The sequence below is a fragment of the Phascolarctos cinereus genome, unplaced genomic scaffold, assembly GCF_003287225.1.
Source record: "Phascolarctos cinereus isolate Bilbo 61053 unplaced genomic scaffold, phaCin_HiC Scaffold_1;HRSCAF=81, whole genome shotgun sequence".
Lineage (NCBI taxonomy): Eukaryota > Metazoa > Chordata > Mammalia > Diprotodontia > Phascolarctidae > Phascolarctos > Phascolarctos cinereus.
This window is the reverse complement of record NW_027555514.1, coordinates 149,577,524-149,721,702: the sequence shown is the minus strand read 5'-3', so window position 1 is coordinate 149,721,702 and position 144,179 is coordinate 149,577,524. Positions and strand designations below refer to the sequence as shown.

The following is a 144,179-nucleotide window of genomic DNA, read 5'->3' as shown; positions in this document are numbered from 1 at the left end:
GCTGAGAGGTAAAATAGACAATGAATTAATTTCAATACTTATATATATACTGCCATAGGTTCTAAATAATTAAAGGAAAAAAAACTAAATTAATTACAAGGAGAAACAGAAGATAAACTACAACAGTAGGTCATCTCAATTTATCCTATCAGCCCTAAATAAATCTAACCCAAAAATAAACAAGAAATAAATTGAGGATATTAATAGAATTATGGAAAAATTAAATGTGATAGACCTCTGGTAATTACTGAGTAGAAACAGAAAGGCAAACATATTTCTAAGCCATGCATGCAACTTCATATTGATCATGCCTTAGAACATAAAAACTTCATAAATATAGAAAAGCAGAAATACCATGTGTTTTTTAGTAATCATATAAAATTGATTAAAAATAAAGTTATATCATAGAGTTGCTAAAAATAAAAATCAACTGGAGACTAAATAATTTAATTTTAAATAATTGGTGGGTCAAAGAAGAAATCATAGAAATGATAGATAATTTAATTAAAGATACTTGCAATAATCAGAGAACAATGAAGACAATACAGGTAAAGCAGTCCTTGAGGGAAATTTATGTCTCTAACTATGTTTGTTAACCATACAACAAAAAGAAATAACAAATCAATTAATTGAGAATGTAACTAAAATACTAGAAAACCAACAAATTTTTAAGATCTCACATATCAATATAGAAATCATGAAAATCAAAGCAGATTAACAAAATTGAAAATTAAAAAAAAACTTTGGATTGATAAAGAAGACTAGGAGCTCGTGTAAAAAAAATAAAATAGATAAATCATTAGCTAATTTGATTAAAAAGAAGAGAAAGCAAAATTATGAGTTCCAAAAATTAAAACAGGTTAATAACAAAAAAAAATAACGAATATGATTAGTAATTATTTCCCCCAACTATATGCAAATAAAGCCAACAATTTCAATGAAACAACTGAATAGCAGCAAAACATAAAAATATCCAAATTATAAAAGAAGGGAAAAAAAGACCGTAAACAACTTTACATCAGAAGCAGAAATTGAATGTGTACTTTAAATTACTTGCCACAAATACACAGCCAGTGACTGAAAGTGTATTTGAATTCAGGTCTTCCTGACTCTAACTCCAACACTTCATCTTTTCTGCTACCTAATAAGCATATCATGAAAAGCAATTCATACTATAATTTTAGTGTTATAAAAATGAACAATATTAAAGGACTTATTAATTGATGAAAAAGTGAATATGTAGAACCAGGAGATCAATTTATTCAATAACAAGAACTCTGTGAGGACAAACAACATTGAAAGCTGTAAGAACTGTGATAAATACAATTGTCATCCGTAATCCCAGAAGACTGATGATGAAAAAATATTCTTCACCTCCTGAGAGAAGGGTTATAAATTTAGGGTCCAAAATGATATATATAGTTATGTAACCAATGAGGAAATTTGTTTTGAGTATGCTTATTTGTTAGAAAGAATTTGGTTTTGCCCTCTCTCTTTTTTCCCCAGTGGAGTAAAGGGGTGGAAGACAGTAAAATAAATTTCTATTCTTTTTTTTTAAATAATGAAAAATAGAGAAGGGTGGGATATAGAATTTACATACACCTTCAGATAAGATCCCTGTGTTATTACTTTTACTTAATTGTTTTTCTTTGTTATAAGAGACCCCTCATGGAGGGGGAAATACTAGTTATGTAAAGTTAATGTTAATAATATAAAAACAAAACACAAAAACACATCAATATAACTTTGAAAAAATCCTAGCAATGAAAATGTTAATTCCAACAGTTTTCAAGGGCCAGAAACAAGTCTGACCTTCAATTATCTCTAAACATTAATTCCTCATAATAGGTAATGAGTCAATAACAAGGAAAGGGCAAAGACATCCATAATGGTCATGGTCCAACAAAGCCAAGCCATTGGCCTTCAGGGCCCAGTACAAGGTCCATCTGTTTAGACAGACTTTTTCCTTATTAAGAAAAGAATCAGCTGTTTTTATAATTTCAAGATGACTGTAACAAAAGAGTCATTGAATAATTTTCTTCATTTTGCTTATGCTAAAGAAGAAGCTGGTAGCATGGAATTTTTTAGTATGAATAAAAATACTAATTAATTGGAAGATGTGTAGTTGGTCATAAATTATTCAGTATGAAAATTATTTTTCAGCCTTACTTCCACCACTGATGGGGGGATGGGTGGGTGGAAGAGAAGCAATAGCACATTGGTAATGTACCAAGCTGGAAAGCAATTTAAAATAAATCTTTTGAGATTACAGGCTCCTGCTTTTCATTTTCTAAAGAATGAAAATAGCTATGTCAAAAACTAGCTCATTTTAAGACTATTATCCTTAAAATCTGTAAATTGCTTTAGGCTTTTATTAAATGAAGCAAAAAAAATATATGTTCAAGAATCTTGATAAGTGTGAGTATACTGCATTTCTAACTATGCTATATAATAAAAAAAAACACTAACTTTTTTCTTGATAATTTCTAGATTAAAGAACAAGAAAGCAAAAATTGCCAAGGTGTCTAAATAAATTAAGAACTGTATATTGTGCATAAAGTGAGTTTAATGTAGGATGATTCTGGAAAAATACAACCACTCCTGAGTTCAAATTGTAGGTGTCACAGTGAAGGAAACTTGAGCTGTCAGTACTAAATATTATTTCATTTTACTAGAATTTTATAATATTTAGGAGAATTACTTGATGATAGGACAGATGTATCTCTGGTTAATATTGGTGAGAAAAGTTTTTTCCCCTAGGTCATAAACAATACTGACCAGACGCATCATTTATCTTCTCATAATTTGATATACATGATTTTGGTAAAATGGAACATTTTTTCATTCCTATAGTTAAGCTGAATAAACTCAACTCCCTGACCAAAAGATCTATTCCAATTTTTCATTGTGAAAGCGTAAACAACCTTGGGTTCTCAAAGCTATGTCACTGACATATAAACTCTAGCAGTCTTCCATGCTAGACAATCTTCCAGTGTAGTCCCAGCAAGAGAACACATCTACTTTCTCAAGATCAGCCTAATTATTCGGAGAGTCTCAAAAGGAGCGAATGGGTACCAATGAAAAAGATAAATTCTTTGACCATGGCAAACCACAAGAAAAGGAATAAACAAAATGGCCCCATTCCCATGCAGTCCCTTTTTGCTCCTGCAATTAAGTATAATGGAATTGAATGTAAGTAAAATGGTACTAAAATCACAGTATTGAGACCGTCTATATAAACCTTACCTAATTATTGGTACTCCAAAAAGGAGATTCTCATCTATTATCCAGTAAATTGATGTGTTAATGGAAGAAGTCTAAAGGAAACCAGAAGACATAAGAAAGTTGCAACTAAAAGAGCTGGAGGAGCCTGTTATTATCATATATCCAAAAACAACAACAAAAACAACAAATCATTGCATTGCAAACCTCCGACTTCTTGCTTTACAATGCTCATGATTAACATGAGCAAAATGACACAATGAAAATAATTTCAACTAATACACCAGCATTTATTGCAAAGAATGAAGAAGCATGAAAATGCTACCAAGAATTTGATCCAGGAGTGTGCTGGAGCCAGTTCATACCAGTTCAAGAGAGCCAATTAAATTGACAGAGTGAGTATTTATGTCTCAGGTGATAGCAAAAACTACAAGTCACGGCTTTTATCAGGTTATCATCATCACCATCACCATCATTATCATCTAATCATAAGAATTTATGGAGAAAATTTTAATAATACAAATTAAATGTAAATGCATCTTGTGAGTTTTCACAGAGCTGGTTGTTAAATTTTTAATAGCACACGATAGGATAAGAACTTCTAAATTAAATCAACATATATACTTGCTGATTTTAATGCAAAAGTGGATAAAAAGAAGAATGGTGAAAAATGGACTAGAAAATATAGCTCAGGAAGTTTTTTAATTCAAGGACTGTAATATACATAGAAACTCCATGTCTATATGTCATGAATGTTGTCTTCAAGAAAAGGACCAAACAGTGTTATACATTGGAAGTACCAAATGGTATTTTAAAAAAAGACACTGGTCACATTTTATCATGCAGAAAATCCTTGATTATATTCAAGAATTGATTTTGAATCAGATGCATATGAACAGTCAGGACATGAACTTCTTGAAACCAAGATAAAAGTTATCACTAAAATTAGAAGAAAAAGTGAGAAGTGAAAAATAATGGTGCATTGTTAAAACAACTCTAATTAGTTTCAATCTGACATATTTAAACAACATATAGGAGGGGGAAATGAAAAATAAATAAAGGAATAGGTATTGATATCACTTATCATTTTCTAAAGAGGTTTAAGTGATATAAAAACAAATGCTAGATTAAGAAGGCCAAAAGAGCCTAGAAATTCCTTCACTTAGCAAGCATTCCTTGTCCATCAGAGAAAAATGTCAGACAAAAGCAACACTGGTTTATAATATAAACTTATTGACAAAATCATCTGAAGGAGCATGATGTGAGATCAGTATTACCTAATAAAAAAACAGAGGAAAAAAGTTACCAGAAGCTTGGTTTGAAACCCAATTAAGCCAGATCATTTAAAGGTGAAGCCCAAAGAAGTAGAGTAATCAAACTGAGTCACTTGTAGGCATTCCATGTTGTTTGAGGAGTTTTAAATGAGGAGATAATCAATTTTTCCCACCCATGTCAGTTCCTACACGTGGTGGCAAAATTCTCTCCAACTGAGTAATTACACAGTGAGTTGGTGTGCTAAAATTGTATCTTGTCCTGGTCCCCCTGAACCTCCCTCTTTCTAGTCTGGATAGGAAGGAAGATTGTAAAGGAGAACCTAGAAGTAATGTACAAACCTTCCCAAAATAATTTACAAATTGTATAATATATTAACCAAAAATCCCGTCTTGATAATATGTATTGAATCAGAGGAAGCTACCCAGGCTGCGCTATCAGGGATTTTTGGTCCCACGATATGTAAATCTCAGACAAGTTCCAGGTATCCACAGTAAGACAAGCAGAATACCAAATGGTAGTGGTAATGCTAAGTTGATGTGGATATGTTATCATAAAGTTTTACAGTCAACATTGAGATGATTATGAAATGGTAATGAATAAAGATGAGAATTAGTCTATCTGCCCCACAAACTCTATAAAAATGAGACCTCAAACTCCTGCCTCCTGAGCACTCCTCCATCTCCATGTAGGCTGATGCTACTGAGTGCTCCCAATTTTAATCCATGGTGCCATGAATGAGTCTCTGTATATCTCTTCCTCTTCATCTGCTTCCCTACACTGCTTGTCTTCCTTCATGACCCTATCCTCTGTCCCCACATCATCTGGCTTTGTATCACTTCTCATTGCTTGGCTCTGTACTTTGTGTGCTGTTTGCTCCAGTACCCTCTGTGCCTTATTGAAGTGTGATTGCAACCTCACTCTCTGCTGCCATCATAATCTTTCCCAGAAAGTACCCAATGAACCAGGTGTGTCTGCCTCATTTCCTAATTGTATAAATTAATTATTAATTTACTCAGCTTCCAAACTAAAAGGGAGAAAAGGGGGGGAAGTTGTGGGTGAGACATATATCCAAAAGAGATTTATAAGAAGGCATTCTGAACAGACATCTGGAGCTAGAAATGCATTGCTGTAGTGCTCAATATCTATATCTATATCTATATTGCAATAGTAGTATAATAGCTCTCTTAAAATGTCTTCCCAGATTTTCCTTTTCATAGATATAAAATCCCATCTCTAGCATGTGTTAGGGTCACTCTCTCCTTTTTGTGGATCCCAGGATAGTGATTGGTGAGGAATAAAGTTTTCCCTGTTATCTTCTATTGGGATATGTGTTTTGGAATCTTTGAACACAGTTTTGGAATCTTTGAACACGGTAATTGAATGAAGGTGATGAGAATATAAGACCGACATTCCTCCATCCACAAAAAGTTAGCTAGCAGAGGAATATAGAGGTCTTCTCTTTGATCCTAGATACTACAAAGCTATTTGGACCCAGATAGACACATCTATTAAATAATAATTGAGGAAAATGGGAGAAGACTTGCTCAGCTAGTTTCAGTGTTGAAAACAAAAGGAAGCAAGAAGCAACTAAAAACCATAGGTATACAAGTTAGAAACCAATTGATAAATCCATGATACTCAGGAATAAGGGATAGGAATGGATATTGTCAAAACAATGTATAAAGTAGATTAATTTAGTACTGATATGCATAATAGAATAAAAGAAAGACGAGTTAGGGAGGCCAGATACAAGTATGTTGCAGTAATCTAAGTGTCAGGTGATTAATATCCAGAATACAGTGGTTATGACAGACATTTCAAAGGAAATAGCAACAGGATTTGTAGACTAACTGAATGTTGCCTTATGGCTTTATAAAAATATACCTTTGGAAAATCAATTTCACTCAACACATGCATAAGGACAGGTCGATTCTAAAATAGCCTACTGACAAATGACTAAAATTAGAATTCCTTCTTCCTATACTCTCCACCATGAAAACTGACTCAGGCTTTCTGCATCTCAGGAAAGTTCTAAATATATAGGTCATTTTTGTCCTTTACTGAACCAACTGAGAATTCCAGAGTCAAATATTTTCCCCTCACTTAGATTATGACTTTTACTAAAAATAAAATAAAATAACCATAGAAGACCTGAAACCTGAAGATTTTATGTTGTTTTATCCGTTCATCCCACCCTTCCACTAAAATCAGAGGATTTCAGCAATATTACTGGATACTTTACATGTTTCAAAAATCATTAATTTTCTTGGTTTACACACTCCCCTCCCTCACTATAGGTTGTGATCTCTCCCTACCCTAATAGGTAGTCTTAGTTAGCTGCTGTAGGTGAAAACATTAATCACCAGTTTTCCAACCATCTAAGGATGACTCTCTTTGAACTTGGCTGGTGCTAGGTCAATACAAGTACACTCCATTATCCGGTCCATGCCCAAAGTGATTGGTGCAATAGAAATAGTGTTGGTTTTGGAGTTAAGAGTACCTACCTTTAAATATCAGCAATATGACTTTGTATAAATCAATAAACTCCTCAAACTCTAAGTTTTCTCAATTGCAAAATGAAGGGGTTGATCTCCAAGGCCCCTTCTATGTCTAAATCTGTGAGAATAAGATGGTAGGGACTACTAGAGTCTGTACTCCTTTGAGAGTCATCAAAGACCTAGGGAAACATGTGCAAAATGAAAATAAGTCTTCATGGGGTAGAAGTAAAAGAAAGAGAATGCTAATTTAGATTCTTATACTAATCAGCAGCATGTCATCAAATAAGTTAATTATTCTCCCTGGACTTCAGATTCTTGGTCTAAGAAGAGAAGGGTAGATTAAATTATCATTAACCTCATCTACCTCTTAAAATTCTATTGTTCTATGAGGCCATTTGACTGTCCCCCCTTCCCATTCTTATTAATATTTCCATTGTAATGTGTTGTTCACAGCCCATTTGCATAAGACTCTCCTCATTAGTTTAGATTGGTTACTCAATGGTCCACTCCTGAGTGAGCAGTGGAGTTGGCAAGAGCTTGAAAGCAAGGAGAGATCATGGTCTTTTGGCTTCTAACTTTGAGAAAGAAGTCTTGTAGTTCCAGATTCTCATCAGGTAACAAGTGGTTTCTTGTCTTTGCAAATACCAAACCTTCTGTTGTGATGAAGTCTATTATAGCCCAGATCTCTACAAATCAGGGAGAAATCATTTGTAACAATAAGGGTCATAGTTTAACACAGTTCAAGAAATACCAAAGTTCGGAGCAAGCAAAGAGGAAATAAAAAGCATAACCACAGGCAAAGAGGAAACAAAACTATCCCTGTATGGTGATGACATGATGATTGAATTAGACAGTCCTACTAAATCAACAAAGACACTAATTGAGACAACAGTTTTAGTAAAGTAGTAAGATACAAATTGAAACCACAGAAACCAATAGCATTTCTACACAGCAATAATAAAATACAAGTGGAAATAACAGAAAGGATAACAACAAGAGCCAAGCACAGAAAGTCCTTCCCTTCTTTGCAAGTTCATTGTCTTCATTATAATAACTAATGTTTATGTTGAGGGCAGACAATGGCACTATACCAATGAGGGACAGATATCCCCTACTTCTCAAAAAAAGTACAAATTACTCCAGAACTTTTATGGTATTTATTCCTTCTGTGCTATCAGCCTTATATTTCTATCACTCCTTTTCCTTCTTCTCCTACTTATTCTGCTTCTACACCAGCGTCCTAAATCTCAAAGGAAGGTGATTTGGGGGAAGGAAATTGAGAGAGATAGAGGGATCATTCCAATTCACTCTCTTCATCACTGCCATTGACTAAAATAAATTCCCATCAAACTCTCCTAATCTCCACATTCAGTTGTATGATTAGAATGAATTCTCTGTAATAAATAATCCAATACACCAAATGCATTCTCAGACCATGCCTTGCCCTTCTAACTTTATATAATGAACTGTACTGCAGAGTTTGCTGTTTCTTCTGCATTCATCAGATATATGTAAAGCACACTGATTAATTTTAAGAGGATTACCTTTAACTTACAACAAACTAAAACTTAGCAAAGGCAGTTAATAATTTCAGAATATGTGTCTGTGTGTGTGTGTGTGTGTGTGTGTGTGTTAGAAAAACATATTGAAAAATGATCAGGTAGCATAATACACTGGAAAAGCATGTAGCCAAGAACTGGAGAGGTTAGAGGTATTCTCCCATCACTGTTACCAACTAGCTGTGTTACATTAAGCAATAATAATAACTTACATTTAAAGTTGGCAAAGCATTTTCCAAATTTCATCTCATTATGTCCTCATAACATCCCTATTGTTATTATCCTCATTTTGAGAATAAGAAAACTGAGGCAAACAAAGGTTAATGGCTTGCCCAGGTTGGTTCACCTAGTCAGTGATTATCTGGGGGAGAATTTGAACACAGGTCTTTGTGACTCCAAGTCTAGCTATCTACTACGCCACATAAATACCTCTAAGTCACTTCCCTATTCTTGAAGTCATTTTCATCATAAAAATTGGGAGGTTAGATTAGATGACCTCTAAGGTATCTTCCACATTTAACATTCTATATTTCAGTGCTCAAAAGAATAAATTTCATTTATTTGGATAATGTTCATGTCTAACTTTTATTTTCCAAATGTGCTGGATAACTGAGGCATTGCTATACATAAGATAATTCATTGTTTTTTATAATTAGGCCATTCTTTATTAGTCTTTTATTTATATAAAATTATATGAGCAGAATTTATTTAAATCTGAATCTCGAGATAATTTTCAGTGAGTTTCAAATATATTAGGTGCATCTATTTTTCTCTATTTCTATCTGTCGTGAATAATCACTCAAATCTTAAATTTAATTGTAACTATGACAAAGGCTAGAGAATCATAGAATACCTCCATGAAGTTCTGTGCATAGTGATTGCTTTGTAGTTATATTTTCATGCTAGGCCACAGGAAATAACTTGGTATATCATTTAGCTGGAATAATTATTAAAATTTGATGTGAAACAGTAAAATATTTATCATTGCAAACTGCTGAAATTGCTTTGGCTTTGGGTTTTATAATATGATCATGGCACTTCCCCTCAACTCCTTTTCATCTCCTACACAGCTATCTAGAATGTTATTTTACTCATTGCCAGTTCTGCTGGAATTTATAACATCACAGATATCTTTCTTGCCTCTAAGCAATAGTTACAAAAGACATTTCAAGTATGTAAAAATGTCTAATGAAATAATCATTATTTTCAATCTAAAAAATTACTATAAAATTTATCTGGAAGGAAGATTTCACATTATGGTTTTCATAATGCTTAGATTAACTCAATTTCAAAAAATAAACTTGCCCTTGGAATTACATGGTCATCTAGTCCAGACAAATAACCTATTTTCAGATCTCCTAAGAGGAAGTACTTCTCAAATAATTTTTTAAAAGTATTTAGCTTTACATTAAGCTGGTACAACTTTTCTTAGGATTTACAATACTAGCCACTAAAACAACTGTATGCATTTGGAATTTTAAAATACAATACTGCTGTATTTTCTTCCTTACTCTTCTCTAGTCAAACAGATCCAGGAAATGTCTTAGGACTATATTGACATCATGTCTTTCTGGAGGTATCACAATATGTAGGAAGGCTTGAGCCTTCCAGATCTCCATTTCCAACTTGCTGTTCCTTCATACTAGTGTGTATATGTCTTCCCAGGGAATTTTAGCTTATTTTTGGAACGTCGATTTTACCCACAGAAGAGGCATTGATGCTTATAGCTATAGACCTTTACTATCACTGTGACCTTGAACAAATCACTTAAATTCTTTCCATCTCAGCATTCATTTCAGCAAAATGAGGATGATAAGATACCACTATTCAATCCCATATATTTGTAAAGTTCTTAGCATAGCATCTAGAGCATAATCGATTTTCAATAAATGTTTATTTTCTTCCTTTCTCCTTCCCATAGGGCCACTATAAGGAAAATATCTTTGTAAATTATGAAGAAATACATAAGTGGATATACATTATATACCTATATTTGGAATTATTCTTATACAAAATGAAATACATATTCAATTGGATTTCAAATAATGGAATGTATATTCATATATATTATATATAATGGGATGTATATTTATATGTTATATATGATGGAATATATAAACAGAATTATGTAAATGGAAATAGAAAGAGGAAGCATGATGTAGTGACTAGAGAGTTGTTCTCAGACTCCAGAAGACTTGAAGTCGAATCTAATTTCTGGCTCATACTTACCGTTTGACTATGGGCAAGTCACTTAAACTATCTATGTGGGAGAGGAATTGCTAATAAAATGTAACTTCCTTGAGGTTATAGACTATTTTAATTTTGTGCACAATGCTTGGCATATAAGTGTTTAATAATTGTTTATTGACTGGTTGAAATGTATTAGAAGAGTTTCCTCACTGAGAGTTCCTCATATTAAAGAAATCACAGATCTCATACAGAAAAAAAAACACCCCAAATGTCACTATTTACATATTCTGTCCAAATATCTGAAGGTAAGTTCCAGAAAAATGAACTCCATTGCAAATGTCATTGTTGCAAAACCTAAATCAAAGTTGGAAATGATTTGGGGAAATAGTGGTTACTGGCATTTTAATGTGGCTTCCTGATTAGAAACCTGACCACAGTATCCATAATGAGGAGGCAATTCTGTCCTTGACAAGACACAAAGGACTGAGTTGATCTGACAAAGTGTTTAACATGGAACCATTTAGACATAATTCAATAATTCCATTAGAAAATTTAGAGCATTCATGGATTCTTTAATCAATTCTTTTTCCAAGACAGTAATTAGACATGTTGAAAATACATTGAGCTACAACAACTGGGGTTGCCAGATATCCCTGACTTACTGAAGTGGTTACACATTAGTGAAAACCCAAAAACTTCCTACTATAAATGAAAGCCATAGGCCTAAAACAGGGGTTTTTAGACTGGAGTCTATGAACTTTTAAAATACATTTTCTACTAACCATATTTCAATATAATGAATATATTTAATTTTCTGCATTTTAAAACCTTAACATGGAAAGGTATACACAGATCTCACCAAACTGCTAGAGGGGTCCATGACACCAAAAAAGTGAAGAAGCCTGGGCCTAAAAAAAATCCCAATGATTCTACAAGAAATTAGGCAATAGGAATATATTCCTTATTTCAGTTTCTTTTATCATGGGAATCTAATTCCAGGGAGATTATGCATGTATTAGAGTAGTATCTCCTCAGGGACCACATGCCCAAGAGGAACTTGACCCCAAAATATGAGGTCCCAGAGGACAGCTATTCGGAGTTCTCACATAAGTTTAGTTAGGTGTGACATGTAAATTTATTGGGCAGGTAGGGTTGGAGTCAGGGTTTCCATATATAATTAATGTATTTTAACAGAGCTGCCCCTTAACTGAAGTCACAGAAGCTGAGACAGGTAAAAATTACTACACGTCAAGGTAACTCACTCTACTCTCAATAAGAACTGTTTAAGACTGGTTGAAATATCTCTGGTAATAACTATATGGGTGGTGCAGTGGATAGAGTGCAAGGCTTGGAGTCAAGAAAACTCTTCTTGAGTTCAAATCTGATCTCAGACACTTACTAGCTGTGTGAACTTGGGCAAGTCACTTAACCCTGTTTGCTTCAATTTCCTCATCTGTTATCCCCAATCTAGTATCTTTGTCAAGAAAACTCCAAATGGGGTCACAAAGAGTCAGACACAACTGAAATGAAAAGACAGCAGTAGCAAACATTGGCAAAGAATCTGGTTAACTTGCACATGGGGCTCTGGAAAGTTTGTTGTTGTTGTTGTTGTTGTTGTTGTTGTTTTGTCTTGTTTTTATCCTTTCCTAGAGTCTTCATGAAGATCTGCTTTGGTGTAGCTGTCTACTGGTCAGGCTTCTTGCAGAGCAAGGCATCTCTCTACAAAAGTTCATGTACTTGGGCTGGGCTTGCTAGGTCAAGCTACTTAGCTTCTGCCCTGTAATCTTCTACACTTTTCAGGGTTCACAATATGGTAGTCCAGCCATCTTAAAGTTGCTTTTTTGGTTACTTCTTGACTTGTGTGGTTATACCTACCAGCTCTGACCAACTCCACTACTGACTCTTTAGATCTGTTCATAGATGGTGCCTGTGATATGGTCTCAGCATCTTCCCAATTCACATGGTTGCCTGGCAGTAACAAGGGGAGGAGAAAAAAAGAAACTCCCCCAAAAAACTCAAACTGGAATCCTGATCTACTGAACTCACTCCTCTGGACTTGGAAACTGCTGAAATGCTTCAGTTATTTAAAGCTCCCAGAGTCATAGTTTGCCTGTTTTGGTCAGTCAATAAAACTCTGTTTGCCTTCTTGACCCAAGGGGCTTTACACAATTTTTTGTCCGCTTTAGCAATTTTCAGGGAACAAAGTGAAAGCTCAGAGTTGTTTTAATTTTCATTTCTCTTATGATTGGTTATTTATAGGATGTTTTCTAATGGTAATTAATAGCTTGCAATTCTTTTTAAAAACTGTCTGCTGATACTCTTCTACCACTTATGTATTGGAGATTGGCCCTTGTTCCTATGTATTTGTGTCAGTGAGTGGCCTTTATTGGGAATGTGAGCCAAGAGGTAGCCTGGAAACATCTAGGCAGTCCAAAAACATGATTACACTTATTGCTTGGGCATTTGAGAGATAAGAAACTTCCTGGCTGCTTCTTGCCAAGTAGTGGACCAGTCCAGAGAGGACTAAGCATTTTAGTTATGATGTGGAAGATGCTATTTGTTCCAGTGATAAAGATGTGGGCATCTGTTAAAACAAGTGACAGCTTCTTGACAGTCCTGTCGGTTGCAACTCTCACTTGAGGAAAATAGTGAGACATTTGATTAGTTGTCAGTGCAAGAATAAGATCAGTACTCTTTCCTTCAACCCCAAGTTATAGAGCATGGACTCAGTTAGGCAAACATGTGACTGAGTCTTTGGTTCCCCATCCCATTTTATTTTATTTTTTTGAGTGGTGAAGGATCACCATTCTCAGTGTCCATAACAGAAGATGATCTTGTAAATCTGAGAGATCCAGCTGCCTGTAGCAGTGTGAGGAATAGCTGGTTGCAGCAGATTCAAGAGTAGTTGATTTTTCAAGTGACTGAGTAAAAAGTTCAGAGGAGGTTCAGGGATATAATGAAGTTTTAGGAAAAACTAGAGTCAAAATATAGAATGCCTATTCAAATATCCTACACAATGCTTTAAGTTGTAATGAAGTTTGAGTACCATTCTTCTAGCAGATTGCAACAGTAGTTATATTACATCACTGAACCCTGATTTAAGTTTAAGTTTGTACAAATACACACTTTTTGAGTGTCCTATGTTTAACATTCCTTTTGTGTGTAAGAATAGTTACCTGCTCCAGGACTGATTCATATAGGATATTGAGAACCTTTTTACTATCACCATTTTGGGGAGACTCTATACATTAGTCATAAGTAATGTTACCCCTGTGACTCAACAAGGGGGGAGGGATTTAATCATTCATTGAGTATAATAACAAGAAGCCTAAAGTCTCTTAATAGAGATAAGCTTTCCTTTACTTAACTCAATGCTAACACATGCCTGGGCACAAGAAAAAAAAAAAAGATTTAGGCACAGTGTGCCCAGCCACTGTGGTGGTGACCCAGCAGTAGGTCCTCAAAGGTAGAAATATATGTCTTGTTTATCAAATGTTTTTGGTGATATTTGATGCAAATAATTTTCCTACTTGACAGTTTTCTTTCTTATTCTATCTTCATTGATTTTATTCAAGTATAACCTTGGGAATTTTATGAATATCTCATTGCCCATTGGTCTTTTATGATCTTCTGGATACTGTTTAGTTAAGAATTTGGCTCCCAGCCAGGGGAAAGAAAAGTGCCTTTTTTTGCTCTTTTTTTTTTAAATGAAAGGACCCTTTATTTTTAGGTCAAGTATTCATTCAGAGCTCATTTTGGTACACAGTATTAGATGCTAGTCTAAATTCAATTTCTACCAAACTGCTTTCTAATTTCCTCAGCAGTTATTATACAGTCTTTCCCCTTTAATTAATATTTTTGGGTTTATCAAACACGGAGCTACTCTTTTGAATAGTACCTGTTTCTTATCTAATATCATCTATTTTTAACCAATCTTTTTGGTGATTACTTCTTTATAATACAGTTAATGCTATGTCCTCTTCATTTCTATTTATCTTCTTCTTTATTTCCCTTGAGATTTTAGACTGTCTTTCAAAAATTATTTCAGAATTTTATTTTATTTAAATCTATACATTGAACCCTTGGCAATTTGATTAGTATTTTGCTAAATCTATAAATTAATTTATATAGTATGGTCAATTTTATTATATTGGTGTGTCCAAGCCATTAGCTCCAATGACTCTCCAAGTATTCAAATCTTCATTTCTGAAAAAGATAAGTTGTTCTGTTGTTCTTGTATGGTTTTTATGTAAATCTTGCACATGTCTAGGGAAAATAACTATTAGGCATTTTCAAAGAAATATATCTTCCTGTTCTGTCCTAGACTACACCTGAAAGGTTCATTGGAAAATTGAGCCTAGAAAAAAAACCTTTAATGCTTGCATTTATTATATAACCATCCTTCTTTGTATCATGTCTGTTAAATATATAATATATATTGAAATGTTAAGTGGTAGGAGGAAAGTTTAATTAATTGAACTTTATTGAAGTATTTTTGTTTTGTTTTGTTTTTGGCTAGGCAATGGAGTTAAGTGACTTGCCCAGGTTCACACAGCTAGTAAGTATTATGTGTCTGAGGCTGGATTTGAACTCAGGTCCTCCTGAATCCAGTGCTCTATCCACTCTGCCACCCAGCTGCCCCTAATGAATTGAAAATTATTAATGAACAAATTATGATTTTTTAAACACCCTTAATCACATCTGTTAAACAATCATTGCAGCATATTATTCATTTGTCCATCAAAACAATCTAAAATCTTGAGCTATCTGGTATCCACTACCATTTATGTCCCACAGAAAACAAAATTCCTGTCCTCCTCCACAGTTTCAGAGAGCTGTTCTAAGTTTGGAACTTTTCTTAATACATCACTGTGCTCAGTATAGTCCTGTGGGAGGTATGGAGGAAGACAGGAATTTGGCCAGGGAAATTGAAGTACATAAAAACAAGTCTTGTGATATGGCTGAAGAACACTGGGGAAAAAAATAGGTTTGTAAACCAGGGCTTAGAAATGTTCCAGTAATGTCCTGATGAGTTCACACCTACTGTCTGCACTCAATTTAAAGATACAGACCTTTTTCACTTCAAAATTGAATTGAGGAATTAGAATTTGGAAATGCATGCTATTCTTTTCACTTGATATGCCAGAACTGAAAATGAACATCTATGGTTTGTTTTTGTTTTATTTCTTTTTGCTCCAGTAGTAGCCTTGTAATGAATATCATTAATAATACAGTAGAGTGCTGGTTTTGGAGTGTATAATTTATACTTCATAAACGGTCTTAAAGATAGCATGCCTTTTCTGCACATAGTTGCAATGTTTCAGGTAACATGGTTTGTATCAAAGTGCATCTGGATTCATCTAAGAGTGAGCTGTATTGCAACAGAATTCAACTGTACTAGCAAAAATAACTTTTAAGAAGAAAAAATTATTAAAGGTAGAGTGTTCTTGTGAATATTGGACTATCTTTGGATTCAGGAAGACCTAAGCTCCAGTCCTATCTCTGACATGTGTCATATTTAATATTCATGAAAATCCACTTAACCTTTCAGTGTTCTAGGCAACTATTTAAAACTATAAGGTACAGATGAGTTGCAATCTTCCTCATTAGAACTAATTTACATGACAGGAATCCCTACTCTGATGAAATCAAATATCCAGATTTACTCTCCCTTTCCACCCTCACCTATTACCCCAAATGGACAAATATTCTCTCCAGGTTAGAAGAAAATTTCTCATTTATTTGAGGTGAATAGCCTCTTCTGAAAAATAGACTTTCAGGGAAATTTGTCATTAGATTGGAAGAGGAAATTAATTTCCAATAGGTAAAAATTAAGTGGAAATCACCTCCATATATTTCTGCACTGGTGTCAAAGATTTCAAAATAAATAGATAACAAAATGTAATATTCCAGGTAATTCAAAATAGATTGGATCAAATCCTCAGCAAGTTGCTCAACCATCTAATTTACATAGAGGAGAGAGAGAGAGAGAGAGAGAGAGAGAGAGAGAGAGAGAGAGAGAGAGAGAGAGAGAGAGAGAGAGAGATTAACAAATTGAAGTGAAGGAGGAATGACAAGAAAGTAAGAAGTTTAAAGATTCAATAAAACCAATTCTATTTTAAAATTTTGTGAGTGTGAACAATGTTTTCAAACTAAAAAATGGTTTCTAAAGTTTTCAGGAAAAGTTGACAATAGTTTAGAGGAAAAAAAATAAAGGCCTAATTGAATGATTTTGTTGAGGAACCAATGTACCAAAGGCATTCACAGAAGGTTACTTGGAGAGTTGGACTGGGTATTCATGAATTGTCAAGTCAGTCTGTAATCTGTAAAGGGAGACATTTCCTTCCTAGGAAGCAAAGATTTATAATAAAGAGGATCTGACTTTGGAAATATAATCTTGTTAATACAGACAATGAATCGCATTTGGCTGGTCTTTAATGGTAATTAACATGTATTTTGAGATAATAACCTCCTAATTTTTGTTGAAGGCACCACAATTCTTGGAGTCACAAAGATTTACGATCTAGAATCCAAACTCTACTCACCATTCGAAGGTCCTTTCCAGCTTTCTCTCTTGATTCCACCTCCTCAACATCTATAGCTTTGTACTCACATCCCAAGCACCCTTGTTCAGGCTCTCATTACCTCTCACCTAGACTACCAGAGCAGCCTCTTAATTTATCTCCCTGGATCCAGTCTCTTTGTTTCTCCAATCCAGCCTCTATATAGCTATCATACCTATGTTGCTAAATTCAGTCTGACCATGAGTAGAACTTGAATCTGATCACTGGATCTGTATCCACACTATGATGAGGCACTGAAGAAAGACTACATTTGAAGACTGCTTTTTTAAGCTTAAGGAATAGCAGTTTACTATAATAATATATAGTACAAAATTGTTTATTAATACAACAAGCAGAAAGAAATTATTAAGAAGTTGAAAGAGATAAAACACTTGACTCCATACATTAAAATAAAAGGAAAACTTCTTGGTGTTATAATTCTTGGGATAACAGGATTAGAGATAGAAGGGATCTATGAGGTTAACAAAACAGAATGTAAGAAAACTATTGAATTAATAAATAAAATTAGAAGTTGGTTTTATGAAAAAACAATAAAATAAACTATTGGTTAATATGATCAAAAAGAAAAGAGAAGAAAACCAAATTACTAGTATCAAAAATGAGATGAAACCAAAGCAATTATTAGGAGTTACTTTGCCCTATTATATACCAATAAATCTGTAATTTAAGTGAAATGGAAGACTATTTACAAAAAATAAAAACTATCTAAATTAACAAAAGAAGAAATATAATATCTAAATAAATCTATTTTAGAAAAAGAAATTTAATAGGCCATAAGTGAACTTCCAAAAAAGGGGGAGGGGGAATCAGGTGATCAGATGGATTTTCAACTGAATTCTACTAAACATTTAAAGATCAATTAATTCTAATGTATTATTTGGAATAATAGGCAAAGAAGGAATTCTATCAAAATGCTTTTATGGAATAAATATGTTGATGATACCTACACTAGGAAGAGAAAAAAAGAAAAAGAAATCCATAGACCAATGCAATTAATGAATATGAATGCAAAAAAAATCTAAATAAAAAACAAGCCAGGAGACTACAATATATCACAAAGATTATACATGGTGATCAAGTGGGATTTATACCAGGAATTCAAGAAAGGTTTAACAAAAGGTAAACTATTAACATAATTGATTATATCAATAACAAAATTAACAAAAATTATATGATCATATCAATAGATGCAGAAAAAAAAGCTCTTGACAAAATACAACACTCATTCCTATTAAAAACATTCAAAAGCATAGGTATAAATGGATTTTTCCTTAAAATGGTAAGAAGCATCTACCTAAAACCATCAGTAAGCATTATTTACGAAGGGGACAAGCTAAATGCCTTTCAAATAAGATCAGGAGTGAAACAAGGATTCCCATTATCTTCAATATTATCAATATTGTATTAGAATTGTTAGAAATAGTAATAAGAGAAGAAAAAGAAATTGAAGGAATCAGAATGGGCAATGAGGTATTAAAACTATCATATTTTGCAGAAAGTATGATATACCCAGAAAATCCTAGAGATTCAACTAAAAACTTAGCTAGAATAATTAATAAGCTTGGCAAAGTAGCTGGATATAAAATAAACCCACATAAATCATTTGCATTTCTATCACCAACAAATCCCTGAAAGAAGAGGTAGCAAGACATACACCATTTAAAATAACTGTAGACTGTATAAAATACCTGGCAGTATACCTGCCAAGACAAACCCAAGAACTATACGAACATAATTATAAAACATTTTTTATACAAATAAAGTCAGATTTAAATAATTGGAGAAATATCAGTTGCTCACAGTTGGATGAAGCCAATGTAATAAAAATGACAATCCTACCTAAATTAATCTACTTATTCAATACCATCCTAATTAAATTTCCATATATATATATGTAATTGAGATAGAAAAAAATAATGCTTGGAAGAACAAAAGGTCAAGAATATCAAAGGAATTAATGAAAAAAAATGTAAAAGATGAAGGTTTAGCAGCACCAAATTTTAAACTATATTTATTATAAGGCAGTGATTATCAAAACTATCTGCTACTGGTTAAGAAGTGGAAAAGTAGATCAGTGGAACAGATTAGACATACAGTACACAGTAGCAAATGATTATAGTAAACTTGTATTTGACAAATGTCAAGATTTAAGCTTTTGGGATGAGTACACTATTTGGTAAAAATTATTGGGAAAACTAGAAAGCAGTCTGGCAGAAATTTGGTGTAGACCAATATCTTACTAAATTCACCAAAATATGGTCAAAATGGATACATGACCTACATATAAAAGGAGATATCATAAAAAAAAACTAGAAAAATACGGAACATATTACCTATCAGACTTATGGATAAGAGAAGAATTTATGAATAAACAAGAGATAGAGAGCATCATGAGATACAAAATAGATAATCTGATTACATTAAAATCAAAGATTTTGTACAAATAAAACCAACGTGGCCAAGATTAGAAGGAAAGCAGGAAATTGGCAGAGGATGGGAGTTATAGACAGTTTCTTGGATAAAGGCCCCATGTCTCAAATATATAGAGAACTTTTTCAAATTTATATGAATAGGAGTCATTCTCCAATCGATAAATGGTCAAAGGATATGAAAGATGGTTTTTTGATGAAGAAAGCAAAACTATATATAGTCATATGAAAAATGATCTAAATCATTATTGTTTAGATGAATGCAATTTAAAATAGTTTGAGGTATCATCACACGCCTATCAGATTGGCTAAAATGATAGAAGGGGAAAATGACAAATGTTGGAGGGGATGTGGAAAAATTGGGACATTAATACACCATTGGTAAAACTGTGAACTGATCCAACCATTTTGGAGAGCAATCTGGAATTATGTCCAAAGAGTTATACAACTGTGTATGCCCTTGTCCCAGCAATAAGGTATGTTTCCCAAGGTGATGAGGGAAAAAGGAGAACTTACATGTTTTAAAATATTTATAGCAACTCTTTTTGTGGTGTCAAAAAACTAGAAATTGAAGCAACACCCATCAATTGGGGAATAGCTAAACATGTTGTGCTATTGATTGTGATGGAAGACAACTGTGCTGTAAGAAATGATGAGCTCAGATTTCAGAAAACAAAAAAACACATCAAAAGACTTGCATGAAATAATGAAAAATTGGGGGCAGCTAGGTGGCACAGTGAATAGAGCACTGGCCCTGAAGTCAAGGTGATATGAGTTCAAATCCGACCTCAGACCAACCACATGACACTTACTAGCTGTGTGACCCTGGGCAAGTCACTTAACCCCAAATGCCTTAAAAAAAATGAAAAATTAAGTGAGCAGAACCAAGAGATCATTGTATATGGTAACACCAATGTTGTTCACAGAATAACTGTGAACAACCAGGTTATTTTAAGTACTATAAATACTCAAATCAACTATAAAGAATCTATGAAGGAAGATGCTATCCATCTCCAGAAAAAGAACTGATAAATAGAAGTATGCCTATTTTAGTTTTACATATATTTATAAATGTTGGTCAAATGGTAGCCTTCTCTAGTGTGGGGTGGGGAGAAAGGGAGGGAAGCAGTTCAGAACTTAAAGTGTAACCCAAAAAATTTTAATTAAAAAAAAGAGATAGAAAGGATCTTTACAGCCTTCTAGTCTGATGTCCTAATTTTATTTAATTACATTTTATTTTATAATTAACAATCACTTATTAACCTCCCCCCCCAAAAAAACAACTCTGCATTATATATGCACAGTCAAGTAAAACAAACTCCCACAATGGCCAAGTTTAAAAATGTGTGTCTCATTCTGCATCTTTAGTCCTTCACTTCTCTGTCAAGTGGCCAGTAGCATTGCTTATCTTTAGTCATCTGGAATCATAGTAGATCAGAGTTTCCAATCCTTTCAAAATTGTTCACTTTTACAGGGTTGTTATTATATAAATTCTCCTTTTTCTTCTCACTTCACTTTCTATTCGTTCATATAAATAGCCACAGATTTCTCTGAAACTATGCAGTAGTATTTCATTATACTCATTATTTGTTTAGTTAGTCTTCACTTGACGGGATCCTCCCAAATTTTGTTTTTTGCCACAACAAAAATCACTGCTATAAATATTTGTGTACATATGATACATTTTCCTCTTTCCTTGATCTCTTTGGGGTATAGGCCCTAAATGGAATTATTGGGTTAAAATACACAGTTTCATAGCTTATTGGAAATAATTCCAAATTGCTTTCCAGAATGACTGCAACTCTGTTATTTTACAGATGAGAGACATGGCCTAACAAGGTCAAGTGACTTACAGAGAGTAAACAGCAGACTCCATGTTTGATTCTTAAATGCAGGACCCTTTCCACCATACCATTCCATCTAGTGGTACAAGATACAAGTTACTAGATGGTGAGTTATAATAAAAATACCTCATATATGTAGAGGACTTATAATTTATAAAGTACTTTCTTATTTAATATCTTATTTCATCTTATAAGACCCATTGGGTAGGTAACACACGTAATATTACCCCAAGTTTGCAGATGAGAAAACTGAGGCTCAGAAAATTCGAATGACTTGGCCCAAGTTATATACTTCACAGCAAGGTAGAATTGGAGCTGTGTTGCTGTAGTAAAATCAACCTAAATGACTGTATATATTTTATATATGAAATACCAAGTTAATCTGTACAATTCTAGAATTCAATTCATTTGTCCAAATTTTAAAACCAAACTCCAGTATTACCTTCTCTAGGAATTATAAACAACAAGACAAATAGTTACCTTTCAAGGGACAAATATCTATATAGGGTGTGTTCAGGAAGGACTAGTATCTCTGGTGTGAAGGCTGCCCAGCCCTTTTCAGGGCTGCTTTTCACCTTTGGTGTCTACCTGCTCCACCTGCTACAGCATGTATAGCGGCCACACCCAAGAAAAGCTTTTAGCAGGTAGGCTAAACCAGGTTGTGGTTAACTGAGGGGTCTCAAACCCATAAGTGAGTTAGGGTGCTGTCTACTTCAAGTATGTGATGACTTCCTCTGGTGGAATGGGTGCATGAGAACAATCTGTTCCAATGGCTATGAAGGCAGCTGAAGTAGGTGCTGTGGAGTGCTTAGAGACTGGTTAGATATCAAAGACACTGCATCTCGAACCATCACCAGCTGTCTTGATTCTGTCCTGCCACTGGACTGTGATGACTCTGGAGAAGAGAGTGAGGCTGACCACTTTGTACAACTCTACCTCACTTAAATCCAATTTACTCATAAATCAAAAGACATCAACCAATCAATGTATGAATCTGGCTAAGCACTTTTATCCTGTAACATATTCACCTACAATTAATTAAGTATTGTTTTATTATCAGTCAACCAGTCAAATGAAACTTGGATTTGGAAAATGTTTGCTAATTTAAATAATAAAATACTAAAGTTTTTAACTATGAAACACTCAGTATAAATGCTTTAAAAATAAAAACAGTAAGGTAAAATAGTTAAAACAAGTTATTTTTTCCCCAGGACTATGAATATAAGATTTTAGAAAGTAAACTTTAGTGAAATGGGTTAAGTAGAATATAAGTATTTAAACAGAATGAAAACTCTTTGAGGGCAGGGATTTTTTTTTTTATCTTTGTATCTCTCAGTGCTCAGCACAGTTCCCAATATATAGTAGGTGCTCAGTAAATGATTGTTGATTGACTGGAAGGTGTCCTGACATTTACGAAGAAAATGTGACAGTGAATGTGTTGCATATAGCGTAATTGGCTCAAATGTCACTGTTGGTTTGAAAATCATGAAATATATGGAAGCATTAGTCATTAAAGGTTCATTTGTTAACATTTATTAAATCATGTAGAGTACAAAGCACAATTGGGGGCAGAAAGATGAACAAGACACAGGCCTTTTCCTCAAGGTGTTTTCTACAAAAGATGCACAAATAATCACAATGTTGGATTTGATGGTCTCTGGGCTCAGGGCCTTCCTTCCAGTTCTAAATATCTGATCCTACCATATCTAACATTTATATTACACTTTAAGGTTTACAAAGCATTTTACATATCACTTTTGATAGTCACAGCAACCCTGTGAGGATGTGCTACCATGCCCATTTTACAACTGAGAAAACGAAGGCAGGGAAAGGTTGTGACTTGCCCAGGGTCACATAGCTAGTCAGTGTCTGAGGCAGTTAGAATTTAAGTCTTGTGCTCTATCTATATAAAATTTTATAAGGGAAAGTTTAAGAAAGAAGAAAACCCATTCAGCTGGAGAAACCATAGAATGTTCCAAAGAAGAGTTGGTACCTTATCTGAAGGAAGGGAGGGAGTTTTCCAGGTGGAGATTCCAGAGAGTACATTCTGATTTGTGAATATCCTGAATTAATGTATAGAGGTAGAAACAAGAAAGACAAATAATAATAACAGTGAACTTTTACTTTGAAGTTTGCAAAGCACTTTACAGATATTATATTAATTATATTATATTAATTATATTATATTAATTATATTATATTAATTATATATTATATTATATTATATTATATTATATTATATTATATTATATTATATTATATTATATTATATTATATTATATTGTATTGTATTGTATTGTATTGTATTATATTGTATTATATTGTATTATATTGTATTATATTGTATTATATTATATTATATTATATTATATTATATTATATTATATTATATTATATTATATTATATTTTATTATATTATATTATATTATATTATATTATATTATATTATATTATATTATATTATATTATATTATATTATATTATATTATATTATATTATATTATATTTATTATATTATATTATATTATATTACTTTTTTCTTCTTTCTTCTTATTTCAGTATTATGGCAATGGGACCAAAGAGAATAGGACCAACAAGAGAGATGGATCACTACCTTCCATGTTTGTTATTCTTTTTACGCTCTAATTTATAATTTACTCTTCGAAGCTGAAGTTCATTTTACTTGTGACTCTTCTTTTCCTGACTCTACCCTCCATCTCTTCTCCCCTGTCCCCATTGAAATTAATATATTTTTGTAACAAACTGTGTATATGCTCCTTTGTTTGATTAAGATAGAATGAGGCATATGTGATGCTTCTTCCCCCCTTCCCCATATCTTCCTACACACTTGTAAACTCTCCTCTTGTACAGCAAATATGAGTAGCACATTCCTCCCTTTTCTTCCTTCTTCCTTTTCTGGTGTATTCTTTTTCTCCATCTAGTCTGTAGTCAGGAAGACCTGAGTTCAAATGCAGTCTTAGAGGCTTACTAGCTGCATAAATCTGGGCAAATCACTTAACCTCTCTGTCTCTGTTTCAGTAACTATAAAATGGGGATAATAATAATACCTGTCTTATAAGGTTATTGTGAGGAACAAGTAAAACATTTGTGAAGCATATACCACAATGCCTGGCACATAGTTGGCTGCATATAAATGCTCATTTCCTTCCCTCTTCCAAGGCCATCAAAACAGAACATAATCACCCTCAGGCTCTTTTATTTAACTCCCTCTGTGGCTCTTAAAATCAGTAGGATTCTGAAAGGACCACTTGTCTGCTCTCCTCCTTAGGCTCTATCACTTAGTCCTTCCAATTTCTCAACTCTATTTACCTTTCTAGGTTTTTCTTGACTTCTGCATTTGAATTTTCACTCAGCTCAAATTTTTTCATCAGGAATAATTAAAAGTCTTCTATTTCATGAAATGTTCCCTTTCTATAAGATTATACTTAGTCTTGAATAGTAATTTTTAATTATAAGTCTTTATATTTTGTTTTGGGGAATATTGCATTCAAAGATTTTTCTGTTCTCTATATTAGTTTCTGCAAAGTCTTATGCAATGATGGCCATGGTTCTTTGGTACTTGAACTCATTTTTTAAAAAAATCAAATTAACTAATTATCTATTATATTGTTTTTTTTTTATAAAACCAACTCCTACTTTTATTTATTAGTTCAATAGTTTTTATACTTTCAATGTTATTTATCTTTCCATTGATTTTCAGGATTTCCAATGTGGTGTTTAATTAAGGATTTATAATTCATTCTTTTCCTAGTTTTTGTTGTTGTTGTTGTTGTTGCATGCCCAATTCATTGATCTGTTCTTTCTCTGTTTTAATGATGTATGCATTTACAGATATAAATCTTCCCCTAAGTACAGTATTGGCTGCATCCCACAAATTTTAGAACTTTGTCTCAGTTTTGTCATTCTCTTTAATGAAATTGTTGATTGTTTCTATGATTTGTTCTTTGACCCACTCATTCTTTAGGATTAGACTATTTAGTTTCTAATGAATTTTTATCTGTGCTTCCATGGTCCTTTATTAAATTTAATTTTTGTTGCATTATTGTCTGAAAACAGTATGTTTAATATTTCCGCTATTCTGCGTTTGGTTGTAAGGTTTTTATGCCTGAAACACCTGTTTGATTTTTATGAAGGTGTCATGTACATCTGACAAAAAAGTAAACTCCTTTCTAGTCTCATTCAGTTTTCTCCAGAGGTCTTCATCAAGAATGCTTGAAAGTTATCTATTTTATTAAATATTCATTTTTTCCCTTGAAGGATTATACTCAGTTTTACTGGGTAGTTTAATCTTGATTGTAATCCCAGACCTTTTGCCTTCTGGAATATCATATTCCAACTCCTTTAATGTGGTAACAACTAAATCTTGTGTGACCTGGTCTGGCTCCATGTTATTTGAATGATTTCTTTCTTGCTACTTGAAGTATTTTCTTTGACCTAGAAGATCTAGAATTTGGCTATAATATTCCTGAGAGCTTTCATTTTGGGATTTCTTTTAGATACTGATTGGTGGATTGTTTCAATTTCTATTTTACCCTCTGCATCCAGTATATCAGGGCAGTTTTCCTTGATAATTTCTTGAAATATTATGTTTAGGCTCTTTCTTTGAATTATTCTCTTCTTACTAGCTGTGTGACCCTGGGAGAGTCACTCAATCCCAATAAATTGCCAGAGAGAGAGAGAGGAGAAAGAGAGAGAGAGAGAGAGAGAGAGAGAGAGAGAGAGAGAGAGAGAGAGAGAGAGAGAGAGAGAGAGAGACAGAGAGACAGAGAGAGACAGAGACAGAGAGACAGAGAGAGAGAGAGAGAGAGAGAGACAGAGAGAGAGAGAGAGAGAGATAATAACTTCTCATCAACTGCAAGCAAAGTCTCAGAAAAAAGGAAAAATTTTAGCCTGGCCAAAAAGAATACATGAATACTTAGATGAAATGAAGAAAAATATAAAATAAAAGCTCTGAAGGGGAAAAAATTGAAGTAAGATCAATAGCTTAAAGTACTAGGTGGAAAACTTTACCCAAGTAGTGGACTCCCTGAAAATTATAATGAAAAGAAATTTTTAAAAAGTGAAATATCTTATTTGAAAAAAAGAAAAACTGACCTGGAAAATGCTAGAGAGATTATTTAAGAATTATTGGATTAACTGAAAGTTATGATCTTAAACTTTGCCTATCTTACTATCTTTTTCTTTTTTCCCATATTTGTACAATGTTTTATAGTTTCCAAACCATTTTCACCTACTTTTTGAAGTTTGACAAGAATGATAATAGCCCATATTTATATAATACTTTACAGTTACAAAACACCTGGCATGTTTTCATCCAATCATTACAACAATCCTATCCTGATAAAGGAATGGAATTCACACAGATAATTAGTGGCAGAATCAGGACTCAAATCAGAAGCAGGTAGGTGATACAGTGGATAGAATGATGTCTCTGGAGTCTGGAAGACCTGAGTTCAAATCCAGCCTCAGACACTTACTGACTGAATGACGTTGGGCAGTTACTATCTTTGTCAATGGTCATAAAACTATTTTCTCGGTGACAAAATGGTTGTCTATATAATATATTAAATATATTCATAATCAGAGACAGCATTTTCCAACTGCATCAGTAGGAACAAAATATTTTTTCAGCACTCAGTCTAGTTTTTAATGTTAGTGTGAGATAAACATCAGAACTTAGAAGTTGTTTTTTTTTTTTTGCTGGATCTTTTCCTATGTTTTTATAGATGAAAAAATAAAAAAAGATTCACAGTTCTTTCTCTCCTAACAAGATATTTGGTTTTCATTTTGTAATAAAAAGGTAATTTTGAACTAAAATCAAGGAAAATAAGCTTCAAAGATAGAGGTTAGTAATTAAACTTTTTATTAACTATACTAACCTTTTGTCAATAGGCCATCCAACAAAATTGGGAAATCAAAATTCATGTTGGAAGTGCTGCTCTTATTGGTATTTGTGTAGAAAGAGGCAGCAATGGGTTGCATTGCTACATTTTTTTCCTTCATAGTAAATGCAAATGAACTGCTAAGGAAATGTATTCACATGTGTGTGTGTGTGTGTGTGTGTGTGTGTGTGTGTGTGTTGTGTGTGTGTGTTGTACTGATTCTCACTGAATATCAGAGAATAGCCTATTTTTTGGTAACAGAATGAAAAAATTGCATGCAATTTACTTGTTATGAGTGTCCTTCAGATGGTACCTTGACGATAAACTTCTTTCATGTCACAAGATATTTTTTATAAGACACTTCACAAATTAAATTAGAAATATAGGACAATGATTGCCACTAATTAGAGTGAGGATAGAAAAGGGGCCTGTTTTCCTGGTGGCCATCATATGCTCATACTTACACTTGATGAGGATCAGAGTCTAACTTCTATTCAAACTCTTAAATCGCTTTTCAAGTACGCATCCCTAAACTATATAGAAAAAAGGTTTCTGCTTTAATACTCTAATTAAACACCTGATATCTGATTCATGATCCAAATAAGATGATTGGCATCAAGAAAAGGCTATTTAAAGTCAAGTCACTTAAAATGGGGGATTGATAATTCAAACTATAAAATGGGAAAAATAAAATGTTTAATGGGGCTTTATCTCAAAAGGTGAAATTAAAAATCTTGAAGTTATCATATAACCTAAATTTATTAAACATAGTTGCAACTATGAAGTAATATTTGGAATGAACAAAGAATAAAACACTCATACTTCAATAATTAACAAGCTGTCTCTCTCTTTCTCTCTCTCTCTCTCTCTCTCTCTCTCTCTCTCTCTCTCTCTCTCTCTCTCTCCTGGTCACACCCATCCCCATCCTAGTGATTCTGAAACCTTGGCTGTCATCAATCAAATGACATTCTCAACTACTGCCCAATTCCTTATTCCTATTACCCTCTACTAATTCACCCCCTCCTCCCTCCATTGTCTCACTCTAAGGCTACCGCACCACTGCCACTGTGTTTTCTAGAATCCCTGACACATAGGCAACAAATTTGATTTTATCTTAAATCTTTTTCTATTCCATTACTTCCATCTTCTGTTTTACCAACACCTGGCTCCCTCCTGATGACACAGACTCCCTGCAACCTCTTTCTAGTAGTGGTTGCCCTCTCCTCCAATCCCCTTATTAACTGGTCAAGGTACAGTTGGAATACTCCTTGTTCCCTATTACCATTTCCAGTTGTTGGAAACTTTGATATCTTCTTGACTCTTCATTTTCTCTGACCCTTCATATGCAATCTGTTTCCAAGGTCTGTTTATTTTACATTCATTAGTATCATTCCCATATTACTCCTTCTCTTCTGTGACACTGCCACCACAATGGTACAGCCTCTCATTACTTCTTGCCTGGACTACTGCAGTATCTTTACTGTTGGTCTGACACCTCTCTTCCCAAGCCAGTCCATCCAACATTCAGCTGTCAAAGTGATCTTCCTAAAGGTTTGACCACGTCATACTCTTACTCAAAAAAGAAAAAAAATTCTAGTGGATCCCTGTCACTTTTAGAATTAGAGCCCTAAATAACCTGTGCCCACACCCACTGACCTTTTCACATCACCACTATTTTAAGAGACAATGGTACAGGCTTCCTTGCTATTATTTAAATAATACTCCATCTCCCTACTATGCGTTTTCACTAACTGCCCTCCCCCAAATGCCTGAAATACTTTCCCTTTTCATTTTTGCCTCCTAGCTTCAAATTCCAGTTAAAATCCCTCTTAATAGAGCAAGCCTTTCCCAATTCTCCTTAATTCTAGTGCTTCCTCTCTGTTGATTACTTACAATTTAACCTGTATATGACTTATACATATGTAGTCATTTGCATATTGTTCCCTCCATTAGACTGAGAGCTCCTTGAGAGCAGAGACTGTCTTTTGCCTTTGTATATCCAGCACTTAGCACAGTGCCTGGCAAACAGTAGATTTTTAACAAGCATTTAACGACTTTGATGGCTTCTGAGGTCCCTGCCACTTCTAGGTCTATGTTTTAGGTACCTAGAAGAAGTGTTAATTATTTTTAGTGTAATTTTCTGAAAAAAAAAATGATGGTATAACTTTCATTTCATGGTCAATTTTCAAAGCACAAGGATCATTTTTACAAAAATACTTTTTAGCTTTATCAAATAGAAAAAAGGCCTCAATCTACAGTTACAGTCTTCCAAAACAAATGCCCACATTAGCCATGTCCAGAAATGGATGTTTCTTCTTTTAAAAGTTCATCACATCTCTGTCAAGTGAGTGGTATATATTATCTCCATTCTTTTCAACTCTTAAATTATCATAGTACTGATCAGTTAAAGTCTTTCAGAGTTGTATAACATCACTGGATAAATTGATCTAGGTGTCTCTTTGCTCTCCATCAATTCATAAAAATCCTTCTAGTTTCTTCTGATATTGTCTAGTTCATCATTTCTTATGAAGCAGTAATATTTTATCACGTTCATATACCATATTTTCTTTAACCATTCCCAGTTGGCTTCCAATTTTCGGTTACCTCAAAAAATACTCTTTTATTTTTGTACATATAGATCCTTTTCTTTGTTTTGGGTGTAGAGGCCTAATAGTACAACAAGTAGATCAGCACAATATAATAATTTTCTGGTCATAGCTCCAGATTGTATTTCAGAATTGCTTTACCAATTCAAAGCTCCACCAATATTGTATTAATGTACCAGTATTTTCAGTCCCTTCAGCATTTGTCATATTTTGTTTTTGTCTTCTTTTCCAATCTGGTATGCATGAAATAGAACTTTAAAATAGTTTTAATTTGCACTTATGTAATTATTAGTGACATAGAGGGGGCCATCTCCAGTCATCCTGATCTATATATTGCCACTGGACCCAGCTGGCTCCTAAGGAGAAAGTGAGGCTGGTGACTTTGCACAACCCTCCCTCACTTAAATCCAATTTGCTTGCAAGTCATGACATCACTTTCCTGATGACATAGTCCTCTTTGAGAATGAAGGACAAACAACAAAACAACAATAGTGACATAGAGCATTTTTTCATGTGAGTGTTTGTTACTTGGATTTCTTCCTTTGAAAATGTTTTGACCATTTATCTATTGGAGAATGGCTGTCTTATAAATTTGAGTCCACCTGCCATTTCTCCTTCTTTTGTTGTTTCATTGGCAATTAATTTACTCAGTTTGCTTTTGTTCATATTGCATTTTAAGCATTTAAAAAAGACATAATTGATGTAGGCTATCTCCCACAAGAATAAATTTATCAATGGCAGGGACAGTTCTTAAGTCTAAACCAAGCCTGGATTCTTAACAATAATAACATTGGCTAGCATGTATATGATGCCTATTATGTGCCAGGCACTGTGATAAGCACTTCCGAAATATCACCTCATCTGATCCTCACACCAACCCTGAAAGGTAGGTGTCATTATTATCCCCATTTTACAGTTTAGGAAATTGAGGCAGAGGCAAAATGACTTGCCCAGGGTAACATAGCTAGTTAGTGTCTGAGGACATATTTGAATTCAGATCTTCTTGACTCCTAGACCGGTATTTAATCCACTACGCCCCCTAATTGTCTTTACATCTTCTAGATCACTCTTCAGTATTTCCTGAGCTGAGGCATTGTAAGACTTTTAATGCACTCTGAATCATCAGAAATGTTCAAGTTATTCAGAGTACATAGTTTATTTTCACTGGATTGTGATTACTCCACTTCATAACTATTTACTGTGTGCCTTCTTCTTCCATATTAATCTTAGATATTCAAAAGGTAAATAGTACTCACATGATACAGAGTGCCAGTCTTAAACAAAGAAAAACCTGAGTTTAATTCCTATCTGTGATACATGCTAGCTTTGCTACTAGCAAGTCACCAAACCTCTAGCTAGCAACACTCTAGACTCCAAATTGCAGATGGTTTGCTGATTTGAGTGGGCAGTTTTTGCATTGACTAAATCACAGTTCTGGAATTACTCAACATCCCCCCCCCAAAAAAAAAAGAAAAACAAAGTTAACAATTTTAAAAATTGCTTGAATTGCTAATTTAGAATATTTGGATTATGCAACCAGAATTCCTCCTACCTGAATATTTTGCTTTCTAGAATTTTTCTTCTCCCCTTGTGCATGCAGTTGAAATCTAATCTTATTCATTATTCATATACTTGAGTCATCTGCATACACATATCAAAAAATCAGCACAGTCGATGTCTGAATGATCAATAATTTAGACTATGTGCCTTTTGACACTTGGTTTATTTAACAATATTTGGAGAAATAGAGATGGTTGGGGGGAAAAAAAGCAGGTGGTGGGTAAGACCATTTACTGGCTTAAACTATTACATTACAGATTTAGAGCTGGAAGGGATTTTAGAGGATGACTCCAATTACCTCATTTGAGAGATGAGGAAACTCAACGTCAGAGGGGACCACACAAGTAGTGTCACAGGCAGAATTTGAACCTGTATGTTTGACGTCATAAAAAGAACCCTGTCCACTGTACCACACTGCCTCTCTAAAGAAAAACTTTCAAAAGAAAGAGGAAAAAAATTGTACAGTGTCCATTTCAAAAGTGATTTAAAAGATATGAATGTGCAAAATTTGCCTATGCCCACAACAGTCATCAATGATGAATACATGAAGATAAAACAAGTAGGCTTTCATCAGTTTCACAGCAGATAATATCTTTAGTTACAAAGAGGTATAAAGAGAATAAGATAATGTTTGTTGGTTTTTAAATGATAAATATTTGGCTCATAAGATAATACAACTTTAATGGCTCTCTAAGAACAAGTTATTTTCCCTGTATTAGTTAAAATGATACAATATTCTGTGATAGATGCAAGCAGGCTGATAATTTTGTGCAATGATCCAAGTATCAAAATCAATCAAGGCATAAAAGGAAAGACATGCTCACCTTCCCTAGTATCATGAAGGATATCCTGGAAAAGAATTCAGATAGGAAGATCTGTGAGTCTCCAAATATCAGTTTTGTGGTGAAAATGTACTAACTTTATAGAGTCCCAGAACACTAGAAAGCATCACACTGGAAACAAAAAGTGAATGAAAAACTTTTGGACTGGATCTTGACATGCAGTGGACAGAAAGTCCATTGAGTTAGCTTATCAATACATAACAATGAAGACTCACATCTATACAGTGCTTTAGAATTTATCAAATACTTTTGTAACAATAAGCCTATGGTAAGTAGTTCAAGTATTAATATTTCTATTTTATAGATGTGGAAACGAAAACTAACAAATTAGGTGACTTGCCCACATAGCTTGTTCTCAACCAACCAACAAGCCATCATTAAATACTTCCTGTGTGCCCAGCATTGGGGAAGTGACAAAAACTAGTCTCTTTTCTCCAGTAACTTACTTTCAGAAGGAGGAAAAATCAAACATAAAAATAGATACAAAACATATACTAAATAAATTCCAGGATATTTATAGAGGTGCAGCAGGGGAGGGGGAGAGAAGACCACTAGCAAACTGGGGAGATCATAAGGTCATAGATTTCAGAGCTGGAAATCAAGTTCAACTCTCTCATTTTGTGGATCAGGTGTCCCATAGAGATAAAATGACCTGCCCAGGGTAGGACAGCTAATAAATGTCTGAGACATGATTTAAATCCAGTTTTTGATTCCAGGGCTAGGGCTCTGACACCACATTTCCTTTTCAGGAAGGCCTTATGGAGACTGTACTTCAATTGAACTTTGAGGGAAACAATTGATTTTGAAAAAAAATTGTTTTTTACTATTATGAATTTAACAATAAACATAAATTTCTCTTTATAAAAAGAACAGAAAGAGGATTGTGTATCCACTGTGAATCTCTCATATGTAGCTTTTGCACATATATGTTAAAGATAATGAGGTAATCCCAATACTGCCATTTCTGAACTTCCTTGTACTCTTCCGAGCCTTAAAGGTAACAAAGGCATGAGCTAGGATTGTAGCTGTTGAGAGAGGGTGATATAGACGTATATTGACATCTATATAGCTCCACTGGATTTTATTATTATCTCTCAGCTGCTTATTATCTGATACACACATAAACTAATATTGTAGCTGTTGAGAAGATACATATACATGCATACACACAGACATACATACACATATACATACATACATACATGCACCTACATATCACCAGGAGCATGAAAAGAGAAAATAGAGGGTCTGGGGGAGAGGAAGGGAGAGTACAACTAGTTAGGGACACCATCTTGATAACATACTAGCAAAGCAGCCTGAAGAGTTACATAGGTAGGAAAAACAAACCAGAATAATGTCATAAAGGCTCAAAGAGAAAAGGGTATCTAGGAAAAGAGTTTGGTCAATAGCATCGAATGCAATAGATACTTCAAGAAACATGAGAAGTGTGGGGGGGGGAAAGCATCAGATCTAGCAAGTAAAGGATTATTGGTCACTTTGAAGAGAGGAGTTTCAATTAAGTGTTGAGGTTGAAACTTGTAAATGTTCATCCATCTTAGAATGATAGGATTCAAATCAAATGCTTTTATAGAGAAGTTGAGGTATGCATCTCAAAAAAAAGTGATTTATTATGCCTGATAATACTACTAGGAGGTGGAAAACAACATTGCAGATGAAAGCTTGTGTATTTAGTTTAGCCTGATTTATAAGTTCCATTAAAAAGAGGCTAATGATTAAAAGGGGAAAAATGCTAATGTGATGATGTGTGTCTTCTTTATTCTTGCTGGAAAAGAACCAACTTCTCAATTTAACAAGTTTGTCTGCTTCCTAAAGTTCTCACTCACCAATGCAAATGCCAGCTAATTTTCACAGCAGGGAACAGCACTGGGGAAATTCAAAAGTTATTCTTTTGCAATGACACTGACATGGAAGTTTAATAGGAAAGGTGTAGAAGTCATGCTTTATTCCTTAACGAGAGGTTATTCCACATGAAAGTGCTGGTTGAGCTCAATTCATTTCACTTCGGGAAACTAAGACTTGTAAAAGACATAAATTTCTGATGCTCTGTACAAGGAAAACAAGAAATAAAATTTAAAAAAATCAAGGAGCAAACTGCAGGTCTAAATAATGAATGAATTCTCAGAGGGTTGGACATGTTTTATAGTAGATTAAAAAAAGATTCATAAAAATAGTGTTTGAAACACCTAGTGCACTGCAATATATTCAGAATTAAAACTAATACATGGAATCAACAAACTGGATTGTAAAATTTTAAAAATCTTAAATTTATTAGGCTTTATTAGTAACACAGAATTACACAGAATAAAGTTCAGGTTCTCATCAGTGATGGCTCACCAATGTATCTTGTTTTATTTTTTTTCTTTCAACCATAATTCTTATGATGAAAATTTCTTCATAGTATAATTTCACTTTCTTCTCACCTTCATGCTGTGAACATATGTAGCAGTTCTTCCATCAATAAATTCAATGAAAAACATTTTTCAGAAAAGGCACATAAAGAATTTAGACCAACAAAGTTAGAAAATTTTGATAACTTCCAATTATTTTTTTTTTAAAAAAGCTCTTATAATTGAGACTGACATAAATGCAAAGTCACATGTAAGTACTTTTAAGAACACAGACACACAAACTGATGGATGCCAACTGACAGAGTAAAATCAAACATGAGCTAAACACCATGTAACTTGCTTACGAGCAAACAACTAAAATAGCAATATTTCTGGGATAAGCAGAAGCCCCTTTGTATTTTTTTGCTGGAAATGGTTTAAACAGCTACATAGGGAGACACGCCCAAGCAATGGGAAAGTAATGATTTTTATCAAAGTGCAACATCTTAGTGACATGTAACACTAATGAGTACAGACTATTATTTACTTCTAATAAGCATCAGTCCTTATACTTTGAAAACATAATTGTTCATGTTTAAAAGAAGTGAAAAATTTTTTTAAAATGAGATAAAACAGACCTTAGACACTTGAAAGCAATATGAATACTCTAAAAGAAAAAAGGGGCAATTTCAGCATAGCAGGATAATAAAATCTGAATCTAGTTATATAGCTAAACTTAAAGCTTGTGCTGAATCAGTAGTAGACTATTCAAACTATCATGTATGCTAGGTACAAGGAGTTTCCCAAAGGAAATACACAAATGAATGTCTCTAAATTTATTACACTCACATTTTAGCCCACAAAAATGCTCTCAACATCCACCTCAACTTACTTATAAATAAAAGCTTATTCATTTAAAATGTATAAAAATTAATCTTGGCACCACCATTAAGGCAATGCATATATATCAATCACATAGTAAATTTAAGAGTGAAAACTTAAGTTAAACGAATAAAAATTAGGTATAACAATAAATGTGAGGCTGTCTACAACATATCAAAAAATTGGAAATGCATCTTAGTTTTGCAACTGAAACTTAAAAGAGAATAAGGCAGCATGCACCTTTATAAAGAAAAGAAATCAAAACATACAAGATTTTTTTAAATAATCAATCCAAAGGCAAGTATATTCATCCTCTTTTAAGAGCATTTCAATAAAACAACAAATTTAGAGGACAAACCAAGTTATTAAAATATTTTGTTCAATATTTGTACAAATAACATTCCTACAATTACAAGTATACGTATAATCAAGGTAGTTTTTTCAATGTTTCTTAATATTACTGTACTTAAAAATTTACAAGACATGAACATAAATAAAGCTGTTTGAAACTGGCAAATACAGTACTGGTCTATCATTCAGCACAAGTCATTCTGTATCTGTCACCTTGAAAACCATCAGGTTAGAATTTTATGAAGCCATTCTTCAAACCTAAAGATCAATAATTAAACTTATAAATATAGGTATGCACAGAATAATTTCCATATTTGCAAATATGCAAACATCATACACTGGAGCCTCGCTATAACTTTGTCCTAGGTTCCATGCTTGAGGACTCTGTTATAGGTTTAACAGTGTTACAACAAGGTCCTTCTGATATTTCCAGTGGGGGATGGGGAGAGACAATCTTCAAATGAAGTCCCTGATGGACCTGCCTTGTGAATTTCATGCTACAGCTGGTCATACTATAGTGAGGCTCCTGTGTATACAGCTCCAAATTTAATTACATTTGGCTTAAGAAACTTGATTTACCATTAAACTTAAAAATCTTAGAAGAGGCCACAATCCTTTAGATTATTTTTTATGATGACATCTGTTACGGCATCAAACACAAACTGAACATTCTTAGTATCTGTGGCACACGTGAAGTGGGTGTATATCTCCTTTGTGTCCTTTCTTTTGTTGAGGTCTTCAAATTGACACTGAATATATGCTGCTGCTTCTTCATATGTGTTTGAACCTTAAAAAAGAAACAGGGCAAAACAAAAAAAAATAAATTTAAAGTTGTAAAAAAAGTGTACTGTTCAGTAAAGCAAATCCATGGCAAAAATTTTCAAGCTGGAAAATGGGGCATAAAATCAAATTTCATCTGTATGAGGAATGCCTTTCTGTAAATTCCTTCTCATGACGCCAACTGGCAACGCATCTGCTACTTTTGTTCTTTGAGATTTGCTTGAGACATGTGGAGGCTACGTGACTTACCCACAGTCACATAACCAGTGTATGCGTCTAAGACAGAAGTTGAAATTACTTAGGTCATCCACACCAAAGGGTAGGCACTATTATTCACTACAACTTACCACGTAAACGTGATTTTTTCTTTTCTGTTTTTTTTAATGTTCATTAAAAAAATAAATTCCAAGTTTACTCCCTCTTAGCCCCTCCCTTACCCATTGAGAAGACAAGTAATATGATATCAATTATACATATGAAGTCATGCAAACCGTATTTCATATTTGCCATATTGAAAAAAAAAGCAAGAAGAAAAAATAAAGTGAATACTTCAATCTGCACTCATAGTTCATTAGTTCTCTCTCTGGAAGTGGATAGCATTTTTTATCATGAGACTCCTGGAATGAATCATCTTGGATCACTGGAATGATTAGAGTAGCTATTCTTACATAGTTGATAATCATTACAATATTACTGTTACTAGAGACAATATGTTCTACTGGCTCTGATCACTTCACTTTGCATCCATTCATATAAATCTTCCCAGGTTTTTCTGAAATCATCCTCCTCCTCATTTTTTATAACACCATAATATTCCATTACTACAACTAACCTGATTTAAAAAAAAATTATTGAAATACATTTTTCCCACAAACCAACATTTACTCCTCCTTATCATTATTATTAACTAAATCTCATAAAGCATTTCTTACATATATTCTCTCATTTGGTTCTAAATTGCCCTATGAGATCAGTAAGGCAATTAACATCCTATCCTGTAGTGCAGGAAACTGAAACAAGGTTATTGAGTATGTTCGTGTATGTGTTGGACACAGTAAAATTTGAAATGATCAGACCTTTTTTTTTTTTGCAATTGCAAGGAAGATAGGTTGCAGTGGTGAATACTGAGTCAGGGAGACTAATTAGAAGACTAGCATAATAGTCCAGGTGAGAGGTGATAAGAGACTCAGTTAAGGGGGTAGCTGTGAGTAGAGAGAAGTGACATATTCTAGATGTATTCTGAAGGTAGAAATGACAAGGGCTGGCAATGGACTGCATATATGGAGTATGTGAGTAGTTAAGGCTGACACTATGACTATAAGCCTAAATAATTGGGAAGACAGTAGTAACTCTCAAAAGTAATAGGGAAACTGGGAAGAGAAAAGCATATGAGGGGAAATTATGAGTTCTATTTTGAACGTGTTAAGTTTGAGATGCCTACAAACATCAAAACTGAGATGTCTAAAAGGTAGCTGGTGATATAGGACTGTGGATCAGGCAAGAGACTAGACCTGGATACAGAGAGATGGTAGTCATCTGTATGGAGTTTATCATCGAATTCATGAGAATTAATGAGGTCACTAAGTAAGCTGGTATTGAGGAAAAATAGAAGAGGAGCCCAAGACAAAAATTATACTAACAGGAAGAACTGAAGACCTTTCTGAAAAAGGACAATCCCATTGCTATCTATGATAATAATGAGTGATATTTAATACACCTTATTTTATGACTTAAAAACATAAAACAGGGGCAGCTAGGTGGTGCAGTGGATAGAGCACTGGCCTTGAAGTCAGGAGAACATGAGTTCAAATGTGACCTCAGATTAAATACTTGACACTTACTAGCTGTGTGACCCTGGTCAAGTCACTTAACCCCAACTGCCTAAAAAAATAAATAAATAAATAAATAAAAACAGAAAACAGAAAATTCTTCTAGCAATTTAATTTGCCTGCCATTTTAGACCTTTCTTTTACTATGCCCAAACACATGTTCTGTTTCAACTACTCACTATGGACTGTATACCTCCAGTACTTTCTCTGTACCATTGCTTAAAGCATATTCAAATTTTATCCACCTTTTCAAGATCATTTTAAAAATAGCATCTTGTCAATTAAGCCTTCCTAGATTCCCAGGGGAATTTCTATTTCAAAATGGCTTTTTGTTCTTGTGATTTTGCCACTGCATTCTAAAAACTCACTTTGCATCAGAAGGAACAAGGAAGACCTGAATTAAAGGACATACTCTTATAGATTCTATTTGTGTAGCCCCTAGCTAGACTCTTAACTTCTCAATCAGTGCCCTGGGGTAACAGTGTAGGGCTATAAGTGGTTCCTTGGCTAGACTAATCTACAGTAGGGGTGCAATCATAGCTCTAGTCCAAAAATAAAAAAAAAACAAACCATAAAAACTAATGGTTTAAATCATGAGGATGGACAGCTCCCTCCAATGCAGATCTGCAAGTATTATGCACTAAGCAACATGGACTTTCTTCCATTACTTAGTAATGTTGGTCTTCTCTAAATGTATTAAAAGTAAGAGTTCTGCAACAACAATATCATAAAAGTATGAATTTCCATTGAGAAAGTTTTCAGCTATACATAAAGAATAAGTGACGTGTTAAGTTTCCCAAAGAAAGTGAAATACCTGCATATTCAGGATAGCAGATAGTGAGAGGACTCCTTTTAATTTTTTCTTCAAAGAGATCCTTCTTGTTTAGAAAAAGAATAATAGATGTGTCTGTAAACCACTTGTTGTTGCAGATGCTGTCGAACAATTTCATACTTTCATGCATTCGATTCTATTGTAAAAATAGTATAAATGCCATTATATCAAGAGTAACAATATTTTTTATAAATGAAATAGTTTGTAATGAAGTAGAGCTAATTACTACCAACTTGAAACTACCTCTTCTCATTATTAATTTGACATGAAAGTAATGAAAATTCTTATGTTAAAACTGAAAATGCTCAAGTTATAGTTTTACTTGTACCATAGCATATTTTATAAAATTACAGTCGGGTAGGTTAAATATGATAATAAAACAAACCTTCCTGAGCTCTATAATTTGCACAAGGTAGCTCTATAATGTCCCATGTAGCACTGAAAAAATTTACTGCCCTTCTATTCTTTACCTCTTTCCTAAATTTCTCCTTCTTCCTCCCAAAAAAGCCTCTGTGTTGGCTTTAGGGGAAATGTGCATCTTCCCCATATTTTAATATGATCAAAGAAAATTTTTATATATAACAACATATTGCTAAAATGTACTGACTGCGGTACTACTGTAAGTAAAAGATTGGGAAATGCAATTTTTGGTCTAAGAAGAGTCACATCTTAATTCACTGACATCTTTTGTACCACAGGTCTGATGTGCTTATAGATATGAATGCAGAACTTTTTGTCTTCTTAGGTTCCTCTCTAGTTAGGGAGTGGGAGAAGGGAGGGAAGGAACTAGAGGTTTTTCCGCCTGTGGGAGTTGTGGGTCTGTCTGGCATGCAGGAACTCATCATGTTGGATCACTAGAGATATTTAACTTGTTTAAACTATGCCACTTAACGAATCTACTAAACTAAACTAAAGAATCTACTAAAGATCTTCTAGCAAGATCTCTTAATGCCGATGTTTCAGTCATTGATCAAAACAAAACTTTATTTTTTAAACCATATTGGTAAAACCACAATACTATTTACTTTGATATTCAGTTCTGAAAAAGTGATTATACTTGCCATTTCTTCATCTTCAGCCAAAACCAGGTCATAGTCACTAAGTGCTACACAAAATATGATAGCAGTTACTCCTTCAAAGCAATGGATCCACTTCTTCCTTTCAGATCTTTGTCCTCCCACATCGAACATCCTATAACAGGAAAAGCAGTTTGTTGACATGGTTTCAAAACATTCAGCAGTCTTGGGAATGCTGAACAAAATAGCTACGAGGCATCTTAATAAGGATGTAAAAGTAAAAAAATTGTGCAACATTTTAATGTTTTAAAAGGCTGAAATTATATCATGGTGGGGTAGGAGAAATGAGGAAGGCAAAAAAAACTTCAAAAAAATGCTTAAAAATTAAGTGCACTCATTTAAGAATTAGTGAACTCCTATTAATGGCACAGTACTATCATAAAATAACACAGACAATCCACGTTCAAGAAGACCTTATAAACTAATTGAGTAGACAATGCATATCTCAAAAAAATTAGAAAGAAACACACAAAATTGTACAGATGGATACAACACAAACTACCCATAGTTCAAAAAGCCTTGGATGGTATGAAACACTTATATAACAGAAAGATAAACACCTGACCAAGTTCACACCATCAATTAGCAGACCTGTCTACAACCAGAAAGAGGCCAGGCCTCTTTCCTTGCTATGTCAGAGTATAGAGGATACACTCTTTTCATGAAGTAGGTGATTTTAGGTTAGGGCTCTGAAGAAAGGAGGTTTATGATAAAGAGACAGGAGAAATGACATTAAGTTTAAGAACAGTAAAGTTAAATTAAGTTGTCAGGACAGTTCAATAGGCAGGCAGAGATAAAGAATGAATAGCATATTATAGGAAGACATGGTGGATCGTAGTGGCTCAGGATGCACACAGGAAGACCCTATTATACTATTGACTTTATAGAATTAGGAAGAGAGAATTAATGAAGTATTTATATAGGCTAATGTGGGTTTCTCAACAAGGCAACGACATGAATATTATATTAGAAAAATACTTATTTTCCTTTTTTTTCCCCCCTTATGTACTTAGGTACTTTTAATGATAAGCACTAAACTGAAATGAGTATAGGAAATACTGCATAACAACTGTTTATGTAATAACATTACATAAACTGGTATAGTTTAAAAAATTAATTCATATAGATGCTGCTCTAATTAAAGTAGGCATTATTTAATTGTCATATATAAGAATTTTCCCTGTGGAGCAGTATTAGATAACAGTCTGAAACTCCAGCCATAGAGCACTGGTGTCCCAATTTTTCCAAATCTCTTCCAGCATTTGTCATTTTCCTTTTCTGTCAGGTTAGCCAATCTGATAAGGTATGAGGTGGTATCTCAGAGTTGTTTTAATTTTCATTTCTCTAATCAGTAGTGGTTTAGACCAGTTTTACATGACTATTGATAGCTCTGATTTCTTTTTCTGAAAAATTCCTGTTCATATCTTTTAATCATTAATTAATTGAGGAATGGCTTGTATTCCCATTCACTTTTACAGATGATAAAAATGAAACTTAAAGATATCAAATAACTACCAACGAATAATAAATCAGTATGCCACATAAAAAAGTGATGAAATTTATTACTCCATTTTAATTTAACAAAACAAAAAAAAAATTAAGAGTAAGCAAGAAGCAGGTGGTGATAACAATAACAATAGATAGCATTCATATAGTACTTTAAGGTTTGCAAAATGCTTTACAAATATTATATCATTTTATCTTCACAACAACCCTGGGAGATAGGTGCTATTTTTACACCCATTTTACAGATGAGGAAACTGAAGCAGAGGTTAAGTGACTTGCTCATGATCACATAGTTTTAAGTGTCTATAGATGAATATGAAATTGGGTCTTCCTGACTCCAGGTCCAATGCTCTATACATTTCTCTACCTAGCTACCTCTATTTAGATCAGACAGGCAAAAACCCAAATGTGTAAATATACATTCATATTTATATATACATGCATAAATATCCATTTGCTCAATTTCCTAAGAAAAAAAATAGCAACAAAAACTTTTACAAAAAATTTACTGAAATCCAAATAATTGCAAATAAGATTTACTTTAGCAATTGAATACAGGTAGTTCTGCAAAGACTGCCAACAAACACTCTTAAAACATCTAGCAATAAAAGACCTACATTGTTGCTATGTTTAAATTTGAACTACCAATTAGCATATTGTATAGTATTTTAAATGTACAATGTAAAATAATTCCATGCTTCATTAGAGCCTCAACTTGGTAATTAGAGGTAATGAGATTTTATCATGGAAGTATCTTATGTTTTTCACTAGAGATACAGGAAAAAAAAAATCTAGGACACAAATGACGTAAGTGATGTTCCTTTAGTCCATAGGTCAAGGAACACAATGATTGAGAATAGTATATTAACCTTGGCCAGAAGGTGGTAAACAATTCCATTAGTGAGAACAGTTCTAGTGAATTGCATAGGGTAAAAGCCAGCTGGCTGAGGAACAAAGGAAAACTCAAGGAAGAAAGCCTGGTTTCTTATTTCTGGATTGGCTCAGTGTGACTGCATAATAGTTTTAAGATACATCAAAGAAATCTAAAATTATATGATATAGTATGTTTTATATGACATACTATGTTTAAACATCGAAATACTTCATTTGAAAAAGACTGGCTCTTAGAGATGTACTTTCTCTAGGTCATTCATTTTCAGATTTTTTTTCCAATAGTGGTGATGAGCTGTGCTGAATCGTACCTATTTTCTCATACTCTTTATGACCAAAAGAATAAATCTGTTATATTTTGGAAAACCTTAACAAGATTTCTTGAATGGGAATAAAAAAGGCAGGTGGTTGGAGTAATCCAGAGCTGGGACTTGGCAAAGAATGATTGGGGAAAAGGCCAAGGAAGCAAAAAATTCAAATGTAGAAAATGGTTTAGAGTTGAAATGATTCACTAAGAGATTGAGTCAGGGAAGGAAGGATAATGTAGCCACCACAGAAGTACTGGCCTGAAAAAGAACAAAGGGGTAGAGAAAGTAGAAGTCAAAGCAACAATGAAGAACAGAATTAGAAGTAATGCAAAGAGAAAGGTGACCTAGATGTTCTCTTGCTATCTCCTTACTACTCCTCAGTATCAACTTCCCATTAATCATTTTTACTCTGTCATTTACATTGTAAAGGTCATTCTCCTTGACAAAATAAAATAGAAATGAAATAGCAATTGTGCTGCTCTGCTTTCTCTTTATTATCAGTTATCATTCTGCCTACTGCAAGGAGAGATCTCTTCTTTTGATTCTCTTTTTTCCTCCAATAAAATTCCTCTGTTGCTGTTGTTAGCCTCTCTCAGTTCCAGTCTTAATTCTTTCTGAGCTTTAGTATTCTTAACACTACTTTTGGGGGGATGAAACCATGCTTGGAATTTCTCCCTGTTTCTGGGTTTTGTACATTTCTTTTAAAAATCTAAGTTGCTTATTAAGTTACCTCTGCATCCACGTCAAACTCTTAAAATAAATCTCATTTTTCTTTTTCATTGGAAAAATTATTCCCTTTATAGCTTCAGAATTTCATTCTTTGACATCTCCCATCACTCTTAGCCTGACTGATGCTGAAGGACATTAGTCCATTAGGATGTGTGCAATGAAATATCCTTCCCCAAATCTAGGATGCATGTTAACCTATGCTCAATTTTCTTCTCCCTGGATGGTGCCAGGACTTCCAGCCAAGGTTTCTATTTTTTTCCCATCCCAGAAATTACTACCTCATTCACTGCATTCATAAACTTTCTTTCCAGTATGAATTCTCTGATGCAGTGTAAGTTGTATCTTAACCCTGAAGGCCTTCCTATATCTGCTACATTCATAAACATTATCTCCAGCATGAATTCTCTGACACACAGCAAGATGCTTCTTCCTCCTTGGGCCTTCCCATATCCATTACATTAGAGTGGCTTGTCTCCAGTAAATTCTCTGCTCTCTGGACAGCTGCTTCTTGGAATATCTGCCTCTGGTATCCAAGATGCTTTCATTCTTTCCAACTGGTAGATCACATCTGGTTTGGAAACTGCAAATACCAAAGAGACCAATTCTATAGTTCTCCAGCATTACATCCTGGTACAACTTTTTCTGAGATGGGCTCAATTGTGCCTACTTCTCCTGTGTGAATTCCACAGCCACATCCTTGAATGTCACTGATTCCTTTTGGAGCCCAGATGTCAATACAGGAGCCATTCCCTCTTCCTCGGTGTTCCCACCTACCGGGGCGGAGCAGGGGCTACAGAAGATAGAGCCAGGAGGAGGAGATAGGACCACAGGAAGTCTGGACCAAGGACCAGACAGACACAACAGGAGCACATTCCCTCAGACTCTTCTAAGTTCTCCTTCCTAAGAGAAAAAAATAAATCCTACACTACTTCAATCAATGAATATCATGTCTTTGCCATGAGTTTGTCTTTGATAAAGTTTAGAACACTACAGCAAAGATAATTTTACAAACAGAGAATGAAAGAATTAGCTGACTCCAGGGAATGAAGATAGACGTAACAAAAGCGTCAAATTACTTGCTATACACTCTAAGGGAAATTAAGGAGATGTTTTTATCTGGTATGTGTAATGAGAGCTCTGCCATCATTAAAAAAAAAACAGAATAAGATATGCATAGCAAAGGTCAAAATCAGGGAAAAAGTGTTGGAAAATTTGAAGAAAAATACTTAATGAGAAATAAAATTTCTGAACTCAAAGGCAAACCAGCAGAAATGGAAGATGCTGCAAAATATTGTCAAAGGACAACAACTTGATAAAAATGACTGAAAACATTACAAAGAGTACAACAGAGCCTGTTGAGATGATCTAAGAATTATAGTATTAACCTTTTTTTAAAAAATAAGAAAAGAGCTTGACCACTATTTTCCACGTTATTGTTCAAGACAATCTGTTGGCCTAGAAAATACAGATAAACTACACATCTATAGAATTCAGTCAACTTTCAAGAGAGACATTAGATACAGCTCAAACAGTTATATGCTTATAGATCAAGAGCTGGAAATGCTTCAGAAAACATCTCATTCAATTTCATCATTTAACAGATAAGGAAACTGAGGTTTAGAGAGGTTAAATAATTTTCACATGGTCTCACACATATTAAGTATCACAGTCAGGACTGGAAACTGCATCTTTCAACTTTAGAGTCTTCTTTAACACTGTCATGAAATTCCAGCACTTAATCAACAAAGAAAGGCTGTTAAAAGTATTTAAGAAAAATACCACCTATCAAAGTACATCTGTTTGAATCATACAGAACACAGAACAAATTTTTAACATGATTTAGATGAATAGAAATCAAACTTTATTCCAGAATCTTCAACCATGCTATTCAGGAATAACAAATGAGCATAATAAATTATTGTTGTTATTATTGTTTAATTATGCTCCACAAATTTTATAAGCATTTTTTTTACACGAAAATGAAAACCCAGCTAAAGTCTATTATATGCAAAGCAACCCAGGAAACCAAACTAGAAATTTGACAAGTAAATCAAGGGTGAATATAGGGTAAAACTCTGAATCACTTAACTACCAGATCAGTAACTTAAGAAATACCTTTAATATAAATGTAATTTATTTTAAAAGGGTAGGAATATCAAGAATTGTAATGATGAACATAAAGGAAGGTGGTGAGGGGTGAGGGTGTAGTTCGGTAGAGTGGGAAATTTTTATTACCTACCTAGGAAAAAGAAAAAGGTACTGATGAACTATATTAAAAAAATAAAAGGTTAATTGAAAACCTAAGAACTTAGTACTGTTCTGATGCCTCTGCATGTAAAGTTAAAGGAAGGAGGGGAAGCTCTAAACACATAAGGAAAATATGTGTTTTGATTAACTATTTTTTTAGAGGCACATATGGTGAGGTTTGTATGTTGGCAAAGATTGGGTATAGGGTTGTGGGTGAAAGTATAAGCAAGCTTCTGTGTATGTATATATGACCAAGATTGATATTTCCTTGGTCTTAGCCAAAATGCTGACTTAAACAGAAATAAGATAGATTTCATTTTTGCCAAATCAACAAATATTTATTCACTGTCTATCATGTGCACTAGGTATGGTGACTACAAAGATACAAATGAATAAGGCCCCGCTTTAAAGTCCTCTACTAAGAGGAGGATGGGGGTGGGTGGGATAATACAACACATGCACAAATGAGCAAATGTAAAGTAGCAAAAAGTAATCTGTAGGAGAGATGGCCAACAACTAGAGGAATCAAGAAAAATATAGTTAAGAATTGCAGAGGAAAAAAAATAACAAAAGTCAATAATTTGACTAGTCAAAGAAATGAAGTTAGTACTCTAAGCATCTTTCTGACAGACATTTATAAACTCAAACTGAGAGGCCTGCAGTTCTTAGAGTCAAGGACCTTAGGTGAAGACCTACTACCACATAGTGGCTTAATGATCCTGGTTATATCACAAACTCTCAATGTCTTTAGACATCAGCTTACAAGAAATTGGTAGAGCTCACACTTCTCCTAGAATGGACTATCAAAGAGTATTAACTCTTTGTCAGCCAAATTGTAGGGTTAAAAAAAAAATCAATCTACCCAAATATTACAAGAAGTTGGTAAAAAACAATCTCACAATTAAAGATGATTTGAAATATGGATTTAAATCCATTTCTAATTTTTTTTTTATATCCAACAAAAGTTTTGTACCTCAAAATAGTAATGATAGTACAAGGCCATAGTAAGACATTTAAAAACTAAGCCAAAAAAGAAATGTCACTTTTAAAAACACTAACATTTTGAAATCAATAATTTAATGGTTTTTGATGTCATATTAAAGATAGAAAAATGAAACATTTTTTAATTACTTCGTAAGGATCAACACATCAGGGATGGTAAAATACCTGGGTTAAAAAAAAAGGCACACCCTTAACAAAATTGGTGAATGGGATTGAAAAATAAATATCATTATTTAGAAAATTTGTTTGATGATGTACTTCTTTCATTTTGACATATTTGTCACTGTGAGGTATCTTTTTCATCATCATTAAAACTAAATATCAAAACAGACTAAACAAACAGACTTCCTAACTGCTATATCACAAAGTAAAAAAAAAAATACTACTGATATTCAATCACATTAACAACAGTTTAGTGACAGCAAAAAGTTTTTTTCCTGTAAAAATAAAGAAATTAAGTATTATTTATTTAATAGTTATGTTTTTAAACATTTCCATTTTTGAATATTTTTATAACATACATAATTAGAACATTTACATAATACAGAAATAATCTTACATACAGATATATTTATATATGCATTATAGTGTATGTTCGTATGTATATATGTACACACATATATAAAATAGGGTCACAGAAGTAAAAACAGTACTTATTACATACACATAACAATCCCTTCTACCTCCCCCTCCACACATAGGCGATCCTGTTTGCACTGTGTGACCCTGGGAAAAGTCACTTAACACTGTTTGCCTCAATTTTCTTATTCATAAAATAAGCTGGAGAAGGAAATGGCAAACCACTCCAGTATCTTTGCCAAGAAAACCCCAAATGGGGTCATGAAGAGTTGGGCATGACTGAAATGACCGAACAACAAAATGAAAAAGAGAACTGTCATCAAAATCAATTAACAGTAGACACTAATAAGTATTTTGTTCAACTTAAATATACTCAGGCTTTCCAATAAGGACATCCAAAATATACTTTCATTTTTATTCTTCTGTGATCCACATAATATTTATGGACAACTGACATCAATACTTTTGCAAGAATAGTAATCTAATATTACCGGTTCAAAAATAGGACTGAAAATAATTTAAAAATTCCTAAATAACCTAAGATTGTCCTTAAGCCATTAAATTACTCTAAATATATGTTATAAAATTCTATCTCATCTGTAATATATATTTTGGGTACAAATCATCATGAGAAACGGCTTTATATAGCAGGTTAGTACTTGCCTGGTAAAGACATGACACAACTTTGGGAACCCTGCCTAGGAATAAAAATGATGACTCAAACATGAATTTCCAAGACTCAGGCAAGTCAAAATTTAAAGCAAATGTTACCTAGCAGATCTGCTTTATGTTCTAATAGCTGAACTACTAGTTATTAATTTCTTAAAATTTAATGAGCAACTAATATTTCAATACAGGTAGTCAATATCTTGCACTATCCTTATCACTGTGAGATTGTAGCTGTGAGTATTTGTTCTTGTTTGGTTTTAAGGAAGCAAACATAAAAGATCACAAAGGCACTTAGTGGCACACAGTGAATAAAGATCCTAGGTCTCCTGACCACAAACGATAAATTGACAGTATTAAGTGAAAGTGGTATTCTACATGATTTGCATAAATGATCTTTTCCTTGCTTTAAAGGAGTTGTGATTACACAGATATTGTTATTCTCTCTATCTGCAAAGAACACAATCTACCCATGACTTCACATTCAGTGCCATTCGTATCTATTTTCTCATTCCCAACATTTTTATGTACTATCAAAGTTAGGGAATAATGAATTTTAGGAGGCTAGGAAATATTCTGGATTTTCATAACAAATTTAACACTTTTAGGTCTCTGCCATGGGACTCCATAATGGAAATTACTTTGTAGTGATTACTGGGAAAAAAAAAATCTAGTAATAGCCTATTATCTATCTGGAGGCCAGACATCTGCAACCCCAACCATCCAGAATAAGCCCTTGAGCAGCAAATAAGTGAAAAAGGCCTCTGAACCTTCAACCAATTCATTATTTTGTTCAAGTGTACACTCCTCCAATGGTGTTGATTTCAACCCATCCATGCATTTCCAATCTGTTTAAGACTTGTCTCTTGTTGTAAATCCTCCTGAGGGTGTGTGCCCAAAGTGCTAGGTACTTTCTTCCTCTAGAGCTCTACCCCTAAAACTCATGGCAATGCATAAAACTCAAACCTAGCAGTCACAAACCCCTAACTATAAAACACAGGCCTGAGGCTCCTGCTGGAAAGCTTACTAATGCTTTACAATTCATAACAAGCTTTATTAGCAAAGTGGAAAGCTGGAAGTGGGTGGGTCTAGCTGCTAATAAAATCAGACACAATAAGAAATGACATTAGACAGACTGACAGGAAGGAAGATAAGAGCAAAACAAAACAAAACAGCATAGGAACAACTGTAATGCAAAATATAAAGAACACATGATCTTAATGATAACTGAGTCATCCAGAAAAGGTTAAATTAAACTTAGTATAAAAAGTCAATTTCAGAAAGGTGATATAAAATGTGCTTGAAAAAAGATGCAAAAAATGATTGAAGACATAGAAAAAATTGATGCTTGTTGGAGAAAACTTTAAGTTATTATTAGAAAGCTTAGTTATGTACAACATCTCATTCTCCAAAGATGTTGGGAAAAAATGAACAGTGAATGAATACACATTATCTATTTTTGATACTCAAGTAAACCAAACTATTGGGAAAGGTTCCCAGGTGGATGTGCCTGTCACCTGGATTATTCTGAATTAATATTAGAGCACTTGGTTTTTCTAAAATCATTTGGTGTCTGTTAGGTTGTCCCCGGGCTGACACCACAAGTAAAATTCTATGTTATTATTAACCGAACTCTAGTACTGGATTTTCTAGAACAGAGTTCCAAAATCTCTAGATGCATATATTAGTCTCCTCTAGAGGGATGTCTTCATATCATAAAACTCTCAATCAAGCTAAAAGAAGGTGGGGAAAAGTGAAGAAAAGGTGTTCTAAAAACTATACATGAAGTACAAATGCTGATAGATAATTTTCATGTAACCTCAGAATTGTTTAGATTTTTTTTTGTTGTAAACTGGGCTAAACTTCTGCAAGATACGATAAAAACTATTTAATAATATGGAAAGCTTAACTGGACATTTCTTATAGTAAACAATAAAGTATCGAGATAATATTTTCCATTGCCCCAATAGTTGAAAAGCCTGAAGACTTTCAACTGCACTTTAAGCCTGGAGCTCTACTTCTGTTTTATGAGTACGTGTATATGTATGGATACATACATACATACACGCATACATATATATATGTATGTGTGTGCATGTGTGTGTGTATATATATATATATATATATTATATATATATAAATATATATTATATATACATTTTATATATATGAAATCTTTGACATATTCTCACTTTCTCTCTCCCCTCCCCAATATCTTTTGCATATGTCTTCTTTTCTCTATTCACAAAGCTACCACCCTATTCCCCTGTCTCCATTACATTACCTCTTGTGGACTATTCCAATAACCCTTCTAATTAAGACTTCTTGTCTCACGTTTTTACCAACTCCAACTAGCTGCCAAAGAGACTTTCCTAAAATGTAGGTCTGGCTATCTCATCCATTCTCCAACTCAATATATTAACTATCCTATTACCTCTAGCATCAAACGCTTCCCTTTTACCTCTAGGATCAAAATATAAACTCCTTCATTTGGTATTTAAATATCTTGCGAACATAGCCCCTTCTTAACATTCCTGGCCTTAAACACACTATGTTGTGCATCTACACTAACTTTCCTTCTGTTCTTCCTACATAACAAGTCATTTCCTATCTCCATGCTCCATGCAATATTGGCTGCCCTCGTATTTGGAGTGTGCTTTCTCACATCATTCGATTTTTAGAATTCCTTCCTTCTGTCAAGAGTAAGCAAAAGCACCAACTCCTCCAATAGGCTCTTCCTGGTTCCCACAGCTTCTAGTGCCTTTCTCTCTAAGGCTATTATCATTGTATTCTGCATTTGTCTCATATACACCTATCTATCCATATGGTACCTTTCTTACTAGAATGTAAGCTTCTTGATTGTAGGAGCTGTTTTTGCTTTTTCATCATAACTCTAGAATGTAGCAAAGCATCTGATATAGAATAAGCCAGTTTATTAGCTGACATTCCAGTAATGTTCTTGGGTCCATGCCATGAGACTGCTTTATAATGGTATCTACTTCATGATGAAAAGAATATAATAATATCCCACTCAATGAATGGGAGGCTTCTGGAAACTTCCTTAGTGCTAGACCTACTATAGATATTTAAGACATGATATTTATTAAATATATTCTGGAAAAGAGGACGCAAAACATAATGTACATCATTTGTTTTCTGTGATCTGAAATCGGTCTTTTTAGAAAACAAAACTAACTCTAACAAAATTTTGACAAATATGAAAGAACTAATAAGAACGGTCTATAACTGATTTGGGAACAAAATAAAATAGAGCAGTCCTGCTACCATAGACCTCCCCTCCAACTTTAAGATAATGTGAATATAATTTCCTATTTCATTTGAAATATACACCTTGATTTTCCATGAACTCAGACTTTTCAAATGATAAAAGAAACTGAATACTGTGAATAGAAGTAATGCAGAAGAGAATCAAACATAACATAAAGATTTAAATTGAAAAAAATGAGGAAGTCAAAAGAAGAAAATTAAAGCATGAAGGTTTTAGCACAGGAGAACCAGGGAGCAGTCATAAACAAAAAGATGAGAAAAATATACCATAAGTTTTACAAATAAAGCAGGGCCCTTGTATATAAAACATGGTATTTCAGAATTTCGCAAATCCAGTAGCTTTTTTTAAATTTTCTGTAAAGATCTATTTCTACTGCTAAAAATTAAAAATACAGTAAACTTTAATGTGGCACTTCATTTAACCTCTGGGACTCAATCCCCTCATCCATAAAAAAGAACATTTCACATCAAAGAACAATGTAAAAGTGTAATCCTGTGCAATATTGAGACATCACAAGGATAGAGGTAATTGACAGTTATATGGACACAAAGAAAGGAGAAATACTCCACGGTAATTTTCGTATTTTCAATTATTTCAAATTATTTGATAATCTGAAATTCAATTATTTCAAATAATTTTATAATCTGTATATTTTTTGAATATATGAATTCTCATTAAAAATTTAAATTTTCAGTACATAACTATTATTAGATTGGTTTTCCAATTAAAAAGGCCCAGTTGTGGTCCCTGACCTTTATAGAAAAAAAACTAATTATATTTAAATCTCTCTAAAAATATTTAATGTTGGTAGGCAGAAATTGCATACAATTTTTTTTCTGGCTAAAATTTAAGTATCACTTCCAGAATGTTTACTATTTTATTTTTTATTTCATTGAAAACTCACCTTTTCCATTTCTGAGTAAACAATTTATCATTTCTCAGCTTTGGCTCTTCAAATATTTGTACTTTTAAGCCTTGTGTTGCTTAAGTAATGGATTTTAGATTTAAAACTTATACATTATGCATATGTTAGGCACTCACTTAAAATGAAGATCCTTGAAAGTAAAATGTGTTTCAACTATTCCTGTCGTTTTCACTCTAGTTCTGAGAACGTCCTGCTGTGTTGGGATATAATTCGGATGTGCTATTCTGTCCAAGTCATTCAGGTAGCTGGGGAAAAAATACAGTAGGTTAATCATACCGATAAAGATGGGCAAGAAAAAAAAAGAGTAAAACATTTTCTAAGTACATATTCTGAGGTGTTAGACGTTGAGAGATCAAATGTGGGCCTAAATATTTATGAAAACTTTTACTGAAATTAAATGGAATTCAAACTTTTTTTTAAGATAAAGTAAAAAAAAATACTTTATAAGTTGGAAGGAAAAGCAAAATCCAGAATAACATGTAAGTCAAATAAAAGCAACCTAAGTTTAATTTTCTCTCTAGATTTTTTTAATGTGTTCATTGGTAGAGCATCTAATAAATGCAGTATCCCCTTACCAGGATAGAAAAGCTTAGACTATGGATAGACTGGGCAATGGACTATACGTCTGCAGCCCAAAGACCAGTCCAAGTGTAGAGTGGCTTACCACAATATGTTTCATTTAATTCACTCATGAATCATTTCCTGATATAACAACTCTCAAAAAGGTTCAAAGGGACTGTATTCTGTAATAGGGGAGTATGTGCCTACACAGATGAAATGGCGAATCCTTGAATTTCTGTGCAACAAACCTAACTTTACTGGCTTTTTTTTTTTTTTGCTGTTGCTGTTGTTAAATGAATCTGCCCAAGTTTTTGTAGCTATGTATCTATACAATCTATATCACAGCCTTATGGTGCAAGCTGAGTTGGGGGAACTTTTGGCCAGAGGTTGTAGCCATTTTTCCATGAAACTTCTCCCAGACTTTGACCACCACAGCCAGGTCCTGTTTTTTTTCCTATTTTATATCTTTCCAGTCAATCAACTTTCTACCACTTATAACAAAATGGTTCACTCAAGCCAACCAGCTCTTGCTCTATCTGCCTTGGGATTCATCTGACCAGCAATGTGGTTTCCAGGGCCATGTTGTAACATGAAAGAAGCAAAGTGTTTGTTGCGTGTATTAGGATATAGGCTAGGATAACATAATACTTCTTTGAGAAATGTGACAGTTAGCTAGGAAATACCTAGCAGAAACTAGAAGATACCTAGGAAAGTAGCTGTCTTATCATTTTAACATCACTTTTGCTCACGCCATTTCACCCACAAAATGATATTCTTCCTCTTCTATTCTTTAAAACCTGCTTGAATCCCACATCTTCATAACTTTTTTTCAATCAACCCAATTTAAAGTGATCTCCCGTCCATTCTCAAGTCATCTAGCAATTGTTTTTTCTTTCCTTAGTATAGTGGAAGGAACAGTGGATATGGAGTCAGAGTTACATGACTTCCAGCAAGTCACCACCTCTCTATGGTCTGTTTCCTCATTCATTTACAAAAAGAGGGGACTGAATCATATGATCTTTACAATCCCTTCTATTTCTAGATCACTATGACTGCTAAATATGGTCACACATCTCAATGTTGACAATGAACATGTTACGTTATCATATCCCTATATTCAACAGTAAAGCCTTTTAAATCTTTTGTTTTAACTTTGTACATATTTATATAATCTTGCCATAAGGTCTTTAAAAAGAACATCTTACAATCTGTTTTCACCACAGCATCTAGCACAGTGCCTTATGCATAGCACACAGTAGGCATTTAATATATGTGATTGAACTGAATTATACTAGATGAGAGTAATTTTCAGAATATTCTCTGAATTTTATATTTTAATTCTACAAATATTTATTAAATGCCCATTATGTGCAAGGCACCATACCAGGTAAATGATAGGGACAAAAACAAACAAAAAAGCGATACAGTACACTCTACTGAGAGGATGTCACAGGTAAATGGATAAGCAAAAACATGACTTTATGGAGGGAAAGAACACTAACAAAAAAATACTTTAAATGACAAGCAAAAGAGCTTATATTTGATCCTACAGGTAGTAAGAGAACCACTAGAATTTAGTGGTAAATAGAAGTGACAAGGTCAGATCTCTGCTAAAGGAACAAATCATTTTGATGGATATGTGGAAGATGGAATGGATTGGAAAGAGACTTGAGGACACTGAAATAGACCAGGGAAGAGGTGCTGAGGGGTCTGAACTAGGGTAGCCAACAAGTGAGTGGAAAGGGGATAGATAAAAGAGATGTGATCGTAGAATCAACAAGACTAAGCAACTAACTTACAGAGAGAAAAGAGTTTAGGATAACTCAGAGAGTACAAACCTTAGTGACAAGGATGATACTGAATTGTGGAAGTAAGGAAGTGGGTTGGGGTGAGGAGGAAATAATAAGTTCTGTTTGGGACATGCAGAATTTGTTAAGATTATAGAACATCCTAGGGAGAGACTCCAAAGCTAGGCTCAGGAGACTAGGACTAGACATACAGTTCTGAGAGTCATATGCTTAAAGATCAATGAAATGATGGACTTGCTGAGCATGGAGAGATGGCTCAGAAAAATGCTTTGGGGAGGGGGAAAAAACCTACTTAGGAGACAAGACATGTAGTGATGAAGTAACAAAGGAAATGAACAAGAGGCTGACAGGTAGGAAGCAAATGAGGAAAGAAAGGGAACAAAGGACAGACTATGCAGGAGAGCGGTATAGTCAACAGCATCAAATGCTACAGGGAGTTCATGTAAGATGACTGAGAAAAAACTAATGTAACTGGTATTAACTATGAGGAAACAGCTAGGTGGCACAGTGGATAGAGTCAGGATAACCTGAGTTCAAATGTGACCTCAGAGACTTACTAGTTGTTTGACCCTGGCCGTGTCACATAACCCCATTTACCTCAGTTTCCTCATCTGTAAAATGAGCTGGAAAAGGAAATGTTAAACCATTCTAGTATCTTTCCAAAAAAAAAAATCAATGGACAGTATGCTTTGTGGGGTGACGAAGAGTCAGGCATGACTGAATAACTGAACAGTAATAACTAGGAATCTAACAAAGCAGAAGCAGTTGAGTAATGGAGTCAGAAAACAAACTATAAGAGGCTAAGAGGGGAAGGGAAATGTGGAAAAAATTGAGGCAATGAATGCAGACCGCATTTTTCAAGAGTCTGTCTATAAAAGACAGAAAAGAGATATAAAGCAATAACTTTAGGAAAGTCCCTCCCTCTCAAAAAGAAAAAAAAAAGAAAGAAAACCATAGTGAGAGTGGCCTTACCCCACAGAATAACATTGATTAGGATTGATGGTATTGGGTATCAGTAAGGATTTGTTCCAAGGTAGCTGTTAATGAGAATGCTAAAGTGAAGCTATAAAGAAACTTTCAGACAAGGCGTAAGAAAAAATGATGGTGGGCACTGGGAATAGTTTATCTTGTTACTTAATATTTGCATGGTAAAATCAGCATAGATTTATTCTACTGTGTCTGATGGTTAGATCCTTCCATATTCCTAATTTGATCTCAAGTTTCATTTCTACTTCCTTGTATATAGCACACTATATACTGAGTCAAATGTGGAGTCAAATTGTTGGCAATGAGAAGAGACTGCTACAGAAATACTGGTGAATTTGTTACTGGTCACATTATTTTATTTACTTCAAGTTTTATCTACAAATGCTCTCAGATTGTCTGACATAGTTGGGTCTCACACTGAACATCTGCAGACTTATTTTTGTTCCACTTTTCACTGTTTTATAAAGTAAAGCTACTCATAATTTTACTCTGTCCTCCTCAAAGCTGTGCAAGTGGCCTATACCTGAAAAGTGGTGCTGACCTTGTCTGCCTTGATCGCCTTTATCTAACAGATAAGTGCTTGCTGGCTGAAGGGTTACATAGTTTCTTCTGAACTTCTCCATGTGGTGATCTTTACTAAACTTTTGGGACCATGACAATCAGAATCAATATTTTAGTTTCATCAATTTCACATTTTTCAAAGTCAAGCACTTGTTTAATTAGGTCAAAGCCACAGTACTTTTTTTTTATTTCATGAAGTCTTATTTCTTGTCTTTATGCTTTTTTCCTTAATTTTTAGCAAGGAATAAAAAATAGACAACTTAAATATTGTATCAATATCCATTAAAAAAAGAAACAAACAAACAAATAAAACATACAAAGATCCTTACTGTGTTGTGCCAATCCTCTGATACGTGTGAGGATGTGGATAAGAACTGAATGAGATATTAAGGTATACCTGATAAAGTATACCTGTACCACAACTAATCTATACAAGTAGAGGAAAGGTTAACATGGAGAATCAACAGCAATGGAATATATGTGTGTGTATATATATACGTATATATGAGAATATATATGTGTATATATGTAAATTATTTCTAGCAGTTTGGGAATAGTCTTATATTCTCTGTTCTTATTTTTCTTGAATTCTTTAGTTACTAAGGATGAAGTACGCTTGAAAGCCTCCTTATTGAAATGGGAACTCCACTCAAATATTGGTTAGTTACCTATATGTAGACCTCAACTGATTTATTTCAGCTATAGTCCAGTAGAATTCAATAAAAATTCCCTCCTTTTAGCTTGAAATCTAATGATATGACATTATAAACAAGAGAGTTTTAATTTATAAAATAAAATTATTTCTATTTTATTAAAAAAAACCTAAGAATTTGAGATTATTCCTGACCAGCTAACTGAAATTAACAGATCACAGCATAGTATTAATAAAGTAAACAATGCAGTTAGGTTCTAGTTCCGTATTTAAAGGAAAGTGATATTAACAATTATATACTGAATTATAATCATCATCTTTAAAACATTAAAGAGAAGTAGCCTGTTATTTATTCTGACTCCAGGAATTTCAAAGTGAGACTCACTTGTCCAAGAAATTACCAAGGTATCTTTATCCTACGATGGTTCTCCACAAATAGGAAATTTTCTTTCCTTGGGTCTAAAGTCCTGTGTCAGTTCTGGGGACTCAATATTATATACTTTGACCTGAAATTTGCCAGGTGTCTGGCTGACTAGTCAGTGTCACCAGTGGGTATACTGGTATACACTCTTAATGATAGAGTGATAACCCTTTGGCAACATGCCCAGGCATCTGTCTCTTCCCTCTCAGTTAGCATCAGCCCCACCCCACCCTCCTGTTGGAAAAGCATTTTAAATGCTAAATAATGACTTTTTGTCAGGTCAAAATGATCTTAAATTGCTAGTTACTTCCAACATTTAAGGTTACTGCACAGTTAATGACCTGTAAATACTACAGCTCACTATTCTAGCATAGCTGGAGCTACAATATCTTCTTGATTTCATCTATTTCCAATGTTTGGAGGCTTGCCTAAAACTTATTTTAAAAGTTCAGAACCCACATTGCTTTTGGATTAAATAAAAAAGAATTCTATAAAACCAACTGGCCTTAGTTAATTTTTCAATTTCCTTCTCTTAGCTCCCTAATTACAAGTGCTAATACACTGTTGGAAAACAGAAACTGATTTAATCCTTACAACTGTCATATCCCCAAATTTTATAATTCAGTTTCAAATTAGGTCAATGGAATTTATATGCTTATATATACTTTAATGGATATATGAAAAATGATTCATAAAACTTCAACATATCTACATTAAATGTCTAACAAAAATAAAATGGTCTTTGACTGCTCATCCTTTAGAAGTCAACTTACATGGACCAACTTAATTTAATTCATATCAATTAGGGTACTATTATGTGCCTTGACTGTGCCAAATGTTGTTTGGGGATACAAAATGGTTGATCTCTAAGAGCTCAGAAAATAGAGGGAGAAACCCCCCCCCCAGTAAAAGTGAATATATGATGCTAGCAAAATATACGCTCACACAATAAGTGCTAAAGAAAGCCCAAATACAACATGGGAATATGAGACTGATTAGTCAAGAAAGGATAGCTAGAGGAAGTGAGAATAGAACTGATCCTTGATACATAGATAAGTATAATTAGATATACAAAAATGATGGGGACAGCATTCTAGACCAAGGGAATTGTACTCTGTTTTAAGAGGAGTGTTAGCAGCCCTTGTAAGCCCAGATATAAAGGCACAGAACCAATAAGTTAGCTGATGGCTAACTTACTGAATTCTGTCCTTCTAAGCTGAATGATGTGTTGACTACCACACAATGAAATATATGAATAATAAAAGAAGTGCTTTTGGAAGATTAATCTGGTAATACAAGCAAAGACAGAGAGAGATAATCAAGATATCGTAGAAATTGTCAGCTTTATAAATCAGAGTTGTCCCAGATACTTCTTACCTAATTAATACTGATGCATAGCACAATGTCTTCTATACAGCAGGTTCTCAATAAATCTTTAACTCAATGGGGGCACGAATAGTGGAGAACCCTTCAAATATTTTTTGGCAAGAATAAGTAAATAATAATTAATTCCTTTTTTTTCCTTTTATTTTAGACAAATGCTAAGACTTAAATACATAATAAGAAAAGAAACATTGTAAACTTAAATATAAAATAAGAAAAAAACAAAAAAGTCACATGCACAGCAGAACATAGGAGAAGATTCAAATTATATAGCGATAACTTTCCATTTCAAGTAGGGCTATATATTAAATATAGTGCATTATGTTGAAAGCTGTCCATGTTTTCTTTACTTCTTTATAGGTTTTCTTTTGTTCTCTGCTGCACACTTTTTACTTTGTTATTTTTCCCCCTCCTTCCCCACCACCCCAAGGCTACAGTTGAGCATTGAATATATTTGTATATAGGTATTGATATATGCATACACTTACACATACATACACATACATACATACATACATATATATATATATATATATATATATATATATATATATATATATATATATATATATATATATATATATATATATACACACACATATACCTTCCCTAAGAGATTCTACTCTTAATATTTGTTTTTATGTTTGTGCATATCTCTTTATTTTTCCTATCTCTTCTAACTTCTCTACTTTACTTCTAGCTGCTACCTTACTTTATTTAACCTACCCCGACTCCTGCAACCCCTCCCTTATCCTCCCATTCCCCTAAATCTAAAACCCCTTCTATATTCCCCTTTTAATCTATTCCCACAGCTTCCCCTCTAAAGATCCCTCTTTTATCTTACCCCCCTGCCTATCCTCTTAGAGTTTTATTTCCTTCTAAATTTACAAATTTTTATACTCTTCTAAATGTACATGTATTTTCCCCTCAAACCCATTTCCGATGAGAGCAGGTTTCCAGAACTAACAGCCTCCCTTCCCCCATCTAACTCCTCTGTATTGGTTCTTCCTCTTGCACCTCATTTGTAAAAGACAATTACTCTTTTAACTGTACTTGAATGGTTTTACTTTTTGAGGTCATATCATACTCATGTCTACCCCAATCTTCCTTATAAGTTACCTAATTATTAGTAACAATCTTAGACATAGGTTTTACATTGTTCATACATAAAAGGTAAACATTCTACCCTCATTTAGTCCCTTGTAATTGGTCATTGGTATACACCTTATATTTGTCTTAGTTCTTGTATGTTAAATTTTCTATTTAGTGTCAGCGATTTTTTAAAATTTGTTTGTTTTTTAAACAAAGACCTGAAAGTCTGACAATTGATCAAATGTCCATTTTTAAAAATTCTATTTAGAATAGAATTATGCTTAGCTTTGCTGGGTATGACAGTTTTGGTCAGAAGCCCAGTTCTTTTGCTCTTTGATACACAGTGTTCCACGGCCTGTGATCTTTTAGTTTCACACGGCCAGATCTTGTGTGATTCTAATTGTAGTACCACCATATGTAAATTGTTTTTTTTTCTTGTTGCTTAAAATATTTTGTCCTTGATCTGAGGGTTTCAAAATTTGACTATAATATTCCTGTGAATTTTCTCTTGGGATCTCTTTCAGTTGGTGATTGGTAGATTTTTTTCTATTTCTACTTTCCCCTCTTGTTCTAATGCTTCAGGACAATTTTCTTCAAATAGTTTTTGTATTATTGTATCAAAATTCTTTTTTTTTTATCAGAACTTTCAGGTAGTCCAATTATTATGTTTTTTCTTTTTGATCTGTTCTCTAGATCCGTTGTTTTTCTAATGAGATGTTTCATATTCTCTTATACTTTTTCATTCTTTACATATATTTTTTTTTATTTCTTCATCTCTTATAACTTCTCTGGCTTCACCTTGCCCAATTCTGATTTTCAAGGAGTCATTTTTTTCCTTAAGATTCTGGATCTCCTTTTCTAATCGGCTGACTTTGTTTTCATAATCTTCTTGTTTTTCTTGTATTATTCTTATTTTTCTTTTAGTTTTTCCTCAGTTCTTCTCATTTGATTTTTAAAGTTTTTTTTAAGGTTTTCAATTTTTTTTGTCAGGTGACCATTTGACACTACTCTTTGGGATAGAGGAGGGTTTCTTTGCTTCAGTATCCTCCTCTGAAGATGAAACTTGGTTGTCTCTAATCCCATAATAGCTCTCTATGGTTAGATTCTTTCTCTTTTGCTTATGCATTTTTTTTTACAATAATTTAGTTTTTATAATCACCTCTAGTCCTGCAGGACAATACTTCTAATCCTCTTCAGTTCACCCTTCTGACCTTGAACTCAAACCAAGACCTCTAGCCTCCTGCAATGCCCATAGCAGAGAGGTCCCCACCCTGCTTCTGTACTCACTAGTTGTGTGCTGCTTCCTTCCCGCCCCCACTGCCTCTCAGCAGCACAGCTGGGTCTGGGGTTCCTAGTCAGAAGAGGTTCCCTTGATCTTCCCCAGGTCAGATGCCCAACTCCCCTCACTGTCCTCAGGTAAAAAGTTCTGGTGGCTGGGGCAGAGGCAGTGTCCCAAATCAGCTAACCCCCGGGCTTGCCACTTGTTTAAGCAGCCTGCCACTTATTGTTGAAGTAGACCCTTACTCTTCACAGGGAGGAAATCTTGTCCTAGATTTTTCTTTAGATCTCCAATTGTCCCAGGTGGACCTCTCTTTTGCCCCTCCTCTTATTTGTTTTCACTGCTCTATGTTTGTCCAGCGGTGTTATTTTATATCTTTTGTGCAGGAATATCTTGAGAGCTTGAAATTTTCTGATCTACTCTGCCATCTTCCCAGAATCCTCTCCTAAATAATTCTTTACAGTTACTGGGTCATGTGGCATAACGGATAAAGGGCTGTCCTTGGAGATGGGAGACCTAGGTTCAAGTCTGGCTTTTGATATGTTGACTATTTGACCCTGAGTAAATTATTTAAACTTTTCAGTGGCACAAAATATCCAAGACTGTAAGTTGGAGAGTTAGTTGTCCATCTGCATTGATAGGGGAAAATTTCTTCACTAGGAGCTCCTCACACCAATGAAATCACAGGAAAGGACAAAAAAAATCTCTTAATAATAAGTAGGAACACAAGTGCATACATGCCTATATAAACATATAGATACACACATACATAGTATGTAAGTCTATTTGCATATAAATTAGAGAAAGGGATGCAATGTTACATCCTTTAAAATATATTAGTGTTAAAATATCTAAAGGAACCCTGTTGTAAATTACAAATGACAAATCTCTAATTTTTTTGTTTTGTATATTTTTGTATTTTGCTATAAGAAAACAGAGTTCACCCAGCAGCAAGAGATAGGAGAAATTCCATTTAAAATTACTATAGACATGATAAAATATTTGGGAATGTACCTGCCAAAACAAAACCAGGAACTATAAAAACACAAATACAAAGCACTTTTCACACCAATAAAATTAGATCTAAATAATTGGGAAAATATCAGTTGCTCATGGGTAGGCTGAGCTAATATAGTAAAAAATGACAATTCCACCTAAATTAATTTACTTTATTCAGCACCATACTAATTCAACTACCAAAAATTATTTTATAGAGCTAGGAAAAAAAGGCAAAAACAAAACACAAAATTCATCTGGAAGAACAAAAAGTTCAGAATATCAAAGAAACTAATAAAAAGAAATTCAAGAGAAGATGGCCTAGCTGCACCAGATCTTAAATTGTATTATAAAGCAGCAATTGTCAAAACTACTTGGTAATGACTAAGAAATAGAGTAGTGGATCAGCAGAATAGGTTAGGTATGTAAAACACAACAGTCAATGACTATACTAATCTACTATCTGATAAATCCAAGACTCCAGCTTCTGGGATAAGAAATCACTATTTAACAACAACTGCTAGGAAAACTAGAAAAAACATATGGCAGAAACTGAGCATAGACCAACATCTTACTCCCTATACCAACATAGAGTCAAAATGGGTACAGGATTTAGATGTAAAGACTGATATTATAAGCAAACTAGAAGAGCAAGAAATAGTTTGCCTTTCAGATCTATGGAGAAGGGAAGAATTTATGACCAAACAAGAGATAGAGAACATTAAGAAATGGAAAAAGGATAATTTTGATTATATTAAATTGAAAAGCTTTTGAACCAAGTCAAGATTAGGAGGGAAGCAGAAAACTGGGAAAGAATATTTATAGCCAGTGTCTCCAATCAAGGCCTCATGGAGTTGAATCTATAAGAATATAAGTCATTCCCCAGTTGATAAGTGGTCAAAGGATATGAACAGGCAGTTTTCAGAGGAAGAAAACTAAAGCTCTCTATAGTCATATGAAAAAATGACTAAGTCACTATTGATTAGAGAAATGCAAATCAAAACAACTCTGAGGTACCACATCACACCTATCTGTTATTTGGCTAACATGACAAAACAGGACAATGATAAATGTTGGAGAAGATGTGGGAAAATTGGAACACTAATGCATTGTTGGTGGAGTTGTGAACTGATCCAACCATTCTGGAGAGCAATTTGGAACTATGCCCAAAGGGCTATAAAATTTTTCATACCTTTTAACCCAGCAATACCACTTCTAGGTGTGTATCCAAAAGAGATCATAAAAACAGGAAAAGGACCCACATTTGCTAAAATATTTATAGCAGCTCTTTTTGTAGTAGCAAAGAATTGGAAATTGAGAGGATGCCCATCAATTGAGGAATGGCTGAACAAGCTGAGGTATATGAATGTAATGGAATACTACTGTGCTATAAGAAATAATGAGCACGCAGACTTAAAACCAAAAAACCCTGGACTTACATGAACTGATGCAGAGTGAAATGAGCAGAACCAGGAGAACATTATACACAGTAACAGCCACGTTGTGTGATGACCAACTTTGACAGACTTGGCTCTTCACAGCAATGCAAGAATCTATGACAACTCCAAAAGATTCATGATGGAAATTGCTATCCACACACAGAGAAAGAACTTTGGAGTCTGAATGCAGACAGAAGCACACTATTTGCTCTCCTTTTCCTTTGTTGTTTTGCTTTATTGCTTCATTGTTGTGGTTCCTCCCATTAGTTCTAATTGTTCATTAGATCATGACTAATGGGAAAATATCCTTAATATGAATGTATAAGGAGAGCCTATATTAGATTGCACACCATCTTAGGGGACGAGGGGAGAGTAAAGGGAGGGGAAGAAAATTTAAAACTCAAAATCTTATGGAAGTGAATGTTGAAAACTAAAAATAAATAGATTTTCAAGGAAAAAAACAGTTCAAAAACAGTGAGTTTATAAAGTATAAAAAGGACTCCCTACAAACTTAATCAACTAGTGAGCTCCTCTAATACTTTTGTACTTATAAAAGTTTGATTTATGCATCAACTTTTCATTAACAATTCTACTATAACAAAGAAGTATGCTTGCGATTCATGATATTAAAAGGGGACAAAGCAGTTAACCTGAAGATTTTCACCAAAAATTGTTCAAAAGCCATGGAAAGGATCCAAAAGGGGATGTGAAAGTGACTATTACATAGTTACTGAAGTCATTTATCTAGTTAAATTCAAGTACCACTGAAGATTAATGGTTATACAATGGATCTTTCCAGATTTCGACTGTCCTAATAAATAAATAAAAAAATAAAATTCAAGGTGTACGGAGCATTTCATTTAAAATCTTTTTCTCTGAAATATACTGTAAATATTTCTGTTGAAAGCCAGTGGGGGAAAATGAAGATTATTGTCAGAGATTTAGTGAATCACTGGCTACTCACCATTAATAATGCAATAATGACAGGAAGAAAAGCATGAAAAAAGAACAACCATCAGGATTAACATCTACAAAGCATTCATTATAAGAGTTACTATAGGGTATGCATATACAAAGCTGCATAAGAAAAAATTCCTGCCTATAAGAATGCTGATAATGAAGATCAATGGGACATAAACATTAAAAAAGTAATACTAATGAATATATGATAAATATTCAAAGAATATGATAGACAATAATTACTAAAGATGTTCAGAAAAGATATCCTTTGGAATGGGGCAGTCAAGGAAGGGTGCATCATTCACATAACCCAAGATTCATATAATCTATTATGGGCTATTTCTTATTTAGTTGTGTGTTCGTATGTGTGTTTTTACTTAAGCCCTTTCATACCATTCACTAATTTCTCCATTATTTTACATTCAACATTCTATGTTACATTTGACTATTCTGTTATTTTACAATTTACCTAATGGTCATTTGAACTCTGAAAAGCCAACAAAAAAAAAATGAAACCATCTTGGAAAGTTCAGCAAGCATAGTGTATGTGTGTGTATTTTCTTTCTTTTTTTCATTCATGCCTTCATTTGGTGAGGCAATTGGGGTTAAGTGACTTGCCCTCAGTCACACAGCTAGTAAGTTTTTTATGTGTCTGAGGCCAGATCTGAACTCAGCTCCTCTTAACTCTAGAGTTGGTGGCTCTATCCACTGTGCCACCTAACTGCCCTGATATTTTCTTTAGAATATATATTTTTTGCGGCGATCTACAACCTCTGAGATAAAATCTACAAGGCAGGCAGGCTTTCATACCTGCTTACATTAGTAGGAGTAAATTAGAGAGGTTATTCATTGAAAGAGCATCTTAAGACCTTTCTTCTATTGTCTCTCACATGATCTTATGCAATATATGATATAGTCATGACCATTTTAAAGTAAACTGTTATTTACTGTCAGGTCTTGGCACTATCCAAAGGCATCCCTCTTTCAGATCCACATTGTTAGACCATGGCTTCTCAAGATTAGGCTAGAAAGGGTTTCTTAATTTGTTTTGTATAATGGACCCCTTTGCCTGTTTGGTCCAATCTACATCCCCTTTTCAGAATGATGTTTATTTGCTTTTAAATTCATGAATAAAGGAAATGTCAAATTTCAGTTACGGGTTACTTAAAGATATATTTTTCCCCCATCCAAATTGCAGGAACCTCTGAAATCTACTCCCAGACTCCTTGGTTAAGAACCTTTTAACTAGAAGTGCAGTTGTAATCAAATTATATCCTAATTTCTCTGGTCTCAGCCGGATTCTTATAGACTCTCACACATACAAGTGAATATTGATATTGGAGAACATATTTCCCCCCTCCCGGGAAATGTATTTTAAAAATGTTCCTGTTTTTTTATATATGTGTATGTATATGTGTGTAGACACACACACACACACACACACACACACACACACACACACACACACTTTTTTTTTTAGGCAATTGGGGTTAAGTGACTTGCCCAGGGTCACACAGCTACTAAGTGTCAAGTGTTTGTTCCGAGGCAAGATTTGAACTCAGGTCCTCCTGACTTCAGGGCTAGTGATCTGTCCAGTGTGTCACCTAACTGCTCCCTGTAAAATATTTTCATTAAAAAACACATGGATTCATTTCTTCAGGCACTTCTGAACACAAAAGAAATAACTAGCAAAGGCACACCAAAACATAAAAAACAAAACATCAAAGACACTGAAATATTTTGAGTTGTGTAACAATGCATCTGATAATTTAGCAATAAAAATCCGAATTACAAGGAAAGCTGCTTATAACTAATTAATGACATCTAAGTTCTGAAGTTAAAATTACTTACTATGCTGCAGAATCATTAAGCTGGTACTCCCGGGACCTGTTGAAACAGGCTTGTACACCACTATCTTTCCACAATCTTTTGATAACCCCCGCAAGTTCTGCAGTCATAAAACCTTCTTCGGCAGCTCCAGCAAGCACAAAAAGTTGCCGGGCATCATCCTGAAAAATGACAAAATGTTAGAAAGGGGGAAGAAGAGAGAGAACTATTACAAAACAAAAATAAACATTTCATTCTGTTCTAAAAACAAACAAAAAACCCAAAATAAAACAAAGTGGCAAACATGCCCCTTCCCCAAATCACTATGTATTTATATTAAGAAAACTGTTAGAAATAAAGATTTATAGAATCAGAGAATATAATTGCTGAAAGAGGACACACCTGAAAAGTAGATTATAAATGATTTGTTTCAATGCACTCATTTTACAGATAGAGCAAGTGAGGTCCACAGAAAATGATTTGTCTAAGAGGTCTCCCAGGTGGTAACACAGGCAGAACTAGAACTCTAGTCTAGAGCTCTTTCTACAACATCTTGCTACTTTTCCTACAGAACACAGAGGTAGCAAGATATGCTCCCTGTATTTATAGGGCTATGGTTAAAGACAGTATACAGGGCAGCAAATGAGCCAATATACTTATAATTTCCAAACTCCAGGTTACAAAGAGCTTTCTCCCCATAAAACTGTGAGGTTGGGAATGTATTATAATCCTCACTAAAATAGATGAGTAGACTAGAGCACAGAGAAGTCTGAGACTGGTCCATACTAACACAGCTAACCCATGTATTCTGACTTCAAATATAGCACTCTTGCACCTTCATATTCAGTCTCAAATTGTTTGTGTTATGTGGGATGCATTGTAATGATGTAATGATAGATACCTTGGGGACCTAGTCCTTAACAAACTGCCAACATTTTGGGGAAAGACTAATGAAGATTTAAGCTGGAACTTGAAGGACTGCTAGCACTGAGATACTTTATGACCTATGTAATGAGGAGATAAGTATTCCGAGCAGAGAAAAGAGCATGCAAAACATGGAATGAACATTGTATATGTTTGAAGGGCAGTGCAGATATCAAAATGACCAGAGTGAGAGAAGTTGATTCTTTCATTTCAACTAGTTCATTGAACTAAATGAAGCAGAAGGTTCATTTTGAGGATTAGTGGGATATAATATTGAACAAGTAGGTGGGGCTGGATTACTGAACATCCTGAAAGATAAACAGATTTACATTTGGAGATTAATTTATTTACACTATTTAGAATTTAAAAAATAAATCCCCAGATACTTTGCACTATGAACTTATGAATACAAAATAAAGGGTAAAGTAAAAATAAGAATATAGTTATTTTAAAATATTAAGTAAAAAATCCATTTTTACCGAAGTATCTGGATATTTTCATTAACTTACACATGTATGGAATTTATCACAATTTTTTTGTTCAAACTTTTAAACTAATTTTTTTTTCAAATTTCCTTTTTCACTTCACTATACACAAAGGGGGTGTGTATGGTGTGTATGTGCAGAGGAGAGAAAATGTCTATCTTTATTCTAATTAGACTTCATTATTAAATATTTATGGGATTAATTTCCTTTTGGTCTTTAACATAAAGAATAATTTATTAAAATGTTACAATCTTGATCAAAATCATAGTGTCTGATTAAATATATCAAAAGCCCAGAGGAAGGTAACTAGGAAAGGTTAAAAACTTTGAGATCATGTCATGTGAGTATTGGATGCCTGGAGAAGACAAAACTTTAGGTGGATGAGATGACTGTCTTCAAGTATCTGAATAGTTATCACGTGAAAGTAGAATTAGAAGTGTTCTGCTTGTTTGACTTCAGCATGCATAACAGGAACAAAGTGAAGAACTTTCAAGGAGATGAACAAATTTAATTTTAATGTCAGGGAAAAACAAATAAATTTTCTAATACAAAGAGAGGTCCAAAGTAGAGTAGGCTTTCTAACAAAACGACTGGATATTTACCTACACTCATTAGACATCTTCAAGGAGAGGTTACGTGACCACTTTTTGGGTGTGTTTTGGCGGCAATTCCTTTCAGATAAAGGTTGGACTAGATAGCCTTTGAAGTCCTTTCTAATGCAGAAGTTGTGATTCTATATCTAAGTGCTTCATTTTTACTTCAAAATACATCATTATGCTCTAGGACAAGGTATAGCTATACACATAATGCATTTTTTGGGTGTACTACAGATTTTGTGACAGAAAATTAATTTTGGGTTGATTTTCCTATCTAACATCAAGCTGAATTTTTTTTTTTTAACTTTTAGGCAATTGGGGTTAAGTGACTTGCTCAGGTCCTCCTGACTTCAGGGCCAGTGCTCCATCCACTGTGCCATCTAGCTGCCCCATCAAGCTGAATTTTTGATGTAATATTAGAAGACAGGAAAAGAGTAATATGTGTATCTTATCACATGACGTAACTGATTATCATTTTGAGGTCATTAAAAAGGATAGTCATTTTTTCATCTTATCTCTTAACAGTAAAATGTTATGGCAATTACAAGAACATTTCCAGAATACTGGACATATTAGTATATTTTTAATATAACATTTTATTGAATTTTTTGAAATACTCTGTAGTTCATACATGTAAAGTTTAAAAATGCAAACAATGTTAAAAAGTATCTTCCAAACATTTTACCTCATTTTACCTACCTTGATACTTCAAATATCTGTGATTTTATAGCAAGTGTAGTATTAATTACACTCTCCGCATTTAGTAGGTAGTCTTCAAAAGCTGCTATGGCAAAACAATTCTTCATCACATGGCCAGCTAGGCAGTAAACCTTCCAGAGCTTAACTAGACTATTTCTGGGACAAGACCTATCTGATGTACTCCCAGCTGGCTCTCATCTGCCAGAGTTTGCTGCCTACTCTGACCACCTTTCAGAAGAGCCTCCAATATGCCACAATGAAGCAGACTGTAATACAGACTAAATAATATGGTAATTTTTTAAAGTCAGTAGTAGATTCTTGGCCATTTATCACCTCCAGTTAAAAATTATATTACTTAAAGATGAAAGAGATCTGATTACAGCACCCTATTCCTATTTTGAAGTATTAGGAATCTGACTAAAATTATATGGTCTACATAACTTTTTAATTGGGTTATTTCTTTTTTTTAAACTCCTTAATATTTTACATGTATTATGGTTAACAAAAGAATAACTGCTTTGGCTATCTTTAAAGAGCTTATTTCTTAGCTGAGCGAAGAGGTTAAAAGCCATAATCCTCATAGGTATTCACTTTAGCCTACATTCTGTAATTTTTTAAGCAAAATGGAAAAATGTCACAGTTTACAAAAAACATTTTATAAGTTATAGAGAAGAAGGAGTTTTGATGGAATTGGCTAGTGGAGCATATTAGCTGAAAGAAAAACAGAGCCTTTTTCTTGCCAATTCATAAAGCTCACCATTTTTCCAGACGTGAACAAAATGTGAAAAATAATCAAGTCTTCCAGATGGGATCACAATACAGAAGCATATGTTTCCTTTTTTTAGGAAATCTCAAGAAGAATGCATGCAATCAGCTACCACATGTGATATATCCTTAATAAACCCAAAGAAAACATGTCCTTAAAGGCCCACATTCCTATGATCATTTATAAAATTAAAGTAAAAAGAAATTATTTGCTGTTGTCCAAAATAATCCCTTAATATAATCTGAACTGCAACCAATTAATATAAACCATTCCAATTTATTTAAAAGATTCAGATTTAAGGCATAAGCTGAGATTTTTGTAGAAAAGAACTTCCCTTTAATTATAACAGCTAAAAATTATTTGCTTAATAGCTGGGGGACCAAAACCTGTGGACTACAAACACATCTAACTCTAAAGTAAGATCTCAGAAACAGAAGACGAACTCTAAAAACAGAATTTTCACTACACTTACTGATGACATTTATCCTTTCTTTGACTTTCCAAAAGCAACCAACCCCCCTAAATAATATAAAATCATCCAATTGTCAATAAACTACTAACACATATTATCATCTTAAAAAGACTAGTAGTAAATCAAAATGAATATGCACTTTCAGACATGACATTGAAGTCAGTGATACACACACACACAATCACTGGCATTGAAAATAAGCAATGGGGAATAGGAGGAGAGTTTACAAACAAGCCAACAGGACCTTATGTTCAGGAACTTTAAAACATAATGGGGATTCACAAAATGTACCAAAACGTAAAGCACATTTATAAAACATACAGAGGATATGATCAATTAAGATTGGTAAAATCTTAGTGTGGTTTAGTAGACAGGAGAGCTACCTTCTAAGTTAGGAAGACCAGGATTTAAATCCTGCCTCTGACATAGAATGGCTACATGACTGTGGGCAATCTTATTTATCCTCTTGTTGCCCAAGGCAATGCTTTAAGGCAGAGGTGTCAGCAACACTGTGGCATATGGCTAGAACTAAATTAAAATGTAATCAGGAAATATTTATCAAAATATATTAAAATGCTATACAATACAGATAGTGTTAATGTGGTTTTTTAAATCAATAGGCACAGACAGGGATTTTTATGTACCATTTAATGGCTGGCCCTGTTTCTAATTGAGTTTGACACTACTGCTCTAAGAAAATTTTAGAGCAGTTGACCACCTACAGTGGTAGAACCTCATCTGAGAGTTTCTGTACACCAAGGGAATCACAGTTCCAATCCAAAAGATTGAGGTGACGAGGTGGTACAGTAGATAGAGTGCTGGCTTGGAGTCAGGAAAACCCAAGTTCAAATCCAGCCTCAAATACTTACTTAAAGTCACTTAATTTATGCTTGCTTCAGTGCCCATCATATTTAATTACTGCTTTATTTTTAATCAATTTAATCAAACTGTTGTGAGGAACAAATGAGATAATTGTAAAACACTAAGCATGGTGCTTGGCACATAGTTAAGTACTGTATAAATGTTAGTTGTTATTATTATTAAAATACACTCAATTAAAGATTCATTTTTATAGGTTACAAAGGTAAAAGAATTTCAATTTGATGCGACAGGTAATAGATTAAAGTCTTCTTTCAGGGATTAATGTAAAGGAAAAGGTGCTACAGGAAGAATGTTTCAAAATCTAGCAGGAAGAACTGAGAAAGGAAAGGAGAATCTGCCTGTGGAAAACACTAGAAAAAAAGCAGAGGCGCTGGAGTCCACATGTGAGATCATAAAACCATAAACTAGGGTGGTGTCCATGTAAATAAAAACCAGGAACTCTTGTGCTGAAAAAACTGGTAGACCCTGGTGATGGCAAATATAAAAACACAAGCTGCCTCTGACTATATACTACACAAGAGCATGTAAGATCATACAAAGGTTCCTTGAAGGGTAAAAAACAGAAATCTGTTTAATGATGCCAGTGGTTAATGTCACATGACACATAAAACAGGGAGAGAAGCAGCATGGATTTGGATCTGAAATCACAAAGCCTAGTTCTAACCCTGCTTCCCCAGACAGGAATTTGAAATTCTTTTGGGTTAAGTCACTTAACATCTATCTCTGTGACTCAGTTTTTTCATCATTAACATGAGGGGGATGGACCAGATGGACTTTAAGGTTCCTTCTGATTTTAAACCAATGAATTTCATGATCTTTCAGGACCTACCTTATCTACCTTCATTTTATTACTATGCTCATCATATTCTGTATGCTTCACAAGCACAAATCCTGAACTTTCCTACCTCTATTTAAATGCTTAAGGCTATTTGAAAGCGGTGAAGGTAGAAACACAATTAAAGCATAGATCTAACACTAGAAGGAATCTTAGAGGCCTATACAGGTAGTGTCACAGGTGAGATCATTATCAATGAAAAAGTTATCAAGTCTGCCATAGAATTACAGCAGACAATGATTATCCTGTCATTTTTAGGTTACTAATGTTAAGGTTTATAAGAAGTACTCCATTATAAATATCCCCTTGTCTATCTTTTACACTTTTTTGTACTATTAGAGGTCCTCCTTTGAAGATGATTGGTACTTAAAGTGAACCCTGTCAAAATGGAGAATGATTTATCATAGTGTATAATCAAAAGGATTAATTAGGAATTCAGCTTCAGCAAACCACATATATATATATGTATATATGTATATGTATATATATAGATATATGTATATATCTATATATATACACACACATATATATACACATATATACACACACACAAATATAATGCACACACACACATTTTTAGCAAAATTTAGTATATAAATGCACGTGTGCACTAAATTTTAGACTCCAGTCTTGATTTTGGAGGATGATTTTTCTGACAAAACATAACATCCATCACTACATGTTTTAATCTCACAGGGAACTCATAAAGGTTTTGCTCTTGGCAAAATGATTTATGCCCTGCATCAATTTTCCCAAGGGCCTTTCTTAATTCAAATTCTTTATTTTTTGCAGTTCCTATCTACACTCAGGGTGAAAATGGGTGGGAATAAGTGTTAGTGCTAATCAGGGAGAAGTATTTGAGTTCACTAGAAAATATTTTAGGGTTGTAATGACTTTTTCTTCCTTCAACATGTTCCTAAAACACCACCATGACATAGTGGATGGAGAGCCAAACTCTGGGTCAGGAGGATCAATGCTCAAGACATGCTAGTTTGTCAATAAGCATTTAAGCACCTAGTATACATTCTGGCTGTGGAATACTGGGGGCTAAAGATCTGTAGCCCATGTGACTCTAAGACTATAAAATGAAGGAAAACTGTTGATTTACATTGGTAAAATGGGTTTCCTCACCGGGAATTTTCTACCCTGTTGAAATCACAGGTCAAGAACAAAACAAAAATATACCTTTTTAACCTGTGGAGACTGAGATAATGAACACTCTGCTAACAAGGACCCCCTAAACCTTCTCCTGCTTAGAATCAACATCAGCCTGTTTGATTAAGATTTACTACAGAATATTACAGCTATGCAATTTACTCTTTCAATTTAAAATGATCAATGCATCAAGCCTACTAGGTGCTGGAGGCACAAATACAATAAATCAAGCAACCGTTAGTCACAAGTAGCTCACAGTTAATGGGGAAAATAATGGCAAGTATATAAATAAGTAAATGCAGAATAAATGAGAGTAAATATATACAAAAGTTTAAGAGGGAGGGCACTGGCAGTTGGGGAGAATCAGCAAAGGTTTCCTATATATAAGACTACAAAGTTATGTTCTTGAAGAAAAAGAAAAAACATCTGAGGCAAATTATTCCAAAATCTAAAAGGACTCAGTTAAATGTGACTGCCCCAATGATACTTACCGCCCTAGCAGAGTCTCCAAAGTCTATCTTTAATCTCCCCATTGCCCTAATAATAGCAATAATTGACTGAATGGTGTTGCTGTAAACAACTGCTTTATATTGTTTACATTCTTCTTCTGAATAACCAGCTTCATGGATAATTCTAAGGCAGAAGGAAAAAAAAATAAAGAATTTATTTCTCTTAGCAGAAAAACATGTTTTAACTAGAAATTTCACAATGGTTTTTAATTCCACTTACTTCATTTGTTTTACAATTGTGCTTTTTCCTGATTCACCAGCTCCTAAAAAAATTAAAGAGACACACAATTACAAAGACCCTTAAACAACATCTTTTATTATAAAACTTAAGTTTTTTTTTCTTTGATTTCAGAAAGTGCTTTTATCTTTGAGAAAGCTCTCATGAAATAGGTCATTCTAAATTAGTTCAAGAAAGTAAAGAAGGAAGTCTTTCTTATTTAATATGCAATTCAAAGTTATCATTATCAGAATCTTCCCCCAAAATGTTGCTACCATGTATTTTTAGTACATTATCTGTAACTAAGAGGCAGCATAGTAGATAGAAAGCAGACCTCAGAATCAGGAACAAATCCTGGCTATGTGACCCAAGGCAAGTCACTTGAATTCTGAGTACTTTAGGTAACAGTAACTCTCTTAAGACTATACATTGCAAAAAGGGTGCTGACCTGTATTGGTAGAATGAGTTTCCACATCTGGGAGTTCCTTACACCAGTGAAATCATATCAGTATTTTATTTGCATTTATATTTCCCAAGATATCTTAATCTTATGTAATCTACAGAGGTACTTAGGTAGGGGAAGGGAACAGAGAACTGCAAAAAAGGTAATACTAAAACAGAGAAAGACTTTATTGCAACTTAAAACTTCCCAACCAGTTAGGACTATCTAAAAATGTTTGGTTAAAGAAATGGGAGGAAATATTTCTCTGCTATTCTAGGATTTTAAACTTGTTCCCTGCATAATATTATTTTGGTATTATATATCCCAACACTAACAGTAGTTTAAAAATAAAAACATATTTTAAAATGATTCTTATTTTACAATTTCAAAATCTAAATTTCTCTCTGCTAGCTAAGGTGTTCTTAGATGCTGGTAATAGTCCCCTTCCTTTCATTATTATTCTTAACTGACACTGACATTACTTTAAAAAAATAAATAAATTATATGACTATGGATACAATAGAATACAGGAGAGTACTGCACACATAGACCTGTAAACAGATTTGAGTAGAAGGGGAGGGGAAAAGAAGGCCATTTATTAAGTATTACTGTCATGTTAGGCATCCTTTTTAGTGGTTTTCTTGAAATTTATAACTTGGAATGGAAGGAGGCTGCCTTTTTGTAGAGGGAACAAAAGTTTGGTGAAAATACAAAAGGGGAAGAAACTGTGCTGATGCTGGACTGATTCCTACAGCAGTATCTGGCATGTTCATAAGGAGAAAAAAGAAAGAAAAAAAAAACAGAACTAAGGCTAGAAAACTGGACCTGAACACCAAACTGCTTCTCAGCAAGTGCTGCACAAAACCAGTTCTCTGATCATCATCACTAACCCTCTTGATTGTACAAGGCTTAATTATCCAGCTTGTGGCTCACACAGGCTTCCACATGCAGGCTTCCTATTTTTGCCATTCTGTTAAGAGGGTAAAGAGAAAGCTAAACTCAGGAAAAAGGCAATGGTGTCAACATTTGACAAAATAATCGGGGGAGAAAAGCTGCAGCTATGTGCTAAAACTGGGTTTGGGGTTAACTGGCAATTTAATTATCCATGTTATCCCAGACCTATACTGTTGCAAATAGTTTACAGCTGATGTGAGTGCCTGGAAAAAATGTCATTTAATAATTTAAGAAATTAAACTCAATGTCTACTCCCCATGAAAAAAAAAAACCAAGAACTGGATGCACAACAATGGCATTTAAAGTCTGAGCTTTCTAGGGTATGTGCCAATGTACACAGTTCCAAGATAAACACCCCATTACTTATTAATCAGCAATAGTGCATTTGGCACTGTGAAAATCACAATCTCAGTCTTTACAGCTTAGTGAAGATAACTGTTTCTCAGTATTTTAGGAGTAAACAACACGAGTAGCCATCACGATCAGCTTTTATCAAGGAACATACATGATAATGCTTCTTCCTGGCTTTCCCCAACATTTCTGGGATTTTCTGGCCAGTATTCTGTCACATCAACATAGACAGCAGAATCAAATATTAGTGAGCCACTGTTAAATTAACCTCAGAAATCTGTGATCAGTTCAAAGGCTCCCATATCCACTATTTGGAAGATTAAAAAAAGCCTCTCAACAAAAGCCACGTACACTTCTGTGCAGCTAAAGGATTACGTTAGGTATCTATATCCAAAAAGATGCTGTGAGGCCTTTCACAGAAAGAATCACTCCCTAGTGATAGAAATTTTCTTTAAAATTTAATTTCCTCCTTACCTATGAAGGCGATAAGTGACATTGACTACTTTACTTGACCTGTCAAACAGGTAGAGTGTCTATGTACGCTTTATGGTCCAACATCACAACAATCTGTTTTTCAGTAAGAACTGGGACATCTCTTTTATTTAATTTGCCTTTCCTCTAATTTGGTTAAGTGTCATGTTACCTGATGAAGTATATATATGTATGTATGTATGTATATATATATATATATATATATATATATATATATATATATATATGTATGTATGTATATATATATATGTATGTATATATATATATATATGTATGTATATATATATATATGTATGTATGTATATATATGTATATATATATTTTTTTTATGGAACCAGAAGCATTAATACTTGGAGCACCTTTCAAAAGGTCTTTCTTTTAATCAATATTACTGACTGTCTTGTTTTGATCTCATAACAGCAATCTTCTAAATGCTATCAGCAAAAGTTCTAAAACAGCTGGTATATTAGATACAAACCAGAAAATAACAGGTTAAACCCAAATTATTAAAGTTCCAACTTTTGGCAATGTAGGGAAAATGCAGGCAATGTAGGGAAAAGATAGGAAAAATACTCTAGGTCATAAAGTGAATGATTTTCTAAGAGATTTTTTTGCCTAACTTCTCTTCAAGGACACATTCACATGACTGACCTTCTTGCTTCCTCAGTCTATGGGCAGCTTACTGTTGGAGAATGAACCATTAGTCAAATATCAATAAAATCTACTTGTAGAAACACTCTTTCCTCTCTCATTTACCTATTTCAGAAGAAATTATCACACAAAGGAGATTAAAATATAATGAAATTAAGCTACTATTCCACTCAGAGCTACATTATGTAACCAATCCATCAATTTTGCTAATTCATAAGCACTGTTACATGTAAATTTGATTTTTGCATATATATGCATATACACACATAACATTTTAAGTAGCTTTTCAATAATGAATCCATACTATGAATATTTGACTCTGGAACCCTTAAAAATGCCCAGCTTCCCTTTTCCATTACTTTTGTAAAGGACGGAATGGATGGATATCTAAGGGATAGATATCATAACATTACAATGATAAAATGCAAATGCTTGTGTGTAGATTACCCTCTTTCCAACTAACTCACACCTTTCTTAACCTGGAAAAGTGAAGAAAGGAAAGAAATGATTCAGAGCATACTCAGGTAAACCTTTTGGTTTAGAAGGCTTTTTTTTTATAGCTTTGACAGAGGAAAAGGAGGACAACTCAATTCAACATTAATAAAATGAAACTAAGTTGCAGACCTCGAATTTCATTCTTTTCCAGTGTGTATTCAGTTTTTAGAATACTGCAAAGAAATAATACAGACAGACACACTGTTTCTGTTCTGTTTTAAGGTCATTTTATTAAGTTTAGCTACCTATGAATAAATAAGATCACTTCCGTTCACTGTCCCTCCCAAAAGAGTCCATGTCATCTTCATTTTTTTTTTTATTTTCAGTGTGACATACTGGATAGAGTTAGCCGAACAAACAGGAAAAGCTGAGTTTAAATTCTACCTCTCACACTGGCTTCATGACCCTGGCAAATCACCTAAGTTCTCACTGTTTTAGAGAACTCTAAGAATCTAAGTTGCTGAGAATAAATGGGAATAACTTTTTTATTTTTAAATCAGGTCCTTTAAGGTAATATGATGGAAGATCTTAAAAAAAGTTTTCTATATTTTCCCAAATATACAGAGGAAAATAACACTGCCATGCTGCAAAGGCTTCATTGTAAAAGGCTTCTGACTAATGGTTGTTGTTTATCACTGAATGTGTATTGTCTTAGTCAAACTGAGACCTGTTAAAGACTTTAGTTTAAAAGGGCCAAGGTCTTCCACTACATCCAGGGCCATCACCAGTCTGGACCCAGATGGCTTCAGATGAGAAAGTGAGGCAGATGACTCTGCACAGACCTCCTTAACTCAAATTCAATTCACTTGCATGTCATGGCATCACCTCCCTTATGTCACAGTCCTCTTAGAGAATTAAGGACAAACAACAACAACAACAACAACCTTGACTAATGATGCAATAATGTGAAGCTGAGGTGCTGCTAAAGCTTAAGGACTTTTTTTAAAGTTTGCTTACAATAAGATTAGTCCTTAATTATTTCACGTCTTTTAGTCAAGACAAGACAGCTAAGTTAACTCCCCCCCCCACACACACATTATGGCTACAACTAAAAGATGCCCAAATAAAAGTTCAAATGCTCATGGAATAGGTTTTGGGGGGAGAATGGGAGGAGTTCATATCCCCCTTTCAAGCAGATCTGGTACAAATCTATAAGAAAATAGCCTTAGAGAGTTGCCAGGGGGCACAAAGCTGTTAAAGGATTTGCCCATGATCACAGACCTTTGAGCTGTCAGAGGTAGGACTTGAATCCAAGTTTTCTAGGATTTCAAGGCCAATCTTTTCCATCCATTGTGATGGCTTAAAACGAATATTACTTAGACACTCACATACTGTTGATAGAACAGTGAATTAGTCTCACCATTCTTGAAAGTAATTTTCAATTATGAACCCAAAGTCACAAAATTTTACATGTTTTTTTTTGTCCTAGCAATACTGCCATGAATACACTTATACACCAAAGAGTAAAACAAACAAACAAAAAAACAGGAATCCAAGAGGGTGCCCACCAAATCAGGAATGGCTAAACAAACTATAATATATGAATGTAATATAATATTACTGCAACATAATAAATAATGAAATTGATAGTTTTAGAGAAACCCAGAAAAACTTGCATGGACTAATGCAGAGTGATATGAGCAGGACCAGAACAATTTATACAGTAAAACTGTAAAGAAAACAATACACGCCTGTAGTCATTGCTATTGGGGAAGCAGAGGGTGGTGGACTTCTTGAACTCAGGAATTTTGAGATAAGAGTATGCTCAACCAACTGGGTCTCCATAGTAAGTCAATAAAAAATATGGCGACTGTCGTGCTCTTTAGAGTCACTAGGCTACCTATGGAGGGGGAAAAGGTTGGAAATGCAGCACTTCACAGCTTCTGTACCAGTCAGTAGTGGCCTTGGGCTTGTGAGTGGCCTTTGCACCAATCTAGGAGGCACAAAGAGATTCCAAAAACAAAAATAAAACCTTAAGAACTATGATCAATGTAATAAGCAGTAATAATTTCAGAGGACTAAAGATGAAACATGCTCCCCTTCCTCCTGACACAGAAGTGACAGATTCAAGAGGCATAACGATGAGACTTGGCCAATCTGTCAATCTGTTTTGCTTGACTACATATCTGTTACAAGGGCTTGGTTTTGTTGTGTTTTTCAACTAGGGTGAAAGGTGGTAAGGAGAGGAAGTATGGTGACAGTGCTACCTGATCCCCCTGCAAAGAGGATCACTGAAATATTTTTGGTTTATCACACTAAAGAAAACAGAAGGAAATTCAGAGAAACAGAATACCTTAACATTACATTTTGAATTAATTATGTATTTTAAAGGAAAAGTATAGATTTATAGGTTTGTCTTTGATCTTTTTCTGTTCTTCCACATATACAAATGCTCATTTTGTTAGGTATTTAAATTGAGAATTTAAGAAAATAATTTTTAAAAATCCCCAAACTGATTTGATCAAGAAATACTTCTGAATTTGAAACATACTGATTGAAAACATAAATTGGGAGCTCCACATTCAAGACCACCTATCACTACAGGGGAGATAGTACCATGATAGAGCATCAGTAGGGGGCGGGGCAGAGTTATGATAAAAGGAGAAAAGAGCAGTTTGAAAAATTAAATCACAAGACAAGTCAGGGTTATAGTAATCCCTATCTTATGCCACTTCTTACTTTTTTTGGGAAGCTTAGGGAAAGAGATAAAAGGCCAATGTTTGGGAATTGTTCAGTGTAGCTTCTAGGTAGGTTAGACTTTTAGACTAGTACTGTGTTGGGGTCTCTTTTTTCTAGGGCTGCTGCTTTCTTTCTTAGAAAGCAATGCTAGTTGGTAAGTTGAGCAAGATCTACAGACTAACACAGCAGACCCCTTTAGGTAAGAGGGGTTCTTTACAACTGGGAGGCAGCAAGTTTTATTAAAAGAGTTACTATTATAAAACATTCTTATAGGACCTCTGTTCCTATTACCAGGATCACCAGAGCTCTACAGGAGCAAAAAAAAAAAAGTTTGGAAAACAAAGATGAGGTGAATCATATTAAAATTTACTAAAATGACTCTTCCACATTGTGCTATTGTTAACTAAGCATTTCCCCAAGTCAGTGATATATGCACTTGTAGAAAGCCTTATTGTTGGTGTTCAGTGGCTTTTCAGTTGTGTCCTAATCTTTGTGACCCCATTTGAGGTTTTCCTGTCAAAAAGATACTGGAGTGGCTTGCCATTTCCTTCTTCAGCTCATTTTACAGATGAGGAAACTGAAGGAAATAAGATTAAGTGACTTCCCCAGGGTCAAACAGCTAGTAAGTGTCTGGGGCCAGATTTAACTCAGGAAGATGCATCTTCCTGACTCCAGGTTTGGCATTCTATTCACTGCACCACCTAGCTGCCCGGAACAGAGCCTAAACAAGCACAAAGGGTTTAAGATTTAGAATCCTACAGTGATGATGCATACCAGACACTTCCCATCCCCAACACAAGCACACATACACACTCCCTAGTCATTCAAACAGTTAGCTGTACTCTGGATTCTCCCTCCTCATGCTCCATCTGAACAGAAATCTGAAATTGCTTCAGTTGAGGGAACCACTGTCAGGTCAGGCAGCTCCCCATGCCAGACACCATTTCTTCTCTGCCACCACTTCTTTCTTCCCCCTTAAGGATGTCTACTACATTAAGGTCTTTCCTTCTGTGTTTCACTGTGAATAACAATTCCGTCTCAGGGACTCTTTCTTTCTCTCACACACATACATATACATATAAAAAAATACAAGTCTTCCTCCTATGTCTCTTCTAGAATTATCCCAGCAAAATCTCTTTCCTATTTCTCTCCCTCTAAATTTCCTTTATTTTATTTGTGACTAAAAATAAAATTCTAATCATGAATGATTAATTTTAAATTGTTTCTAGTAGGTAAAATACTTTTATCGAAAATAAGGAAAGTTATTAGGATAATTAGGGGGGTCAGTGCTTACTGATATCAAGAGTCCATTCAAAATATCCTCAAAAGTCTCCATCTACCCTTTTTAGTCTGTTTCCCCCTAAAACTGTCAACATTCAGATTTTTTAAAAGTTCTTTTTTCTTCTGGTTTTAACTACTTGGATAGGAAAAAATATAGTTCTCTATTATATTTAATTGAAAATTTCTACAATTTCACATACATTACTGATAAGAACTAGTGTGGAGGGGTGCTGACTGGAAGACTAATTACCTTTGTGAATGTATTTCCCCATAACAACAATATTAACATAACAGATAGTTGAGGACTGCCTGAATATATATTTCACAGCAACTATAGAAATCAGAATGCCAATGTATCATCAGAATCATGAAACAATAAACTTACAGAGGCATGGAAATTAAAACATTAACTTTTTTTTTAATGTGAGAGAACTAAGACTAGGTCTCCCTATATTACTTTGGCAGGAAGTGTAGCAGACATTCTGGTAAGTTCCAATACTGATCAGCCACAAAGCTTTAACCTACTCTGTTATTAGAACATGGGATGATTTATTTACCCCTCCCCTTAGACAACCTGGTGGGCCTTCTGTTCCCAGAAGCTCACCATATTGGTGCTTGACTTAATACACAACTAAAGGCTTTTAGCCCTACTTCACTCAGAACTCCTGAACTCTAGCAATTAATTTATCAGCCTTAGGCTCCCAACAGCAAGGACCACTAATGTGTACCAACACAATAATTTCACTGCTGAAACAGAGATAATGTTTAAGGAAACTATGTCATGAAAGCTAAATGATGTCTTTTTTTTTTATTTTAAGAGAATAAAACAAGCATAGTAGATGAAGATAAACAAAACTTGGGAAACCAGTAATAAGCAAATCAAATTATGGAGGCAAAACAAATTTAATCATGGTTAATAGTTTGGTATACAATACCTTTCATTAAAATTACATTATGAGGCATTTTTTTTAATTTTTATTTTTCTTTAAATTTTTAATAAGTAACTGAAAAACACATTAAATAGACAATTTTTAAAATGATATGGGGCAGGGGGAATAAGAAGGTTCCTTCCAGATCTAAATCTGTGATCTAAAGAATAACTTTGTGAGAATAGTACCCTAACTTCTTTTTACAGTTACAAGGAATGATAGCAATGTATTCCTGTGTTACTTTCCACCAGTGTCCTAACAGGTTTGGCAAATGTGAAAGTAAAAAGTACGCACAGTTGGTATATATAATTTTTATGACTATCTTGGAAATTGTGTGACAAAGGATTTGAAATTCCCATTTAAAAAAATCTAGGCAACGACCCTTTAATTGTTACCACGGCTGCCCAACGAAGTGTATGGTGTTTTAAAAGTATAACGAAGTATCAAATGTCAGGTAGTCCTGATACAGTGAAAGCAACTCTACTTGCAATTTAGTATAACCAAGAAGGCAGGAGAGTGCAAAGGAGGTGAAATACCCAGAATAATCCTTTACTTTGAAAAGGCATACCTGCAGAAGAAACACAACTCTCAACAACCAGAGGTTTTCTGATCACCTATTACAGAAGCACTAAAGTCAACAAATTAATTTTGAAGCCCTGTTTGTTACAGGGAAATTTATCAAATGGAAAACCAAGGCATTAATACAAACTTCCTTGGTCATAATTTTTCCCCATAAATACACAAACATTCACATCACTGTCATCCTAATACTGAATTGAGCAAATATACTACTAATTAAATCATAACTAATATTTATTATAGCCATACCACTAGATTTGAGCTGTGTATCCTCTGTAGAACACGAGGGGTCCTAATAATGTTAACAGCATATCTGTGCTTGTTCATATGATGAGTGTAATTTTTACATTTAATCTATCATAGAGCAGTTTCCTATCATATTTTAATTTTTCTAATGTTGGTCACACGTTATGATTTGACACAAAGCCTATGTCAAGAATACAACCCCCAATGATAATATATCTCCCTATGATAATATGCTTACCTCTCCTCCAAGAAATTATAATCAAATTTGTGACACATCACAGCAGTGAAATCAGAAACTTCCTGCAATTTTGGTGAGGTTTATATCACAGATAATTTAAATGTGTAGTTAGTAATGCAATATTTAAAAAGAAAAGAAAGGACAGTATGCACAATTTGCGAACTAGTACAAAAATTATGCCAAAGTGCTATCTATTCCCAGGAAGAATAACTAACTAGAGGAAAACAGGAAAATAAATTGATGGGTAGTGACAGAACATATAAAGACCTCACAAGCATATGGAGCTGTTAACAAATAAAATATTCTCATCCTTCGAGACATACACACCTTCTAAAACAGACAAGAACATCATGGGAAAATAATAATAGACATAAAAACGTAGAAACACTGAATTAAGTATTTAGATGGTTTATGTTTATAAGTAAGACACAATGGTCTTGTTTATTAGGTTAAAAGATAAGCCCTACAAAATGTTCCCCTTCCTACTAGTTACATCTACTGGAATCTCTTTTTTTTTGTTTAATATATTTTATTTCACTAGATATTTCCCAAATACATGTAAAATTTTTTAACATTCACTTAAAAAAAATTAGTTACAACTTCTCTCCATCCCTACAGTCCATACCCTCTTCTCAAGAAGGCTAGTGATTTGATATCAATTATGTATGTGAGTTCATGCAAAACATATTTTCATATTAGGCGTGTTGCAGAAGAAAACAGACAAAAAAAAAGCTAAAAAAAAGCATGCTTTAATCTGTATTCAGAGTTCTTCAGTTCTGTCTCTGGAGATTCATAGCATTTTTCATTATGGGTCCTTTGGAAATGTCTTGGATCAAGAAAATGATCTTGTCTTGAGTAGCTAAGTCTTTCACAGCTGATCATCCTTATATTTTTTTTAATTTTGTACAATATTCCCCTGCTCACTTCATTTTGCATGAGTGCATATAAATTTTCTCAGGTTTTTTCTGAAACCATCCTGTTCATCACACAGCATTATATCACATTCTTATACCACCGTTTGTTTGGCCATTCCCCAATTGATTGGTATCCCCTTGATTTCCAATTCTCTGCCAGCACAAAATATAAATACACTTGTACAAATAAAAAAAATATTTTTGCCATAAATATTTTTGTACAAATAGGTCCTTTTCCCTTTTCTTTGGCATATAAAGTTAGTAATAGTATTTTGGGTTAAAGGCTATGCATTGATAGCTATTTGGATGTAGTTCCAAATTGTTTTCCAGAATGGTCGGACTAGTTTACAAATCCACCAAGAGTGCATCAGCATCCCAATCTTCCACACCCCCTTCAACATTCATCATTTTTCTTTTCTGTCAGGTTAGCCAATCTGACAGATGTGAGATGATATCTCAGAGGTCGTTTAATTTACATTTCCCTAATCAGTAGTGATTTAGAATTTTTTTTTGTCTTGTGACTATTGATAGCTTTGATTTCTTTTCCTAAAAACTGTCAGTTCATATCCTTTGATCATTTATCAACCAGGGAAATGGTTCTTATTTTTAATAAATTTGACCATTCTCTACATATGTGAGAAATGATGCCTTTATCAGAAGAACCTGCAGTAAAAATTTTCCCCAGTTTCCTGTTTTCCTTCTAATTCTGGAAGCATTAGTTTTATTTGTGCAAATGCTTTTTAGTTTCATGTAATCATAATTATCTATTTTACTTCCTTTGATCCTTCTAATGTCTTGTTTGGTCATAAACTCTTCCCTTATCCATAGACCTGAGAGATACGTTTTTCCATGCTTCCCTAATTTACTTATGATATCACCCTTTATGTCTAAATGATTTATTCATTTTGACCTTGTCTTGGTATGCAGCAAGAGATGTCGGTCTATACCTCATTTCTTCCAAACTGCTTTCAGGTTCTCCCACGAATTTTTGCCAAATGTTGGCAAATCACTCTATTTCTTAACCAGTACCAGATTGTTTGATGATTACTGCTTTGTAACAGAGCTTTTAAAATCTAGAGCTTTCTTCACATTTTTCCCCCATTGATTACTGTGACCTTTGTTCTTCCAGATGAATTTTGTTATTATTTTTTCTGGCTTTATAAAATAATTCTTTGGTAGTTTGGTTGCTATGGCACTGAATAAGTAAATTAACTTACACGGAATTGTACACTGTCTTGGGGAGAGGTGAAGAAGTGGGAGGGGGACAAAATTTATAACTCAAAATCCTATGGAAGTGAATACTGAAAACTAAAAATAGGTTAAATAAAAAAAAAGAAGGGTAATGAGTTTAACCTCTTTGAGGTTATGATTTCTCTTTCATGTTTACCTTTTAATGCTTCTCAAGTCATATTTGAAAGTCAAGTTTTCTACTCAGCTCTGGTCTTTTCATTAGGAATTCTTCAAAGTTCTCCATTTCACTAATGTTTATTTTTTTCCCCTTGAAGATAATAATCATTTTTGCTAGGTAGGTGATTCTTAGTTCTAACCTCAGCATTTTTGCCTTCGAGAATATCATGTTCGAAGTCTCCTATCCTTTAACATAGCAACCGCTAAATCTTGTGGGAAACTGTAACTCCATGGTATTTGAAGGGTTTCTTTCTAGATGCCTGAAATATTTTCTCTTTAACCTTTTTTGTTTAACCCTTTTGAGAGTTCTGGAATTTGGCCATAATATTCCTGGAGTTTTCATTTTGCGATCTCTTTCAAGTGGTGATCAGTGGATTCTTTCAATTTCCATTTTACTCTCTGGTTTTATATCAGCTCAGTTTCCTTGATAATTTCTTGAAAGATGATATCCAGGTTCTTTTTTTTTTTGATCTTGGCTTTCTGGTAGTCCAAAAAAGTCTTCAATTGTCTCCTCTTAATATACTTTCTACGTCAGTTGTTTTTCCAATGAGCTATTTCACAATTTCTATTTTTTCCCCATTCTTTTGACTTTATTTTATTTTTTCTTGATGTCTCGTGGAGTCATTTCCTTCCAGTTACCCAATCCAAATTTTTAAGGAATTATTTTCTTCAGTAAGCTTTTGTACCTATTTTTCCAGTTGGCCCATCACCCCCTTTTAGGATATTATTTTTTCACTAGATTTTTTTTCTGCCTTTTACCAAACAGTTAAGTTTTTTTCATATTTTTTGCCCTTGCTCTCATTTTTAACTTTTTTTCTGTTACCACTCTTACTTGATTTTGAAAATCTTTTTTTTTTTAAAGTTCTTTCAGGAATTCTTATAGTAGTTGTGTCAAACTCACAGTTTTTCTTTGAGGTTTTGTTTCTAGCTGTTTCAACTCCATTGTCTTTTTCTGGGTTTGTGTCTTGATCTTCCCTGTCCTACAGTAGGTTTTATGGGCAGGTTCTGTTTTTGTTCTTTGCTAATTTTCCACCCAATTTCTTGATCCGGAACTCCATTTTAATGTTGAGATTAGGGTGTGTGTGTGTGTGTGTGTGTGTGTGTGTGTGTGTGTGTGTGTGTGTGTGTGTGTGTGTGTGTGTGCTGGAGTGCCAGCACGTGGGCAGTGGAGGGGAGGGTTTGGGGATGGGGTGGGGTTCAGGGGTGGGTAGAGGGTCAAATGTCTCAGGCTTCAAGCTTTTTCTCTCTGATGAATTAGTTCTGGGGGTTTGGAAGTTTTTGGTTCTTCCAAAGTGGCGAGATCCAGGAAGAGCAGTGGTTACTGCTCTCTTTGTACTCTGCTCCTTATCCAGGAAGAGCCCCTGTTTCCTTCGGATTGCAACTGACACTACTCCTCAGGATTTCTGCTCCCTTGGGACTGGAAATGATACTGTTCCTCAGGATCCATAACATCTTGTGACCAAAATCGGTACTGAACCTCTGGGCTTTTGTTCCCTCTTGACCAAAAGTATTTCTCTATGCCCTTGAAGTATGATCCATAATGGATACAGACAATGAAGCTGCCAAAAAGTATCTGGTCCTGCATCCAGTGCTAGAAAAAGGGTCCTCTGTAATCTCTTTTGAGTTTTAATTTTTTCTTTCTCTCTCTCCCTCCCTCCCCAAGATGGTTCGCAATCTGATATAGGCTATACGTATACATTCCTATTAAAAATATTTTCATATTAGTGATGTTGTAAGGAAGAATTAGAACCAATAGGAGGTCCCACCAGAAAGTGGAAACAAAACAAAACAGAAGAAAAAAAAAGCAAATAGTATGCTTTGATCTGCATTCAAACCCCATAGTTCTTTCTTTCCTTTTTTTTTTTTTTGCTTTTAGGACATTGGGGTTAAGTGACTTGCCCAGGGCCACACAGCTAGTAAGTGTCAAGTGTTTGGTCTGAGGCCGGATTTGAAGTCAGGTCCTCCTGACTTCAGGGCCGGTGCTCTATCCACTGCGCCACCTAGATGCCCCTATAGTTCTTTCTTTGGATGTGGATTGCATTTTCCTTCATGAGACCTTTGGAGATGTCTTAGATCCTTGCATTACTGAGAAGGGCAAAGTCTATCAAGTTAGTCATTGCACAATGTGGCTGCTATTGTGTACAACATTCTCCTGGTTCTGATCACTTCACTCAGAATCAGTCCATAGAAGTCTTTCCAGGTTTTTCTGAAGTCTGCCTGCTCATCCTTTCTTATAGCACAGTATTATTCCATTACATTCATATACCACAGCTTGTTCAGCCATTCCCCAACTGATGAGCATTCTCTCAATTTCCAATTCTTTGGCCACCACAAATAGAGCTGCTATAAATATTTTTGTACATGTGGGTCGTAATCTCTTTCTAACCAGTTTTTAGGTACTGTTACTGTCTCTGGCTTGCGATTACCCAACACAGCTGATGCTTCTGTCACCAGCACCTAGTCCCACCAGTGATGTTTCATCAACATGGGTACTAAGTCAGCCTCTACGCTCATGTTATAGATTTCTCTTTCCAACCTCTTCAGTTTTCTTAGGCTAGAAGAAAGTCTCACTCTGACCTTTTTTTTTGCTCTGTCACTCCAGAATTCAATTTAAGACATTATTTATAGTTATTTCAAGGGGAATGTTATGAGAGCATAGCTGAGTGTTTTCACTATTTCACCATCTTAACTCCACCCCAAAAGTCTTCACCTAATGGAATCCTGATAGGTCTTTGAAGAAAGAAAAGTATCCACAGTAAATAGAGTTAAAGGGAGTAAATAGAGTCAAAGGGCCCCTCTGGATATAGGAAGAGGCTTGGAAAAAGAAACTGAATCAAGAAAATCAGAAAACAGAATAATTATAAAGTATAAAGGAACTTTAATGGTCATTCTTTTTTAATATATAGCTGTTATTTCAAAGTAGTCTAATCAACCTAAATCATCCCCAACCTGTTATAGTCTTCCTATTTTTAAAGACTTCCTGGGGGTTGGAGAGGTATCATAACTTCCTTGAGAAAGTCATTCCAGAGTTTAATAACCTTTACAGTCAGGAAATTCCTATTTATATTCAGCCTAAATTCTTCAGGGTACAGCTTAAGTTCACTTCCTCTTGTTTGGTCTTTGTGGGCTGTAAAGAACAGCTGGTCATCAAAACAAGTATGTAAAGATTCATAGGACAGTCAAATCTCAGCTCTGCTTGCTAGGAATCATCTCAGATTGTTTGTACTTCTAAAAATAAAAATAAAAAACTTGCTTTATGCATTTGCTATAGAAAACAAGGAGGAATGGTGCCTAATGAGATCTTTCTACATATCTTAAGTACAAAGGCCAGTACTAGGCAGTATTTTAATAGTCCATCAAGTTCTAAATAAATTTCAAAGTTTACTTCATCTTTCTGCCTGCTACTTCTGATTCAGAAACCAAATTATTATGTTGCTTCTTTGTACTGAAGTGCCTTTGAGAAACTATGGTGACAGAAGTACAATTAAAAAGTTTCCTTTATAAAAAATGTTAGTTGCTCAGGCACATTAAAGAAAAGTTATACAGATGAAAATACCCATAATTTAACCAAAGGACTTAACAAAGTTTTTCACAGTACCTTTGTGAACAAGATGGAGAAATCTAGGTTTCATGAGAGTAGAGTCAAGTGATTTGGTTGAACAACATTCACAAAGAATGTTGACAAATAAAGAAATGTTAATTAGGAGGGAGTTTTCCAGTTATGTGCAACAGGGTTGTGTCCTGTTCTGTTCAAATGTTGGATGAGCATGAAGAAGACATGATTATCAAATATACAGATGGCACAAATCAGGGAGAATTAAGCTAATGTTGAATGAAAAAGCAGAGAAGTCAAAAAGATCAAGTCGGAGCTAAAAGCTGAAAGAGATAGGACAGCTTTTAACAAAGCTACACAAATTCTATATTTAGATTACAAATGTTAAGTTTAGCGTAAGACAGGTGTGATATGGGTAAACACCTCATTTTTCATGTTCGTGAGAAAAATATAAAGTTTATCTTACAAGTTTTGTTTGCATCTTGGATGTGACATGGATGCTAAAAAAGTTAATGAAATCTTTGATATTTTGATCACATGAAAGTTATATCACAAGTCAACTATTATTCCACAGTTGATAAATGGCCAAACGACATAAACAGGCAATTTTCAAAGGAAGAAATTAAAGCTATCTACAGTCATATGAAAAAATGTTCCAAATCATGACTGATTACAGAAATGCAAATCAAAACAACTCTGAGGTACCACATCACACCTATCAGATTGGCTAACATAACAAAAGAGGAAAATGATAAATGGTGAAGAAAATATGGGAAAAGTGGAACACTAATACATTGGTGTTAGAGTTGTGAACTGATCCAACCATTCTGGAGAGCCATTTGGCTCTATGCCCAAATGGCTATAAAACTGTGCATATACACTTTGATCCAGCAATACCACTACTAATTCTGTATCTCAAAGAGATCATAAAAAAGGGGAAAGGACTCATGTGTACAAAAATATTTATAGCAACTCTTCTTGTGGCGGCAAAAAATTGGAAATCAAGGTGATGCCCATTAGATAGGGAATGGCTGAACAAGCTGTGGCATATGAATGTAATGGAATACTACTGTGCTATAAGAAATGATAAGCAAGTGGAATTCAGAAAAACCTGTACAGATTTATATGAACTAATGCTGACTGAAGTGAGCAGAACCAGGAGAACTCTGTACATGGTAACAGCCACATTGTGCAGTTACTAACTTTGATAGACATCTCTTCTTAGCAATGCAAGGATCTAAGACAACGCCAAAAGACTCAAGATGGAAAATGCTGTTCACACCCAGCAAAAGAACTATAGAGTCTGAATGTAGATCGAAGCATATTATTTGTGCTGTCTCTCTTTTATTTTTTTTGTTTCTTCTTTCTCGTGGTTTCTCCCATTGGTTCTAATTCTTCTTTACAACATGATTAATGTGAAAATAGATTTAATATAAATGTATATGTTGAGTCTATATCAATTTATATGCTGCCTTGGGGTCAGAAGAGGGGAGAGATGGGGAGAAAATTTGGAACTCAAAATCTTATGGAAGAGAATGCTGAAAAACTAAAAATAAATAAATAAATTTATTATTTTAAAAAAAGTCAATGGCAGCTAGGTGGAACAGTATATAGAGCTCTGGCCTTGGAGTCAGGAGGACCTGAGTTCAAATCCAGCCTCAGACACTTGAAACTTACTAGCTTTGGGACCCTGGGCAAATCACTTAACCTGGATTGCATCACCAAGAAAAAAAAGTCAACTATTATGAACTTTGATTATTCATACTGAGTGAAGATGGGGCCATCTCCAGTCATTCTGATCTATAACTTGTCACTACACACAGGTGGATCCAGAAGAGAAAGTGAGGGTGGTGACTTTGCACAGTTCTCCCTAACTTAAATCTAATATACTTGCAAGTCATGGCATCACCTTCCTGATGTCATGGTCCTTGTCCAGAATGAAGAGGGGGAGGAGGGAGGTGGAGCCAAGATAGCAGAGTAAAAGCCACTGCTTCTACTTGCTTAAGCTTTCCCCCAAACCCCTCCAAATACCTGTAAAAATGGCTCTAAACAAATTCTAGAGTGGCAGAACCCACAAAAAAGACAGAGTGAAACAAATTTCTAGCCCAAGCTATGATCAAAAGAAGAGCCTAGATATCATCTTTGAAGAAATTATCAAGGAAAACCACCCTGATATTTTAAAACCAGAGGGTAAAATAGAAATTGAAAGACTCCACTAAGCTCCTCGTGAAAGAGATCCCCAAAGGAAAACTCCTAGGAATATTGTAGCCAAATTCCAGAGTTCCCAGGTCAAGGAGAAAATATTACAAGAAGCCAGAAAGAAACAATTCAAGTATTGTGGAAACACAATCAGGATAACACAAGATTTAGCCGCTTCTACATTAGGGACCAGAGGGCATGGAATATAATATTCCAGAGGGCAAAGGAGATAGGATTACAACCAAGAATCACCTACTCAGCAAAACTGAGTATAATCCTTCAAGGGGAAAAATGGACATTCAGTGAAATAGGGGACTTTCAAGCATTCTTGATGAAAAGACCAGAGCTGAATAGAATATCTGACTTTCAAATACAAGACTCAAGAGAAGCATAAAGAGGTAAACAGGAAAAAGAAATCATAGGAGACATATTAAGGCTGAACTGTTTACATTCCTACATGGAAAGATGATATTTGTAACTTATGAGACCTTTCTCAGTATTAGGGTAGTTGGAGGGAAAAAAAAAATTATGGATAGATAGACAGATAGATAGATAGATAGATAGATAGATAGATAGATAGATAGATAGAGGGCACAGGGTAAGTTGAAGATAAATGGGTGATATCTGGAGAATAAAATTAAGGGGGCGAAAGAGGATTATACTGGGAAAAAGCGAAAGGGAGAGGTAGAATGGGGTAAATTATCTCACATAAAACTGAAAAGAAAAGTCTTATGTAGTGGAGGGGAAATGGGGGAAGGTGAGAGGGAATGAGTCAATCTTGTTCTCATTGGATTTGGCTTAAGGAGAGAATAACATACACAGTCAATTGGGTATGGAAATCTATTTTACCCTGCAGGAAAATAGGGGGGAAGGAGATAAGACAGCAGGGAAATGATAGACGGCAGACTGGGGGAGGGAGTAATCAGAAGCAAACGCTTCTGAGGGATAGGGTCAAAAGAGAGAATAGAATAAATGGAGGGTGGGATAGGATGAAGGGAAATATAGTTAGTTTTTCACATCATGACTACTATGGAAGTGTGTTGTATGACTTCATATGTATAACCTGTATCAAGTTGCTTGCCCTCAATGAGGGTGAGTAGGGAGGGAGGAAGGGAAAAAATTTGGAAGCCAATGTTTTAAAAACAAATGTTAAAAATTGTTTTCACATATAACTTGGAAATAAGATATACAGGCAGTGGGGTATAGAAATCTACCCTGCCCTACAAGAAAATAGAAGGGGAAAGGGATAAGAGAAGAGGGGGGGAGATAGAAGAGAGGGCATTTTAGGGGAAGGGGTATTCAAAATGCATGCTGTCTTGGGATGGGGAGAAGGATGAGATGGTGAGAAAATCTGGAACTCAAAATCTTGTGGAAGTGAATGTTGAAAACTAAGAGTAAATAAATACAGTGAATGAAGGGCAAACAAAAACTGAGTGAAGAAAAAAAAACATTCTAACCAAGGTGCTTGCTACTACATGTTGCTCATAGATGATAGTGTGCTGATGAAAACCAGCTCTAGAAGATGTGAGAGCTTAGTAAATGAGGTCAACTTAAGAGATCAACCTAACTATCTACCAAAGAAAAAAACACAATTAAGAACAGCTATTGGAGGGGCAGCTAAGTGGTGCAATAGATGGAGCACCGGCCCTGAAGTCAGGAGGACCTGAATTCAAATCCAGACTCAGACCAAACACTTGACACTTACTAGCTGTGTGACCCTACGCAAGTCACTTAACCCCAATTGCCTAAAAATAAAAATAAAATAAAATAAAATAAAAAAAATAAAATAAAATAAAATAAGAACAGCTATTAGAGACAGAGGCAAGATGGCAGAGAGAAGCCAAGAAGTTGCCTGAGCTCTCCTCAGTTTCCTCATAAACAACATAAAATCAAACCTCTAAACATATTCTGGAGAAAAAAAAAACAAACCACAGAAGGACAGTATGAAAAATATTTCTAGCTTAAGATAACTTAGAAGGACTTCAGGAAAGATCTGTCTCACTTGGTTAAAAGGGGAGCACAGCCCACAGCAGATAGTGTCAGGGCAAGCCAATTGCATAGCAGCCAGATTCTTAGAGGGGAAATTAAGTGAGTCACTGGTAGAAATAGCAAGCAAAACTATATTAGTGAGGGACCTCAACCTCTCCCCCCCATCAGAAATAGATAAATCCAACCACAAAATAAACAAAAAAGAAGTTAAAGATGAATAGAGTTTTAGAAAAGTTATGATAGTTATAACAGACCTCTGCAAAATGGATAATTTTGATTACATTAAATTAACAAGTTTTTGCACAAACAAAACCAATGCCATCAATTTTAGAAGGAAAGCAGAACAATGGGAAATAATTTTAAAGCAAGTGTTTCTGATAAATCCCTCATTTCTCAAATATACAGAGAACTGAGTCAAATTTACAAGAATGCAAATCATTCCCCAAATAATAAATGGTCAAAGGACATGAACAGGTGTTTTTCAAATCAAGAAATTAAAGTTAACTATAGCCATATGAAAAAAATATTCTAAATCACTACTGATTAAAGAAATGCAAACTAAAGCAACTCTGAGTTACACCTCACACTTATCAGATTGGGTAATATGACAGAAAAGGAAAATGATAAATGTTGGAGAAGATGTGGGAAAAGTGGAACACTAATGAATTATTGGTAGAGTTGTGAACTGATCCAGCCATTCTGGAGAGCAATTTGGATCTATGCCCAAAGGGATACAAAACTGTGCATATCCTTTGATCTAGCAATGCTACTACTAGCTCTGCACCCCAACGAGATCATACAAAAGGGAAAAGGACCCACATGTACAAAAATTTTTATAGCCGCTACTTTTGTGGTGGCCAAGAATTGGGAACTGAGTTGATACTCATCAACTGGAGAATGAACAAGTTGTGGCATATAAATGTAATGTAATATTATTGTACTATAAGAAATGATTAGCAGGTGGATTTCAGGGGAAAAAAATCCTGGACTTACATGAACTGATGCTGAGTGAAGTGAGCAGAACCAGGAGAACATCATATGCAGTAACAGCAACATTGTGTGATGATCAAATAGACCAACCTTTTTGTAAACAATACAAATCTGATCTTAGACAATTCTAAAAGACTCATAATGGAAAATGCTATCCACATCCAGAGAAAGAAACATGGAGTCTGAACGCAGATTGAAGCATACTATTTTCACTTTTTTGTTTTTCTTTCTTGTGGTTTCTCCCTTTTGTTCTGATTCTTCTTTCACAACATGACTAATGTGGAAATATGTTTAACATGACTGTACATATGTGACTTACATCAGATTGCTTGTCTTGGGCAGGCATGAAGAAAGGGAGGGAGGGAGAAAAATTTAGAACTCGAAATCTTACAAAAATGAACGTTGAAATCTATTTTACATGTGATTGGAAAAAAATTAAAAACTATTAAGTGCAAAAAAAAGTAGATGTCGTCCAGTCTATAATAGATGGATGACTCATAGAGTTGATTCATCAGCACAAATCTTGGATTGACACTGTAGATGGACAATGAACTGAGGACATAACTGAAAACGAGAAAAGGTTGAATTACATTTCAGAAACTGTTTTGTGCTGGCAAATGACTCCACCTTCTCCCTGCAGTAAAGATTCACATTTTTAACACAATATTCTTTGCATGATATACATCTATGAATCATGGAATATCATCTTCAGAAGAATTAAGTTGAGCCAAAGGACAATGGAGAGACGCATGGTGGGTGAAAATGTTGCTTCAAAGCACATAGCATCCAAATTAAGGGAGTATCATGAAAGTGCAATGATAAAGAGCATATATGAATTATTACAGTCAGTTATGCTTTAATGGGTTTCAAAAACTCAGATTTGTTTCAATATATTATGCAACATTCTAAGCACAGGACAAACTTGCTTCTGTGTGATTTCTTCCTCAAGAAAGAAGAAGAATTCAGAAAACTGCAGTATTTCCCAAGAACTCACAAGCTGCAACCCTTCCCATGCCCACTACCATATGAAAACTTCAGGTCTTTGACAAGGTAAAGTGTCATATTTATTGATTATTTTCTGATGAAGTAGTAGTTGTAAGCAGAGAAGGTCTGGTCCTCACCATCCCTATTCCAATTCCAACCACATCCACACACCATGACTTTCAGTAGGGGTCCTCTTGGCCTGTTCAACTTGCTTGTGAAACTTCTGGGGTTCAAGTTGAACATCAGCCTGAGGCAACATATCTGGTCACTATTTATTGTAATATTTATGTATTCCTTAACCATTTATCATACATAAAACTGTAGTACCATTTATTATTAGGTTCTTATTTTATGTGTTACTGATGAAATATTTGAGCATTGTACTCCTGTCTCTATTTTTCCCATAAGCACTGTGGTATATATTTTTCATAGTGAGAAATTTTTTTTGTGGAGAATGCACATATCCTGTTATGGAAGACTTGCCAGTACTTTCACTTCTGGATGTCATTTTGACATCCAGAAGTACACTGACCAGTTGGAATATAGCCATGAAAGAAAAATGATTTCTAAATCACTCACTATTCCATTAACCTATAGCATTACTGTGACATTTAAAAAAATGGGCCAAACTGAAGAGTGTACATTTTTCACCTACATTTTTATCCCCGTGAGGAATGTTAGTTCTCTTTTAAGTAAATTTGGATTTTAATGAAAAGGCATGGCAATGTTCCAGTGCTCAACACAACTGCTATAATGTGGACTTTTTTCTGGGAAAAAATATTACTAAATTCAGGAAACAAGTTATTAAAAATAAATACCAACTTCCTTTCATTGAACAAATACTTATTATCTACCATGGGTAAGGAACTGTGGATGACAGCTACACATATGATTGAATCATGGGCCTTGCTTTAATGATGCTCACTAAGGAAGTCATAGACAACTATTAAAGAAGGTAAAAATCTGAAAGTGAAAGAAGAGCAATGACTAGAATGGTCGAAAGACCTAACTATACTATATGAGGAATGATTCAAGAAGTACATAAGCTTAGCCTAGAAAAAGACAATATTTGGGTCAAGAGGAAGAAGAGAATGGAATGGAGCCAAGCATTTGAAAAGCAGTCTATGTGGAAGAAGGCTGAGACCTGTTTTTCTTGGACCCAAAGGACACAACTAGGATCAGTGGATGGAATTGGAAAAAAAAAAAGCTGAACTGACTTAATATCGAGAAAGACTTCCTTGAAATTCAGAGCTGTTCAAAAGTGGAATAAGCTACTCAAAACTTAATGAATTTGCATCATATCCCCATTACTGGAAGTCTTTAGGAAGAGATAGATTACCAGTTGTCAGAGATGTTGGAATGGAGATGTTTTTCAGACACAAATTGGAAGAGACTATTTTTTGAGGTATATTCCCAATCTAAGAATAAAAACTTTTAGATACATACAGAGTGCAATGGGAGTCCACAGGAAATACAGATGATCTCCAGCAAGTAGAGATAAGGGAAAGCTTCATAGATGAGCATGATGGATGGAGATGCAGAAAAGGAGATTTCAGATAGAGGAAAGCATGCATGAGGACAATCACGAAGGGAAAAAAAATTACAAAGCGATTGAGAAAACAGCAAGCATGACGTCACCATTAACATTCACTTAAACATCATTTAGTGAGGGCTCACAGGACATAAAACACACAGGAAAAACAGAAAAAAAAAAGATTTCCAAAGAAAATATGAGAAAGGTCCAAGAAAAAAGTATAATACAAATTGAGCTATTTTCTTTAGTTTACAATACCTTATCTAGTGCTGGACATTTTGTGGTTAATAACAAGTCAACACATATTTATTAAATGCTTATCATGTATCAGGCACTATGCTAAGTACTGGGAATACAAACACCAGCAAGACAAACAACAAGAGCCATAACAGGTTCTGACAGATTCTAAAGACACAAATTAAAAATAAATTTTAGAAGCTTAACAAAAAATCTGAAGAAAGTTGAAATATAGTACTTGAATATCCAGGTATCTTGCTTGGTTGACTGAGGACAAACTAGAACATTTAGCCCATCATATCTCTTAGCTAGTCCCAACCCATTAACCATGTCTTGCCTTTACATTCCATCTAGCAATCCACCCAGGCCATCTTGTCATCTGCTTCCTGACAGTTCTATCTCTTTCTCTGGGAACAGTAACTTAATTAACAAGTTCTACTGATTTCCCCAGGAATAACTCACCATTTCTGTGGGTCTCTAGAACAAAACTCCCTTCCCCAGCCATTTTATTGGAATATAAGCTACTCAAAGGCAGGAACTGTTCCTTTTTTTGTATTTGTACCTCTAACACTTAGTATAGGGTCTGGGACATGGCAAACACACTGATTTACTCATCTTCATCCATGTCCCTACCAAAAGTATAACCCAGTGCTCTCCCCTGGGCCTTCTTTTTTTCTTTCTATTTCTCCTCAACTCCCATGGATTTATATATCACTTACTTAAACCTACATATCTACTCGAGTTCAAATCTCACGACTCCCAACTGCCTGCTGGATTGATAGCTCTACCTGGTTGTTACAAAGGCATCTTAAACACAACATTATCAAAAACACAACTCAAAAATTTCTTTCATACACACAAGCACACCCTGGGGGTGAGGGGAGAGGGAAGTCCTTCCTAACTTCCCTATTTTCTGTTCATAACACCATCATTTTTTCCAGTTACCTAAGAGTCATGCTTAATTCTATGCTTTCACTAATGCTTTCTCATTCCAATATTCAATCAGTTGTCATATCTTGTCAATTCCATCTCCTCAATATCTCTTGTATTCATTGTCTTCTCTCCATTCATATCACAATCACACTTCTTCAAGCTGCCACCTCTCACCTGGACTAATGCAACGGCCTAATTCGTCTCTCTAGTCTCTCCTCTCTTTCCAATCCAACCTCTATGTAACTGCCAAATTGATATTCCTAAATCACAGGTCTAACCCACATCACTAGCCTGGCTCAAGAAGCTTTTATGGCTCACTGAATAAATGGTAAACCCTTTTGTTTACCAATTAAAGTACTTCACAATCTGGCTCCAGTCTTATCTATCCAGGCTGATTACTCATTACTGCTCCACCAAGCACTCTACATGTCAGCCAAAACTGGACGCCTATTAGCTGTTCCCTATAAACCACATATCATTTCTTCCATCTGTGCCTTTGAACAGATTGTCCCCTGTGTCTCAAATACTGTCCCCTGTCACCCTGCACATCTAAGAACTCCTAGTTACCTTCAAGGCTTAGCTGGAGTGCCATCTCCTTTCAGAGACCTTTCTTCATTTCCCCCAGATGTTAGTACCTGTCTACCATGAGACAACTCTGTATTAACTTGTCTATATTCTTGTTGGATCTCTCTAGTAAATTACAAGGTCCTTCATAGCAGAAACTGTCTCTCTGGTATTTGTACACATCGGACCTAGCAAAGTGCTGGCCATAAATAACGCAGGTGCTTAATAAATGCTGGGCTGACTAGTGAAATCCAAATTTATCTCCCATAATTCATAAAAACTTGCCCAATTACCAATATTGGAAGCTATATTCCATAGAGTACTAGACTAAGAATGGGTCATTATATTACTGACAACCCTGGGTCTGTCACTAACTGTATAAACTTGAGTTGTATACATAAACTGTATAAACTCCCTCAACCTCTCACAATCCATTTTCTCACCTATTAACAAAATAACATGTTATAACTTGCCTAAAATCGGTCCCAGTGTTGTTTTAAAGTTTAGATGAAATAATTAGAATGAAAATAGTTTCAAGAGCACGTCAGTTCTGTACAAAAATCAAGGCAGCATTATCATTATTGTTTTTTAATTCTGGCTACTAAAGGAAGGGACCACATCACTGGAAATGACAGAAACAAATTCACTTAAATTGCATTTTTGTTATTTAGTTTTTGGGTAGGAAATTCTTACATTATATGAATTTGGCATTATGGAAATTACTTCAAATAAAATAACAAAACGACCCTGCAAGATCTGACTCAGTAGGCATCACTGGGAAGATAGATAGTCAGTTTTCAAATCCTTACCTCATCTCAATTCATCTGGGAAACTTGTCCTTTAGTTCTTAGGGACAACTAGTTTCTTAGATTTATAATAAAAAAATAAATTTCATTCCTTGGATCAGAAGTTGTGATTATGTGTTTGGATTTCAAAAACAATTCCATGTGTAAATATTGATTGCAAATAAAAAAATCAGAGCAGGTAAGATATTACAGTAGAACACATAAAAGGATATATAAACAAAGCAAATCATCAAGTGGAAAACGGTGCCTAAATGTAGTCAATGAACATATAAAACCACAGAATTTTGTAACCAGAAGAGAATTCTTTGGAAGTCATCTCTCATTATCTCCTCATTTTACAAATGAGAAAACTAACACAGAGTGACAATAAGTGATATATAGAGCAGGGACCATAAACCAGGCATCCTGATTAATGTTCCTTCAATCATATTGTATTACTTCTTCAATTTGAAAACAAGTTAAAATGACCCACAGTCAAAATGACCAAAAGAAAGATAACCTATTTGTGGATAACACAAATGGTGAAGTGTTATAGTAACCTAGTATGATTCAAGATCTCTCAGTACTGAAAAAGATGGATAGTCAATGTCACCTCTAGTTTGATTATAAGACAAACAAGAAATTTTATATATAATAATGATACAGAAACACAACTATAGCGATTATGCACACAAAGACCCTGGTGACTTATGCAGCTAACAAATTAGGACTATAAAAGTATACCTTCCTTTATGAGGGATATTTTTTAAAATGTTAATTAGAAATTCTGCATTTTACTGAAAGTATCTGTAAAACTATGAATGCTATTTCAAAGAAGTAATGTTAAAAAATATGGTGAAATTAAACAAAAATAAAACAAAAAATATGTAAACATAAGTCACTTAAGGCTTATTCCAACAAACCTTTGTCTTTTTTTTTCTTTGGTATTTTTGTCACTGAAAAAAGCCAGTCTTGCCTCCTGTTATGCATATTAACTTTCTAACAGTCTGATCAGTGACATACTTACTAGAAATTTTAACATCTAAGAGCATAAACTCTTGTATCATTGTTCATGGCATGCCATTTGCCACTTAAAATTCTAAAACCTCAATTATTATCACTGATCTTCAATAATAATAGAGATCAGCCCACTCTTTGACACTGATGACTAAGAGTTTTGAAAACTAGCCTACATTAAAATATCTTTCAAGAAGAAAAGCAGATATGACTATTTTGTTTTAGTACCACACAAGAAACTTATTAGAATAAATAAGAACAAAATCCTATTTGGGAATTTGGAAATTATTAAAAGCTTTACTGAATATCTAAGATCTCCTTATAACTCTTTTTTTAAAGGAAAGATATTACATTCAAATTTTTAACTGGTGACTTGATAAATTACTCTACCAACCTTAAAGTGCTATATCAATGTTAGATATAGCTAACAGGTAAATTTTCACATAAAAAAACCCCCCAGGATTAAAATTCTTTTCTAACATGTAGTCCTGGACTAGTCCACCTGACACACTCCTACAAAAAACAAGAGAAAACAAAATACTCACACACTCACTGTCTTAAATACTGAAAGATAAGGAATCAACAGCATCAATAAATGATTCCTTTAGCAGAACCATTCATGACAAAGGATAGTTTATATTGCTTAGTTTTTATGATTCCCTCCCTACGTCTCATCTTTATCTTCATTAGATTTTCAATCCTAATATTTTACCATGGGTAATACTGACCTTAGTTTTTAATTTCCTAAGACTATCACAAACTTCAAAAAACTAAGCTTACTCAATGGAGATAACGCCAAAAGTGCTTCAGATGGAATTAATAATGGTTTTATATAAGAATAAACCATATTTTGTAGCAAGAAAAAGATTTCACAGCCAAGGTACATTTTTTTGAGAAATTAATTTAAGGGTAAAGCCCTGCAATGTTGTAAAGCACAACGTAATTAGCATAGTGTCATCTTCAAACATGAATGATTTCACCTATAAGGAGTCTTTCAACCCAGACTCTGAACTGATTCTACTCTGTCCCCATCACCAGCAAGAGTAATGCCTCTAGAATGCACATGACTGTTTTCTACCTCACCTGATACAGTATTAACAATCAAAGGGCTGAACAAGTTTCTTTCTCTTATACCTTTCAAGGCATTTAAAATTTTTAACATAAACATGGGAAAATGTATCTTATTGTAAGAAAGACCTTAAATTGGCACTTTTTAAAAACAGAATCAAATGCTTTTTTATAAACAATAAACAATTAGTGTAGTGTGAGCTTAAACATTATATGTCTTTAAGCCCATTTTGCGATGGCAATGATACGGGGTACAACAGAACATTGTTTTTTAAAGTCTGTTCCCTACTAATACCCTCATAAAAGATGCACCTGATTCATGTATAGATTATTTTTATAAAATGGGAGAAGTAGTACCTGAGGTCAGTAGTTGTAATTAGCATTTTCTGTTGCCTTTTCCCATAATAGTAAGGTCTGACTTTTTTTCCCCATGTTTTTGTTATCTTCCTGTCTTTCCAACAGCTTCTCTATCTATACCTCAATGCCCTTGTGCTTTTATTTCTTCCAGCATGGATCTTTACCTTTGTGACTTTCACATCTACTCATCCTCCATGATTCTATTTCCATTTCCTCCAGAAGCTCATTCAGGATTGTGAAATTAATGTTCAAACGTGGTGGCTCCACTCTCCTTAACCAGGAAAAGGATTTATTCTAAAATTCACTGAAGATCTTTTACATTCTCTTGTACTTTTGTTGCCTTTCCGGATTCATTCATAAATAACCCCGGAACGTATTGCTTAGATGAGTCTTCCACCACACCTTCTAGTAACTGATTTTATGCTCGATTTCTCTTCTCTATTTTATGAGGTGATACTGCTATAATCTTGTACCACATTTTCTAGATGAGATTTTTACAAGCCAGGTTATTCTGTAAACTGGCATGGCCCTGGGTTGCTATCTCTCACTGCTTGACAAATAAATCAAGAGTATGACTTCTAGTCATGATGGTTATCTGAACTGAGGCAGTCTGGTGAGCTGTCCCCTATCTACATGAGAAAAACAAACAAACATAAAAACCAAAACAACCAAAAAAAACCCCAAAAAACTTTACATTTCTACCAGATATGGATTAACAAATACAATGGAAAACTAAACTAAGTGACTTTTTCTACTCTAAATCAAGACAAAAATTAGTCAGCAGCCTACAGCCAATAGCAAAGATGGCCACAAGGCCAGCACTGAATAGACAAACAAGCCCTTGCCTCCCACTGCAACCAGACAATAGTGTCCCCCAGGGCTCTACAACAAGTGTAACCAATAGGTATTTCTGTCTAAAGACACAACAAAAGACTTCCCTAAAGAAAGCCCCAGGATGGTTGTAAACACATAAAGTTGGTCATAGGCTTGATCTTGCCATCATCCACAAATGTACCACCTCCATGTTCAAGAATTCTGATATTCAATTATTTGGACATAATCTCTTGGCTTTTCATCCCTTCTTCTGCCTAGCCTTACAAAATCCTACTCTTCATCCACACTGTGACCTCTGATCCATTAACCCATCAATTGTCTTCCAAGCCATCTCCTCTGCACTAGCCATGCTCTCCTCTTCTCATCTTATCTCCTTGTCCTTTTGTCCTTTTCTCTTGAATTCCTAGCTCCCTTATCATGTAAATGATTACACCCAATCAATCCTCAGCATTAGATCACTTTCACCATTCACTGCTTTCTGGCCTACAGATATGCTGATGAATGAAGGTGGAGAAAATCATGAAACTATTCTGACTGGATCCACTACAAATTTTTGTTACAGAAACTCAACTGGGCACTCACTACTACTATAGAATGCTACTCCTTATCAATTTATCAATATACAATACTACCTCCCTTATCAACTTACTCTCCATAGTACCTCTTCCAAATCTTTTCATCCCTCCTTAAGTCCCCCACTGTACCCCCTCCCTTCATTCTATCAGGTGAAAACTTTGACTCATATTTTCAGGAAAGAAAAAACCAGGCCATTTTATCATGAACTCCCTCTTTTTCCCCTTCCTCATCACTTATCACTCAGACACCGTTTACCACTTTCTCCTCCTTCACATGTCTCACGTGATGAAGTTTATTACCAAGGCTAATCCCTCTACTTGTTCAACTAATGCCATTCTATCCCATTTCCAACACACTGTCCCCTGTGTCATCCATTTTTTTCTCTTATTTTCAATTTCTTTCTGTCTACCATCTTATTGCCTAATGCCTATGAACATTCCCATGTCAACCCTAACCTGAGAAAACCCTCACTTGATCCTCATTCCCGCTATCCTATATCTCTTCTGCCCTTTGTAGCTGAACTCTTCAAAAAGACCATCTACAGTGTCTCCACTTCCTCTCCTCTCACTTTCTTGTTAGCCCTTACAATCTGGCTTTTAACGTTATCACTGCACGAAGATTGCTCTCCAAAGTTACTACTAATGATCTGTCAGTTGCTAATTCCAATGGCCTTTTCTCAATCGTCATTCTCCTCAACCTCTCTACAGCCTATGACACTGTTGATCACTCTCTAGGTTTTCAGGACACCATTTTCTCCTCATTCTCTTCCTCCCTATATATGATCTCACCTTCCCTGTCCCCTTTGCTGAACCCTCCTCCAAATTGTGCCCTGTAATCTTTGGTGTTCCTCAGAGCTCTATCAGTGGCCCTCTTTCTTCTTCCTCTATATTACTGCACTTGTTGATGCATCAGTAATCATGAATTTAATTACCATATCTATGATGATGATTCTCAAATCTACCTATCTTGCCCCAATCTCTCTACTAACCTCAATTCTCACATCTCCAATTGCCTGACATCTCAAGCTGGATATCCAGTTAATATCCTAAACTCATTAAGTCCAAAAGAGAACTCATTAACTTTCTCCCTAAACCTTTCCTCTCTCTTATCTTTCCTATTACTGTAGAGGGCAACACCATCCTCCCAATACCTCAGGCTCACAGTGTAGGAGTGATCAAGGATTCCTCACTGTCTCTCACCTCCCATTCCCATAGCCACCAATGCCTGTGGATTTCATTTTTGCAACATCTCTTGAGATTGCCCCTTTCTCTCCTCTTGCACTATCACCACTCCTATGCAGGCCCTTATCACCTGACAACTGGATTATTGCAATAGCCTGCTGGTGTGTGTGCCTGTCAAATCTCTCAAATATCTCCCCACTCCAAACCATTCTCCATTAAGATATAAAACCGATTTTCGTAAAGCACAGGTCCAGTCATGTTGCTGCCACTCCCTCACCCCAATAAATTCAAGTGGCTTCCTATTGCCTCTAGAAACAAACGCAAAAATATGCTTGGCACCCAAAGCCCTTCATAACCTAGCTCCTTCCTGCCTTTCTAGGTTTCTTATACCTTAATTCTGGACTCTTACTCTTCGATCCAGTGACACTGGTCTTCTGCATGTTCCATCAACATCCTTGGCTCTGGACATTCTCTTTGGTTGTCCCTCCATGGTTAGGTTACTCTCCCTCTTCTGCTACAACTACTGATGTCTCTAGCTTCCTTTAAGTCCCAAATAAAATCCCACCTTGTACAGGAAGCCTTCCCCAATCTCCATTATAGTACTTTCTATCTGTTAATTATTTCCTACTTAATCTACATATATCTTGTTTGTACATATTTGCATTCAGTCTTCCCCATTGAATCATAAGCTTCTTGAAGGTAGGAATTGTCTTTTACTTCTTTTACTCAGCATTTATCACAGTGCCTGACACATAATAGGCACTTAATAAATGATTACTGATTAACTGTAAACCCATAATGGGGGGGGGTGGCTCTTGAAGCCCTGGGGAGCAGCAGCAACCACTGCAAGTATAACTCCTAACAGCAACACATTAGGTCTTGAAGAAGAAGAATAAATTGCTTTAAAACAAAGTGGTAAACCTTACCCACGTAATGTACTCCTTCCAATCTGGAATAGACCAAAGAGAAATTGATGACTACACTAAGCCTCAAGAAATATTAGAGTAAAGTGAAAAGATGGAGAAAATAGAAGAAAACGTAAGATGTTTGATATAAAAAATGACCTATAAAGGGAGGACAGATTTGGGGAGGGGAAACACAAGCAAAACACTTTTGAGAAGGAACACGGAGAAAGGAGAGAGAGAGAATAGAATAAATGGGGGGAAGAAGATTGAGGGAAATACAGTTAGGAACAATAATTGTTAAAAATACTTGAAGCAAGGGGCAGCTAGGTGGCACAGTGGATAGAGCACTGGCCCTGGATCCAGGAGGACCTGAATTCAAATCCAGCCTCAGACACATAACACTTACTAGCTGTGTGACCCTGGGCAAGTAACTTAACCCCATTGCCTAACCCAAAAAAAAAATCTGAATCAAGTTTCTCTGATAAAGGCATCATTTATCAAACATATAGAGAATTAAGTCAAATTTATAAAAATAAGAGCCATTCCCCAAATGATAAAATGATCAAAAGATATGAAGTTTTCAGATGAAGTAATCAAAACTATTTATAACCATATGAAAAAATGCATTAGCTCACTATTGATTGGAGAAATGCAAATTAAAACAATTCTGAGGTACTACCTCACACCTATTAGATTAGCTAATAAGACAGAAAAGGAAAATGACAAATGTTGGAGGAGATGTGGGAAAAATGAGACATTAATGCACTGTTGGTGGACTTATGAACTGATTCGACCATTCTGTAGGGGAATTTGGAACTAAGCCCAAAGGGCTATAAAACCATGCATACCCTTTGACCTAACAATACCACTATTAGGTCTGTGTCCCAAAGGAGATTTTAAAAAAAGAAATGTACATGTACAAAAATAATTACAGCAGCTCTTTTCTGGTGGCAAAGAACTGGAAATCAAGGGGATGCCCATCAATTGGGGAATGGCTGAACAAATTGTGCTGTGTGATTATGGTGGAATATTATTGTGCTATAAGAAATGATGAGCAGGATGCTCTCAGAAAAACCTGGAAAAATTTACATGAGCTGATCCAAAGTGAAATATACTGTGTACAAAGTAACAGCAATACAATGATCCAAGACAACTTCAAAAGACTTACGATGAAAAAAGCTATCCATGCCCAGAGAAAGAACTGATGCAGATCGAAGTTTGAAGCATACATTTTTTCCCCTTTATTTTTCTTGAGGGTTTTTTGTCTATGTTTTCTTTCACAGCATGACTAATATGGAAATGTTTTGCATGATTACACATGCATAACCTATATCAAATTGCTTGCCTTCTCAATGAAGGGGGAGGGGCAGGAGGAAGAGAGAGAATTGGCAGCTCAAAGTTTTAAAAAGAAATTTTAAAAACTGTTTTTACATGTAACTAGAGAAAAACAAAATACTACATAAATTTTAAAAAAATAAAGAAAAACAATCTAAAAATGACCTATAAAAAAGATCAAGGAGAGAAAAAGAACCATGTTTATCTTCTATTTATTGTGTTTCTACAGTAGACTATACGCCCCTTGAGAGTGGGGGCTGTCTTTTACCTTTCTTAATTAACTACCTATTTACTAACTGCTTCAGGTGTTGAGCTAACACTTAGCTCAATCTCCAATCAGACCTCAAAGTCCAAAAATGAAAAGATCATGGCATATGCTTCTGGATTCCCCACAGCATTGTGTTAGGCAAGTATAAGCTCTCAATAAATATTAACTGGTTCATTTTATGATGTATTTTCTGCATGTTCTTACGAACACCAAGCTATGTCTAACTTTCCTTGCAATTTTTAAGAGTCAGCTAATTTCATGCAGAAGATAACTCTATACTATAGTTAGAAAAAACTCTGAATATCCAACATCACTGGTAAAGTTCCAGTAAAATTTATTTTTCAAAATGATTTTGTGATTCCAATCTTCCGGTTGGGGGGGGGGACTCCTTGCTTTGGAAATAGCATGGGGTGAGGGAGGGATAGAGCCAAGATGGCAGATTAAAGTCAGGGACTTACCTTAGCTCTACCAAATTCCCTTCCAAAAACTTTAAAATTATGCCTCAAAAATGAATTCTGGAGTGGCAGAATCAACAAAAGGACAGGGTGAAACAATTTTTCAGACTAAGACAACTTAGAAGGTCAGCAAGAAAGGTTTGTCTCACTGGAGTGAGAGTGGAGCAAAGCTCAGCACTGACTGCATCCCAGCAAGCCAGAAGCAGACTTTAGGAGCAACTGAATCACCATCTTCCAGAGCTTTCAGCCCACAGACTCACGGTAAGAGAGTCAGACAACTGGTTAAAAAGAGGTTGGTGGGACACTTTACCGGCACTGAGTGCAAGACTTTGTTGCATTGCCCATACTCAGAGAAGAAGGAAGGGAAGGTCATAAGAGAAGGGGTAAGTGAGTGTGTATGACAGAAAGTAGGGCAGATTGGCAGAAGCACTGGTCAGAATCAAAACACTTCTGAGCAGGGAAGGGTAAAAGATGATTAACAGAGAAGAATAAACAGCGGAAACAGGATGGACTATTAAGCGTAACTGTGAAAAAAATTTACAGCAAGTTTCTCTGATAAAGACCTCAATTCTCAAATATATAAAAGAAATGAGTCAAATTTATAAGCATACAAATCATTCCACAATTGATAAATGGTCAGAAGATATGAACAAGCAGTTTTCAGATGAAGAAATCAAAGCTATCTATAGTCATATCAAAAAATGCTCTAAATTACTATTGATTAGAGAAATGCAAATTAAAACAAGTGAGATACCACTTCACATCTATCAGATTGGCTAATATGACTGAAAAGGAAAATGACAAATGTTGGAAGAGATGTAGAAAAATTGGGATACTAAAACACTGTTGGTGGAGTTGTGCACTGATTCAATCATTCTGGAAAGCAATTTGGAACTTTACCTAAAGGGTTAAAAAATAAACTGTGTATACTCTTTCACCTAGCAGTACACTACTAGGTTTGTATCCCAAAGAGAATTAAATAAAGGAAAGGAGAGGGACCTATATGTATAAAACTATTCACAGCAGATGTTTTTTGTGGTGGCAAAGAATTAGATACTGAGGGGATGTGCATTAATTGGGGAATGGCTGAACAAGTTATAGGTATAGGACTGTAATGGAATACTGTTGTGCTATAAGAAATGATGAGTGGGATGCTTCCAGAAAAATCTGGGAAGATTTAAATAAAATGATGCAAAGTGAGGTAAGTAGAACCAGGAGAACAGTACACAGTAATAAAAATATTTTACAATGACCAACAGTGAATGTCTTAACTATTCTCCACAATACAATGATCCAAGACAATCCCGAAGGACTTATGATTTAAAAAAAATGTTATCCACCTCCAGAGAAAGAACGGATGGAGTCTAAAATGTGGATCAAAGCATTTTTTTAACTCTTTTTTTCTTTTTTTGGGTCTGTGTTTTCTTTCACAAAATGAATGAATGGAAATATGTTTTCCATGAATGTACATGTATAATCTATATCAAATTATTTACTTTTTTTAATAAGGTGGGAAGTGGAAAAGGGAGATAAAGAATTTAGAACTCAAAATTAAAAGAAAAAACTAATGTTAAAATTATTCTAAATGTAACTAAAAAAAAAAAAACCCTGCCTCTACAGATACAGGACACAGGCAACTTACAGTCTGTAATTTTTGGTCTTACAGAGCCATTTGGGGCATTGAGATGATGAGTGTCTTGCATAGTCACAAACACTGTATTTGTCAGAGACAGAACTCGAACCCAGTTTTCATGTCTCCAAGACCAGACATTCCCTCTATCCACTATACCAAACTACCCTAAGTGTTTCCACTTCTGTGAGTGTCAACATTTCAGTGGACTTGAGACCTCAATCAATATAGGTTTGTGGGTTTATGAACATAATACATAACTGATTGTCTTAAGCATTATGTTAGTGGCTTATAAGGAAATGGAAAAAACATTGCTCTTCAAAAGAGAGAGTTTAAATATAATGGAGAGCGCCAGAGACATTTATCTGGCTATAATTTGAAAACACCAGGCATCATCAAGTGTGGAAAAACAGAGAGCTAGCAGACCCAAATTCAAGTTTTAACTTTGATACCAAGTCACTAACTCAGTCATTACCCCCGGGGCACTCACTAAGACTTAAACTGGTCTACTTGATGTTTACTACCTTTGTGGTCTTGGGAAAGTCACTTCATTTCTCTGGGCCTCAACTTTCATTTCTGTAAAATGAAGAGCATGGACTAGACAACATGTAAGGTCCCTTCCAGTTCTAAATCTATGATATAATTAATAACTTCAAGCAACCACTGAATTACCAATCTGGCCAAATACATCTTTTTTTCAGGAATACAACAAATATTCTCAAGTTTCAAGTCAATATATAAATTGTATCCACCAGGATCCATCCTATAACTGATAACAAGCCTCCCTTCCCCCAGAAAAGCATTAGTCTGGAAATGATGCAAGCCAAGCCTCTGCTGAGAGTGAGGATTCAGTGGTTACTTCCTGAACACAATGTTTTAAAATACTAAAACCCTTCTTCCCATCGTTTTTCACTTCTACAAACACTTATTAAGTATCTCTGTTCATGGCACTGTGCTCTGCCCAGGCAGTCTGAAAACAAACTGCTTAGGATCACATTAGAATGTGCTCTAGTAAATGCAATGCACTTAGCATTGTGAAAACAGAGATTTCATCCTGGGTTCTCAGTTGCCTAGTTACTATTTGGTTCTTGTAAATATTTAACATGCTGTCTTTTCCGGTTTTATTTACCAGAGAGGACCAGAGTGTCCAACTTACAAATGCACTGCATTCCAAAAGTACATCTGTAAGTCTTTATATTTGGAGTTTTGAACACATTTTCTTACAGATTTTTTTTAAAAGAGGCTTTCTCAGACCATCCCTGAAAAGACTGTTGCAACCATGATGTATTTGAAGTAAGGCGCTGTGCTAATAATATTATATTGAACTATCATACTGTGTGCAGTACACTAATACAAAACCAACACTTTTAACAATGAGCAATGTTTCTACATGAAAGTGCATCCACAAGTCTAAGAACACACCAGGAATGCATTCCTTTCTCATACCTTCCAATTCTAAGTATCAGGATTCCTCTTGGGGATGGTGGAGAATTGCCATCCTAGCTCAAAATGGGGTTAGCATCACGAAAGTCAGGTATCTAAGATGGCTTCAGGGTTTGGGCTAGGAAGAAGGAGGGTCAAGGCTTCTCAGTGCATCCAGAAAAGTTAAAAAGTTCAAAAAGCGACTTGTTGAAGTCATAATAAATGTATCAGTAGCAGATTAATCAGCACAGAATTTGAGTGCCAGAACAGCATGATTCAGGGGAAGGATGAAATCAGAATTGTGGGCCAATTAATGAGGTACTAGGATCTTTCAAGGGCTTTAGAAAAGGTGCTTCACTTCCTAGGTCTCATACACTTTCTAGCTTTTAAGCTATTGCGAACAGAACTGGTCTCGATGTATCCAGATGGGGCACCAGAAAGGACTGGTGTTAGAGAAAGCAATGAGCAGGGGTGGGGGAGGGGGCAGGAGAAAGAAGAGATTGATGGTATCATGTGGCTGCCAGGTTTCTGAAACAGTCTTGCTCTGTATCCAAAAGGACAAAGCCTATACTACACATTCCCAGTTCACAACCCAGAGGTTGAAGTTCACACTGGTTATGTTCCTCAGCCCCAACATGTGGCCAGATGGCTAAAGAGACATAAAAATATATTCTAGGTCGGGAAGCCAAGAGTCTTCACCACTGTCGTTGTCATGGTACAACATCCCCTCCAGCACCTATCCCTCCTCATAGACAGACACAGGCATTCAGCAGCTTAGCTGTCTCCTCTTCCCTGTCAATTGCAATGAATCAACAAACATTTATTGGGTACTATGTGCTAAGAACAGTACTAAGCTCTGAGGAAACAAAAACAAAAGTGAAACAGAACCCTGTCCTCAAAAAGTTTACGTTCAAATGTGGGGGGGGGAACACATATTTATACAAGTAAACACATATTACATACAAAATGAATATGAGGTAGTATGAAGAGGGGGGTTCCCAGCAGCTAGGGGGAATCAAGAAAGGCTTTAACATGAAGGTAATACTTGAACTGAGTCTTCAAAGATATCAGGAGTTCTAAGGGGCAGAGGTAAGGAAGGAATGTATCAATGGTATTAGGGACAGTCAGTGAAAGAGCACAAAGATGGGACTTGGGGTGCTGTGTGAGAAAAGGCCAATATGGCTGAATACTAAGAGTGTGTGAAAGGCAATACATTGTAGTAAATGATCATAGTAATTTAGTGTTTTGATAAACCCAGAAATCCAAGCTTTTGGGGAAAATTCTCATCTGAAGAAAAACTTCTGGGAAAACTACAAAACAGCATGGTAAAAACTATCTCACACTGTATACCAAGATAAAGTTAAAATGGGTACATTATTTAGACATAAAGGGTGATACCATAAGCAAATTAGGAGAACATGGAATAGTTTACCTGTCAGATCTATGGAAAAGAGAAGAATTTAGGACCAAACGATGCAAAATGGATGATTTTGACCATATAAAATTTAAAAAGTTTTTGCACAAACAAAACCAATGCAACCAAAATTAGAAGGAAAGCAGAAAACGGGGGGGGGGACTACAGCAAGTATGTCTGACAAAGGCATCATTTCTCAAAAACATAGAGAACTTAGTCAAATTTTTAGGAATACAAATCATTCCCCAATTGATAAATGGTCAAATAGAGAAATGCAAATTAAAACAACTCTGTGAAACCACTTCATACCTATCAGACTGGCAAATACTACAGAAAAAGAAAATGACAAATGTTGGAGGGGCTGTAGGAAAATTGGGACACTAATACACTGCTGGTGGAGTTGTATACTGATCCAAGCATTCTGTAGAGCAATTTGGAAGTATGGTCAAAGGACTACAAAATCTTTGATCCAGCAATACCACTATTAGGTCTATATCAGAGAAAGAAGAAGGGGAGAAGGGGATAGGGGGAGAGAGGGGGAAAGAGAGAGAGAAAAATAGAGAGAGATGGGGGAAGAACCTACTTGTACAAAACTATTTATAGCAGTTCTTTTCGTGGTGGCTAAGAAATGGAAATTGAGGGGATGTCCATCAACTGAAGAATGGTTGAATAAGTTGTGGTATATAATTATAATGAAATATTATTGTACTATAAAAATGATGAGTGGGATGATTTCAGAAAAACCCTGAAAGATTCACATAAATGCATACATAGTGAAGTAAGCAGAGCCAAGAGAACATTGTACACAATAACAGCAATATTGTACAATGAACACCTATGAATTACTTAGTTATTCTCAGCAATGCAATGATCCAAGACAATCCCAAAGGACTCGTGATGAATAATGCTGACTGCCTCCAAGAAAGAACTGATGGTGTTGGAATACAGACTGCAGCATACTATTTTTCACTTTTTTTTTCAGTTCGAATTTTCTTCCACAAAACGACTAACATGGAAATGTTTTTCATAGCTGTACATATGTATAGCCTAAATCAGACTGCTTACTATCTCAGTCAGAGGGGTGAAGAGGGAGAGAGAGATGGAATTTGGAACTCAAAACTTAAAAAAAAAGTGCTAAAATTGTTTTTACATGTAATTAGGGGAAAATAAATTATTATTTTAAAAAAGAGTATATAAAAGGGCTAAATGTCAGAAAAAATAAGAGCCAGATTAAGAAGAGTTTTAACTGTCAAAAGAACTTTACATTTGACCCTAGCAGCAACCAGGAGCCATTGGAGATGAGTAGGATACATGATAAGATCTATGATATATCCATAGATATATTTATCTATCAACAAAGTTACATGGAATAAGGGGTAGAGTAGGGAGAGCCATGAAGCAGGGAGACCAAGAAGAGGCTATTGCAATAATCTAAGGGGAAAGGTTAGGAGAACCTGAACTAAGAAGGTGGCTGCATGAGTTTGAAGGAGAGAGATATTAGAGTTATAGAAAAAGGAAGATGTTATAGAAACCACAAGATCTGACAACTGATTGGATATATGGGGACAGTGAAGAGCCTAGGGTAACAACCTGAATATGAAAGCTGGGTTATATTCCCCCAGTAGTAGATAAGGCCATTCCAGTAGAATGTAAGCTCCTTGAGGGAAGAAACTATTTTTGTCTTTACCTTATCAGTACCTGGTAAGCACAGTAATTGACTTAATCAAAGGGAGTGTCTTCTGTGACATCTGGAGATAAACTGGGTATTAGGCTGAGCTTACTGGATGATGAAAAAAATAATTTTACATGAATACTTTTAATAACTCCTCTCTCCTTTGGCTGGAGGAAGGGAAGAGACTTAGGTAACTAATTAAATGGGAACTCATATCATCAAATAGGTTCAGGGATCAAGATGAAAAGGGCTCCATGAGTGTCAACTGGAGTTAGAAGTTCAAGGTTTTACTTGGGCAACAGATAATGTACACTAGATTGGTTCCAAAAGCTGTATATGACTGTAGATCAAGTTCTAAAGCCCAAGGCCAGACCCTTTTAGAAAATATTGAAGGATCAGGACTTCCAGGTGATAGCAACACTTAGAAATACTTCTTAGGCTAAGAATCACTTCCCATGCTTATTTCTCTCTTTATCTGGGCCCTATGGACCAGCTTCATCATCTGTCTACTTTTTCCCAGGGATTCTCTTTCATGTGACCCCAAGCAAAACAGGATATAGTGTGGCACACAGACATTTTATGACTACTTAGAAAGCTTTTTTCTATGAAAGCTTTTTGCTTTAGAAAGCTCATAGTATAAAGTCACAAGTCAATCAAGACATAGGTAACTATATGGTGGGGCTTTGCACACAAGGGACTTAAGTGAGATTCATCTACGTTACAGAAGAAAAGCGCTCTCAGTCTATCTTAATCATTTTGTTTGTGGCATTAATGTGGACTCTGGAGTGAAGAGATTAAGACCACAGAGAGGCTGGAGGCTAAACAGGCAGAGTGAGAAGTCAGTCAAATAATAACATTTATAAAACATTTACTATGTATCATGCATTTGGCTATGTGCTAGGATACAAAGAAAAGCAAAAACATACTCCCTGGCCTCAAGACCCTCACATTCTAAAAGGGAAGACGAGAAAAAAAAACATACACACATATACATACATACACATGTGAATGTATGCATATATATTTGTATGTATATATGTGTGCACATCTATGTGCATGTGTATGTGTGTGTGTGTGCGTGTGTGTATCCAATACATACGCAGTATAAATGGAAGGTAGTGTCAGAGGAAAGGCACTAGTACCAGGGAGAGGATTAATGAGGTCCCCCTACAATAAGTGGGATTTGGGCTGAGTCTTGAAGGAAGGCTAAGGATGGAAAGGGGGGAAGTTGAACAAGGGGAGGAAGAACATTCCAGGGCATGGAGGACAACTAGTGCAAAGTCACAAGAGTTGGGAGATAAGGTCATGGAGGAGGACCAGCAAGTAGGCAGGTAGAGTGTGTGGAGGAAAATAAAATGTTAGAGGGTAGGAAGGGACTAAGCTGTGATTGGGAAGGGGGTGGAGGTGAGGGAAAGGTGATTAAATGAAAGTGAAATAACAGGCGTTTTATCTTCCCTTGCAATCCTTATTTGCTTGTACCACCAGTCTTGTCAGGTAAAACATTGCCCTAGGGCCTAGACAGACTACAAAGAAGCTGAAACTGGGGGGAAGCAAACAGGGTAATGATTTCACGAAAGAGAAAGAGGAGAATGGGGTGAGAAGTACAGCATTTATTAAGCACCTACTCTGGGCCAGGCACTCTGCTAAGTGATACACAAATATTATTTCATCTGATCCTCACAACAACTCTGTGAAGTAGGTACTATTAAATCCCAAATCAACTAGGGGTGGGTGGGGGTGTGTTATGTGTAAGGAATGAGGAGTCCCTGTGGCCACAGGCTGGCAGTTTCTCTCCTCCCTTCCTTACAATCTGCCTCCTTCCCTTCCTCTTTCTCCATCCCCCCACTCTGTCTGTCTGTTTGTGTGTCTGTGTGAGTGTGTGTAAAATATATTGGTGACTGCCTTTATTAAGGACAAAAACAGGATTAGAAATCATACATCAATATAAATTGTGAAGGGTCAGCAAAACAAATAAAGCAATTCCCTTCCCTTTTTTACAAATAAAAACACTTATTTTGTAATTATGATAGATATCATTAAAACAAGATGCTTCTTGTTCTTCTAATCAACATACACTAATAGAGTGTTTTACCCTTATTCATGTTAAAAGGTCAACCTCCAAACTAGCAAGAAATATTTTAATGAACCACAAACTTTTAAACTACACATACACAGAGGAATTGTCTCCCCCCTCTCCTTTTCTACGAGGTTTTATCCAGTGGATAAAAAATGAAACTATTTTTGCCCAACTGTTCAATCTGAAGAAAAAAAAATTCTCCCTATTCAAATGAGCAGCTTAAATGTTTGTAATAAGCTAAAATATGAAATGAAAAGCCAGAATAGTTCAATATACACTATCTATCTATCTATCTATCTATCTATCTATCTATCTATCTATCTATCTATCTACATATATATATATTATACATTTAGATAATGCACGCTAAATGTATTTTTTTCAGTAATATTATTCATTAGAGTTGAAATTTAGACTTAAAAGAAATGCACCTAACTTTTTTGTCTTCACCTACAAAACTGCAAATGTAAAACTTTGTGTTTCCTGTTTTGAACCTTTCCGGATAACTGCCCAGAATTCAAAATGGCTCCAGAACCTCCAGTGAAAACTCTGAAAAGATCTAATGTTTGAAAAAAGCCAAATACTATTTCCGAGGAACACTTTTTCTTAGCTTTTACTATGTTGGTTCTCTATTTTTTTTTTTAGCAAATCATGACCCAATTACTAGATTAGGGGATTTATTATATATTTTAATACCAATTCTGATAGTGAATATTATTATTTAAGTATTTCTGTAAAGACTTATAGTTGTAGTTATACAAATCTTACTTGTCTTTTTAAGTTATTTATTTTTACCTATATTTAATAGATTTTTTCCTTTTAATTTCTTCCTGGTTTTGTTAGTATTATAAAAATGTGATTTTTGTGAATTTATTTTGTATCCTTATATCCTTATTTTATATCATTATTTACCTTACAAATTATTAATTATCTCAAATAGTTTGGTCACTGATACTCTGGGATTTTATAAGTATACCATCAGCTCATCTGCATGTAGGGATAATTTTAACTCTCCTTGGCCAATACTTATGTCTTTTGTTTTATTCTATTATTATTCCTATTGTTAGTATTTCTAGTACTATGTTAAGTAATACTAGGGAGATGGTGCATGCTTCCTTTAACTGAGAAAAGGTTTCTTAATTACAAATTGTATTAACTTTTGGTATTAGATAAATGCTTTTGATTATAATGAAAAAGTGTCCTTTAATACTATGGATGGAGGAGAAAAGTCACTGCATCGACTCTCTCTACTCAGATTCTTAATTCCCTACATACCTGTGCTATAATACAAATATACAGGACTAAAAGCCATTCCCTCAAATGTGACTGAAGAACATGAACAAGCTGCACTTAAACAAAAACAAACTACAAAACTATTAAAAACATATGAGAGTTCAAGTTAGAGATATGGTAACAGGTTTGCAAACATATAATCTCCTTTGATTCCCACAAGCCTCTAACAGATTCTCATTTTACAAAAGTGAAAACTGAGGCTGGAAGAGATCAAGCAAATGGTACTTGAAAAAAAAATCTATGACAAATGTAATAGTATTTGCTGTAAGGAATGAGGAATTCACAGAAAGATGGGAAGATCTGTACGAACAAAACCAGACTGAAATAAACAGAAGTGAAAGAATACAATATGCATAGCAAACAAAAAGTACAAATGAAAAGGTCACTAAAGGTCAAACTGAATAACTGGAAAAGCTATGGAAGGACCTGGAGAAAACAGGAGGAAAGAAGAGAGATGGGGAAATGCTGAAGGGAGGAGAGAGAGCTAAACCACAGGACCAGAGGAAAAAAAGAACCAATTCTCTAGGACACAGCATTAATAAACTATAATATTTTTGTCTGGTAGGAAAAAGGATTCAGAAGATCTTTATAATGCTCTTATTGCTGATATTATAATAAACTACCCCCATGTATATTTCAGCAAAATTGGCACATCTGGTTCACATTAATCAAGTAAGTATCTCTGATAAATGACTCCATGTAACAAGAAGACAAGCTGTCTCACAAATCAGGTGAATACTGAATTTGATAGCTTCTCATGAAACACGTCTCCTTGAAATTAAAGTTACTTACTAGATAGGAAAAATAACAGTAAGCACATTTAGTAATATAATACTGTTATTACCAACTGAGAATAAATATATGTAATTTATGGGCTTAAAAGGATAGCAAGGGTGAGATCAGGGAACTCCTGAACAATTGAGTCCTGCTGGATCAGGCTGATAAAATTATAGGATATATAAAGGTGAGCCCTTTCCAGATTGAGTGACTCTTGTACAGATACTGGCAAATGATGATTTGCTGAGAGATCAGCTATGTACTTTATGATCTAGATCAGGGAAGGTGAACATGTGGCTTCTAGGTTCTCAAGTGCGGCCCTTTGACTGAATCCAAACTTCATAGAACAAATTCCCTTAATAAAAGGATTCCTTCTGTAAAACTTGTATTCAGTCAAAAGGCCACACCCAAGGACCTAGAGGGCCACATGTGGCCTCAAGTCTGAAGGTTCCCCACCTCTGATCTATCTAGATAAAAAGCAAGCAGAGACAATGGACAAGAGAGATAGCTATGGGAAACTGTCTCCTCACCTTGCTCCTACTCTTATGAAAATACATAAAGAATAGGGTGGGGGGGGGGAATCTGATGGCATCTAACACAATCCACTAGCTGACTCAAGTGGAGTCCATGAACATAGTTTTAGAGTCCAGAGCCTGGAGCTGACTGCTGTTCAGGAGAAAGGCCCTCAATACGTAACCCCTACTGTTCTTAGGATGTACACAGGCTCCAGCTCTTTCTGAAGCTGTATGTCTTTACCCTAGACCAGGACGTCAGCTAAGCTAAATGCTAGAGGCAGTTGTGACTATAGCCAAAGTAAAGTAACACCTATAAATGAATTAGAGACCAAGACTGATGATCGTTCGGCATCCAATGCATGAATTGTTTCTCAACAAGTATTCCCTATGTGTATGCTTGTCTGCTTGAGAAGTCCAAGTCCATTCTCCATATTGAAGTTCTATTAGTGACAGAGTACTCTCCAGAGGATATTTTGGTGCTACGCTTCTTTATATGCTGGTTCACTACAGGACTTTGTTTTGAGCTAATTATGTTCTCTAGTTGACTAGAATCAAGGGTAAAAAACATCCATGGCAGCTAATGAGCTTTTAGTTTTAGGAACGGTAACTCATAAAGTTATCTTGAACCTGAGAGGGTCATACATAAGTGGACCCAATCTTTAAGTGTAGGTTGAGAAGAAGGAAGCATAGTAACCCAGAAGGGCATTAAACATTATGACTTTCACTTATACCTCATAGTGTCCTTGCTGTTATATGCCTCATCTCAAAATTCCCATCAATTCTCATAGTACTTAGTAGACTTGTCTGACTTTGAGGTGGTTATTTACACGCAATAAAGCAACAGAAACAGAGTATTAACTTTATATTATCCTTGAAATATTTCTTTCACAGAAAATACAATTCTCAATACCATTATCTCCAATTAGTCTCTGGTACCTTGCTGGAAGACACCTAGGAATATACCACACTTTCTGAATAATATTCACCAAAAGCTATATTAAATGTCCCAGGTGTTTTTTTTAACCATAATCATGATAGCTCTATGAACTGGAGATATATCACCATTATTGCCAAATGAGAATAAAAAGATAGAAATTTGTGGGCTTAAAAGTATATCAGAAAAAAAAGAGGTATATCAGGGGTGGTCAAGGAACCCATGCGTAACTGAATATCTCAGAATCAGATTGACGAAATTATAGGAGCATAAGAGTGGCCCCATTTCAAATTATGAGGGGCCTATTTGCAAACTTTAATAGGATATTGACCATTGGATGAAGGCAAATAATGGTAGCCTATCAATTTCTCTCTATTAGACTCTATCCATTTACTGAATTGTATAAAATCTGTTAAAAGTTACATAAAGTTAAATCACCATAAAAACCTGACACTATACTCATCCATACATCAGAAGAAATGTACAACTTGATACCCTTTAATATCACGACAAATTTAATTTTTTTTAAAAAAGCTAACTTCTTTGAAAGGATTCTTGAAAGAGAAAGCTAAGTGCTCAAATTGAAGTAGACATATGACTTGATGGGAAAACAACAACAAAAAAAAGTTTCTAAAAATTCAATTGACAAAAGTTACCCTTCAAGAAAAAGTAACTAAGATGTGCTAATCTTTATCAAGTAATTTTTTGGGGGAAAAAAGCCTTTTTAATCTTAGAAGCCTCCAACATTTCACTTAAGGGCTAATAATATATGTATGTATGTATATATATATATATATACATATATATATATATATATATATATATATACACATACATACACACACATTATATGTATATATATGTAGTATTTAAAACATCCCCTAAACCAAACTCAAAAGGAGACTGATATGAATCAGAGGATAAAGGGATAGCATTAGAATAATGAAGACCCAGGTTGCCTCTAACACAATGGCAGTTTGACCATGAGCAAATAACTTGGCCTGTGTCTCAGCTGTCTCATACTATCAAACAAATCTAAATCAAATAAACAAAATTAAATGCGTGAGTAAAACTGTAGTAGGCAAGGTAGGCAGTTGCCTAGTGTACAGTATACAGCAAGGTTCAAAGATTTCTGAATATTCTGCTACCCAGATGATATCAAAGGAAGAAGCTAATTTTGCTCTAAAACTCAATTACAGCTATTGATTTTCATTTGTGTGATTCCTTTCAGGTTTTATGTCTTTGAGGTTGTATGCCAGGATACATAGAGCAACAAGACAAAAGCCTTAAGGAAAGGCCTTTAATGAAAGAGTACAGAACTAAACAAGCAAAGGGATATGAGGAAGAGAAATACAAACAATGAGAGAAGACACTGCAAGAGCCTTAAGGACAGGTAAGACAAAGAGAACAGATTTCAGAGGCTGGGCTGGAGAAGAGACATTTCAAACTGAAGTTGCTAGTTTGTTGAACATTTCTACCATTGAGCTATTTGTGCAACAATTTAAATCTTTGTTTCTTTTCACAAATTTTACCAATTAAATACTCACCAGAACAAAGGGAGTAAATGTTACATGATATGGACAGTTTTTGCTTTATGATGTCAGACATCTATTTACAACTACTTTTACTCAATGAAAAATTGGCCATTAAAGTGGGAAAGGGGAAGAAAGAGGGCAGCAGAGCCCCCTTTCAGGGGGACGGAGCCAGGGGGATAGAAGAGAAAGAGACTGAGAGCAGAAGGAAGAAGATACAGGTTGGTAAGAAGGGGATGACCATACCTAGAGGTTAAACCAGGCATAAACGTGGGGTTCTGACACAGACAGGAGAGGATGAGTGACACAGGAGGGGTGGGTGACAGATGCAGTACCCTAGTAAAGAATGACAGAAGACTAACATGAAATGGCTGAATATGTGGTGTCACTTCTTATGCATTCAAAAGTAGGGTTGGGTTTTTTTTTGTTTGTTTTGGGGAGAAGGATGAGAGGCCTTGCAGTTCTGAGCTGAGGGGAAAGGAAAGAAAGAGAGAGAAGGAAGGAAGGAGGGAAAAAGGAAGAGAGAGAGAAAGAGAGAGGGAGAGAGAGACCGGGGAAAGAGAGAACTATACAGAGAGTACAAACAGTACTATAAAGTTAACATAGGTGTTTTCCTTTTACAATTCTTTATGTAAAGTAAAATTTGCATAATGCAAATTTATTTTAATCTAGAGGTGTCGGTACTGTTTTATGGAGGGCCAAGCACAATCTTAGGCAGCTAGGTGGTACAGTAGGTAAGAGTGCTGGGTTCAAAGTTAGGAAGATGAGTCTTACTGAGTACAAATTTGGCCTCAGACACTAGCTGTGTAACCCTGAGCAAGTCACTTAACCCACTTCCTCAACTGTAAAATGAGCTGGAGAAAGAAATGGCAAACCACTCCAATCTCTTTGCCAAGAAAACTCCAAATGGGTTCATAAAGAGTCAGACTGAACACAGACAACAAAAACACAATGTTGGTGGGGCTCCCCCCAAAACATAGTTATTTCTAAATCCAAGTTACTCAAATTTAGCAAAAGGTAACCTTCATCTTACTATAAGACCAAAAATCTACAACAGGAAGGGACCTCAGATGCCATCTAATTCAACCCTTATTTTTCCAAGATGACAAAACTAAAGCTTTGGAAGGTGAAGCGATTTGCCAAAAATCCACACATATAATAAGAAGTGTCTAAGGTGTAATTTGAACCCAAGTCCTCCAACTAAGGAGCCAGTGCTCTTTCCACTATACAACACTGCCTACTTGTCTTCCTTCACAAATTTAAGATGTTAATTTAAAAACAGGAATCTGAATCATCAGAATAGTACTTAAGTCAGGGTTTAGAATTACTTGAAAGTAATCATAAACTCTTCCAAAGAAAACATTTTCATGTGGAATTCATTGTTTCATAATTTATACTAAATAGTTTACCTCCCTGGGGAAATAGGTGGAAAATATTAAAGAAACATCTGCAGCAATGTTTCTCTTAGAATGCAAGAGCTTCTTAGATTATTTAGCCGAACTTCTTCATCTTACAAATAAGGAAACTGAGGTTCAAAAAGGCTGCAACTTGCCCAAAGTCACAGTGTGTGGCAGAGCCAAGACTAGAATCCAGAGATCCTAACTGGCAGCCTTATCTTGCCTCTTAGTAGTAAAGCTAAGCATCAAGGAAATTCATTCAGGTATCTGAGTTGAACAAATAAGTGCCATTTATTATGCCAAATGTATCGCACAGTCTTAACACCCAGAAGACACTGTTGCAACCTGCATATCTACTATAACTATCAATTTTGTATAGTAACAAATAGGACTCATTACCAATACCCTTCCTAGAGATTATCTCTCCACAAAAAACAAACAAAAAAACAACAACTGAGGAGTTGATCTTCTTGAAAGCAAGACATTATTTGTTCATTCAGTTCTAGAATTCCAGGACTGTTACTACAGAAATGAAAGGTAATCACTTAGGTGAAATAGTTTGCTGTCTCAACCAAGCATACCTGCCTTCCTAGTCAGAAATTTGCATTTATCAAAGGCTTAACAGATCTACATCCAAACCTTAAGTGCCCAAAGAGTGTTAAGTAGGTGATTCAGGCCCTATATACAAATCTACAGTAATGAGTCCCAGAATGGGCCACAGGGCCATTTGTTGGCTGTGCTATAAGTTATGCCAGGAATTGTACAGAGCTCATACTTGTAATCATATGCACATGTGCAAGTCTCCCAACTCCCCTGTAATGCTGCCAACTTAAACATTTATAGTGCCATGTATCCCTCATTGCAAAGAATAAAACTGGACATGAGCCAAAAAAAAAGGAAATTGGCAGGTTTCTCAGAGTAGCAATCTTGAAACTATCAAAAAGACTAATTTCTTGCCCCTGATCATACCACTACTTATTCCACTTACTCTTCATGTACTTTCTGGTATTATTACATAAGGTCTGAAAAGGGAAGTTCTCTGATTAATGTTATGTGCTACTGGAGATATCTTCCATTGAAACCTTTCCTTATGCATACCTCTCTCAAGAATATGGCCAATAAGCACTTCTTAAAAGAAAAGACACATTCAGATTAATTTTTCAGTGTCTACAAGGCTCTCCCCAAGAGACAGTGTAGTATAGAGTCAGATGACCTACTTCAAACCCTCCCTTTACCTTTTAATACTAGTACAACCTTAGGCTAATCACTTTTCTCTCTAAGACTAAATTCCTCACTTGTAAAATAAGGGGGTTGGGCTAGATGTCCTCCAAGGTCTCTTCCAACTCCAAATCTTTGATTCTGATGTTTGGCATCATTCTAGGGGAAGGGGTTTCAGTAACTAGGGCTGCCCCTAAGATGACTTGGTTTTCTAAAACCTTAGGAGGATTGAAAAGAGCAAAATTCCATGGTCTATAAACATGGGTATAAAGATTCACTTGACATTTTTAGAACTCTTTTTTCCTCTGTCTTTGAGATCCTGAGAGAGATGCAAAGGAACTGAGAGTAAACCTGACTGCTGCCAATGGAAGCCGTCAGATGTGCCATTAATGCATAGGGTAGCTGTATATGCTTGACCACATGGCCTGAAGGCAGGTTTTGGGGGGTGAACTTTCTCAATCCAAGAAATGACAGCTAGGACGGAAGGTACGTTCTTATAGAAAGAAGCACATGGCTGCCTTGAAGTATGAATTCACGTAGAGTTGAGATGTAAGTTCAAAGCCAAGATTCCCTAATCCCCTGCTTGTTAGTTAGAAGAAAGAATTCCCAGGCAGGATGATGTCAAAACCAAGCATTCTAGAACAGAAGTGTCACATTTGCAGTCTGCACTGAGACCAAATCAAATTAAAATGTAATTGGGAAATGTTTAACAAAATAAATAAAAATACAGTAAAGCACAGATCATGCTAATTTGTGGTTTCCTGAGTCAATCTGGATCTTACAAGGATCCAAAGTTTGACACTACTATTCTAGATGATAAAGAATTTTTTTTGGGGGGAAGCTAGGTGGCACAGTGCATAGAGCTCCAGCCTTGGAGTCAGGAGAACCTGAGTTCAAATCTGGCCTCAGACACTTAACACTTAACTAGCTGTGTAACCCTAGGCAAGTCACTAAACCCTGATTGCCTCACCAAAAAGCAAAAAAAAAAAAATGGGGGGCCGTGTTAGCCTATAAGTGTCTTGTTAGTAACCACAAGTTCAACAGTAAGAAGATTTGGCCTTGGCCATCTATGATAAAGAAAGGGAGTTTCTGAGAAGCATGCCTCTTGGAGAAAGAGGATGGGCTGTCCTTATGGGAATGGGACTTATGCCTTTATGGGCATTTCCATAAGGATCTGAAGTCACACAAGGTGGGGAGATGATTCCATTTCCCTCTGGATAGTACCACGGATAATCTATATTAGCAGTGAGGGTATGAGAGGAAGGCGATTCCTTTTTTGGCATCACCAAAATGTGTTTCACATCTGGACAGTGACCAAATCACAGGGCGAAGCTAAGAGTTTGGGAATGACTCTGTAGAAACAGGTAGGAAAGCTAGGCCTTCAGTATAATGCCAGGGTGTTGCCACACTACTAATTCTCTCTAAAAGAATTCTAGATAATACAGTAAGAAACTGAGTTGTAAAGCATTTTAGAAACCCATCAGAACTAGGACATTGTGTCGACAGGTTATGGACTACCATGAATCTTACATGTTTCCTGTACCAGCATATGGACTGCATCACTGAGTCATCTAGGATGTCAAGACTAAAAAAGTTCCACACTTTTTACACTATGTCACACTGTCTCTATGAGTAGGTGCTCAATAAATATTCATGATCACCACTGAATATACTCTATGGGAAAAGAGAAGGAAAACAGAGAAATCCAGAGGTATGTCTCAGAACAAAAATGACTTTAATTTGTGAACTAATATGACTGAAAGGATTGTGGTAGTCTCAACAGAAACAGCAAAGGACATAGAAAAATTTTACAAAGTAAATACAAGGTAATTTCAGGATGAGGCACGAGAATCTATGATCAGAAAAGACTATATGAAGGAAGCTAAGTTCTCAGGAAGGTTGGAATTCTTTTTTTTTGGAAATTTTTATTTTTAAAATTTTTTTTCCATATGCTTTTGAGTTGAAAATTTTTTCTTCTTTTTTCTCCCCCCTCCCAACCTCCCCCAGACGATGCACAATCTGACATAGGCTTTACATTTACATACCCATTAAACATATTTTCACATTAGTGAAGTTGTAAGTAAAAATTAAAACCAATAGGAGGAACCACGAGAAAGATGAAACAAAACTCAACAGAAGGTAAAAATAAGTGATAGCGATTCGACTTCCATAGTTCTTTCTTTGGATGTGAACAGCATTTTCCATCCCGAGGCCTCTGGAGATGTCTTAGATCCTCGTAATGCTGAGAAGGGTTCAGTTTAACAATCTTAGTCATTGCATAATGTGGCTGTTATTGTGCACAGAGTCCTCTTGGTTCTGCTCACTTCACTCAGCATCAGACCATATAAGTCTTCCCAGGTTTTTCTGAAGTCAGCCTGTTCATCATTTCTTATAGCACAATAGTATTACATTACATTCATATACCACAACTTGCTCAGCCATTCCTCAACTGATGGGCATCCTCTCAATTTCCAATTCTTTGCCACCACAAAAAGAGCTGCTATGTATATTTTTGTGCATGTGGGTCCTTTTCCCATTTGTTTGATCTCTTTGGGATATAGCCCTAGAAGTGCTATTGCTGGATCAAAGGGTATGCACATTTTTGTAGCCCTTTGGGCATAGTTCCAAATTGTTCTCCAAAATGGATGGATCATTTCACAACTCCACTAACAATGTATTAGCGTTCCAATTTTCCCACATCCTCTCCAACATTTATCATTTTCCTGTTTTGTCATGTTGGCCAATCTGATAGGTGTGATGTGGTATCTCAGAGTTGTTTTGATTTGCATTTCTCTAATCAATAAGATTTAGGGCATTTTTTCATATGACTATAGATGGCTTTAATTTCTTCATCTGAGAACTGTCTGTTCATATCCTTTGACCATTTATCAATTGCGGAATGGCTTGTGTTCTTATAAATTTGTCTTAATTCTCTATATATTTTAGAAATGAGGCATTTATCAGAAAGACTGGTTGTAAAGGAAGGTTGGAATTCTAAGAGGCGAAGGTGAAATGAGAGTCCAAGCAAAGGAGAGGAAGGAATTCAGAGGGACAACAAGTAGGTCAATCCAACTAGACTGCAGTGTATGATAAGAGTATAATATGCAAAGTAGATTGGAACTAGGTTGTGAAGGTCTTTAAATGCTACACAGAGGACTTTGTATTTGACCCTAGAGGTAATAGGGAGGTACTAGGTTTTATTGAGTAGGAAAGCGACAGAGGCTTATTTTCAGAAAATCACTTTGGGAGTCCCCGCGAGGCCCCGGCTGTCGGGGTCACCTTTCCAAGGCTTTGGCCTTCGCTGTTCCCTGCTGCCCGCCCAGGTTTGCGAGCGTGGCCCTTTGAGGAAGCCAGCCACAATGTTACAGTACTTTATGAAAAATGTTTGAACTCCACTGAAGCCCTACTATACCAAGGTTTACCAGGAGATCTGGGTAGGAATGGCTGTGATGGGGTACATTGTTTACAAAATCAGAAGTGCAGATAGATAAAAAAAGCAAAGCTTTGAAAGGTTCAGATTCAGCTGCTTCTGCTCGTGGACATCATTAATTGTATTTACCTTAGGATTATGCATAACGTGAAACATCAGGCTGGCTGTAAATTTGGGCGTTTGAACATAGAAGAAAGAATGCAAGGATTGCCCATGTTAACTCTTAGGCTTTTGTTCATACAGTGAAATAAAGTCATATATATATACAAGGGGAAAAAAAAAGAAAAAAAAAAGAAAATCACTTTGGCAACTGTATAGAGGATGTACTGGAGAAGGGAGAAAGTGGAGGCAGACATATTAATTATGACAACTGGAACATCTCAGAAAAGACACGATAACGGTCTCAACTAAGGTAGTGGCTGTTGCTATGGTGAAGGAGATGGACTGGTGAGATGTTCTAGAGGTAGAATGACCAAGACTTGGCAAGCAACTACTTGGATAATGATATCATGGATAGTGAGGATTCAAGAATGACTTCAAGATTGTGAAAAAGAATAACCAAAAGAATGGTGGTGCTTTCCACAGAAATACTGCAGTTCAGAAGGGAAAGAGGGTTTGAAATGTCCACTAGGCAGGTGCTAATGCAGGACTGGTTCATAGCAGGCTGCTGAAAATTCAAGAGAAACAGTAGAGAGAGAAAAAATAAAGAAGACCTAAGGTAAAAGGGCCCTAAGGGCTGTTCCTTTGGGGAAGATCAACAGTTAGGCAAGGACGGTTTATGGATGATGATCCATCAAAAAAGAATAAGAACGGTCAGACACAGGTAAGAAAAGGTCCAAGAGAAAGCACTGTCACAACAACTTAGTGAGGAAAAATGGGCCACTGACACTAATAAATGATGCAGAGGAGTGAAGAAGAATAAAGACTTTGAAAAATCCATCAGATTTGGCAAGAAAGTGATCATTAGTAACTCGAGGTCAGTTTCAATTGAATGACTTCAGACTAAATGGATATAAATGGATAATTTTTGCTTTCGTTCACCAGGTTCAAGTAAAGTCTTCTACAGGGTTCTTTAAGGAGATATAAATAGCAAAGCAAACATATCTTTGGGTATATTAGAAATAAAGGCCCTGCACAGAGGCAATGCCCTCCTGACATTTAAATCTACTAAACAGCAAATTCCTTAGTTATTTTCAAAAATCTTCATGAGTCAACGTTAGGAAGTAGAACAAACTAACAACACCCTACAATTGTGATATGAAAGACTTACTGATAGAGAAATCCATCCTCTGATTTACCACTTCAAAGAAGTGCAATCAAGGAGGAAAGTTCTTCAAAGTATAAAGATCATTGAATCAAATATACTGATCTAATTAACAAATGTGACAACAAATCTACAGCCAGGTTTGGGATAGGAGAATAGTAACAAAGACAATACATAAACATTTATATACATACATACATATGTATATAACAGATGCACGCGCACGTGTGTGTGTGTGTGTGTGTGTGTGTGTGTGTGTGTGTGTGTATGTGTATGATATTGGAGTGGTTTTACATTTCCTTATCTAGCTTATTTTACAGATGAGGAACTGAAGCAAATAGGGTTAAGGGACTTGCCCAAGGTCATACAGCTAGTAAGTGTCTGAGGTCAGATGTGAAGTCATGATGTTGAGTCTTCCTGATTCCAAGCCCAGTGCCCTATCCACTGTGTCACCTAGCTGCCCCCCCCACATATCCATATATGTGTGTATGTGTGTATGCATGTATGGATGGATGGATGTGAAAGAGAGATTTGTTAAAATGAAATCAAATGATTCCTATAATCTTAGCTTGCCTGTAGTCAGGATTTTACAAGGCAAATGTGTAAAATCATAATATATACCTAGAGATACTATAGAGATCTTCTAATTAAACTTAATTTTACATACAAATGAAGTAGCCCAGTGAGATGAAGTGACTTGTCCAAGGCTACCCAATTACTGATACGAAATATCAATTCCAAATTAAAAAAAAACATTTAAAAAAGCTTCAGTATTCTAATCAAATTTAAATAGAAACTTATCAGAAAGACAAATAGATTAAATATCTATTTAAAAAGTTATCACATGACCAGGATTATATATAATATCATATGAAGTATAATCATTGTCTTAGAGATAAGCAGACTTTGAACTTCTCTTTATTTTCAACATTTGCAAGTCCTTTTTAGCTTATATTCCTAAACTTTCTGAATGAACAGTAATGTTTACATTCAAGATTTGTAAGTAAGAAATGAAATAGTTGTAAATGGTGCTTGGAGTAATTAATTATTTTCAAAAAATATCCATATAATTTGTGACTTCAAATTGATTAGTTGCCAATACAGGATTTATACAACAAAGAGAAGCTAAATGACTCATGTTCAAATACTAGTTTATTTCAAAAAAAGGAAAGGAATTTTAAAGTTTGAATTCTAAGTTCTTTTTAGCATGAGATTATTAAATTTAGGTATGTCACTTAGAACCCTCTGAGCCTTATGTCCTTCCTCTATAAAGTTAAAGGACAAAAATTAGATAATCTCTAAGATTCATTCTGGTAATATATTTATATGTGCAAATTCAAAAGAGATAAAGACAGCAATACAGTGCAAGTCTTGCTTTGCCAGTATTTCCCAATTTTGGTCTGGATCTCTAGTGAAGTCATAGGTTAAATTCAAAGGAAACCAAGGAAACCAAGTGCCAAAATCCAAACAGCAGTTTGGTGGTGTTAGTGACAAGTGATACACTTAGGAACAAATTGACTGTAATTTTGATGTTCTTTCTACCCTACTTGTAAAACACAAGAGAAAGTTAAAATTTTCTTTTTTCTCTTCTTAGTGAAGATGGAGTGTGATAAAGGTAAGGGTAATGAAAAACTGTATTGAGACAGCCGACAAAATTGAGAACCATTATAATATACAAATTTTTCTTTTTGTAAAAAAAAATCCATTTTAGAAAGTTATTATGATCTAACATTACTCTGTCTCTATCTCTGTATCTCTCTCTCCCCCAGAGGCACTAAAAGTTAAGACTAGTTTTTCTTCTGGTAAAAATTGTGGCCTGTCCAAGAAAAACCCTAATGGATGTGAACTTTTTTTTTCCCTTAAGACAATCAAGCAAATGCAATGCAAAGAAAATTGCTCTCTTTTAAAATGGTTTCTCCACCCTGTTCTGACTTTAAAGAAAACGGCAATGATAATATGACCTTATCTGACCTAAATACTGAGAAATTTTTCTAATACTAAAGCATTACAAGCCAAACTTAAAAAAAAAAGACCCAAAGAAATTAATAAATGAGCTAATGTCTTGAACTGTGTCATCAGGTCTGGTCAATTAATGATTCATAAAATAAATTAAATTTTAGTGCAATTATTTTATCTATTTATAAAATCTATTCCCTACCAAATCCTACTGATAAAACTAAAATTTCAAGAAACACAGACATATCCCCTATCCCTCTTCTTCAAGGGGGAGGAAAGAAAAAAAGAAAAGATTTAACATTATAATACAATCATATAGTTAAGGAGCAGGGAAAAAGACTTAGGGATTCAGTCCAATCCCCCCATTTTTTACAGAGATGTGGGAGATGGGGATGTTTCCTTAAATTTAAAGGCCTCATCCTCAAAAGGTAGGGATTATAGCACATAAACAAACAACAACAAAAAAGGAAATGAGGGAAGTGGCCTCATCCATTTTGATTTGGCAAACTTTCTCCAGTTAGTTCTTAGATCACACTATTGCCTAGACTATTGTATAGTTTCCTAATTTTCTGCAATCTAACCTTCACACACCTACCAAAGTGATATTTCTAATTTCAAAGTCCTATCAGGATGAGAAAACCAGAAGTCACAGAAAAGGTGATAAAAGATGCAGTTTTTCTTCAAGTCATAAGGATCAAAAAAAATTCAAAAATTAGAAAAAAAAACAAGTCATCTGAGACTGCCCACTTAGTGAAGGTGACTTTTCTAGGGAAGATTTCATGTGGATGGATATGTTTCCCTTTAATAGAGAAGAAAGTATGTTCCCAATGTATCTTGCAACATCCCAGGTGTCTTCACCAAATTATAACCAAATAAGTTGTAAGTATTCAAAAACTACCAGTAGCCCCACTTACTCTAACATAAAATGCAAACTTCTTCCTTAGCCTGCCTTTCTTGCCTTGTTTCATATTACCACTAGGGTCTACCAGCCAGTCCTCTTTTTCTTTCCTCTCTGCTCTAAGCATTCTGTCAAGGGTTATTATATAATCAGAAGAACCTATCTTAGGTTGAAGATTCTCTTCCTTTACACTGCAGGCCAGGTGCTATTCTCCATGAAGCCTCCTCCCTCAATTTCTTCAGCTGAAAAGGATCTTTCCCTTCTCATATTTCTTATCACAGTGTGCCAAGACTTCTGCAAACACACTGGGGAGGCAGTAGTAGAAAGATTAGACCTAGTGTCATCAGACTCGAGCCCCAATTTTCCTTCTGCCATTTACTCTTATACCTTAGGCAATCACTTAACTAACTTTCTTGGGCTCTAGTTTCTTCAACTCTTTTCAAAGTATCAGAGATTTACAGCTACAATAAACCTGAGAGGCCAATAATTCCAATCCCTCATTTTAAACACAAGGAAACTGAGGCCAGAGGACATTAAGTAACTTGCTCATTATTCTATCAACCTCAGAGGGTTGTCAGGAGGCTTAAATGGGAGAACTATTCAAACAAAGCAAATCTTGAAGCACTATATAAAAGTCAGCTATTATAAAAAATTATCACATTAGCTGGGTAGAACACTGACAGAGTGACGGACCTCAAAGAATGAGTTCAAATCCTGCCTCAGATACTAGCTCTGTGACTGAGTAACTGTTCAGCTTCTGCCTCTGTTTCCTCATATGTAAAATGTGAATAAAAATAGCACCTATCTTACAGGTTGGTATACAGCATTCTGTAAACTTCAAAGTACTATATGAATTCTAGCTATTATTTTTATTATTTTTATTTTAATTTTCCCTTCTAGCACATTGATTTGTATACATGCTTTATCCCATCCCTCCAATAGACCGTAACTCCCATAAAGGAAGTATGCTTTTCATCTTTGTACTCCTAATGCCTAAGACAATGCCTTGCAAATATTAGGCATTTAATAAACTTTTGTTTCATTAATTAATCAGACAGAAAATGACGCTGGCCATATATGTTACCTATAAATCATTTTGTTTCCAGCTAATACATTTTGGACCCTTGTATTGGAATGATTAAACTACCCCTCAAATTTTTAGCAGGAAAAAAAAGTACAGAAGGTCAGATTTTGGCAGTCTAAAGTCAAATAAAAGTCTGTACTCAAACATTCCAGAAAGGGAAATTTATGAAATTACTGAACTCTTAGTCAGTAAAATGTTAAGAGAACTCTGGGCCAAAGGGTACTCCAGAATCACTATTAGTAGGAGGAGACAAAAGAGGGAACATAGGAGTTGAACATAATTTTGCTAAGAGAAATGGGAAGCCAAGGCCAGAACAATTAAGAATATATAGTTATGGAAATTCATGCCCACCGCCACTTGAGAATAATGAAAAATTATTTTGAAATATTTTAATGTAATTAGCAAAAAGTATTTAATCTCTTGGTATTTTCTAAATACTATCAATGTACTGTAACCTGCTGTAAAGATTCATGTTCTTTGCAGATCCTACACATTAAAGAAAAACGCTGTTTTGATAAGCACATTTTAACACAAAGTGTTCTTAAAAAGCATTAGCCCCCCGAAGAGTGGAAAAAAAAACACAAAAGGGGGTCTCTGGCCTTATCTATCCCTCCATTTTATAACTTCATTGCATGAGGGGGCAACCTGGTAGAAAGAATGCTGAATTTGGAGGAAGACTGAGTTGAAATTCCAACTTCCATATTTATTATAAGAATGCCCTTGGGAAAATGATACTCTCTGAGAGCTAAATTTATTTCTCTGTTAAAAAAAAAAGACAAAGACAAAGAAAAAAAAGATGAGGGCTTAGATTTGTTGGTCTCCACAGTGCCTTCTAGCTTTCAAACTATCAACCTATCATTAGCACAAGTACTTTGAATAATAGCTTACATTTCTGCAATATTAAACAGTTTGAAAGCTTCTTATGTTACTTATCTAATATGTCTAATTTGAATGTTATTACTGCCATTTTCCAGATTAGAAAGCTGAGTTGGGGCAGCTAGGTGGTACAGTGGCTAGAGCACTGGCCCTGAATTCAGGAGGACCTAGGTTCAAATCCAGCCTCAGACACATGACACTTACTAGATGCGTGACCCTGGGCAAGTCACTTAACCCCATTGCCTAGCCAAAAAAAAATTAAAAAACAAAAAAAGCTGAGTTACAGGAAAGTTAAGTCTTAGAAGTGATACAACTAAGAAATGTCAGAAACAAGAAGGAGAAGAAGAAGAATCTTTACTTACACAGCACTTCAAGGAAAGAATTTGAGTCCTACTATTAATTAACTGAAGATTGTGTGAGCATTTCAAAGCTTCTGAAATTAAAGCTTAAAAAAAAACTAATTTGTACCCAGATATTCTATTGCAGGTCTAGTATTGTTTCTACTACTTGTTCAGCTGTTTCAGTTGTGTTTGACTTTTCTTGATCCCACTGGGGATTTTCTTGGCAAAGATACTGGAATGATTTGCCATTTCCTTCTCCAGCTCATTTTACAGATGAGGGAACTGAGGCAAAAACTAGCACAGAGTCACACAGCTAATAAGTGTCTGAGGCCAGATTTAAATCCTGGAAGATGAGTCTTCCTGACTCCAGGTTGGCACTCTATCTGCTGCACTACCTATGCCATACTACAACGTTCAAAAGTATATATAGCAATTCCAGGACTTCTTCAGAAGAAATTAAGGCCAATGTTTTCTTTTCTTTTCTTCTTTTTTTTATAACATGTTCTCCCAGTTGATTTTAAGTTTGTTTTAGTGAAAACTTATAAGATGCGTTTCTCAAACTGACAGCTGAACTGGGCCTATGTGAGAATTTCAGAGCAACAATCCTGAATCTTGAAAAAAGCTTCTTGCTTTGCATGTGCTCTCAAGAGCATCCAAGTCAGAAGACAATCACTCCCACAAGACAAATGGATATGAACTGGTACAACTTTTTTGTGCACCCCATATATATCTTGACCTTATCATTATCTTTATATCAATCTGTCATGCTACATGAACTTCAAAAAATCGTATTAACCCTGAAAAAGTAGCCATTAGCAAGAGAAAGGGTGGCCACCCCAGTCTTAAAAATTTCACAGTTTGTCCACAGAATGACTTGCTTCATTACTACTTTTAAACATTCCAGATTTGATACTATAGGAAAACTAACCAAAAGACTCTATTTATTTTGTAGCTCATTAAACCAAATAAAGTATATCTAAAGGTTGCCCATGTAAATTTTCTGCTTCCACTGCACACTTTTTAGAAAAAAAAACAATCAAAACTTATGTAGAACTTAATCTCCAGAATGAAAATATTAAATTTCATCTGTAGTATTTTAAGTGTTTAAAGAGGGAATAGAACCCTTTTATTAAAAAAAAGAACCTCCAACTACTTAATATATTCCTGACTCATAAACCTTGTTCATCTTATTTTCCTGTAAATAAAAGAAAGTAATTTTCACCTAAGTATTTTGATGACCATGATGATGACTGAAAAAAAGTGAAATATTTTCCAAGTTTCACACAAGCTGACCACTTAAATGGCAGAGAAAGGAAAAGATGGGGAGAGGGAGAGGAAGAAAGGAGGGGTAGATGAGAATGAATTTTTCATTTGGAAAATTACTCTGTACTATTTTTCAAAGTGACATTTTCAATTCCAAAATATCTTTTCTTTTTCCTACATAAAACAGTAACTGCCTACCTCTAGTAATGGGTGTAGAAAAAAAAATTACAGCTTCTTTCCAACAAGAAATAACAGCCTTCTAATGCAGTGCCGACCTGCTTTAGAAAGCTTAAAAACAGTAATATTACCTTAATACTTAGAAAACGGCCTTTTGAAGTTCAATACCTAAGGCATGTTTGTAAAAGCTAGGTACATAGCTCTGCAAAGACTTTGACTCCTAAATAGAAGCCGATAACACCTTTCCTGAGTTTTTTTTTTTTATTTTAAGCCCCTTCACTGTAGAAAAAGGTTAAATAAACTTCGAAAAGAAGGTTTTAAAAACGTACCCAGGTATGACCTATCTGCAATCAAACCGATTCTGTCTTTTTAATAAAGATTGCATCAAAAGCCTGTGGAGTAGAGCAAGGGGGGAAAATTATCTACTCTACAACCAACCTCTCTGCAAGTTCTCATGAGCACATTAGGAAGGAGGAGGGAAGTGGGATGGGAAAAACCAAGGGCTGGCTTGCTTCTGTCCTACACTACACCACCAAACATATCTTACTTCTTGGTTCTGCATACCTTTTGAAGTCCTTTAATAGGAAAGGAAAGAAATAAAGAAAAATGTCCACCGCCCCCCCCCGTCTTCATCTTTAAGAACATATTTCAATACCTCCCTCCAAGCTGACTTCCGAAACCCACCCAATCTGTGAGTCTGATGGGCAAGGGAAAAGAGGCAGTGTAAACTTACTCTCACCCAATCCTCATCCCACCCCACCCCACCCATTACCAGCTCCCTCCACCGAAAAGGCTCAACTCAGCAGAATGGGATCATTTAGTGACTCACACCAAAGCCACATCCACGGGGTCCGTCTCCCTCCCCCCAAAATGAGAATAATCATAACACTATAGTGATGGTAAGCAATACCCTTAGCCCATGCCATCCTCCCAATGGGCTTTTTCTTCCTTACCCAGCAGAAGCAGCTTGACCTCCCGGGCGGCTTTCTCACCATCCTCCCTCAGGTTACGGTCAATCATCTTACTCCGTTCCACCGCCGCCTTGTCCTCTGCACTCAACGTACAGCCCATCTTGCGGAGCGTCGGGAAGGACCGTTCCTCCCTCCACCTCCAACGTCTACCTCTTCTTCCCCAATCCCAAATGCAAGGCTCCTCTGCGGTCGCCTCTGGGCTCGCTCGTGGGCTTGAAGGCAGCAGAGGTTCCAAGGCGTCCCTCTCCGGGAGCTCTCCCCACTTCCCAGCCCACTGGCGAAACTAGGAGTCTAGGAAGCGAGCGCCAGAAGCATCCAGGGGAGGATTCTCAGGCCCTGAGCTCCCCTTCTGGGAGGGGCACTTCAGCTCCCCGGGACCCAGACAGGAGGATGGAAGGCAGGGGATACTGTTGCTGCTGCCAAAAGTGATACAGATAGTATTTAACGCCCCCAGCGCGCAGCCACCGCCGCCGCTACTGCTCTGGCTGCTGTAGCTGCACCTCCCCGGGAGTGCAATGCGCCCGCGTACTCTCGCCCCAACCCGGTCCTGGCCGCGGCCCCGCCTCTTTTCCTTCCCTCCACTCCCCAAGGCGCGCACCCGCACACGTGCACTCGGACAACACCTCCCTCTGCAGGACGCGCGCGCGCCCCCGCATTTCCTTTCCCACCCACTTCACTCCCCCGCTCCCCTTTTCGGAGGCCAGTGCGCAAATGCTTGCGCCCCCTCCCAGTGCCCCCGGTGCGTGCAAGGGTTCCCGGCCCAAGGGGAAAGAGGGTCAAGTTTTGGGAAAAAACCAAATCCACTGACATACGCTGCCGCCCCCCTCTTCCCCGCCTCCCTTCCACCACTGTGAGAAATGGGCTTATTTCCTCCTGGGTTTTTTTACACTTCCCAAATGCAGACCTGCTTGTTCAGATGCAGTGAGGTGGGGGAAGCTGCCAAACTTAGAAGCCAAAGTCCTTGGTGTCTGAGCATGCCCAGCTCCGTTGCTTAAGCCGCAGGGGAGTTCTCAAAGTGTAGATCCCATATCTGTTGGCTTTTGGGCCTGTTGGGAAGGAAAGGGAGAGAAGGGAAGAAGGAAGCAGAAGCATTTGCTGGGGAGATACTCCCCATCCCATACCCTCCCTTAGTAAGGAAAGCGAGAGGAGAAAAGTGGGACGGAAAAAAACTAAGAGAAGTGTCCCCACCAGCATTACTCTGACTAGTTTTGTCCAAAACAAAACGGCAACAGACAGCAAGATTTTCAAATTAACTAAGAAAATGTGGAACAAAGTGCCAGGATAAACACAGGTACTATAATTCAACTGCATTAGAAACTATGGTGGATGATGTATCATGAAGTCCTGAGCTTACTTTATGATCGTGTTCCCCCCCATTCCCTGAATGGACTCTCCCCTCACCTGACTCTTTACCTCTGCCTGATATCCTTCCTCCTTTTCAAGGCTGAACTCGCTCTCTGTTAGGCCTTCCTACATGTCATTTTAAAAGGCTCTCATTCTCTTTGAATTTCTACCAATACTTTCTTTGGACTTCTACCTTAGTCTTATTCAACTTGTATTAAAGGTACTTGTGTACTTGTCTTATTTACTCTAGATTGTAAACTCCTTGAGAATTAGGACCATATCTTTCTTCAACGTTTTATCCTCCAGCTTCTAGCAAAATGCTCTACATATAGTAGGTGCATATTAAATGCTGAATTGGTGCAGTGGTTAGCATAGGCTAATCAGCTGGAAGCACTTGAATTCTGTACAAGGGTATGTATGCCTTTTTATGTTGGAAAGTGTACTGGAGTTTAAGTCCAAGGAGCTAGATTCAAATCCTACTTCTGGCTCTCTCCACCCCCTCATACAAAGTATGATTTTGGGAAAGTCACTTAACCCATCCAGTCCTTTGTTTATCAGTGAAATTTAGAGTTAGAGTAGATGACTTCTAAAATCTCTTCTAAACTATAAAACTATGATCCTGTATTCCTGATAGTGCCACGAATATAATAAGACCTTAGTGAGTATTTATTGAATTACATAAATATCAACTTACCCTGCTGTTCAGTTAGGTTATGAAGAACCATATCTACTAAATTATGTTTGATCTCACCAGGAAGGCCTGGTACAGTGTCTTTCACAGGTAGGTGCTCATTAAAGTGTTGTCCATGGACAGCTCCAAGAAAACAAATTCAACCGTACTTAATTGTTGGAAATAGATTGGTGGTGGGGACAAAAATAAATGCTGTTTGATGATAAGAGAATTTCTTTTTTTATTTCTTTGTAAGATTTTCTTTTCCTACCAAAAGAAAAATAGTAGGCAATGGTAGTATTGTACTAAGGTTCTTTCCCCCAAGAAAAAAGGTGAGCCAAAATTAATGATATGATTGAAATAGCTTTAGATCAGATCAGCAAAAAAAAACTGACTAGCAGAAGTCACATGGAACAACTTGTGAATACATGTTCAACTCTAAGTCATCCCAACTCAGGGTATGGATGACATCTCTAGCCATGCTTCAGGTCTTTCCTATAATTGCTTGCAACACCAACAGGAACAGGCTTCAGATTATTCTTCATTCAGCAGCTTATATTATATTCCTAAATACTATCAAAATTTATATTCACTGTGGTCTGTCAAGTTAAATAAGGCAATTCTTAATTACCTCACAGGCACGTTTTCTACTATGACCCTATGTCATATTATATAGATTTTTTTGATACCTTCTAGATCCAGGATTACTGATTTTACAGTGCCCAAATTATACATTCACACTGGTATTGTGTAGGTATTAATTGCTCAAAATGTATTTTGACCTTTAAGTTTTGAATTCAGGATGCCAGTCAGTTTAATTTGCGTAGCCTCTTTCTCGTTGATATTCCTATGCTCAGTGTATGTTGTTAGGAGAAGACCAACTGAAATAAGAGTGAAAGTTGAGTTGTTACTTAAAATCCAAAGGTAGAAGTTTGAAAAACCTGAAATCATTGGAAATATACATTTATTTTCTTTTATTTTGGAGGTGATTGGGGTTAAGTGACTTGCCCAGGGTCACACAGCTAGAAAGTATTTGAAGATGGATTTGAACTCACATTCTCCTGACTCCAGGGCTGGTGATCTGTTTACTCTGCCACCTAGCTGTCCCAGAAGTATACATTTAAATTGAATCCCAGAGATGCTATCTAATGTTACATGGCAAAAAAAAAAATGCTGATATTACAAATGATTTTGAAATACAGATACACACATTTAGAATGGGACTTCAAAAAGTCCTTTTTGAGTTTGATAACAAAAATCCAACTATTAGACCAACTATAACAAAGCAGAGTAATTTTAAAAAACTGGTACCTGCTATGAAAATCATAAGCAAACATTCTCCCAAACAAAAATCTATGTAATATTGATAAAACAAACAAACAAAAAAAGTCTCATCACCTTTTAAGAAATATGGTTTTAATGCCAGCACCTCTTGGTTCAATTTTAATGTTGGGATGAAAAGAGACACTTGCAAGTCATTGAACATGTAACAAAAGGAGGTTTACTTGACCCTAACCCAACAAGAATATGCAATAACCATATAGTGGCAATTAGCTTCTCTAGATATAGCCACATAGTCTCCATATGAAAATGTGTCTGGTCAATAGGCAAGGATGTACTGCTAATTGTTTAACAAACAGCTCTCTAAAAAAAGAAATTATATGTGTATGTGTGACACACATTTAAATTTAGTCTGCCTTATTAACAATTTCTTCATCATTTTCTCAAGTCTGGATAACAACAAAACAATGAATTAAGTCCTGTTTGTAGTGTTTGCCTCTTTCCAAGGCTCAAATGCTCAGACTGAAAATTTAACAATCTGATCTCTAACCAGTTTAAGCTGGCTCTAGCATACCCCTGTTAGCAGGGCCAGATAAGGTGACTCAAATGGATTTCAGAAATCCACCATGTCCGATGGGTCTAGATTCCACATGGCTGGGTCTTTTTAATGCCTTTAGATAACCAGGAAACCTAGGGACAAGGGTCAATCATATCCTTGGGGGCAGCTGTAACTTCTTTTTGGGAGAGCTTTCCCGTGTTGTGGGTGGGAAGAAACTTGCAGTGAAGTAGTCCTGTCACATACATCATAGCTGTCAGAGACAGATGAATACTTGCTCGTCAAAAAAAAAAAAAAGTGGGGCAGAGAGTATTGATAGATATACTCAGAGTATATCATAAACAAAAAATTTATAGACTCACTTTAGAACATACGCTTCACAAAGCAATAATGAAGGCTGATGATGATTATATGTCACTGAATTCGTAGAATGAAGCCCATAAATGAGCTAAGATAAAAACATGGAATCAAAAGAGATTGATTGGGTGACATATACATGAACTCAATGAAAAATATGTGAATAAAGAATGGTTCAGAAATGCTTGAGTCATGTAAATTAATTTATATAAATGGAGGGTATTTATGCTAGTGATTCAGTATCCAGTCATCACCTCTAGAAATTATATAGAGAGGTAAGCTTTAAGGTGTCTAGATTTATGATTCAGTAGAGATTATACAATTAATTCTGCATCTACTTTATAACCAGAAAGCCATAATCAGATAGCTAGAAAGAAAACTAGAAGTGAACTAACCTAACAAATGCCCATACAATAAATATGAACCCCAATATATCCCTGAATATTCATAAAATAAACTGAGCAGTAAACAGACCATTACTGTGGACAATATTGTCCACAGTCACTGATACATGAAATTTTTAGTGATTTTTAAAAGAGAACATTTTAAATATATTACTAAATCAATCATAATTTCTAAACTGCATGGAATGAAAAGTATTGAAAAATATAAAGATGAAATAATAACAATTTAGGGAAAGGACAAGATACATATTTTCTCTTTAGTTCTATCTGCTACTGTATTTGTTCTGAAGAAGCTTTCAGTGAGTGTGTAGAAAATGAGCTTCCACCTTACTATTCATTCAATTACCAAAAAAAAAAAATTATATATATATATATATATATATATATATATATATATATATATATATATATATATATATAAACCCAACAAAAACAACCCCCAACAGTTCTTTTATCTACTTGCACAATAGTTTATAGAAAACTAAATTTTAAAAAAGGGTTTTTTTACTTCCCTGTTAGCCTTTTAAAATTAAGATAAAAAGTATTATACTCATTTTACAGATAGCGGACTTAAATATTCTGAGAGTTAGCAAGGAGGTGGCAGAGCTAAGACTAGAAAGAATTCTCTTGATTCCTAGAAGGGTTTTTCCCCCCTATACTAGGCTAAAGATCTGTATCTACATTTACTTATACATCTGTATCTACTTCTATGTCTACGTCTACATCTGTATTTATAACTAACCCCAGATATTTTTGTATATGTCTTCAATTGTATTTCAAAGTTATTTAGTCTCAATGCTTGAATAATATTAACATGCATAACACTGCAATGAGGGGATATTTTAAAAAATAGTGACTATAATTCTTCCCTTTGTTAAACTTACCCTCTAAGTGAGGAATTAAAGACACAAAGTGATAAAATACTTTAAGATCAATATAGCAAGTATAGGAATGATCAAAATCAGACTTTTTTTTTAAGGCAATTGGGGTTAAGTGACTTGCCCAGGGTCACACAGCTAGTAAGTGTCAAGTGTTTAGTCTGAGGCCGGTTTTGAACTCGGGTCCTCCTGACTTCAGGGCCGGTATGCGCAATCCAGCTACCCCTGAGAAGACTTCTAAGAGAAGATAGTTTTGAGTAGGTTTTGAAGGTGAAGAAATGGATCGGTAAGGGGATCAGAGGATGGCATTCCAGATGGGAGGGACTACCATCACCCTCATTCTGGACTTGATAATTCTATTAAAGGAGTCTAGCATTGGCTTCATTGATAGATTTTTCTTTTTTGGTTACCATATCATGCTATTGATTCATACTGTCCTTACAGACCATTAAATCTCCCATATCTTCCTTTATGTGACCAGACCAAAGAACTCTCTTGAAGGTTTTGAAACTTTCATCTCTGGAACTTCCATTCTGGGACTCTATTGTCTAAATTATCAGGCCTAGGCTTTGATCCTGTTTCATGGCCATCCTTTTGTCAGTTCTAGAATTGTGATCAAATAAACTCTATCACGGCACCTGGAAGGGGTGTGTCAACCTACTCACTAAAGGCCTTGCTTACAGTCCCTTGTCACTTTCCATACCATAGTGACCCTCCCTGGCTACTACTTTCTAATGTATATTTTCTTTCCTTATTAGAATGTAGTTTCTTAAAGGCAAGGACTGCCTTTGCTTTTATATTTTTATCCCTTGTCAATAGTAAGTTCTTAATAACTGTTTTTTTTTCATTCATTCATTCACATCTCACTTATCCTATATTTGTGTTAACAGATTTTTTAAACCCAAGTGTAGGCTAAATTAGATTTGCCTAATTGTTTTAAACTTTTGCAATCTTTTTGAATGCCAGTTCAGTCAGCCAACAAGCTAGATATCCCTTCCAGATACATATCATCTGATAATTTAATATTATGCCTTTATCCAGACATAGCTTTTTTTCTTTAGTCAAGTCCCCCCCATTCTTACAGTGCCAGATGTAAGCAGAACTAGGTTTAGGGCTGTGAAAATAGGAGTAGAAGGAAGTTGGGGGGACAGAAGATATGCCAGGTATTATGCTAAGTGCTGAGGATATAAATGCAAGCACGCAGGACAATCAGCCTTCAAGGGGCTTACATTCTGATGGTGGAGAGGTTAGGACACAACACATGATGGGGACTTAGAAAAGGGTGGGGTACGTATATGGAAACATGGCTTAGAAATGTCTGGGAAGTGATATGGAGGCTTGGTACCAGCCAAGATACAGAGAAAGCTCACCTATCCGAGTCCAGATACTCAGAGACAGAGTGCAAGGCTTTACTGGGAAGGGCTTGAGATGGCTATAGTGAAGATAGCACAGTGAAGAGATGGCTGGAACTGTGTGAATTTTTCAAGGAGGAAACCAAATGTGAATACAATGGTTACCAAGTATGTAGGCTGCCTTCCTTTTCCCCTGAAGTAATTTTTTTTATAATAAACTTTAATATCAAGGCCCCCTGTCAAGATCAGAAACAGTGATGAATGAAGGATCTAGAAGCTGGTGGATTCAGGATCACCTATAGGAAAACTGAGCTTTTGATACAGACTGCCAGGGGAGCAGGGAGCAGAGCTGTCTTGAAGGAAGTTTGGCTCTGAGCACCTAGCCACATTCCTTAAATTAATCTGGGGGCTTGCTTGTAGACAAAGTGAAAGTTTGAATTTCAGCTCTTGAGTTTTGGTTTGCCAGCAGACAAAGGGTTTGGGTGACCTGGTTTGGGAAGGAAAGACTGGTGTCCAGTTGAAATTAAGTGTTTAATATAGCTGGCTTTTATTTCTTTTCTTTTTGATGCCAGTGAAAAGCTAATCATCCTCCTCAAACCCCTCCCTCTACAATCAACTGTATTTTATCCCTGAGTGCTCCTGGGCTCTGATAGATGAGTTTTCTCCTTATCTTGGCTAGAACCAGGCCTCTGCATCACTGTAGGGCCATTTCCAATGGAGGAGTAATGCCATACCTATGTAATTAAACTCTGTTGAGGTCACTTGGGATAGGAAGAAGGGTGGAGTTTTTCCAGTGGGTTGGGGGTGACCCTGAATCCAGTTAACTAAATCCACTTTCATCCTTGCCTTAATACAAATGAGGGCACATACATGTAATAAGCTTAGTTTTTAGCACTTAAAATTCAGGTGTTTGTGAAACATCCAAATGGAGGTTCTATGCAGGCAACTGAAAGTAAAAGACTGGACAAAAAAAGAAAGATAAGTGCCAGAGATATAGAACTGAAAACCATCTGCATACAGATGAGAGTTGAAATTGCACAATAAGATCGCATGAAGAAGGATGTATCTAAAATAGAGTACCAAAAGATATAGGACTCTTCGGAGAATGTGAGGGGATAGAGGGAACCCACAAACAGAGGGAGTGCTGTCAAAAGGTATTTCTTATAAAGGTAGAATGTCTCAGAAATGCAGGGTGGAAAGAGTATTAAAAAGAGTGTCATTAAGTGTCAGATGTAGTAGAAAGTACAAGATAATTGTAAACCACAGAGAACACTGGATTCATACACCAAATTCTAGCTCCAGTGTTCCCACTGTCCAATAGGCTTTTATGAATGAAAGCATTGAGGAAATATAGGTAAAATGAATAGACTATCCATTTAATGATATTAGCCATGAAGAGTAGGAGAGAAATGGGATAATAGTTGGAAGAGTGTGTCTTATGTGATCTGATTATTGTTATTGCTTTAATTTATCCTTTTTCTTGTGTTAGCACAGAAAATACAAATTTGACTTTAT

The 144,179-nt window shown here is 35.3% G+C and overlaps 1 protein-coding gene and 1 pseudogene across 1 annotated transcript; one reads left to right on the top strand and one right to left on the bottom strand.

Moving 5' to 3' along the window:
- Nucleotides 1-34,774: 34,774 nt before the first annotated feature.
- GNAI1 (G protein subunit alpha i1) lies at nt 34,775-136,354 on the bottom strand. The gene is made up of 8 exons (XM_020984488.2): nt 135,805-136,354; nt 74,263-74,305; nt 74,025-74,166; nt 66,744-66,901; nt 52,870-52,998; nt 40,597-40,726; nt 39,518-39,671; nt 34,775-36,881 (listed from the first exon to the last, which is right to left on the bottom strand). Exons 1-8 carry the CDS (start codon nt 135,920-135,922, stop codon nt 36,691-36,693), a joined length of 1,065 nt encoding a protein of 354 aa, XP_020840147.1. The 5' UTR covers nt 135,923-136,354; the 3' UTR covers nt 34,775-36,690.
- Nucleotides 126,922-127,131, top strand: LOC110206960 (ATP synthase F(0) complex subunit j, mitochondrial pseudogene; annotated as a pseudogene).
- Nucleotides 136,355-144,179: the final 7,825 nt, after the last annotated feature.

What these genes read in the sequence shown, in the direction of transcription:
- GNAI1 (XM_020984488.2), bottom strand. Translation starts at nt 135,922, where the DNA reads ATGGGCTGTACGTTGAGTGCAGAGGACAAGGCGGCGGTGGAACGGAGT. An exon ending in TTGGAGACTCTGCTAGGGCG is followed by an intron (nt 66,902 to 74,024) that starts GTAAGTATCATT and finishes GTCATTTTTCAG; the next exon opens with GATGATGCCCGGCAACTTTT. An exon ending in CTGCTATCCTGAATATGCAG is followed by an intron (nt 36,882 to 39,517) that starts GTATTTCACTTT and finishes TTCTTTTTTAAG; the next exon opens with GTTCAAACACATATGAAGAA.